The sequence below is a fragment of the Thamnophis sirtalis genome, unplaced genomic scaffold (assembly GCF_051295495.1).
Source record: "Thamnophis sirtalis isolate CommonGarterSnake01/CBP01778 unplaced genomic scaffold, rThaSir2_p1.2 scaffold_1, whole genome shotgun sequence".
Lineage (NCBI taxonomy): Eukaryota > Metazoa > Chordata > Lepidosauria > Squamata > Natricidae > Thamnophis > Thamnophis sirtalis.
The window spans coordinates 69,570,496-69,695,639 of record NW_028261381.1 but is presented as its reverse complement, the minus strand read 5'-3'; the positions used below and the strand labels follow the sequence as shown (position 1 = coordinate 69,695,639).

Sequence of the window (125,144 nt, the reverse complement as noted above, 5' to 3'; positions counted from 1 at the left end):
ACACTCTGATATGAACAAGAGGAAGGCAAGTTCTTCTATTTTTTAAAGTAATTTCATTTGTTCTTTCATTCAACATTCATATGACAGCTTCTATGTAATCTGATCAACTCCATTTATGACAAGGATAAAATCAATAATTGAATAATAACTGAATAGCAACAAATTGTTATTAAATAATAACAAAAGTTTAACATTACTATTGTTATGACCCACCCCTCTCCAAAGAGAAAGAAAAAAAAAGAAATATTTTAGGATATACAAACAGGGCAGAATATTTCCCCTAAAAAAGGAAGTAAAAACTCAGAGAGGCAAGAACTAAGACACACACACACCCTTTTGCCAATGGGCCATTAAGGCCCGAGCCAGTCTATTTTTCATAACAAAGGTAGGACTTGGCACCTGGGAGTATTCATCAGCCAGCAGCATTCAAACAAGCCTGACACACAGAAAAAAGCCCACAAAGCTAGCTAAGACTCCTCCTCTTTTAAACTAAATATATGAGAAACAGAAACCAAATACAAACTTTGTCTTTCAAATACCCCAAGCTGAAGAAATCAAAACCCCAAGCACATTGGAATAGGAAAAGGCTATAAAACAAACCTCCAAAAGGAAATACATTTACCAGAATGCAGTAAAAGATACATGAAGAAACAGGACATGCAGGAAGAAAGAAAACCACGATAGAATAGAATAGAATAGAATAGAATAGAATAGAATAGAATAGAATAGAATTCTTTATTGGCCAAGTGTGATTGGACATACAATGAATTTGTTTTTGGTACATAGCTTTCAGTGTACATAAAAAGACAAGATACATTTGTCAAGAATCATAAGGTACAGCAACAAAGTTACAGTCCTGCAGTCATCAATGGGAGGAGATGAGTGATAGGAACATGCGTGTGCTGGCCAGCTGATTTCAGCTTTGGTTTTCATCCATTTTCTGCCCCCCTCCCCCGAAAAACAGCCCAACATGCAAATTGGAGATCAGAAAACGGGCTGTTTCCGTGTGCGCTTTTGGCATCTGAGGCAAAAAAAGTTTTGCCATCACTGCTCTATACTTTGTGTGTATAGCAAAACCGCCATGCAGCCTTGTTTGACATAACCTTCATTAATCTGAATCTCAGTGAACAGTTATTTAAATAATTTATTGAATTTTAATTTCATTACTTATTAATTCAAGTTTGCAAGTTTAGTTGCATTTCATTTATGAATATAGTTTATATTTCATTTCAGTTTATGAATGGCTATGAAATGTCATCTCAAAAATCGGGAACTCAAAAGTGCAAGGAAAAACAGAAGAGTGTCTCTATGTAGGTGAGGGGCCCCATATTAGTCTTGTTCCAGCACTTCCTCTTGGAAGCCCTGCAAATTTCATTACCTTTAGTTCTAAGAAAAAAAACCTTTATTAAAAATATATATATATATATACACCTATTTCTTTTAATCTCCTTTTCATTTTATCTTCTTAGCTCATAAGCTGTGCAGCTCAGTTGAAAAGTTCTCATTGTTACTGTATGGAGGATCACAGACAGATCTGCCTCAAGAGCTGCAGCTTTATTATCCATCAAATTTGGAAACAAAGGTTGTAAAGAACATAAGAGTTGATGCTTATCCACTGCAGGAAAACGAAGCGCTACTTAAATTGGTGGAAATTGCATTTTTTTCAAACTAGACCTCTACAACAAATTGCAGAATTTCTATAACTTTTTTTCCTAAGCAAAGTGATATTTATTTATTGAATTATATATATAATTTATTCAGAACTTTAAAATTATCCATTGTATATTTTTTTACCTCCAACTCCTTTTCCATCTTCCTTGGCTGTGTCAGATGTTGTCAGATACCTCAAAGCTTTTATTAGATATACAGTTGCATACTTAAGAAGTGCTAGCACTGCGCTAGTTATAGCATAGTCAGTTTTCTTAGCAGTGCTACAGAAGTGACTAGCTAGTTTCATTTTGGATTTTTTTGTGATTTATCAATCTAGCCAATGCCTTTTGAATTCCCCAATGGTTTATCCCCACCCCTTCCAAATACTACGACTGACACTGCTTAAATTCTGAGATCAGGCTAGGTAAATCAGGTTGAAGCCAAACAGGTTTATTTTGGAGTAGGCAAATGTAGAGATTTTTATGATTTACATAGAAATCATTTACTTGCTTACCTACATACTTACTATACTTGTATGCCACCTATCCCTAAAGGCTCTAGGGCAGGGGCTGAACAATATTTTTTTTAAAAAAAACCTAATCCTCTCACTCAATGCTTATATAAGACATGAGCCCTATGGAACCTAGTAGCATCTGCTTCTAAAACACACCTGGGATTAGTTAACTTCCTCTTTCTTTTCCCTTCAATATCCTGCATAATCTTCCTTTTATTACAGAAAGCAGTGCTGGCTTCATGCTGAACCTTTTGCAGAATTCTGGCTTTTGCAACAAGCTAATGCAAATCAGAAATAAATCAATTCATTTATGGAATCTATGTGTGCTGCTATTGTTTCATGCTGGCTGGGTCTTGAATAGTTCCTGTTTTATTAAATTGATTGCCTAGCATTTCTGCATTTTGTTTCATTTACTAATGAGGGACAAATGCCTGCCATTGGTACACTTAGTTCTGAAATTGCTCTTGTGGATTGAAGGAACATCACTGAGGGACTCAGCATTTTCTCCATCATGGACTGAGCACTGCTGCACCAAAGAGCATGCACATAAACCTGACCAACTACTCCAATTTCCCCCACACCTTTCTCCAATACAAAATTAGAAAGGTATACCCAGCCTACTACATAATAGAATGGAATCTCAAGTTATTTAAGTGAGGTACTACTATTGGGAATCCTCCAAAGTTTGTATATCCCAAACTTACTGCCTTGGGGCAAAGTACTTAAGACTTGGCTCTTGTCATTGTCTCTAGACTGTGGAATTTTGCTACTCCCTAGATCAGGTTACCGTATATACTCGAGTATAGGCCGACCCGAATATAAGCCGAGGCACCTAATTTTACCACAAAAAAACTGGAAAAGTTATTGACTCGAGTATAAGCCTAGGGTAGGAAATGCAGCAGCTACCGATAAATTTCAAAAATAAAAATAGATACCAATAATGCCATTGCCCATTGAATAACATATACAGCCTGCCTGTGCCCATTAAATATACAGTAGCCATTGTAAAAATTTGCTCTGCATAACAAATTATTATCACACAATACCGGTGTATTCAATGAAATACTTCACTCACCTCATGATGCTGATGTCCCGCTGTGATGATGATGTCCCGCCTCCTATGACACACGGCACAGTGATTCCTATCATTGGATCACTGTACCAGAGGAGGTGGGACATCGCTATGTGACTGCTTGCCATAACAAGGAGGAGGTGGGACATCGTTGCAGAGCGGCAGGAGGGGGAGGAAGGGGAATCGTAAGATAGCCCTGCATTACATTAGAACGTGAGGAGGGGGGATGGTGCGGTGCACGCTGCGTGGCAAACTGACACAGAGGGAGGGGAAACTCAGGGGCACTGGGCCATTCACGAGCGTCACCCAGTGGCATGGCCCCGCCCCTTTTTCTCCTCCATTTTGGGCAAATTTTTCACTGACTCGAGTATAAGCCGAGGCGGCTTTTTTCAGCTCAAAAAGTGGGCTGAAAAACTAGGCTTATACTTGAGTATATACAGTAATAGATCTGATTTAGGGTTTCTTTTTCAACTCAATTCCTTTCACCGTTTGAGTTTGATCTGTTTTTGTAGAATGGGCAGTTTTAGAAGTCAGGTAATTAATCTACAGTAGTGCTATGCACAATAGATGGGAATATCAATTGAGTTCATCTAGATTTTTTGTCCTAATCAAGACTGCAATCCACTAGTGAAGAAAGTGAGAAGCCATACTAAATACAGCAATGGACAATAATGCAGTTCAAGCTAGGCTTTATCTTCATTGTAGCAGGCACATTTTTGAACAAGGTTGTAAGATTGTGTTTTACTATTCAGAGACTAAACTCCAGCTGCTAGGATGTATTACCCAGGTTTCTTTTCATGTTTTTTCTCAGCTGAAAATTCTAACCAGAGTCAAGGTACTGGAAAATTTACTATTTTATTATGTACTAGCTGATGACCTGGTGTTGCCCGGGCATTTATAGACATCAAAGCATTTGTCTGACAGAGCCATTGGGGGGGGGGGGGGTGTCTTTCCCCCCCTACTCCCATGCCCATCACTCCTGCCCTCTCCCATGCGCTCCTCTTTCCCGCCCTGTCAGCAATCCTGGGACTTTGCCCTGAAGCGTTTTTCTGACAAGGAGCCATTGAGAGGGACCTTTTGTCCCCCTGCTCCCATGTCTATCATCCCCGCTCTCTCTCTCTTCCCCCTCCCTTACTCTGCACAAAGGTTTCCAATAGCTGCCATACGTAACCATAGGGTGATTCTAATATTGTTACCAATCCTAGCAAGTCACTTCGGCACTGTGAGCAAAGACAGCAACTTCATTATAACTTTATTAATATGGATAAAAGAGTGTACAACATTATTAAAAAAGCAATTCATTTTCTCCTTTGAAAACCATAACCAGACACATATTAGACAGGCATTAAAACCTCTTGAAGGCAGAAGACAGAGTTTTGCCCCCTTGGAAAGGTGGGGAATTCCACACTGCAGAGCTTGTGCGCTTGAAATAACGTGGCTTGCTCTTATCAAAGATTTCTTCCAACTTGGGACTCTTCACCACTCCAAAGAGTGCTTTGGTGTCTGGTGGGTTAAAATATTGATGCAAGATTGCTTGGCTTAGTTGACTTCCTAAGGGAGGGAAGAACAGACATATTGACTGCCATTGGTAGCTTGTATTGTGAGGTTTCAGTTCTTAAAATGGACAGCAAGGATTCCCAAGGAAGAAAGGATACATTTTCCCCAATCTCAAAGGAAATGGTCTTTTCCCCTCATAATTCCAATTCACACAAAAGACAGTAGCAACAATTATGAACACAAAATGGAAAAAAAGCAAGACTGAAATTAGAATTGATGTTGATTTTGTTAGCAAAGCATTTCTTTCCTGAAATATTTTTAAATCATTATAGATTCTGGCTAGAAGTGGTGAAATCTGCCTGTCAAAATATACTTAAAAGATTTGGCCCATAAGAGAGATGAACATCCTATATACAACTGTAATTGTAAATTATTTGAAATGTATTTATGCTATTTCTGTAAAGTATTTTCTCTATATTAAAAATTAAAAAGTCACCATTGTCAAACCAGCAGGAAATAGAAATTCTGCTTTATATCACCTTTTTAAAGTATATTCACAAAATATACATAAAGACCAAACTGATAAACCACCATTTAAAAGACTATGTCAAGTCTTCAGATACATCATGAATACCATACTATCACATTACACAGCATTTCCACCTTTTTAGGAGCCCAGATCTTTAGAAGAAATACAATTCCATGTTGCATTAAGCTCTGGTTTGTTTTTAAGCAAGCATGTTTAGAAGATGCTTGAATATCTTATTAGACTACCGAAATAGTTACACTGGGTAAAAACTAGCCCAGCACCTCACTCACTCTTTCAAAGTACTATTGGCTCCTTACACAGCTTCTGAGTACAGATGTTCTGTTTAGCACTCAAGGCTAATGATGCAGGATAAAGATGTTTTCTGTAAACCTGTCTGCCAATTTTTAAAAGCATGTTAAGGTGAACTACCATACTCTATGCTACATTGCCATAAAATCCTGGGAAGGCTTTCACAACCTAGCATCCTCCTTGCATGTTACTATTTTGTCTCTCTGAATTCTTAGCAATTCTAGAAGCTGCACTTTCCATACATCTGCAGAACACTGGATTAAGGAGATCTAAGGGAGTGCTTAGCTATAATGTGACTCAAAGAAACACAAATGGGTTTCAACGTACCAGAAGCCCAAGTAGGGATGGTTTTGCGGGGCTGACTCTCATCATCTGTTGAATCATCACTGTTCAAATCCATTCCATAATTATTTAGATCAATCTTGGGTTGTTTGGGGCCTTGAGGTGTCATTGGATATGAATCACAGTTAGGTGAGTTCTAGAAAAAAGAATGTGAGCAGCAAAATCAAGTCACTGGAACTGGATCCTGGAATTACTAAAAGAGTTGCAGCACATACTAGAGCAGTGGTTTTCAACCTTCCCAATGCCGCGACCCTTTAATACAGTTCCTCTTGTTGTGGTGACCCCCAACTATAGAGGAGCAGTGTCTTGGTTCCTAAGACTATCAAAAATATGTGTTTTCCGATGGTCTTAGGCGACCCCTGTGAAAGGGTCGTTGAGAACCGCTGTACTAGAGAATATCTGGTAGTAGTTTCCCACTGTTTCACAGAAGAGTAACCCACATAACTTATTCATCCACATTTCCAAATAAACTCTGTCCAACAATGGCAGCAGTAGATCCTAATTGTCTGAGCTGTACCCTCCCTTCCTTTTAAGTAGTTTTGGACATTTGTGGTTAAGCATAACCCAAAAATCCAAAGTTCCTTTCTATTTCAAGAAAAAATAAATTAGAATAGCCTTATTTTTCCAACAATAAGCTCTAGGAAGCAGTGTTTTTTTTAAAAAAAATACAATGTATAAATCCACATTTGTCTTTCTAACTTGTTTATTTTCTTCCTTAGATTTTAACTTCTGATACTTTCAACTTTTTCCAAATCTGTGAAAGGATGTCTCAGATACATGCAGACACACACTAAACTGCCTCCCCCAACACAACATACACATAGGGGGAGGAGTGATGGGAGAAGCAGATTTGATATTAAAATGACATAGAGCAATAAAATAGACCAATGTTTTTATTTGTTATTTTTAGGAACAAGGCTATTTTATTCTGATTTATTCAGTGCCAGATTGTGTTAATTGTAGAATAATTATTTGGAGGCCACTCAGTTTGTTGTAAGATGGGAGTTATACTTTTAAATACAACAACAATAAAAAGTGACTGACTCTCCAGATGCTGCCAAGCTACAATTCCCAGCAGAAAAAGTGTATACAAAGAGATGTTTCTATTCAATAATAGAAAAGTTGGAATTCTATTTGGCATTACTAAAATAGTTCTATACTTTAAATCTTAAAAGACTGCTAGAGGTAACCTGCTTTCCAATATAATCTTTAAGACCATATACTGTATTTAGGGTTATTGTTACATTTTGCTAATTATTCAGGGTAATTCTGAGGTTACCTCAATAGTTATGGTTACATTCAGTTGCTTATTAGCAATCTTTGCCTGAGCCTCTGAAGTTGTTTTCAATAGTTCCTCTTCTTGCTTCCGTTGCTCCTGCTAAAAAGAAACCATACAATATTGAGAAAGGTCATTGCTGTTGCTCCACAAGATCCAGATGAGGTGGATGGAGGGCAAACATAACAGAAGACATTCAGAGATGTAGGAATCCCTTACCAACTTCCGCTCTTTTTCTTCCATTTCTTTCTTGAGCCTCTCTTTTTCTTTAGCTGCTTGCAAAACCTCTCTCTGCAAGCGTGCAGCCTTTTCTTTTTCTTGCTGTTCATGCTTCCTGTAAGAAAACACGCAACATTTACCACCTAAAGAGAAAAGCAATCAAACTTTTCATCATTAACTCAAACCACATGGCAATCCTAGCTATGCTGCCAGGTACCCTAATCATATATTTGTGCACCTCAGAAGCCTTCCCATGCCTACTTTTATGGGAATTCATGAAAGGATGCTCAGATGCTCTTTCTTACCGCTGTGCCTGGATCTTTTCCTGCTCTTGCTTCTTCTCCAGTTCTCTCTTAGCAGACAGTTCTTTTTCTCTTTCCAGCTCAGCCTTGTGTTGTTCCGCGATCTTTCTTGCTCTTTCCTGTTCTTCCTCTCTTTTCTTCTGCATCAGATAATACATTATGCCAACTGGATAAACAATATTTGCATCATGGAGGGCTGCAGTGCATAGGACTATGCCACACACACTTAGGAGAGTTTTGTTTCCAGCTTTGAGAAAAAATGGGGAAGACTATGCTTTGTTTTTCTACAGTTTTAGTGTATTCCTCATCTCAGATTATTAGAAAACAATTCTATTAACATGTTAGTAGGAAAGTGTTAAAGTAAGTAGTGAAGTATGAACTATAAAAGGATCTTATGATCTATACATGGAAGGGAGCCTCTAGAGTTGTAAAGCAGGGGCTTAGAAAAGAGCAAAGTCCAAAATATGAATATGGTGTGGAATTATATTCCGAAAAATTTGGAACCTACTGAAGTATAAAAACACGAATTTATTCTGCATGGGAACAGCAGTAACTCAGAAGTTCTTCTGTTGTATCCGAGTTAAAAGTTTCTACAGATGAATTTACTTCCCATCAATGCTGTGAGAAATCTGATAAACATGATTCTGTGTGGTCAAGGTTTAATTTATTATTTATGAGTTGATTTCATTGCTCTATGTATATGTTTTTTGTTTTTATTACTGTTCTTTCTAAGGTTTAGTTTTATTATTACTATTATTCTTTGCATTATCATTTATTATTGTATTGGATTATCTACTTTATCTCTTTTGTTACAGATTAAAAAGCAAGGTTGTTTTTTTTTTAAAAAAGGAAATAAAAGCTAAAAATTGGTGTTTTCTTTGCACAAGTCTGAAAAATCTAGTATAAATAGTAATGTGGTATAAAGACTAGTAGTAGTTCTGAGCTGAGAGGATAAGAACATAATTTTAACTATCTCATTTGACTTTAGTAGAATATTCAGTGCTAGCATTATCTTACAGCTAGATACTATGTAGAGATCCCATCTGCATTTACCTTCTCATTCTTCCCTTCATGTTGAGCCATCTTTTGTTCAAGTCGTTTTTTCTTTTCTTCCTCTAGCTGCTCTACTCGCTCCCGAACCTGCAACACCTTTCGTAGGCGCTCTTCACGTTTACTGAGGGCACACAGGAGACCAGTTAGAAGAAAGTCAAAAAGATGGAGAGAGATTACAAAAGGGGGAGCCAGGACTCAAATCCACACCGTTTCATTTCCTCTAATCGCCGTTTCTTTTCCTCCTCCATTTTCCTTTTTCTTTGTTGCTCAGCCTCTTCTTTCTTCCTCATGGTCTCTAACCGCTGTCTCTCTTTTTCCTAGATAGAAGAGAGGGAAGAAGCTCATCTTAGGGTCTTATGAAAAGCTGCATCCATTTTTATTGCAACTCCCTGAGGTGAAAGCTCGAAAGCAGAATTGTGGTTTTAGCAAAAAATAATAGCTAACCTCTCTACTCTAGCGAACACATTTAAAACTGCTATGGATTTAGAAACTAAATAAACCACCCTATTTGGAAGATGGAAAGTTTCTGAGGGAATCAAGATTTTTTTCCCTAGACCATGAAGTTCCAGCTGTTTATTTAGGTTGCTAAAACCTTTCTGAAATAGACTAGCAGAAATATTTTTTTTGCAGTATAAGACGCACCAATTTTGAAGAGGCGAATTTAAAAAGTTTTTGAACTCTGCAGACCTCCCTAAAATGGCCAGTTTTTTTGCAAAATGCCCCCCTTTTCTTCAAAAAAAAGGGGGGGTGGATAGCCTTTAGGAAGCTTGTAGAGTGCTCCGGGGGGGGGGGGGGGAATTAGCCATTTTTGTTAAAAAATGGCATGCACAGCCTTTAGGAGGTTTATACAGTGCTCCTGGGGACTTGGGGGGGGGGGGAATTGAGCAAAAAATGGCCTGTTTTTCACTCATTTCTGCCTTCCCCAGCCCCCAGGAGCACTCTGCAAGGCCCCTAAAGGCTCTGCACGGCCATTTTGGTAAAGGGAGCAGGGTTTTGGGAGGCAAAAAATGCTGTATTTAGTGTATAAGACACATCCAGATTTTCAGCCTCTTTCTTGAGGGAAAAAGGTGCGCCTTATACTCCGAAAAATACAGTAGATATTCTTAAATATTTCTGAGTCAACACAAAGACAACTGGATTAGTGAGATCGGGGGGGGAGGGGGGGAGGTAGGATGTTCCATAGTTCTACTCAACCTTACTTAAGAAACAGAATGTTTTCTGTGTATACAAAATAATGGTGCCAATTACTCAGAATTTTCAAAGGGTGGGGAGGCAATGTAAGAGCTTAAGTAGTTCTTTGCAAGCCCAACTTTGCTCCTGTAAGTCGTGTTCACTGCCTCTACAAATTCCTGAAATTTTCAAGCAATTGGCATTAAAAAGAATCAGGACTCGGGATTTAAAACAAAACTATTTTGATAATACTTTAAACATATGACATACTTAGATTTTATCACCCTTTACAGGTAGCCCTCAACTTATGCCTGCTGGACCAGTTCTCTTCCACTCAAGGTCTTTGGGACCTGAGATTTCCGCTGCTCTTCAGAGGATATCTCCTTCCCCCAAAGGCAGCCATTTTGCTTTTGGAAACAACTAGGCAGTTAGGCAAAGGGATTACTAAGTGAAACTACAACTCTGCTTCATCATTTTACTTCAGTTTTCCTTTGCTTTGCTGTCCTGCCAATGTTGCAAATGTGAGGATTGTTCATAAAGTTATTTTTTTTATCACCATTTTAATTGCAGTTGCTAAACAAGGCAGTCATTAAACACAGACTACTTGTACAAATATACTAAGTATGTCAGCATGAATGTTATATTTTATTTACACTTCACATTGCACACCTTAAAAGCAGCTGCATTATTAACAATATACATGAAGTGATCCAAAGGTAGCCTAAATAGCTTTTTTGTTGCACTTTCTTAGCTTGAAAAATTGATCTAATTGGAGACAGAATTAATTGAAATAATGTACAATATTCTGAAATATTGAAGGCTATCACAATAAACAGTACAATTCTAATAATGCATATGCACTATCTACTTTTTAGTAGAATTTAGTTGAAAAACACTAAATACATGCTGGGCTTCCCTTAAAAAGATCTCTATGCAAGTTAGGGCAGCTTTGGATAATACACACTGGGTTAATTACGCACAAATGCACCTACTGTAAAAGCATTCTTGCTACTTACAACAAACCCTCCCTGTGTAAAGAAAAGATTGAGAAATGATTAATAAATATATTTGGGTGTTATAATGTATTTTCAATATCTGTATATTGTCCGCAATAGGGCTGAAATACAACCTCATATAGAATCCTGCCCTACTACATATTTCGTTAATTCCAACTGAATTAGAATCAATAAGAGCAACCTGCTGGGATATTTAACCCAAGGAGCAACAAAGGATTGAACTATCTGCCAGAAGCTCATATGGGAATACTGAACTTAAAGGCTTTGATACATGAGGCAAAATTATTGAGCTTTCAGTTTAACAGAGTTAAATCTAGACATTGCTCAGAATTTCAAAACAATGCCTCTCCCAAACCACATGCTTGCCTTTCAATCTCTTTAGCCCTTTACCTATAGACTTTCTTGCTGTCATTAGTGCAATTTCACCTGTTCAGAGGTTGCTTACCCTGACCCTTCTTAAACCTTGTTTCTTTAATCAATTGTTCACATTCTTGCTTTTCAACCTTGCTCTCTTTTACTAGCTCAAGTAAACTGAATATAATCGTACAGTACTTCAAAGCTTTTAGCTATTTGAACCCAAAGAGCTTCAAGCAGGGGCTTTCAAACTGAACATTTGTGTAAACTCCTTGGTTAACAAGCAGAATAAAGGCAATGAAAGACTATATGTTCTTAGCTAAACTTAGTAACAAGACTAAAAACTTGAACATTTTGATGTTTATACTTTTGAGGAGGGGCAACTTCCACCATCAATCCAGAAGCCCTCTCCTCTTTTTTGTCATTAAATACAGAGTACTTTGAATTACCTTGGGAGTGAAGCGGAGAGGAGTGTTCTGCCTGAGAAATGATTTTATTGTGTTTTTTTGATTTACAGAGGCAGGAGTCATCAGCATTTGGTTCTTCTGCACTGTGTGCAAGAACGTTTTCAAAGGACGCACAACCTGAAAAACCCAGAATATTATCAATCCATGGAGGTCAATCCTTTGTCCTGGGTGTGTTTTCAGGGATATAATGCTTATCTTACCTTGCTGGCAGGACATTGAGGAGATAGAGTCTTTTTTCTTGGTGGAGAGAGCTCATCTTCTGTGTGCTGTCCATCATCTCTATCACGAATTGCTCTCTTATAGCTTGGCTTTCTCCTGCAAGATTATAAAGGGCTCATTGGACATTGTGACTCAGCCCTAACATTTCCTTGTCTCGGTTACAGGTGGGAAACATAGAATTTTATATCTTGTAGCTTTCAAACTCACAAATGACTCAGGGGCAACATGGCTGCTTGGTAACTATTTAATGAGGTCCAAGATCAGCTAGTTAGGATTTAAAACTGGATCTAAAACCCCTTAATCTAAAATCTGAGACACAGACAGGAGAAAGGATACAGAGTCTTTGTAAGATTATTATCACTTTAGCAGCTGATCAGTTTACTAAGCTTACCATATACTACAGCAAAATTAAATGCTAAGGTGTTAGGGAATTATTTTTCTTTTTTCCACAAACATTCTCTTGATATTCCAGAGAAAAGAAAAGTCCACTTTGGACTTTTGAAGAATAGCCTGCAGAGTTTATTAAATATTATCATCAGCATTAAGCAAAGATAGTGTATACTGAGAGATGTGGAGCACTGACATCTGAAAAAACTACATGAAGCCCACCTTGGCAGGGGGTACATAGAGGCACCACTGGATTATTTTGGCAGGAAGCTGGTAAAAGATTCCACTGAATCCCTGGAGGGATTGCTCTGTGGGAAACTTCTGCTGAGCATTTCTTAGTTAGTATTTGTGCAGATGGCTGGGAAGACTAGCAGCAGGAATTCCCTCAATAGCTTGGCCTGAAACCAATGACTCTTTTTTGTCCTGTGAGTTGGACCTGCTGAGCTTTCTTCTTTGTGGGTTTGCTACATCATACACTTCACTGGGGGTGCTGTGAGAAACAGAGGCAAGGAAAACAGAAAGAAACTGTGCAGCCTTTTTTCCTATACAATTTAAGATTACAATACTCTAAAAGCAGAGAAGTTTCAAAATCCTTGAAAGATTTGGGGAAGAGATTTGCATTTGTTCTGAGCAAACAGAAGAACTGGGAAGGAATATAGCCTTTGATATTAGATCACACAGTTCCCTGCAATTAGCTACAAAGAGTTAAACCTTATCGTGATCATCATAAAGTTGTTTTTAACTCCTAGCAACCAGTTCATGGCAATCTATCTCTAACCTCTCCTTTCAAATGTCCCAATGGTGCACTCATCACTACTGTAACTGAATCCATCCTTCTTGCTGCTGGTCATCCTCTTTCACCATCCTTAGTAGTACAACTTTTGTCTTTTTCAAAGTCTTTATGGCTACTCTACCGAGTGCTAGTCTTCAATGTATTTCTTGACTGCTTGTCTTTACTGTTGAAATGATTGATCCTGAAAGGAAAAAGCTATCTATTTCAGTATCTTCATTGTCAATTCTAAGGCTGGTTGCTTTACCTATTGTAATTACTTTTGCCTTGTTTTTTTTAAATTTAATCCCATTTTTTCCAGTTTACTTTTTTACTTTTAGTATTAAAATTTGCAGATCCTTTGCATTTTCAGCTATCCTTACTGACCCTGGCTACCTTCTATACTCAAAGAACAAAGTAGAGAGGTTTCCTTTCTTAGTTTCCTCCATCTCCCTCGATCAGTGTTTCATAGCTTTTGTCAAAAAGAGGTAAAGAAACATACCGGGCACTCAGAGGCTGCTTTTGTAACGCATCACTCATTTCAGAGCTCTCATCTGCATATAAAGAAAAATAGAGGATGAGCATTCAAGGATTGACCAAATTAAGCAGAGGCAAAATTATTTCATCAGCAAACAAGTAAGTAGACAATTATAGGGCAGAATATTCAGATTACAGGTTATTTTTATAGAAAATAGCAGTTCTTTAGTGGAAAGCAAATGATGACAAACCCATTACGTGCCATCAAAGGTGACATGCCACAATATTTTGAGTGAGACACTAGCATTCACCAACACTCACCAACTATTCTCAAAATGCCCATTCTTCTGTGATTTCTGGAGGCTGCACAAGAATGGGGTGTGCTCTCAAATGGCCTTGGGTGCCTCCATAATCAGGAAAAGGATGGGGGGGGGGTGTTGAGGGATACTTAAGAATGGTCTGAGATTGCAGAGGTCATGGAAGAGCATTTACCAAAGCCACTTCAAGAGCATAGATTTCATTCGTCCAGGAACAGGCCTGAATAGGTTGCAGAGCTGGCTAACAGAAAGGCAACAACACCAGAAGGCAAGGGATGCACATTAGCTTCTGGGGTGTGCTTAGTCTTGAGGCAATAGTACCAATCCCAAAGGCTCAAATGCCACAGGGAACAGCACAAGGTGGCCTTTTTGGGTGCCGGGGTGGCACTAGAACTGAAGTCAAGACCTGGGCCTCACTTTATCTAAGCAGCAAAAATCCAAATGATCATTAGATAGCAAAGTTTTAGAGATATGATTCAGGATTGTTGCAACCCCAATATGATAGGTATAAAGTCAAGAGAGTAGCAACTCAAGTTTGGACAGTCAGCTTCTTGGTAAAAAGAAAAAAAAGAATTAACACTCTTTAAGTAAAAGGTTGACACACTAATATAAATGATGCACAGGTTTTTAGACCAAGGACCCATAAGTCAGACTCCTAACTAGTCCATTAACAACGCAGGAGCAACATGGGAAAGGGTGAAGTTGAACATGTTTAATCTAGTGAGAAATACCTGGGGGTGAGGAGAGGGAGTTAGAAGAAAAAGAACTGAGTCATCTTCCAGAAACCTTGTGATCACATTTTTGCCCTTATTTTCCTTGCTTAAATCTGACTATTCTGCTATTAAAATACAATAAAGATATGTATTCAATATATATGGCTGCCCACCTATCAGGTAACTCTCAGCAGCCAATAGGAGTTAAAAATTTAAAATATTTCCTTAAAATAAAAAGGAAAACAAAATAATATAAAACATAGCAGACTAAAGCACACTATACTGAGGTCTAGACACATAAAACTCATCTAGTTATAACTGGGCCAGCACTTGGGGGTAAAGTAGATGTTCTAGACCAGCGGTTCTCAACCTGTGGGTCATGACCCTTTCACGGGGGGTCGCCTAGGACCATCGGAAAACAAATATTTTCGATGGTTTTAGGAACCGAGACACCAATTTCATGGTTGGGGATCACCACAACATGAGGAACTGTATTAAAGGGTCGTGGCATTGGGAAGGTTGAGAACCACAGCTCTAGACCTCCTTAAAGGCCAATAGAGCAAAACACATTTCAAGGTGAAGGCTGCTTGATAGGGAAAACACAAAAAGTATGCTTCCTGGGTCCCATAAGGTGATGATGTTTAATTGATCCAACCCTGAGCACAGGAACTCTAGTTTTAAAAGATGGCGAAGATAACTAGAAATAGACAAATATCCAGCTGACGCACCATGAAAGGCATTACAGGCAGCCATGTTCTGAGATGTACTGTTACAGAGGCACCCATGCTGCATAAACAGCTATATTCTGGAACAATTTTAGTTAAAGTCATCTTCAAGCGCAGCTTCATGAAGAAGATACTGCAGTACTCCAGAAAGGCTAAGGCATGAGTGACATTGCTAATTATAATTTGTATTAGCTCTTTATATTGCTTTGGCTTTACTTTTTTATTAGGTGCTTTACTTCACAAGCAAAAATGCCAGGTATAAATCAAATTTGATCACCAATGGAAGAGAGCCGATTCTCCTCCCCTCAAAAAGAAAACCCTTATTAAAACTATTACTGCCCTCAAATAACTGGATTAGTACTGAATAAATATGGTTAAAGCTTTGTATTCCTTTGAAGGTGTGCTTCAAAGTTGGCTATTTTTGCTATAGCCAATATACTGACCTTCGCTTTCTCCTTTATGCTGTTTTTCTTCGGATCGGGGAGTCTCTTGCATACCAGTCTTATTAGAATAAAGGGATTTGTTGAGATTTTCATCAACCTATGATAAAGGTAATCATATTGTTAATTGCTTTACAAGCAAATCACATAGAATTATTAGTTGACTGAGTTAAGATGCTTCCGAATGTAGTAATATAATTTCTTTTATTGAAATGTTTCATCCACTGAAATCAATAAGGCTTAAGTGACAGAGAATTCTTATTTTATAAGTGTAATTAAACTAAAGTCCAATGCCAGGTTGAGAAATATCAAGCACAGAAATGGGCCAGATTTTTTTTACTGCGGGTTAAGTTTGGCAGATTCAGAAATGTTTGCTTTCCAGATGATCTGACATTAGCAAGAATCATAAGGCTCCCAAGATATAATTTGTATATTCTTTCAGGATCTATCTCTAGTCTAGCTCAATGACCTTTGTGACAATAAAGATTAATAAAGAGCTTTTTAGTTACAGACAGTCACAAATATGACATTCATGTCACTTTAATACAAACTGCTAAAATAGTAAAGGATTAAAACAAAAACAAACTAAAAAAATAGTAAAAGAACTTAGGAATGTGAAGCTCCAAATATGAACAGTTGTTTTTATTGTACCAGTTTGTATAAGAGATTATGCAACTCTCCATTATTATGAATACTATAATACACACTCATAGGTTCCTACTTCCGAGACCCCAAATGTTCAAGGCTTGGCAGACTGCTTTATAGTGTCAGTCACATTACGCAAGGAAGAATTACATTTGGCCAAGGGTAAATTGCATACGAATTTTCCCATAGTACAAGCTCACAAATGTGGTATGATGTAGGAAAGTATAAATTTAATAAGCAATTATATGGTACCAACCATAAAAAAGGCAAACTTCTGCCATTTAACGATGAAGTCATTGTTTCCTTTGGAAACACTAAGAAAATTTATAGACCGACAGCTACCTGAAATTTAACATGTGCTCTGATATGAGACAGTGAATAGTCCCAGTAGTATTACAGATGTATCTTTATCCTGGGGACAGAAAATATTGTGTGTGTGTGTGTGTGTGAGAGAGAGAGAGAGAGAGAGAGTGTGAGTGAGTGAGTGAGTGAGAGAGAGAGAGAGAGATCTGATCAGTTAGAAATTATCCAGTTGACATTCCAAAATGCAATTCCAGTAGACAGAAGGACATAGTGAAGCATTCAAAAGAGATCCTTTGCAATGTTTGTTAATGACAGCAAATCCCTCCCATTCAAATATAAGCACACATACAGAGTTAGAGTCAGCTTTAGAAATAGCCATACATTCAATCAAAGTGGCTGATTAATACTTTATAAAGGGATATTCTATTTACATCAACATGCTTTTATAAACATCTATTTTAACTTACCTTCTGAGAATGAGACATAGAATCTAATGTTGCTCTATGAGAGGAAAAAAGAACATATATATATATATAATATCGATTAACTACAGATTTATTTTTCATAGCAAGATTTTAATAAAGACTGCGCAAAGCTCACAGATTCTAGAGTTCTGTTACTCTCTAGTCCGGTGATGGTGAACCAGTGGCACATGGAGCCTTTTCTGCGGGCATGCAAGCCGTTGCCCCAGCCAGCTCTATCGTGCATTTGTGCGCGCCTCCCACCGGCCAGTTGATTTTCGGGTCTCTGCCATGCATGCACAAGCCGCATGAGATGCACATACATGCGTGGAGGCATGCAACACCCCCCCGCCCCATTTTTTTATCCCAGGAGGTTGAAGGGAAGCCTGCTAGACCCGAAATGGGGCATGAGGATGCGCGGGAGGAGTTACATGCTCAGGACAGCGGGCCCCACAGAGTGGTGTCGTGTGCACATTGCATTATGGGTGTGGGCATGCGTGCACATACGCTTTCAGCAAGTGATGACAAAAAGGTTAGCCATCACTGCTCTAGTCTGTGCAAAAACTTTCCTCTATCCAGATTGTGTTTTTTCCCAGAGGTTGTCAGTTTAAGATTCCAAACCAGAAGTAGACCAAAGTGACCTAGGTAGGGTGTTCCAGACCTCACTGACATACATCACTATACATTAGGCTTCATGGAGAATAATTAAGTGCCACACAAGAATGCAGAAGAATCTATTTTGATAAGTAGATTGTATTGTAGAAGAGCTAAGAAAGTGAAAGAATTTGAAAGACTGCTGTGTGTGAAAAGCAAGTTCTAATTACCACAGGCAGTATTCAAATATCTTGTTCCTTTTTTCCAGTCACTCTACATAAGGAAAATAGAAATGACTTGCTTTTGGGCAAGAGATAGTTTCCACCAATTTTTTCTTTTGTTGATCTAGTATTTATTTTTATTTACTTTTGCTTATGCCAGAGTATTGGTTTGATGCCATGTAATAAATGAATCAAAATGATTAAAATAAAATTAACTGCTTATCAAAGACAATCCATATTAAAGTACAGTAGCTGTCTTCAATCAAAAATGTATTACTTTCACAAAACCTCTGACTGAAATAAGCTTACCTGGATTCAGTACTTTCTTTAACCAGAAACTTTTCTGTAATAGCTGAAAGTGTAAATAACATTTTATTCCCGACATAAGCTAGATCATTAAAATAAAACACAACTACAAATATATCTTTTTTCTATTGCACTTTTAGCAGCACCCAGGTCAAAAAGTAACTAACTGAATTAGTCTGGGTTTGAAGTACATGAAACCTGTTTAACAAATTTTAGGATATTCTATCTGAGATCATTTTTTTTTCAAACCAGAAATGTGAGTTAGGTTTATTGAGTGAACTTTACTTTCCCTTATGAATGTTCTTTCATTTGTTAAAATATTCTTTTATTGGCTTTTTAAAGTTTTAACTACTTTTGCCAGTTAGTTTCTGATATTTTTTAAGGATCAACTTTAAAGGTGGTCCTTGACTTTCAACCATTTAACAATGGCTCAAAGTTGGAGAAAATCACTTGCATCTACAACCATGGTAACAGCCTCACCATCACATGTTCACAATTCAGGCACTTGGCATCTGGGTCATATTTACACCTGTTGCAGCATTCTGCAGTCACAATTCGCAACCTTTTTGCTTGCTGTTTTCCAGCAAAAAAACCACCCATTTGACAAACTGGATTCACTTAACAACCTTATAATTCACTTTTCAACTGTTGTAAAAAATGTCCTAAAATCAGGTCAGACTTGATTTATGATAACAATGATTTATGATACAAATTCTAGTCCCAATTGTGGTTGTAAATTCAGGACTATCTGTATATTAAAAGAAAAGTGGTTTATAAGAATGAACTTTCTCCTGTTAAGATGCCTCTCCATTGAGAATACCAGCAACAGCTATATTACGCTAACTCAACTGTGCTTTATTTGTCCAATACATATAGCTACCCATTTCACAAACATATGATTGGTGGCATATATGATAAAACAATCAATAAATACTTAATACAATTATCATCATCACTAAAAATATTTCAAAATTCAATAACAAGAAATTTTCATTTTGCTCATTTACTAGGCCTTCATGAAGGTCAGTACGGCAGAGGGATATTAGGATGTGGGACTTTTCTTTGGCGCAACCCCAAACTGATTAAATCAGTTTCATCTAGGGATACTTTAAGGGAGTTTTGAAAACACCCTACACCTTAAATAAACTATGCTGTATTAAAACACTTTCAGTAGAACTATATCCAGTGGTGGGATTCAAATAATTTAACAACCGGTTCTCTACCCTAATGATTTCTTCCAACAACCAGTTCACCAAACTGCTCATAAAGTTAACAAACAATTCGTGGTGTGAATTGGCTGAATCCCACCACTGACTATATCAAGGATGTGCTTTTGAGTTAGCCTTGACTCCGGACAACTATCTGGACTAGTTCCTTCAGTTTCATTGGCTAGATTTCAGAAGTGATTTGCCATTGCATAGGGCTGAGAGTTTGACTGGTCCAAGTTATCCAGATAAGATGGAACTCGAACTCATTGTCTCATAGTTTCTACCCTGATGCCTTAACCACTACACCAAACTGGCTCATATCTAGTTTGAAACTGCATATAAACTTTTTTTTTTTACAAATTGAACTTCTTTAAAAGTTCAGTAAAACTTTTTTTTTAAAGTTCAGTATTTTTATAGTTTGATAGAGACATTTATTTTGAATTATATCCTCTGAGAGGACCACACTTGGAATGATGGCCAAGAAACTTATAAAATTGAAAAGAAAAAAAAAACCTTACTGTTTTTTTGTGTATGTATAGATTCCTGCTGGATAGATTGTTGTTTGGATACAGTCCTGCTACTGCGTCTCAAGACAATTTGTTTCCTTTTGGTGCTTAGCGAATATCTGTTGACCAGAGAGGCTCTAGAGCTTGTGGAGGATCTGCCCATCAGGCTTCGGCGCACTGAGCGACGACTTCCTTTAGGGACAGGTGTGTGTGGCGATTCATTTAAATTCAAAGTGCCTTTGAGTTCAGAGAGCAGCTCATCTTCTTGTTGCTGTGGACATAATTTTTCAGAGCTGGGCTCTTCTTTTTCAATAGTTTTGTAGAGAGACACAGTTGCTATCTTCAACTTACATGCTGTCCGTCCCACCTCTTTTTTTAGTTTTTCCTCAGGAGTGTTTTGGATTAGGATCACAGACTTTTCAGACAAGGGTTCTGCTCTCTTTATAGGTGATGGAGACAAAGTATGCCTTAAGGCACCTTTTGTTATTTGAGGTGGCGTTTTTTCCACCTGCACTTCTGCACTGCGCCTCTCGTTGGCACTAATTTCTACTAGAGGTATCCTCCCTTTGGCTAAAGCAATAACTGGATTAGCAGCAATGGAGAGAGACCTTAAAGACCTGGCAGCCTTTGATCTAGTCACACGAACACAAGGAGAGGTGTTCTCTACTTCAGCTTTCTGCATTTCTAATTCTTTTTTGTGCTGAGCATTTTGGGAAATCCTCTTTGAAGCTCTGATCCGGGCACTGTTTCTTTTAGATGATCTGGCAAAAGAAACATATTGTCAGTGCACAATGCCAAAACCAGCACTTAATATGGGTGAGGCAGAACAAGTCTCCACTTACTTTTTCACACAATAAAAACAATTGGGAGAAGGCACAGTTTGCTAAAATGAACTATAATGAAAAAAATATAGTGAACGCTATTTTACTGAGCAGTAATTTCTAAAGAAATTAATCACATCATAAATATAAAAGTCATTTAGAATTCTACATAATCTAGTACGCAGACTCTACCTAATCAATGAGCTCCAAGAAGTTGCCTTCCTTTAAGAAGGACTAATGGAAGTCAAAGCAAATTTTGATGTTGAGTAGTGTTTGCAAATTCCTAATTTCCTCCCTTTTAGGTCAGTAGCTGGGCTTAGAAGGCATGTCATTACCCTTTGTATGCCCTGTGATCAGACTGAATATATTAGCTATATTTCAGAATATATAGATGGTCCCAATCTGAGCAACTCTAAGCAATGAACAGGAAGCAAACAAAAAACAGATCATCCCAAGCATTAAAAACAACACTTTATAATATTGTTTAATATTATATATTAAACAATATATACAAATCATCTGGGTATGAAGAGTACACTAAAAGATTTAAGAAACTTTCTGAACAAGTGAGCATGAGCCAAACATGTTGTCTTCCATAATATAAAGGGACTACTACCAAGAATACCTGTTTTCTATTCCCGATTTCAAATCGTTATAAATTCTTCCTCCGTGTTCAGACTTGTCCAATAGACTCATAATTCATAAGGCACTCCTTGATATATCTGAATACCATGCCATATAGGGCTTTCTAAGTGACAACCACAATTTTGAATGGAGTACTGAAGCCTGGTAACTTCAAGGTGGGCATTAATTTTGAAATGTCCTTGATTAGTAATCTAGCATCAGTACTGTGTAACAGATGCAGTTTTTCAGTTGTCTTCAGAAGCATTCCCAATATTTTGAGGACGTTTTCAAATAATTTATTCATTCAAATATCTGTCAAAGCTGAACATTCCTTCAAAGATTCACCCAGTCCTACCCAATGTTACCTAATGTCAAACTATCATAGCTTCAGAGCTGAAGAAACTTCATGGATGAGAAGTGAAATGTCTTCAAAGAAAAACCAGAAAGTCCAGTTGCCTCTTGAAAAAGCACTTTTGGGACAACTATGACCTGAATGACTGAGAATCTCCATAGACATAGACTCTGAAGTCCTTAACTATATGTATGTATGTATGTATGTATGTATGTATGTATGTATGTATGTATGTATGTATGTTGTATTTGTGCTGATAAATGTGACACTAAATACATACATACATACATACATACATACATACATACAGACAGACAGACAGACAGTCAAAAATTGGCTGAATCAGAATTGGAGATGTGCCGGGAGAAAAAAAATTCTTAATATATCCCTATGAAAGTTGGGCAGCAACTTTGAATCATAATTCCAAGCATCATTTTGAAAGGCCTATTTATTCAAAGCACACTACTTTTCAAATCTGTTGCCTAAAGGAAACTGGCTATTGTACAATGGTAATGAAAACCACTTATCTGGGAGGTTGATTTTGATTTTTGTGAGTTAAGTGCAGCAAAAAATATTTTAAAAGCCCCTCTGTGACTGTTGATTTCCTTAGAATCAGTTCACATTTCCTCTAAATAATTATGTCTAACAGTAACCTATAGTAAGCTATTATTCTATATACAGCGATTCTTGCTCAACGGGGTTATTGTATTTCATGTGCTTTTACGGTATTAAAAAGAGATGAATGCAGCCTTTAATTATCAACTTATTTTGCATATTTTAATGTATGACCAGCTTCATTGACACTCAAGAAACAATTCCGTATAACTGAAACAAGACAACAGTAAAGAGACATAAGTTGTACTATTTATTTATTAGACTTGTATGCCGCTTAACTTGCCTAAGTAGGTATGTCATCTTCTCAGGGGTTTTTTCTTTTCAACACATATTTTTGTGCCAATGTAGGAGCGCATAGAGTTTCAAGCTCCTTACAAACCAAAGAAAACACAGACAATGCAAGAATCCAAGCTGAATTCATGGGCCATGCATCTCAAGTAGGCTCAACATTCCAAGGATCTAAACTAGCCTCTAGAGGTTTGCTAAGTCTTTCTTCAGAGGTTGTGGCAAATTGTTTCTCATTCCCAAGCATTCTATCTATTTGGCTTATTGTTCCTATGACACATGAGCTCATTTCATTGTGAGTCTATAATCCATATAATTCTAAGTTATCTTGATTTTCTCACCTTGTGATCAAGATAAAGGATTGATTGCTCTGCAAGATTTATAAAGAGGACAGGGATAATAAAACAAAATGCTGATCTTTCAAAGATCTTCTGGCTCATGGAAGCCAAAACCCACCGCAGAACTTTTAGTACATCAGACGAGCGTCTTTCAAATTGGTTACAACTGAATTCAATGAGTGGAGGGCAAAATGTCAGTCCAAGGTTATCTTAGGCAGATTCAAATCTTGAAAACTCATAGGTAAAAGGGAGACTTCAACTCAGTGGATCAAAGACCTCACCTAGAATACCATTATGCTGAATATTCTGAATTGTCCAACAACAATAAATTTCTATCTATGGGTACTTTTACAGGTACACCAAGATTCTGTTCCTGTTCCCACCATCCATCTGGACAGCACATCCTAGTATCTGACAGGAGAGGGATCTGAGAGTAAGGATTGAATCTAATAAATTATGAGATCATAATATGCTTATTTACAGATGAACATAGGTTCTGTGTTTATGCCTTGTAAGCCATAAGCTGTCCCATGAAAAATGGTTTTGTACTTTAATTTATATAGTTTGTAAACCATTCCCAAATGATAAATTTATTCAGTTCATTCCCAATCCTAACATTTTCTACAATTTTTTATTGTGCAATTTGTTTGCCACCCACCTTGTGTCCAAAGACTCCGGGGGGGGGGGGGGGGGCTTACAACATAAAAACATTTTTAATAATCCACTAAAATTATCAATAACACAACTGATAAAATCATTAAGATGTCAAAAGAGGGAGTTGGATAGATAGGTGGGTAGACGGGATTAGATTTTAATTAGTCAACCACTTCACGTGAAGTTCCCCCACTGGGTCCCCAAGCCATCTGGCCCAGCCACATCTTAAGCCTTGAAGGATTGGCTCAGGGGGTAAGATGTTCCAAAGGGCTGGAGCCACAGTAGAGAACGCTCTTCTCCTGGATCCCACCAGTTGAAATTCCTTATCTGACGGGATCCACAGGATGCCGCCTGTGGTGGCATGGGTGGAGCAAGTCAATCTCATCGGGCTGAGACTGTTCTTCAAGTAGACTGGATCCAAATATCAACTGGAATTGTATGTATAACCCAAATATTTGCATAGAGTCAAACATGAAACAGAAATCCTACCTTTTTGTAGCAAGTTGATCATTCTTAATAGAAGAAAAACGTTTCTTTCTACTATGATTTTTTTGAGATGGGGTTTTTGGCATCAATTCTGGTTCTCCATCAAAGCTACTCCTTTGACAAAAGAAATAACAATTTAATCATATTTGATAGGTGCCTTTATTAAAAATCCTGTCAATTTTTCCTAGGATATTTGCTGATTACTAATTTTCTGACCTCTAATTGTTCAGGTTCAGTTTTGTTTAGTAAAGGAGGATTGATCATTTTCTTAAAAAAACGACAACACCCAATTCATACTATCATGGTTGAACAATTGAGCCATTTGGAGATCTGTTTCCATGAAGGCTGTTGGTTGGTGTGGTTTAGTGTTAGCACCTTTTTTGAAAATTAGAAGAAGCAAAGGACCAAATATAACTAGGAGTTAGGACAAAGGACTAGGATTAAAACTACCTACTTTTATATATGTTTAAATTGAATATAGATAAAATTATTTCCTGTATTCAATGATTTTCTCCTATTGTTTATAAAGATTTACATTAAGAATTTGAGATTGAAGAATTTCTGAGAGCTATTATTGTTTGTATGGATAGGTAGGAACCCCCCCCCCCAACACACACACACTTTTTTTAGTACCATGTTAGTTCTTACCTCTTAAACATCTTGATAGCTTCTTCGAGAATCTCATCCATCCATACAAAATCTCTATCATGAACATTCTGGATAAATTCTGTGAGCTTTTTATTTGTCTTCTCCTCTAATGCCATAAGATCCGGCATTTTCAATATATTTTAGTTTGCAAACCACAATAAATAACAACTGCTGGATAAAGTCACAAAAAAGCAATATCACCATTTTAACATACTGTAAATTGCATTTTTCAATGTAAAGTTATAAAAAGTAACCTTTTCTCAAATTACAATCATGTTATTGTTTAAAACTTTAAAGGCTTGTTTTATTTTGGTTAATTATATTATATTCGTTCTTTTCCTTGTTCTTCACTATCTGCAATCCCATAGTCTTAGATAAGTGGCCATTTAAATGCTTAAAAATAAATAAACCCTAATAATTGTAAAATACTTACTCATCTTTGATATTATTTTTCCCAAAAAATATCAAGCTGCAGTAACCTTAAAACCAAAATCTGTCTGCAAATACATTCATCGATTTTAAATATACAGTGATACCTTGGTACTGTTAATTCCTTCTGGGATGCATGATGAGCATCAAAAACAATGAATACCAAACAATTCCCCCCCATAAGCAATAACATAGTGAATCACAAGGCAACTAACAACAAACATTGTAGCTTGACAATGACAAGTTCTAGTTTGTGCATTGAGTACCAAACAAACAATGAGTATCAGGATAACATTTTCATGTCAATATGTGTTGAGTACCAAATTTCAAGGCAGTGGAGTACCAAGATACCACTGTAATTTTATAATATTAATATTTAATATTAATTTACTATCTCTATCTATCTATCTGTCTGTCTGTATATATATATATTATACACACAGTATAATTTACTTGGGTTTTCAAAATGCTGTGGAATTGCAACTTCTTAAAACATTAAAACAAATTGACTGCTTCAGCAACAAATGAAATTATTATTTTCATTGGCCAAAAAACAAATATTTTACTTTCCAGAATACATTTTGACAGTGCTCTCTCTTACTGCACATGGTCTTTCTTTTCCCTCAAGTGTCCCTATCACCTTTCTAAATTGATTGTAACCCCCAAGGATACAACTAAATCTGCAGATCTTGAAAATCTCGGGTATAACTCATTGTTTAATCTTGCTGCCAAAATTGGTTTACAGCAGGACACAAATATAAAGTAAGAAAAGATAAAATTATGAGACATTAACAATTTACTAATGTGGCATCATTTGCTATATATTACAAATCAGGTGGTTTCCCGATCTATAAACCAAATAATGCAATTTACTACAAACGGCTCAAACAAGAACAGATTATCAACAAAAAGCCTAGCCAAACAAAAACCTTCAAAAACAGCACAAGCGAACTTTTTCAATACAATATTTAAAACACAGATTTGAGATTTCAGCAACTACCTAGTTCATCATGCAAGAGGTCCCAATGAAGCAAAATATGACTGAACTGGCTGAGCTGTATGGAACCCTAATCATTAGTAGTTGAAATTTTAAATATAATACTGTGGTGTTCTGCAAGGTATCAATCCTGACAAAAGAACCTGGCCAAAAACTTAAAAGTGAACCCATCAAAACATCCTTCAGGGCTAATCCCCTCATCAGAAGCAGGTACTTCCTTATATTCTTCTCCACGTCACAGACCATTTGGAAGGAAAGACATTTAGGGTGGAATAAGAGCACCGAGGCTGTATTTGCACAAAACCAACCAAGCTAGATCTAGAGGCGATATTTGCACGTGCAAACTTGGTTCAGTGTAATTTTGGTTATACAGCATGTCTACAATTCAGGTTGGGGTCGCAGTAGCCGTTTACGTGGCTTTTACGAATTTATGGTTCAGCGCATCATGCAAATGCAAAGCGGATTATTTCGTCAACCAAAATTAAACTCACCGTGCAAATCCAGACTTCAGATATCAGCCTCCTTTCAAAACCCGCCCTTCAAGTTTCCTAGCGATATTGGACTACGATTATTATTCCTAACCGAAACCCTGCTGTGAGGGCATAATGTCCCGGAACTGCCCTCCACATTGACCGTTACTCTACTCGCCGCTGAATCCACCGAGAACAAAATGAAACCTTGAACACTATAAAACCCACCAGTCCCCACCGACTGACGACCAGACAGACGCCTATCGTCCTTTTTTCATGCAAGCTCGCTCATTCACCGCTCCCACGGAGGGGCAGCCCGTTTCCTCCGGACCGGGCACAAATCCGTGCGAACCGCCAGCCTTCCTTTCTTCTAGCAACGGGCGCGGCAGGAACATCGGCAAAACAGTCCCAAATGTGGCGCACGCTACAAATTTCAAAGACCGTCACACTTGCAGAGGTCCAATCAGAAGCGGAGATTTTAAAGGCGGGGATTGCTATTGGCCGAGTAAGGGGAAAGAACAACGCCCCGGCGCACATCCGCGCGGTTCCGAGGGAGAGGCTTCGCGTCATCTGGAGGAAAAGGAACTGCGACGGCGCCTGCTGGATGCAGAGGGACAAAGCGCGGAATGCAAAGCCAATGGAATCTCATTAATTGCAGTACAAAATCGTTGCAGGAAAGCTGTGCAGTGGCTTCGAGCCAGCCTTGACTCCTGGAGATTGCCTGCATTACTTCCTACAGTTTTCTTGGCAAGATTTAATCCATTAGTCTTCAGTAGCAAAAAAATATATATCAAGATTCACGTAGCATCTTTTCCGACTAATAAATCGTATTAAAAGGCAAACCGCCTTTTACTAGGGGGGAAAATAGTATGTGTTACTCGGAAAAGGTACTGTCAGATTTCTGGTTATATACACAATGTGTGTGACATGGTTGTAGCTGATAATGCAGAATTCAAAAAGTTAAGAAATCTTTTAATAGATTTGATTTAAAGATGGTGTTTCTAATTAAGAAACAGGAAAGGCAAAAGCAGAAACAATGAAACTTTTGCACTATGGCTCAAAAAAAGAAGTACTATCCAATAGTCCCAGAGATGCTTTTTCAAGAGGTAACTGGACTTTCTTGTTTTTCTTTGAAGACTTCGCTTCTCATCCAAGAATCTTCTTCAGCTCTGACAGGATGGTGGGGAATGGAAGGATTTTATATTCTTTGCAGACAGTTGGTCATTTGCATTGTTTTAGAGAGTCATTGAGGCCCCTTGGAGGTTTATCTGTGTCCTCAGGATCATCTGAGCAGTGCAAATGGATATGGAGCCTTCTTGGAACTGTTGAAAGGACTGTTGTAGACTGAGATAGATGGGTTGAAGGCTGGTATGGGCTTACCGGAGCCTGCCCAGAGCATCGGGTACCGTTCCGGTACAGTGCTCTGTAGGGCCCACCCGCCTGCCTGTGCTCCTTACCTGTCTTTAAAGCTTTTGGCGCTTCCGCGTATACACATGTACAGTGCCTGTGCAATGCTCCGCCAAGCAGCTGGAGCATTGTGGAGGCTTGCAGACGTGTTGCTTGAAGGTAAGATGCATATGTGCATCGCGCACATTCTTGTGGAGGACGCCGGGCCCTGTTGCAACCGTACTGGTTGCAACAGGATCTGGAACCCACCACTGCGTTGTATCCTTCTCTCCCAGTTGAGAGAGGGCTGTTTGCTGTCTGCAAGGAATGTAAATACCGTATTTTTCGGACTATAAGACGCTCTGGTGTATAAGACACACCAAGATTTCAAAGAGGTAAGTAAGAAAAAAAACGTTTTTGTCTTCCCTGGCCCCCAGGAGCACTCTGCAGACTTCAGCAGGACTGGGGTACGCCCCCGTTTTTCACCAAAACTGGCATTTTTCCCTTTCCCCAGTCCTGGTGAAGCCTGCAGAGTGCTTCTGGGGGATGGGAGAAGGCAAAAACACCCCTGTTTTGGTGGGGAAAAAATTGCCCATTTTTTTGCCCATTTTTCACAAAAATGGGATGTGAGGGTGGGGCTTCAAGAGGCCAAAAATGGCTGTATTCAGTGTATAAGAAACACCAACATTTCCACGCTCTTTTATGGGGGTGGGGGAAGGTGCGTCTTATATTCTGAAAAATATGGTACTTCTATTCCCCACCATCCAGTCAGAGCTGAAGAAACTTCTTGGATGAGGAGCGAAATGTCTTCAAAGAAAAACAAAAAAGTCCAATTGCCTCTTGGAAAAGTACCTTTGGGACAACCATGACCTGGATAACTGAGAATCTCCTTAGGCATTTTGCTATCCATTATAAATCCATTTTGAAATAAGCCTCATGAACACAATGGAAACCACTTCCAAGGTTTTTACCTAGTAAAAACTGGACTTACTTTGCCTACAAGTTCTTTCTTCCTCAACCATGATTGCAGTCAGGCTCTTATGGCCACATCAGGGTTTCCAGCAGTTTTGTGTTTTACATGTGGAGTTTGATCCCGTTTCAGCCATGTCCTCGCTTTGATTCTTCACTCTTTGTCCTCCTTGACAGGAGAAAGGCTCAGAAGCGCTTTGGGTATAAGGGAAAATTACAGGTAGTCCTTGACTTACAACCATTTGTTTAGTGCCATTCAAAGTTACAACAGCACTGAAAAAAGTCACCTATGAGCATTTTTCATGCTTACAACAGTTGCAGCATCCCCATGGTCACTTGCACAAAATTTGGCATTTATTACGGTTGCAGTATCAGGCCATATGACCAATCTTTTGCACCCTTCTGACAAGCTAAGTTAGTGGGGGAGGCCAGATTCACTTAACAATAGTGTTACAAACAACTATGGCAAGAAAGGTCAAAAAACCCGGCGAAACATAACTCTCACTTAGCAACAGAAGTTTTGGGCTCAATTGTGGTTTCAAGTTGAGCACTACCTGTATTGCAAGTTGAATTCAACTTCTGTTGACTCTCTGGAGCTATTATTCCAGAGGGCTGCTTGGCAACAATAGGAAAGTTAATTTTCCCTGCTTTCAACTACATGTAAAAAAACACACCTCAGTCTAATTCATTTATAGTCCAGGAATATTATCTTTTTAAAGTTCAACCACGACTTACTGCTGCCACAACCCTTACAATAAGCACCGCCACTCCCAGCTCGTTTTTCAAGCCGTTGCTCCCCTAGTTCAGCCCAAGAAAAACCATTTAATGAGACAAAAAAGGAGCGGCAACTGACTCCCTTCTCAAAATAAATCTGCACTTTCCACATCTAATTGAGAAAGTGCGCAGAGAAAAAAGCGACAGAAACCCACTTTCCCAGAAGGGATAGGGGTGCGAACGAAAACAGGAATCCGGCAAAAGCAAGCGAAGTGCATCTTCTTTTGTTATGTGACGTGGGAGCTCAACGCTTCGAAAGGTATCAGCGAGCAGCTTCCTAAAGATATTGTAGAGAGTATAGTCGCCAGTTGGAACTCCTTCCTGCGCAGGTTTTATAACATCTGTTGGTTTTTTCTTCCTCCCCCGAAGCCAGTCGTTTTGATCTGACTTCGAAGCCCCTTTAAGTTAGGCGGTCTCCAACCTCGGCAACTTTAAGACTTGTGGACTTCAACTCCCAGAATTCCTTAGCCAACATGGCTGGCTGAGGAATTCTGGGAGTTGAAGTCCACAAGTCTTAAAAGTTGCCAAAGTTCGAGACCCCCTTGCTCCTAAGGCACCTGATACGAACCCGCGATTCTCTCCCCTCCCCTCTACGATTGCAGCCTGACTGGATTAATTCAATGACTCTTCTCCCTTTCCTTTCCGCCCTTGGGTTTAAACGTGCAGGAGAGCGGAGTTAGTCGCGGCGCTTTAATTTAGAGTGGGGAAAAAATAAATTCAAGGAAACTATCGGGAGATGAGACGCGGCCGGAGATGGTTTCCAGCAGCGCAGCGAGCGCACGCCCACATTTCTCGGGAGGCGTCTTGTGTGTTTGGCTCAGGTGTTGGCTGTTGTTCAAGTGGGGTATGTTGTTGCAAATGCGTGCTGTCTCTTGCGGAGGAATTGACTCTTGTTGTTATCTAAAACCTGCCTTTATTGTTATTAATGGAAAGGGGAAATATTTATTTATAGGTGGACGGAGCAAAACGAGTTTTTTAAAAAGTTTGTAGGACACATTAGTTACTTTTTACTCAGCTCTCCATTTGGTTCCTCTGTGGTTCTTTCTGTTAAGTTTTTCAGACCAGCTAGAAATTGTCAAGAAAATGAACATGTCCCCAAACAACTAGCTAGAATTTAACTAAGTCTTCTGGGGATGGTTATCTTTAAGTGGGATTGTGGATTTCTTAAAAATGGTGACACTTGTGCTCTCCTATAAAAAAAATTGTAGTGTTACTACTTACTTTGTAACTTACTAACTGTAGAAATCAAATCAAGATAAGTAAGCAAAAAAGTCAGAAAACAAAAAATCATGTTTGACTTCATTAAAAATCCTGAGAGTGTAGCTGTGTAACTGCACAATCTGAAAACAACATATTTCTTTAACGTTCTGTTGCATTCTGTTTTCTCTTTTCCCTTCATTTTATGCAGCATTATGGCCGAAGCAGGGCAACCCATTCACCTTCTAGATGTTTGCAATCAAAAATTCTCAGAATTCCTGTTCAATGCTGAACATAAGTGCTTGGTGTGGTTGAGAGAAATCGAGGAAGAAGCCATGAAGATATTTGATAGGTATAGAATCTTGAATCTTGCAAAATGGAAAGAGGGTTAAGTTTTTACGCCCAAGGGATGTAAATTGATTTGGGATCATATTTACACAGCAAAGTTTATTGCCTAGGGACTTTTTAAAATGACTTATGGAATCCTAGAGTTCCAGGAAAACAGTTGGGAATTCCGAGAGTGAATAAAGGCAAAATAATAATAAATTACTCAAACCCAGCTATGTTTCTTTCATTAGAGCAGGGATGTCAAACTCAATTTCAGTGAAGGCTGCATCAAGGTTGGGAGGGGGGGTAACCAGGGTGGGCGTGGCTATCTCAACATCACTTATGGCAGGGGTACCTGTGATGGCCCGAGTGCTCTGCCAGCAAAAATGGAGCTCGGGAGGGCTTTTGAGCTCCATTTTCATTGCAGAGAGCTGCAGGAGACTGTTGCAACCGAAAACAGAACTCAGGAGGGCCGCACCTCCGTTTTCGCTGGCAGAGGCACCATGGGGACAGTCTTCCACTGTTTCAAGGTCCATGGCAGCCCCGTGGGCCAGATCTAAGCACCAGTCAGGCTGGATGAGGCCTGCGGGCCTTGAGTTTGACACCCCTGTATTAGAAATTTATCTTTTGGTCAGTGATTTGGGTATTTTTTTGTAACCAGTAGGATCTGCAACCTGAAAATGTCTGAAAACATGTAGCATAGAGCAGCGTTTCTATTATAGGTAGCCCTTGATTTACAATTACAGTTGTGTCCAAAATTTCTGTTGCTATGTGAGAGAATTATTAAGTGAGTTCAGCCTCATTTTACGACCTTTCTTGCCACAGTTGTTAAGTGAATCACTGCAGTTGTTAAGTTAGTAATACGGTTATTAAATGAATCTGGCTTCCCCACTGACTTTATTTTTCAGAAAGTCGCAAAAAGTGATCATATGAGCCAGGGACACATATATGAGTCAATTGCCAAGTGTCTGAATTTTTGATAAATGACCATGGGGATTCAGCAATAGTTATAAGTGCGAAAAATGGGCATAAATCACTTTTCAGTTCCGTTGTAACTTCGAATGGTGACTAAACGAACTGCTGTAAATTGAAAGCTAGCTGTATTCTGCAACTGTATTCTAACTTCCCTCTTCTTGGGAAGGAAAGCAGGCCTTTCTTACACCAGTCACTGGGAGTCAGGCGACATATACATTTAATAATACTGTACTTCCTTTTTCCATCCTCTTCCCAAAAGTTATTAATTGGGAGGAATTTATTAATTAGCCTGTTAATAGATTTCTTTGATATCAATGTAAGGAATAAAAGTTGATCAGATAATAAGTCAAGAATATAGTATAATTCAAGGTCATGAAAGCAGGATACAGACTTTCTTGTATTGCTATTGTTAATTGCAATTCGTAAGATCAATAGCATTTTTAAAATGATTATTATTATTTTGGACCAGTAACAACTTTAGTACCGAACCTGAACTGATGCCCAAAACACCATCTCAGAAGAAGTATCGGAAAAAGAAGCGTTCTTCATTGTTTAAGGATGAAAATAAAGAACTAATTAGAAAAAGGTACAAAAATAGATAACAATATTTAAGCTTTGTATTTTGAAATTGTACCCAAAGGTCTCAGGCTGTCTGGATTTTTCCTGTGCTATAAATTGCTCATGATCTCCAGTCACTCTGTGTATCTGTCCATGTAACAATAACTATTTTTGATGTTTGGCAATATAGATTGATAAACTAATGCAGCTATCAGATTTCACCAAGATCATGTTCTTCTCTGTGCTAGTAATATCTTCCTATATACTACCATAATATAAATTCACTCCCCTTTTCATTTTTCAATTGTCTTTAATCCTCTTTTTCCATATTAGATTGCTTTTAAATGACATTATGTATACTGATAGACTTAGTTGAAATCAACATGGTTAGACAGCTGTTGATGGAGTGCCCTATACTCATTGGTGAATAAAGAAAACTCAATGGAACGTTTTTAAATTTTTCATTTTGCCTAAACAAATTAGCATGGTGGATAGAGTCACCAATGGAACGATCTTCAATATCATTAATGTTGATGTTCATGGTCCTCTAAAATAAATAACTGGGTCTATCAAAATAATGTTCTTTGATTTCTAAAGCAAACAACTTATTTCTTCCTTTGGTTCTTCAACCTTTGATATGATTCCATTAAATGTTTTGATAATATTTACAAATCTTGGCATAACCTTATTAATGTTAGGCCCAGTTATTTATGATTGCAGTACATTTGAACACAAAGTTCAAATGTCCTTTACATTCCTTTACAAAAGTCCTTTACATTCACTTATTTTCAAGGAAATTTCCTCTAAAATAAGCATGCAGTAATTTAATCCTAGCTCTTTTGTATTTTTAAGACACATTTATGTGCTCATGCATTGGTCTAACTGCTCCTAGTAGTTTCTATACCAATTTTAAGATATGTGGCTAGGAGATTCTGAGAGCTAAAGTCCATATATCTTAAAGTTGTCAAGATTGAGAAAAAAATGCTCTATATTTTATTAGACACCTGGTCAATCTAGTAAATACAAAGTGATGTAGGCAATATCGAGAATTATTTTAGTTTACCAGAATAATTTTATTGAAATTGATTTAATTTTTGAATTAATCATTTGTTTCTTTTCAAAGATTATCTAAAGGACATGGCAGTGTAAAGACTGAATCCTTTCAGAAGCTTTCTCCAAGAAGAGTACTGAATAACCTCAATGTGGGAGATGCAAAATCTTTGCCAGATATTATGATGAACTCTTCTAAGGGAAGTTCAAAAGTACAGTCTGACAAGTTAGCTATGGGTCCAGTAGGGGAACCACTTGTTACTGGCTGCTACAAAAATAGTGGAGTAGAAGAAAAAAGACATAAGGTCATCAATGAAATCCCTGAACTTTTTATTGTGCATTCAGATGACTATTTAGCTGATATTTCAAGAATCTCTGAGATTCCCATTATTTCAGACAGTCCTGCAATGGTAGTTCCATACATCTCAGATCCAATAAAGGCAGGAAAAAATGGGAATGAATCAAGGTTACCAAGTACATCCACTCTAAAAGAATCTTTATATGGAAAACACACATCTGGAGAAGAGATTCCACCCCAAACATTAGTTAATAATAATTTGGATCCAGAAGGAGAACTCTCACAAGACTTGAAAGAAAGTTCTGCTGCCTCCACTGGGTCTTTGTCAGGCCATCGTCATCGAAGTAGACCACACAAAACTCCAAGGCTCTCGCTGGTGGAGAAATATTCGCTCAGCAGTAAAAGAAAAAGCACAATTCGAAAATCTATCAGCAGGACAATAGCCAGGAAGCACGCAGCTCAGGACTCATCATCTGCTTCAAGTCGAGTAAGCTGTAAGTAAAGGCAATTAACCATGTCAATATGCCATTGTACATTGTAGGAGAGTTGATAGGTTCTACTAGTTTTTTCCATAAAAATATTATACCAGGCTTTCAAAAGGGGCATCTTGCAATGCTCAAGACACATTCAGAGTACCTGAAATGTAAAACATTGTTTACATTTCCCACTGAAGTTAACTTGCTGACCTAGAATGCAAGAGATGTGAGTTCGAGTTCTGTCTTAAGCATGAAAGCCAGGTGGGTGACTTTGGGCCAGTCACTCTCTCTCTCTCAACCCAACACATCTTATAGGATGGTTGTTATGGGGAAAATAAGAGGTGGAAGGAACATTATGCATGTTCACTGCCTTGAAGTACTTATAAAATTATAAAAGGTGGACTAAACATTAAATAAATGCAAATTTTCATCACTTTTTGTCATGCATGGTAAAACTGTAAATGAGCTCCTAACTAGATCACCTGAGATAGTCTGTTTATTTCACATTTGATATATTCTCTACAGTTCAGAGACCTCAGCATATTTAAGATTGTATCTATTGCAATTTGATAGAATATATTTTGATTTTTTGCAAACTTAGATTAATATCCAGGCTTGCCTCTTTTCTATTTCAAATTTGGTATGGATCTGCAGAGCATTATTTGCTTTTAACTCTATGCAGTTAAACTTAAATCTTGAATTTATTCAGTTAGTTTAAAGTGTTTCTAGCCTTTGTTGGTAACATCCTTTCCGAAAAACTGTATCTTGTCAGCAGAATTTGCATGTTTATATTAAACATTATTACAGGTATTCATAACATACCTTTCATGCAAATCCAAATGAATATAATTTTTGGAATGAATACCCAGCTCTCTTTCCACTGGGGCTTTACTGATCAAAGCTAGGCTAAGAGCCGAGGTGGCGCAGTGGTTAAATGCAGCACTGCAGGCTACTGCTAGATCAGCAGTTCAGCGGTTCAAATCTCACCGGCTCAGGGTTGACTCAGCCTTCCATCCTTCGAGGTGGGTAAAATGAGGACCCAGATTGTTGGGGGCAATATGCTGACTCTCTGTAAACCGCTTAGAGAGGGCTGAAAGCCCTATGAAGCGGTATATAAGTCTACTGCTATTGCTATTGACAACATAGGTCTATTTTGGTGGATGAATTTAAGCAAAGTGTATTACTATTATTTTTTATTATATTTAAATGTATTTGCCAGTCAATTTTCAGAGTCTCTGAGTGGTTTAAAAATTATTTAAAAGAAAAAAAGAGACAAAAACAACAAATGCTGGAAAGTGCTAGAATTCCTCCTGCATTGGGTATGCAGTTTCTCTTTTATTGAAAGCAATAATTATATGTATTCCGATAATTAGTACATACTTACTATATTTATTTAGTCTAACTTTTCCATTCTCCAGGCCATAGTTCGACTGAAGTACTTTTGAATGATGAAAACCACAAACATGGGTAAGCAAACTCCTGAAAACCTTTAAAGGATTCTGATAATTTAAACCTTGCTGAAATTCATCTCGAATCAATACACAAGTTTCTGAACTGTACACCTTCAAAATTTAGTTTAGAATTTTTTAAAAATAGTTTGACTTGAATACTTTTGGTTCTACTTACATATTTAAAATTTACACCATCTTAAATTATTCATAATCATGTAGCACTAGTCTTTCTAGATTGTGCTGAAGGATTGTAATCAGATTAGTAGATAAGATTATTTCTGGTAGCAATGCCTATTCCATTTTTCATTTCAGTTGAACATTTTCAAGGAAACTAGAAAAAATTGAGAAATCTTTAATAATTCTATTGAGTAATTACATTCCATTTTTGTATGATGTACACTATACTGCTCACCCATCCACATAATCAGAATCAGTTGTGAGCGAATACTTTTGGCAATATAAACAATGGAGCATTAGACTTTTTTATAATTAGATGTTAGATTGACTGGCAAAATGCTAGAAAATTAAATGATTTATCAATGCAGGAAATAGCATTTGGTGAAAAATTAACATGGCAGCAAAGAATCTGAACAATCCTTTAATTAAAAATTAATAGTCAACTGGTGCTCATTTTTGTTATAAGAAAAATAAAGAGATTTTTTAAATTTCACTTTTGTGTAGATACTAATGTTTTATCACTGAACAGTATAAATAGTCCATGATTATTTATGGATTGCATGTACTGGTTTTAGAAATTTGTTGATTGAGGATGTACTGGTTTTAGAAATGTATTGATTGAGAATTTGTATATATTTGTTATTTGGAGATGACGCCATATTGTTCTTATGTACAACCTAAAAGATTTGTAACAAATGTTATATATAGCATTTCATATGATTATATGATGCATTGAACATGGATCATATTGAACATTAAGATATGGAAGATGAGATAGATAATGGGGAAAATGGAATGAATGATTGCAAGTTATACCTAAAAAATAAAAATCAGAGCAAGTAAATGAATATGTGTATCTTGGTAAGTTTACTAAAGATGCAGAAATGAAAGGAAAAATAGAGTACAAAGATACTTGTAAAATATAACAAATAGTATGTGGATTGTTATGAGGATTGTTTGGGGGGGAAGCAAATTTAAGAGTGCTTCGGCCTACTGTCTTATGTGGAAATGAGAGCTGGGTGTGTTAGAAGAAATGTCACTATAAGTTGGCTGTAGAGGGAATGAGTTGTGTAAGAAATATGAGTGGTAAAATAGAAAGAAGTACTACTACCCTATTTCCCGGAAAATAAGACTCCCTGGGTGATAAGCCCAATTGGGCTTTAGAGCGCATGTGCTAAAATAAACCCTCCCCTGAAAATAAGCCCTCCCTGAAAATATTGCAACACAGCAGCAGCCATGAGGTGACCACACTCACCGTCTCCTGCACCTCAAAAAAAAAAGATCTCCCCAAAAATAAGGCCGTGGTTATTTCGGGGATCAAAAAAAAATAAGGCCCTGTCTTATTTTCGGGGAAACACAGTAGACCAAGAATGGATTGGTGAATGAATGTAGTTTTATTATACAGCAGATGTGAAAAAGAAGCGCTACACATTGATATGGACACTCAGAGAGAATTAAGGATGATTAAATTACAAAAATAATATATGAAGAAACAAATGAATAGTTGAAGAATAGGAAGACACATTCATGATAGAATGGAGTTGGTGAGGTCCTGAAAATATCAGAGCTGGTAATCTGAAAGAAAAACAAGACCTAGTAATGAAATCAGTAATGAACCAGTAATGGAAACAAATATGGCCTATAAATATAGGAAATTGTGGAGAGCACTGTGAATGACTTTGTTGGAAACTAAAAACTAAAATAAAGTTCAGTTGGATTTCCTTTTTTTCCATTTTCTCTCCTACCTTTTTTTTAGTGCATTTGACTTTTCCGTATATTTTGCATAACATTGCTTCTCTGAAAGGAAATAGTGTGGTGGGTATATACACAGATAATCTTGATTCAGCAACCACACTTGATACCAGGAAACAGTTGCGAAGTGAATTTGTGACTATGCTTATGATCTTATTTCAACTTACAGACCTGCAAAGTCATAAATACAAGGAGTAGTTGCAACAGTTGTAACTGTAAATCATCACTAAATGAGGCAGTTGTGTGTGTTTGTGTGTATGCTCGAGCATGCATGTGTTCACACAGACATTTTCACTGTTTTTTTGCATTGTTTTTATGTTGTCTTTAAATAATGTCTGTTGATCACAGTACATTTAAACAAACTAATGAAAACTGGAAAAAATAATGGTTAATATTTGCCCAAATTGTCTCTTTAGGCCTTTGACACAGAACACTGAATTAGGAGAGGTAAGGTCTTGAAGATGTACCTATTTGAGTTTACAAGATGGATTTGCCTTTTGCCTTTAATGCAGTTCTCTGAACTCATAATTCGTAAGATAGCTCTAAAGTTATACAGTTGAAATTACCAGTTAATTATTTAGTCGAGGTTATGAGTGGTTAGTGCTTCAAGTCATCTATTAGAATGCAAGAATTTTAATTCTGTGGAGATGTGAGAATGTCCAAACCTACTGCAATCAATGGATTTAGGTCCATCTAAATGCATAGGATCTGCTGGGACACTATTCAGCATAGCTTTCAACTTCAACACTATAGCTTAATACCCAATATGATTTTGAGAATGCCCTTTTATTTGACACTTATTTCCATTCATATGTGTCTTTTGTGAAATTATTTCGTTTAATGGGCTTTAGCATTGTATAATGGTGAACAATTAAGGGAAGTAACTTGAACCTACTATTTCAAAGTGTGGGGTATTCTTAATCTCTGTTGACCTAGGCAAGGTATTGCTACAAAGTTTTTTTTAAAGCAAGCTATTCCTTTTTATGGATCAGTTTATATATCTGGGCTAAATTGCAGATGATAGTTTTATGGCGTGTCATTTCAATCTCAGTCCATGCAGATACATTCATATTCCTCATAGTCTAGTTTTTCTAGACTGTGGAAAGTTTAGAAGAAGTTTTATTTGATCTTCACATGTAACATACATTCAGATTCCTCTTCCTGGTAAGCAATTTCATGGCTTTGACTGGGTCTCTTTTACTTGATACTAACTGGTAAATTTGCTTTTGTTGAAGATGGAAAATAGAAAATTAACAGAATGTTATGGCATTCCTCTTTTCCTTCCTTGGACAATGTGAGAAATGATTCTTATTGTACTCATATATAAGTAAAGACTCCTTTTACTTACATATAGTGGAGCTGAACATCTGATGAAATATGTTAATGTTGCTTTCTTAGTAACAATGGTTTGCCATTGCCTATTACTGAATTCTTTTTTCCATTTCTCACCCCACCCAAACACTGTCCATTTTTTTAAGAACAGTCAGCTAAGAGCTGCCACTTTCAATGACCTACTTATGTAAAATATTACTTATTTAACAAAAATGAAAACTCTTCTTGCATTTGTTCCCATTGATAGTCCGGCCGCTTTAATTTGTTCCATGGTTTTTCTAATCAAGTAGCATCTTGACACATATATTCTTCTTAAAATGAGAGCCCAGAAATGGGAAAATATGGTAAGAGCAATATTCTTCATATCTCTTTATCTAGGAAGTGCAAAAATAATATATATATTTTTTCCTTAGTCTCTGAATAGTCTACAAAAAGAGCCTTGTGCTCTGGATGCACCTAGTCTAGTTGTTAGCACCCCTATGCGCAATCCAACACAATTTGAGAGGCACCAAGACAAGACTTGCAGTAAAGGTAAATAATGTCATGGACAGATAGGAGTTTTCATTAAATGATGTTAAAACCCACAAGCAAATTATTCTGTTTTTCCCTATATAATTGTTATGTGTATGATCTTGTCTAGACTTTTATTTTTAAGTCATAACATAAACAGTTATTATATTTGCTAATATATTTAGCATCTTGTCACTATAATTAAAAGCATTTTATGAAGCAGTTTTGAATCTTGATATAATTTTTCTACTTACATAGTGCTACTAGGAATAAATTCTGTCTACAATATATGCTTTATTTCAACTGAGCTGTTTTTATTAGGCAAAAAGATGGATTTTGTGGCATGACCTCTCTTACTAATTGTGTTTTTCTTGCAGACATACTTGAGACTAACATTGCTGATTCCCACATAAGTAATTCTGAAGATTTAGCCAGGAACAACAGTTTCCATGAACAAATGCAGACTATCCGGTATTCCTTCCTTCCTTCCTCCCTCCCTCCCTCCCTCCCTCCATAAGTAATGGATTGAAATTTTTAACACTGGCTTTTTTATGACACAAGAATCTTGTGGACAGTTGGACCCATAGCTCATGAAAGTAGAACACTTTATTTTCAGTACTTTTTGGGTACATACTTACATACATCCCCTCTCCTGCCCTCTTTCTATTTGTCTATTTTCCCCAACTTTAAGACTTTTCTAAGATTTTCCACTTTGTCTTTTGAAGGAGAACCGCCAAACCTTTTGGATATGCTGAATAGTAAAAGTCTTAAGTTAACCCTCTAAGCAAGAATACATACACTGTGTAACTGAGAAAACTTAGTATATTCTTTTTTTTCTCAGGAAGCAAAGTTATAGACAAGCAGTGGAGGACCTACCTGCTCCTTCATGCACGGAAGATAAAAATCCTAGTCCTTTCAGTCCTATAACCACATCCATTTCTGCAAAGAAAGTGCTGCCAACGTCCGGTCCATCCAAGGTAGGTAAATGTCATATTAGTATACTCTTGTGTGTTATGCCCAAGCAATAAAAGCATATATATTTTTCTGACAGATAATACGACCTATCAAAAACTTCTTTCAAACCATGCAAAAGAATCAGCTCCTCAAATCTCCTGGGAACAAAGTCCCCAAACGTAGTACTCCCTGTAGAGCTGCCACCAAGGTAAGAGGTTTTTAAATTTAAATTTAGAAATAATAACAATCTCTATATCAGGAACTCCTGCGAAAATTGGTTAGAGAAACCAGATCTTTATGGCAGAGAAAATATTCTGCATGATGGAGTTTAAGTTCAACTCCTGTTTTAGTCATGTTGCAGTCCTTTGTGTTGTGTTGTGTTTTGTGTGTGTGTGTGTGTGTGTGTGTGAGAGAGAGAGAGAGAGATGAATGAGATGAATATCAGAAAACTAGCTACTAATGATATTAGTAATGATACTAATGTATTATTATAAGACAGTTCTATGCTTAACGAGTTACTGCTCCTTAGAGCACATTCTTCCATCACAGTGAACACATTGATTCTATAAAATAGAAAATGGCACTATAAGAATAGGGGGATGTCTGTTGTGGAGACTAGTAAGAGAAGCTGAATTGGTCAGCTCTGTTTCTCTTCTGCCCCCTTCTCTTTCCCTCCTCCCAGAGAAACCAAGTTGAAATAGACACAAAGTAAATCAGCAAAGGAAATCTCTTGTTTTGCTGACTCTTGACTTACTTGAAATGTATCTGAAATCTCTTCAAAGTAAGGATTGAGGTAATATACAGTACTTTCAATGCTGAGAGTCTTTGCCTGCTATGTGTAGAGGATAATGTAGGTATTTATCCTGAGCCTGCTGCCATATTACATTTTTCTACAGTCTTTTGCTTCACCAATATAGATAGGGCTGTTATTCAATCACATTGATAAATGAAATAGTCATTAGGCATTTACGTTGCTGGAACTTGATTTATATTTTCTTTCCATGTCCGTTCTACAAAGGGGGAGTTTGTCGTAAGTAACTATCTTCCTTATTTTCTAGATTGTCATCCTAGTGCTTCAAATTGTTTAAAAACATTTAACTGCCCAACACCACTGTTCACTCTTATTTGGGAGTTGGGTCATTCTGCACATGCTGGTGTTTCATATTTGCACTGCTACATTTCCTTGGTGTGTTTTAATCTGGATAGAAAAGATGAAAGAGAAAAATGTTGGCAATTGGGCAGCAAATGGTCACAGAAACTTCAGTTAATGTAAACCTTCCATAACATCTTAGGAAAAGGAGCGCCAACGTCTGGAGAGTCTTCGAAAAAAACAAGAAGCAGAGGAACAGAGAAAGCAGAAAGTGGAGGAAGAAAAGAGACGTCGGTTGGAAGAGATAAAACTGTTAAGTACCTGTTGATACCCTGATGCAAATAAGGGATTACACGGACAAATTTCTTTTAGCGATATTATTGTTGTGTAATGCAACTTTTGTAGAATGTGGAAACTACAGAAACAGATACATGTTTATAAAAATAATAGCAAAATTACTTATTTTGTATTGTGAGCAATACAAAGGACCTTCCTCAGAATAAATGCCATGCTTTCTATATATTAACCAGAAAGCGTGAAGAGCGACTGCGAAAGGTATTGCAAGTTCGAGAACGAGTAGAGCAGTTGGAGGAAAAAAGAAAAAAGAAAATGGAACAGAAATTTTCTCAGCTTGATGAAAGAAATGACAAGGTAAAAAAATGATCTGACCACAGACTATCTCCAAGACTATGTTCGCATATTAACAGTTGTCTTTTAGTATGGAATGTTCAAATATCAGTTTAAACCAGAAAACTAATAAAGAAGCAGCTGGTAAAATTTGAGGGATTGTTCCACTTATGCTGTGCTTGAATGCATCCACTGGATTGGATCCCAACGTTTGTTGGGATAATCATTTCCAATTTCAGTTTGCTATTACTGCTAAGATGTTTTTCTAATATTCATAATTTGTTTCCTATAATTTAAATCCATTATTTTACATTCTGCATTGATAGAAAACAAATCATGACTTGTGACTCCTTTGCTCCCAAGAAAACCACATGGGAGTATCCATAAAATGACCTAGAGTTGAAGGAGACTTTTAGCTTTTAATGCCCTTTTAGTCCTAAATCTATATTTATTATAGCAATAACACGTAGACTTATATATTGCCTCATAGTGCTTTACAGCACTCTATGGGTGGTTTACATATTCAGCATTTTGCCCCCAATAATCTGGGTCTTCATTTTATCAATCTCAGAAGGATGGAAAGTTGAGTCAACCTTGCACCTAATAGGTTCAACTTCCAGGCTATTTGCCTGCAATACTGTATTCCAACCACTGTGCCACCAGGACTTGTTATATGTAATGTATTTCACCAGTCTTTAGTACAAAATAAAGTAGATATAATTTTGACAAGTTCTTTGCATAGATGCGAGAGGAGAAATCAACAGAAGAAAAGGCAAAGAAAAAAATATCTATAAAGAAAATCGAAGCAGAAGCCCAAAAATCAAAACTGTCACAAATGGTAAGCACTATATTGACTTTCCAGTAAAATGGAATTATAGAAAAGGAGGCTCTATATGCTATAGCTAGAATAGGAAAACTACAAAGAGACTTCAATCATGATTTAAGAAATAATATTTTTTTATTTCTTTATGATCAAAAATATGAAAGCCTCATAAATTGTTTATTTGCTGCTGGCTTGCTGTTAAACAATATCCAAATGGGTTGAAGGATGAACAGACTGTATAAATTAGTGTAAACATTGTTAGTGTAGCTTTTTTAAAATTCAGTAGAATTGCTTTGTATCTTACATTCATGGGCCCAAGCATTTCCACGTCTTTGGAAATATGATAAATGTAGAATTTTCTAATTGAAAAACTACTTTCTTTGTGTCTTGAGGAATATTATAATATTCTATTCTTGATCTGACAATATATATTGGCAAGATTTGAAAAATAGTAGCTGCACCATCTCATTTCTAAAATTTGTTTTTAACATATTTCTGCAACAAAAACTGTTTTATATATATTTTATATAAATATGTGAGCGTAGGCTTCTCATCAATATAGTACTGTAAGTGTTCTTGTTTTTCCATATATATTTCCATGTGTGTTTGTGCATGTGCGTATGTGCATTGTGTATATGTATATATATATACATACACACACACACACACACACACACACACACACCACATGCACAAACACACACGGAAATATATATGGAAAAACAAGAACACTTACAGTACTATATATATATGCATGTATGAAAGACATTGATTTTCTATGCTTGTTTCAGGAAGAAGGGCCAGAACTTCAAGAACGCCCAGAAAAATGGAGAACAATTGGGGAGATTAAGAAAATGCTGGAAATCAATAGTACAAGGCAGGAAAAGGGGTGATAATTTTGTTTCCTTAATGCTGTAAGCTGCCAGGAGTTGTTTCAATACAAGTTGGGTAGCAAAATTAATAAATAAGTAAATAAATGAATAAATAAATTTCTGAAGGTTGAAACTTTGGGTAAGTCAAAATTGAAGTAATTACAGGAGAGACAAGATCAAAATTGAAAATGATGAACCAAATAATCAACTCCCAAATGGTGTTATTTTCTTTGAAGGTAACAGGAAAGCTATTCACATTTGGGGAAAGTTTGCATTCCTAGTCCATTTTTTGGGGCCAGGGTTTCACAGTAATCCCAGGGGAACTTGCTCCCAAGCAATCAGTGCATTACAAGTATTTGTGTATTAACTCAGCTTTGTTTTTAGGCACCAAAGGCATCAAGATAAAGAGAAGCTAGTGAAAGTTCAGGAACTCACTGTAGTTAAGGAAGAGGAAGAAAATGTAAAGGTATGACTTATTAAAGAGCTAATATTGGCAGGGGGAAAATAAGATCAAGCAAGCTTTTTCCAGCAAATAATATTTTCAGCGGCATTTCCAAAATGTATGTCTTCCGCTTCTCGCTGCCGCTTTGTTTCTGTCTGAAAGGATTGACGCGTTTGCAGGTCACTATTCTAAATTTTTAAGGGAGACAATAGATTGTTAATCATACATTTCCTAATGTGATTTATGGAAACTGAAATTATATATACCTAAAGCAAATTATACAACTGTAGTTGGTTTTGCCCTAGGACTAGGAAAAAGGTAGTGGTTATAACTCTAGTCTTTCTTGGCATACAAACAATAATTATGATGGAAGGGGGCAAATGTTGGATTTCACTTTGTGTTTCTTCAGTCAGGTAGCAATTAAAACAAAAAAATAAAAATAAAAAAAATCTGAGGACTTATTAATGGATCACTTTAATGGAGATCTAAGAAGAAAATGGTTCTAAAGAATAAATAGATTGGCATGTTAGGCTTTGTGTGAAACTGCTACTGTAAAATGATTACATTGGTTGGCCTGGTAATTAAGATTCTTCTCTGGTTAATAGGAACAAAAGAATCCTGCCTCACTGGCTCAGCTGCAACAAGACAAGACAGCTGTGCAGGTGGAAAATGTCCCTGCTGCATGTGGCTGGCTGAATATAACTGCTCAGGTGAGTAGGAACTATTTTGCCGCCTTCTCCTGCAAGATGAGAAATGATTGAGGCCTACAGTCAGTTATTTAGGTCTTCCCCCATTTGCAAATTGCTGTGGCAGAAATATGATTTTACATTCTCTTTATCTCTTCCTGATATGTTCCCACAATATAGCCTTTAACTTATCCTCAATCCATGAAAAAGATTGACCTGGGTACAATACTCATAAGTGACTTGGTGATGAAGTCACTTTATTCAAGCATTGCCTAAAGTAGGGCTGTCAAACTCCTGGCCTATGTGCTGGATGCGTCACACACTGGCCATGCCCACGCCCAATTTAACGAAGGGGAAAAAACTACCGATATGTCACACAATGCTCCCATGACGACATGAGTTTGACACCCCTGGCCTAAAAGAACCTTCAAGGCATATTGAATCTATTAGGCTTTGCCACTACTGTGACTACTTGAAAGGAAATTAGATGGCTGCAGCAACTTGAGACAGAATAACAAGAGTTTGAAGGGATTTTGGAGGTCTTCTAGTCCAACCCCCTGCTCAAGCAGGAGACCCTCTACCAGTGATGGCTAACCTTTTCTGGACTGAGTTCCCAAACTGTGCAATCAGAACCCCAAAATACGTCCATGTGTCCCCCATGCATGCACACATACCCCATGCATGTGCCCCACCCCTACGCATGCATGTGCGGTCTCCGCACATGCCCTGCCCACGTATGCATATCCACACCCTGCACATGCCTCATCCCCTGCACATGCATGCATGCCCCCCCCACAACCCCTCACCTCCCATGCAAACGTGGCAGAGATCTGAACCAGCTGGCCGGCAGGATGCACCCTTGCATCTGTGGTGGAGTTGAACTGGAGCAACGGTTCGCATGCCCACAGAGAGGGCACTGTGTGCCACCTCTGGCACACGTACCATAGGTTCGCCGTCACGGCCCTATACTATTTCAGACAAATGGATGTCCAGTCTCTTCTTGAAAACTTCCAGTGATGGAACCCCCATAACTTCTGAAGGCATAGGAGAAGGTATTTTAACTCTCTTCTTGCCAACCAAGTTTACCAAATTTTGCTGTAGGAGAGAGCAAGAGCCTAAGGGTGGAGTCAAGAGAGGAATCAGCCTGGAGTTGTTATGTTCCCAAGATTAAGGCATGAAGATTCAAGACCATACTTTAGGGTCCAGATATGCTGATTTAATGCTCATATCTATAAACAAGAATCTAGTCAACTAACCGTCAGCACTAAATTTGTGCTAGATAAGAGTTAATGAATTCAAGAGCAGTTGGACCTCGACCACTTGTGGGAATGGAATGACTCTAGGATGATTCCTCCCCTGACTCCACCTCCAGGTTCTATGTGTTGTTCTCCTATATCTGGTGCCTCTTTACCCTCTGGGATGCAAATTGGGAATCCAGGCTACATTCTAGGAACAAAATTGAATCGGAATCAGTTCCACCGGTTAAGTGTTCTCACTATTAAAAAGTTTCTCCTTAATTCCAGGTTGCTTCTCTCCTTTATTAGTTTCCATCCATTGTTTCTTGTCTTGCCTTCTGGTGCTTTAGAAAATAAGTTGAGTCCCCCTCTTCTTTGTGGCAGCTTCTCATATATTGGAATGATGCTATCATGTCCCTCCTAGTCCTTCTTTTCTCTAGACTAGCCAAACCCATTTCCTGCAACCGTTCTTCATGCATTTTTGTCTCCAGGCCTATAATCATCTTAGCTGCTTTTCTTTGCACTTTTTCCCAGTGCCTCAACAGCATTTTTTGTAATGCGGTAACCAAAACTGGATGCAGTATTCCAGGTGTGGTTTTACTAAGGATTTATAAAGTGGCATTAATATTTCACATGATTTTGATTCTATGCCTCTGTTTATTCAACCAAGGATTGCATTCGTTTTTTTGGCTGCCGCCGCACATTCCTAGCTCATATTTAAGTGACCATCTACTAGGACTCCAAGGTCCCTCCCACAGTTACTGTTTCCGAGTCAGGTTTCACCTAACCTGTACTTGTACCAGAGGTGGGTTCCTACCAGTTCGCACCAGTTCGGTAGAACTGCTTTGTCAAATCTACCAAACCGGTTAGAAGAGGTTCCACCAGTGGCCCCGGAAAGCAGGCCACGCCTACAGAAGAGGTTCCAAATTTTTTTGAAACCCATCACTGACACACACACTCACAGACAGACAGACTCACACAGAGAGAGAAAGAGAAAGAGAAAGAAAGGAAGAAAGAAAAAAAGAAAGAAAAAGAGTGAGAGAGATGAAAGAAAAAAAGAAAAAGGGACAGAGAGACAAAAGGAAGGAGAGAGAGAGAGAGAGAGCACATGACCGGCAAGCCACTCCCACCAGGTCACATGGCTGGCAAGCCACTCCCACAAAGGAGGCCACACCCACAGAGTAGGTTCCACAAATTTTTGAAACCCACCACTAACTTGTACCTTTCGTTTTTCCTGCCTAGGTGTAAAATCTTGCTTTACTCCATATTAAATGTCGTTGGGTAGGGCCCATTGTTAAGTCTGTCAAGATCTTTTTGGATCCTGACCTTGTCTTCTGGGATATTAGTTATTCCTCTCAGCTTTGTGTCATCTGCAAATTTGATGAATTGCTTTCTATTCCCTCATCTATGTCATTTATGGATATATTGAATAGTACTGGGCCTAAGATGGAACCATGTGTTACCCCACTGCTTACTTCTCTCCATGTAGATGTCTCATTGAATCTGGTTTTTCAGCTAGTTACAAATACATCTGGTGGTGATGCTGTATATACCAAATTTTTCTAGTTTGCCAATAAATAGATTGTGGTCTGCTGTGTTGAAAGCCTTGCTGAAGTCTATGTATGCTATCTTGATCATGATTGTAAAAGGAATACATATTGCTGCCTACCTAAGAATGCATGAGGAACATTTTTACTCAACAGTGGAGAAAGATCTGTAAACTTAATGTAAAAAGTATTGACATTGTCCAAGGCCTGGAATAATTTTTGCTTCTAAATGAGAGGGACACTTCTGTCCCTCTGCTTTCAGATAGACAAATATCATTGAAATTGTTTTCTTTCCTCTGTATGTTCTGGCATCACTCAGATGCCTTTGTGACAAAAGGTGTTGCTTCTAGAATTCCATACATTCTTTTTCCCTGAAATGTCAGTAGCTTTGCTGTTGAATGAATATTGAACATTTCCATCACAGTTAACTTTATTTTTCAAAATATGTAGTTGTCCCATGCTTAATTTGGCCATCTTTGATATACTTTCTTTAATTACTTCTTTGATTTAAATCTTATATTAAGCACTTCCTGGAGTACATGCCATCTGCAAAATGTTATTCCCCTGAATGTAGGGGAAGAATTTCAGTGTTATAAGCAATAGTGGGTTCTGCAATATTTGTATATGATCACAAGAGGGCATAGGACCATGGTGGATGAAGCTCACTAATTGCTCGGTTGAAAGGGAAGGTTATTGTGCTCACTATAGTTGCTCTGTGAGACATAATCTGTACTTTCTAATGTCTCATTTTAAGTAACCATATATGTTATATAATTATAATTCACAAGTAACTATGAAAATATGTTTCTGATATTGCTATTCTGAAATTTCAAATAATTTTTAAAAGGCATTTTGTTTGGAGACTAAAATTATGGGTTTAGGTTGCTATGTAATAGTCATAGCTGGATTTATTTTGATGCGTTGTTATACAAAGGACTTCAGCATTTGCAAGCTAAACATTAATTTTCCAGTTATGTGGAAAGTGTAATAGACGGTGAAGAGCTGAAAGGATTGAACCCAAACACGAGTAAATGAATTAAAAGGGAAAAAACCTTTGGCCTTAATGTTTCATATTCAAACATCTTCATAAACTATTGTTAATCTGTACAAGATAGAGCTAGAATATTTGAAGTATACCATTAAATGTCCAAAATCTTAGACAAACTAAATTTAAAATATTCCTTGATACAAAATCTTACACACTTTAGACACATATCTATTAAGATTTCAGCTAAATAAAATATTGGAGTATATTAAAAATGCATTAGCTTACTGTAGCATTTAGCTAATTAAATAACATGCACATTTGAGCAGAAATGCTTATAAAAATAATTGCTTGTCATAGCAATCTAAGCCACAGAGCAGGAAATTTGTATTGTTCTTTTTTGATAAAGTTCAGCAAAGTTCTCTTTAAAATAATTATTTACTTTATTCTCATGTTTGGCCAATTGTCATGAACAGATGTCCCAAGATAACACTATAATATTTTCAAAATTGTTAAATGTTTGTGCAGTATTTTTATTGATACTGTGTATGCATCAAGTTCCTTGAACCATTTGGAATGCTCTTTGTTGTTGCATCAAAACTGTTATAAGATTTGGGGGAGAATTTCTACTGTACTACTCAAATTGATTAGCAGTAGCTTTCAGAGCCTTTGTTTGTAAGATATACACTGGGTTCAATTGGAATGATTTTTTTACCACCCACATAAAATGGAAAAACAGCTTTTGTTTTGGAAGTAAAAGCTTCTTGTAAAGGTTATAAATGCCCAAATTCTGCCAGTGATCATATGATGTATGAACATAGCTTCAACCCTGAATGCTTGTGGAAGATTATTTAGCAGTTCAAATAATCAGTTACTTTTTGTTCTCCCTCAGTTTGTCTATTCAAATTAGCATCTTTCTATAGATCTGTCATTATCAAAACCGTATGAAAATATCTCTTTTAAGAATGGTTGCAATAGAAACCTAGAGCACTTTATTTCTTAAAAATCAGAATATGCTGGCCAATATTTTGCAGCTTATACTAGTTTTAAAAGCAAGATGGGTTTTCAGACAGGCCTGTACATTTAATTTGAGTACTAAAGAATCTACAAATCCTGGCTGACGTCGCTACGACAAGACATGCAATCTTGGAGCTCCAGAATTGCTGTCAATATCTCTGCTGCTGGACGGTCCTTTTGGACCTAAACCATCCCATAGAGACAGTGATAGAGAAGGGCATGTCCTGCTGATCTTAGGGACCTCACAAAGTCCCTGATTGATCCAGGAGAAGCTCTTTTTTCTGGCGAAAGAGAAACAGCTATTGAAGCTGCAGAAGATTGGGACAGCCCCTGAACGGAAGAAAAGCAGGAGAGAGAGTGTGTCGAAATGGTGAGATAAATTTTATTATTAGAGAAGAGAACACCCAAAAAGACTTAGGGTAAAATTAAAATTGAAGACAGAAGAGAGCAAGTGGTGAATTAATTTTGCATATTTTTATGGATGGAACTTTTACAAATGCCTCTTACTTTTTAAATTAGACTGGTTTCTTTTTCCCCTCTTTTTTCATATATGTGGATTATGATTTTCTTTTTTTTTACAATGCTCGGCTGGATCGTTTGCTTTTAAGCACTTTTTTTCTTAAGTCTGGAGTTTAAAGAGAGGGGTAGAGGCAGAGGAAAAAGAAGCAACACTGCCATCTAGAGGCTGGAGGCTTGGAAGCATTGTCCTTTTTATTTTCTTTGTATATTTGACTTATATCTAATACTTCAAGCTCTTGATTTTGTTTATTGAAAGGGATAGTGTGAAGAGTATGGATTGTTTATGCAGGTGCTCTTCTGGAGTACTATCAATAGCTGGGCTGGAGTAAAAAGAAAACCTTGACTTGAAAGATTATAGTGAACTTGTTTGAAACTTAACAAAAAGCTTTGGATGTTTTAGTGGCAGTGTTTATAACCTGGAAGAATGGCGCAACATGAAGAAGAAAAAGAATTAACATTGCAAATGATTATGTTTGAAATTCAAAAAGTACAAATAAGTACAAAAAACATTGAAAAGAGGATGGAGAACATAGAGCAAAAAACAGAAAAAATAGGGGGAAGAGTTGAGAATATTTATAAAACAAAGATGAAATTTGAGAATAGAGTTCAAAAAATTGAAGAAAAATATGAAAGTGATAAGAAAATTGTTGATATTAACAGCAAATTGAGAGTGGTTGGAAACAACAGGAGTGGAATGTTGAAAGGAGAGATTAACGAACTCGAACCCTATCTCAAACCTCAAAACATGGAAGAAGAAAAGGGAGAAAATTTGGCAGAAACAATGAGAGAAATTTTGGCAGAAGCACTAGTGATAACTAAAGGCAAATTTGATAAATTGTAAGTGAGGACTATGGAGAGGATGTTTAAAATCTTTGTTATAAAAGATAAATAATTCTATATAGAATAGAATATAAAGATGTAATACTATTGGATGATTTCAGGATGATGCAAATGCCATAATATAAATTTATCTTAAATTTAGAATATTTTACATAAAAAGGGTATAATAATAGCTATAGTCAAATGAATGTTTAATAACCATAACAATTGTATACATATATATTAGAATGATGATATGAGTCTTTATGTAAATTGCAAGTGAAGACTATTGTGAGAAAGCACAAAGGTTTTGTAACCAATCGACACACTGTAAGTAATTGGAGAAGGATTTTTATTTTGTGTGTGTTTATGTCTATATGTTTTATGTTTGTCTAAAAATAAAAACTTTTTTTTATAAAAAAAAGAATCTACAAATCCAGCAACATATGACAGTGGTTATAGCTTGGATATCTAAAAAGAGAGGTAGCAGATACTAGACTTTAAGAGGTGAGATAGTAATAATAACAACTAGATTCCATTCCTGTTCCCCAATGGATCCCATGTTTTTAGCATGGGCCAGTCAAAAATTTGATTAAAAATACCTATCAGGATTTTAGTAAGAAAACCTAGAGTTATTATTTCATTTAAGGAGGAAGAGACATTATTACAATGGGTTTATGAAATATGTTGAAGCAAGGTTAGTGCTGGTAGATAAACAGCCAAAATTATGTAGTCATTTGTTCTTTTTTAATGCAATTGTTTCCATTTGACATATTCTAATAGAAAATTTGCCTCTACACACTGTCATCCCTTTACTTTATTTTTAGAAACTTGCAGAGCTGAATCACTTGGGTTCTGTCATCTGCCTCTTTCTACTTTATTTTATTTTTCAGACAGTAATCATTCACTATTGATTTCACTGTATATTGTTGGTAAAGAGCTTCAAATTCTGTTATTCATTTGTCTGTAAACACATTTGGAGAAGAACAGCAACCTTTCCACAATCTTTATGTACATAAAGTCACAATATAACTTTTAGCTATTGCTTCCATGCAAAAGTTTCTGTATAAATTTTGGAAAGGCAAGCAGAGTAGTCACAAAGAGCCACTGTTGATAATTGCTGTGTTTGTAACATCAATTTATGCATTCAAACCTTGTCTGTATTTTAGAAATGTTATAGTGGGACTTCCAACCAAGTGGATGCCCAAGATCTGAAAGATACGAAATCTCTCAAAGTCAATCTAAATGACTATGGAATGGATCTGAATAGTGACGACTCCACTGATGATGAAAGTCAGCCTCGCAAACCCATCCCTTTATGGGCCAATGGTATATATGAGTCTTTCAGAATGACATTTTACAGCATCTCTTGTATCTTATTATTATGATAAGAGTAAAAGAAGAAAAAAATAGAGCCAGTCAAAATTAAGTAAATTATGATATGAAACAGTGATACTGATAATTGGAAATTCTGCATTTTCCCCATAGTACCATCCTTTTTAGGCTACTAACAAATTTATGTCTTTGTCTTTGAGTTGGAGTGACAAGCTTTGTTTGTTTGCTGCAGACCAATTGATTATTATTAGAACTGCTGGAGGAACTTCAGATTCTGGCCACTTTATAAAGGTAGTCCTTGACTTAGCCACAATTGAGCCCAAAATTTCTGTTTCTAAGTGAGACAGTTAAGTGAATTTTGCCCCATTCTGTGACTTGCTTGCCACAGTTGTTAAGTGAAACACTGCAGTTATTAAGTTAGTAACAAGATTGTTAAGTGAAGCTGGCTTCCCCACTGACTTGGTTTGTCAGAAGGACACAAAAGGGTCATGTGACTGCAAGATGATGCCACCATCATAAATATGAGTTAGTTGCCAAGTGTCCAAATTTTGATCACATGACCATGGGGTTGCTGCAATGGTCATGTGTGAAAACAGCCATAAATCATTTTTTCCAGTGCCGTTCAGAGGTGGGTTTTTGCCATTCGGCCTGGATCGGACAAACTAGTAGTGGCGGGGGCGGGAGGCTCCGCCCACTTGCCCAGACACTTTTTTCTGTAGTAAAAAAAATGGAAACCCACCACTGGTGCCGTTGTAATTTTGAATGGTCACTAAACAAAAGGTTGTCGGCCAAGGACTACTTATACATCTTAGAAGTACTTTGGTTGCAGATGTGTTGCTACCTGAAGAATTACTCATGTATGAAAATGGTTATTCCCTCAGGGGTTCAACTTAACGAAGCTGTTACATACCAGTACTACAATCCTCCAGATACCAACAGATTATTTGGTCTTATACTGAGCCCTAAGCTAGAGGATATCTTCTACAAAAGTAAACCAAGATATTTCAAGCGTACAAGTTCGGCTGTGTGGCAATCACCACCTCTTCCAGGATCCAAACCTGCACTCCGGACGTCCAACAGTATGAAAAAGTACTGAAACTATTTCTTGTCTAGCTGTATTTATGTTGCATCTGTAAATCATTTTAGCATTTTGTATGTTATATAGTAAAGGTTGAAATGTTATATCTATCTTTGGTATTTCAGGTAACTGATAATTTGCTTCATATTTTGTTCTAAAATATTCATCATATTCCTCATATTTTCTAGCATTTGTACTAATGGGGAAAAATTAACTAATCACAATCTGATATATTGCTGGTTGGTCTTGTCACTATGTTAGGCAATACTTAAAGATTCTTATCTTTGAGAACTGATTATTACACTAATTGTAAGTGTTTCTACCAAGCTATCTTGGATGGTTTATTTCTGTTGTCTAATTCTGTTCTGGCTTATGCATATTAAACCCCATGTTTTATAATTAGATCAATGCATACAGATTCCCTTCTCTAAAAGGATACACTTTTCTGTTATGTAACATACAAAATTGCATAGATTCACAAATAAATAATAAACACTTAGCTTGTTTTCTAGAAAGACAATGGGTTCCTGGATTTTACATTTCATGATTACAGTACTTGCTCTTGTCAAAAAGGTGTAGTATAGATATTTAGTTGAAATAACCTGTATCTAATATATGATCATTATTGTTTGCTGTATGTTTCAATGTGCAATGAGATTGAAGATTTTGCTACTTGCATCTTGATTTGTAGAGATGCAAGCCCTATTTTCTTCTCTTTGTGTCAGCAATGAAGAGTTTTGCATTCAATGTTTTAACTATGGGGTAGCTTCTGCCCCCTGAGATTTTAATAATTGTTATTTGGATTTCATTTTTGAGGAAATAAATTTTGGGGTTGTTTCATAATCAAGGAGAGGAAGGAGCAATCCATCCTGTTATTTCAAAATGAAAAACCATCCTATATCATGTAAGAGTCAACATACTTTAATTAGTACCTTCTCAGCACTTATACATAAAAAACACCCATGTGTGAGAGGTTCAATTCAAGTAGTAGAGGCAACTCTTAGTTTACAAAAAATATTGAACTAAGATATTACCTACTTACTGTTCTACAGGGAAACTGAACCTTGGAGTTGATAAAATGAATGGGAGCAGATTTTCAGATTGTAACTTTTTTTGTTTTTGTTGCAGACAGGGACAGTCTGTTTAATCAGACCATCTTCATTCATTCTGTGTCTTTTAAACAGCTTTGAAATTAATGGATTGGAGACATAAATAATATATATATGTCTGCATGATAAATATAAATGGGATATCTGCATGAATAAAGATGGAGAAGATGTGGAAGTCTTTAATTCCTTTCAGTTTGCATCACTCTCTTATCTATTTTTCCACTATTCATACTAATCTTTATAACTTGTATTGGAATAGATTTCTTTGGTTTTCCCTGTTCCAATTTGGATATGCTTAAAAACAAAGCAGAAGGAAGAAAAATCTGAATTTGCGTAATGATGGGAAGCTGTTTGGTAATTCTGGAAGGGAGGAAAGAGACCAAAAAAACCCACCCTTGTTCAAGACTGCCTACTAGGATCATGAGTCACCTCAAACATCAATTTAAAAAAAATCCATTTGAACTCAGCCTCTTTTGTATGCATAAATTTGAGACTTTATGGCCATAACATAATTTATACTTTAGTCTGTATTTAAGACTTCACATGTTGATTCAAAACTAATGAATTGTGTTTCTTTGTATCTCTACCAGTTGCATAATTGTGGTGGGGGAAGTGTTTGTTTTTGGTATCTGAGCAAAATGGACATGGCATCTGATATTGAATGATCCTTTGGTACGAAACACAGCAAGCAGTTGAACTCTGGAAAAATTAAGGGAATTTAGGTAATACCTATATTAGAAGCACTGCATTTGCTATCAATTTGTTCCTGAACAAAATTCCATGGCATTAGTTTTAAAATCTCATGTGGCTTGGATTCTGACTGATTGAGGAAAATACATATGTTTCCCCATTCTTTGAGATTATCTATGGTTGCTATGGCCTTGTCTCACACGGTAGAGTCAAACTCCCTATAGTCTGGCATCCTAATCTCTTTCCTACCTTACAAAATGAGGTCATAAAACCACATTTTTAAAAACTGGCTCAAGGATTTTAAGTGATGATTTTTATATCTCTTGGCCTTATGTTGTATAGATAGCCTTCACTTAATGACAGTAATTGAGACTGGAATTTCCACTGCTAAGAGGCGTGATCAGAAAGTATGATTGTCACCTGGTTGCATTGCTTGGCGATGACAATTCTAACGTCAATTAGTCAAGCGAATCCAACACCATAAAGCACAATATTATATGTTCACCATATGCAACATCCTACTGGCTTCTCCATTGACTTTGCTTGTTGGAAGCTAGCAGTGAAGGTTGCAAATGGTGACCAAGGGGCACTGCAACATCATAGTTATGAGTTGGGCACCAGGGTCCCAGATCATGACTGCAGGGACTCTCTGACTGTAATAATTACTGTATGTCAACCTGTTGTATGTACCACTTGTTCAGCACCACTGTGAATTTGGCTGCTAAACAAGTCATTAAATGAGGATCACTTGTACTGTAAACTGCTGATAGATTAATCGTCATTTCAGTCATCACAGTGAGGTTGTTGTAGCTGCCAGAGACTTACGGTCTCTGCTACAGTATCTTGTCATTCTCTCCATTAATAATTAAAGAGCCTTTGCTACTGTCTCTAGGACTTGAACCTTCATGTTCTAGCATGATAGTAATTATATTTGTCAGCTCAGTAACGTGACAACAACTAACACTTACTGATAAAAATAAAACTCTGATACATAATCGACATGTTAAGCAATGCATGTAAAGGAGGATCTGCCTCTGAAGATCTTAACCAAGGTCTTCAGCTGTATTATAAGTGTGATTTGAAATAACATATCCTTTTGCAAAAGGCAATATAAAGTGCACATTTTCTTCAGAATGTACTAAAAAAAAGAATAACTGACATGATGAAAGTAAAGGGAAAGCATACAGAATTATTTTCAAGTTTTATTCCAGAGCACTTTGGCATGCCTCTGAAGTTTCTCATGTATTATCTAATGAGGAAAACTACATTTCTGAGAGACAATATGGACAGCATTTCATAATTATCCTTATAATGCACTATTATAAGGAAGCAAAACTAAAAACCATTTTGTTTAGAGTACTTCTTGCCCACATGTATCTTGGCAAACTCACAATCATCCCAGTGTGTTGAATTACTGGGAGTTGCTTCAAAGAGCACAACATTCCTAGCCCTTTCTAAGCTCCATGAAATCTTTAGAAAAATGGCAGAAACCTATAGATTTGTTTTGCTTTGCTTCTGACTAGCTGAAACCAACTTAGATCCTTTTTCATTTTTTTCAGTAAGGAGGAAAAAAAGAGAAGATTAAAGGGCACACCTGTGGATGGGTGGACATGATCTAGTACAGTGCGAATAGGAACAATGTAACCCAATGGGCAGAGGAGGAAGTATTGTGAGTAAAAATAGTGCTGGGGAGGGTGGTGACAGCTGCAGAGACTAGCAGGAAGGAATTAAAAAGACTGCAAACACACTGGGCCTCAGGAAGGGTGTGTGTAAGCCACATTCTAGTTGAAGCTTCTAAGGTTCATTTTCAACATACTTGAAACTCATTTGATTAAGGAAAACAGCCTTACATGTTATTGTAGTGCGAGAGTAAAGGCGTAGGCAGACATTTTGCAAGGGAAATATAACTTGGGATAATAATAATAATAACAACAACAACAACACACAACAGAAAAAGCATCAAAGCCAAAGTGGCTTTTTATGTATCCATAAAAAGGGGCAAAATCACTGCATGTGAGGGAATTGAAATGCCCAATGGCCAATTAATTAAATGCAAAGAAAATGAAGCCTACAAATACTTAGGCATTCTGCAGTTGGATAACATCAAGCATGGAGAAGTAAAAACTATTGTCAGACGAGAGTACACCAACAGAGTTAGGAAAATTTTGAAACCTAAATTGAATGGTGGAAATACAATCAAGGCCATAAATACCTGGGCAATATCAGTTATAAGATACACAGCTGGTATAGTTAACTGGACACAAGCTGATTTGGACCTTTTGGACCGAAAAACCAGGAAACTAATGACAATGCACTACAGTTTACATCCACGTGGTGATACTGATAGACTATATCTGCCCCGAAAATCAGGTGGCAGAGGATTATTACAAGTGAAGCAAACAGTTGAAGAAGAAAAACATGCACTGGCTGATTATTTAAAAGAAAGTCAAGAACATCTATTAATCGAAGTAAAGAACAAAAAACTACTGAAGGCCCAACAGACGAAACAAGAATACAGAAAAGATGTGATAAAATCAAGAATGGAGAGTTGGCAGAACAAAGCACTGCATGGCCAATTTCTGGAAAAAATAAAAGATAAAGTGGACAGTGAACAAACTTGGTTATGGTTAACAACAGGTACATTAAAGAAAGAAACAGAGTCACTAATCCTGGCTGCGCAAGAACAAGCTATCCGCACAAATGCCATTAAGGCCAAAATCGAAAAATCCTCTGATGATGCCAAATGCAGACTTTGCAAAGAAGCTGATGAAACTGTTGATCACATACTCAGCTGCTGTAAAAAAATCACGCAGACTGATTATAAATTGCGGCACAATTCAATTCAATAAATTGTAGCACAAATGATCCATTGGAATTTGTGCAAAAATTATAATATTAAAACAGCAACAAACTGGTGGGAACATCAGCCTGAAAAAGTCACCGAAAATCAGATGGTCAAGATCTTGTGGGATTTCTGTATACAAACCGACAAAATACTGGCGCATAATACACCAGACATCACACTGGTTGAGAAAAATAAGGTCACAATCATAGACATTGCAATACCAGGTGATAGCAGGGTCGCCGAGAAGGAACATGAAAAAATCGCAAGATACCAGGACTTAAAAATCGAAATTCAACGACTATGGCACAAACCAGCAGTGATAATTCCAGTGGCAATTGGCACACTGGGTGCTATACCAAAAGCACTGGAATTACATTTAAAACAGTTAAAAATTGACAAAATCACCATCAGTCAAATGCAAAAAGTCGCACTGCTTGGATCTGCACGCATATTACGAAAATACGTTACGACGTCCTAGGCCCCTGGATGGGGCCCGACTAGTAACCAATGCCAAATCCGGCGAAACAACTGGCCGCTGTGATACAATTGTATAATAATAATGATAATAACCAGGCATATAAAATAAGCCTTTTGGTTTTATTAGCCTTTGTAGATTGGTTTTTCTAATGTACTGCCCACACGTTTTATTAATAATTGCCAAACATTTTCTTGTTTTCAAAAAGTACTACTACCAGTGGCATGGAGAGAAGTGTATATGATTAAGTAGTATAAGTATATATGTTTTGCTCTTACAAAATTTGTATTCACTTGGGAAAAGATTCATGTTTAAATATGACTGTAAAATTTTAAAGCAAGGAATGTCACTAATCTTTTTTAATGGCAAAATGCAACAAGCAATTATAGCACCAGAAAAAATACAATACTACTTATATAATACTGTACTTTAAAAATCTAATGCATCAGAGCTATTGAAATAAACCTAGCCTAACAAAAGGAAAAACTAATACAAATAGATCCATACAGTATTAAATTTAATATCATTATAGAATTAGTCTTTCAGTCCTTAAGCTGGTCAATACATCTAGAGCATAACAAAAACATTTCAATGTGGAAAGCATGTGTATTAATTATGAATGGGTAATTTATGGCTACAAAGATACAGAGACACCCCCATGTCCGTACATGCTGGCCATGAAAACTTACTCTGCTTGCCTAGACTGTAGATCAAAATTTTATCCTTAGTCCAGGCAGATAGTAGAAAAAGGAGTTGGTATAGTAGAAAAATAGGAATAAGAGAACTTCTCCTAGCATCAAGGACGTTTTATCAAACCAAGCATTGGTAAATGCATTGGTAAATACAGCGTGATTGTGAAAAATAAAATGATTGGTTTTTCTTTAAAAAAAGAAATCCAAACCACTAGTGATTTATGATTGGGCTTATTCAGAATTAATTTAAGACTAGAAGTGCCAAAACATGTGTGGGCAGGAAGGCTCATGTTTGCCTGTAAGCAGCAAAGGAATAACAGATTTGTGAGCCAATAGCACGGGATAGTATATTTGCACAAGTTCTGTTTTGCACTTGTGTTATTTCAAATATCTCAGTTTAAAATTCAAACACACAGTGATACAATACAGGTTAACCCAGAAGTTTAGGGGGAAATGGCATCTAATAATATGGAGAAAACTGCTGCTAAATAAATAAGTTTAACTGTTGCAGAAAATGACAGGCTTAGACTTCTCAGGATACAGGAAAACTTTATTTGACTGCCAGGTTCAGAAAACTAGCACATGGCTAACATTGCAAATTCTGAACAACCTTCATTATCGAAGCATTAGCACAACACGGAAATACTTAACTCATTTCTTATTGGTTATTTTGGGGAGGAAAGCCTTATAAGTAGATGGGGGTCTTACTTCTCCTTTTGTTACAGGTATGGACTACGTATCCTTAACGAACTTTATTTGAACCTTGTAATTTGGACTTTTGACATAGGGACGTTGGTTAGAACATCTTGTGGTTAGAGGCTGATGACATTTTCCTGTCCCTTTAAGCAAGCTTCTAACTGTCTCCTTTATGCCAAGTCTTCATTCTTATATATTAATTCATATTTTATTCTACTTTATCGCCCCCCTTCTAGACTCTATTAATACCCACAATTGAGTCTAGCCTGTTAGATTAACAATATAAGCATGCAGGATACATAATAGCAAAAAAGCAAGGATACAAGCAATACACATCTTAGGGCTTATCTTCTGGAATCACTTTCTCCACTTCTAAGAGTGCAATTTGGATATACGAGCTGGTATCTGAAACTTCATCTTCCTTGAGGGTATGTGGGTTTAGGCTTTCCATTAACATTAACTCCTTTTCAGCCCGTATTTCTTTTACAGACCTCATAACAAGTTGTTAAGCAAGGGTATTATGCAAGGGAAGAAGGCTAAACTTGCAATTCCACATAATAAAAGAAATAGCATTTGCTTGATCCAACCTGTTCCCGGTATCCAAGAGAACCACACATCTGTTCCTTGTACTTTTTGACCAATAGAGGAAGCTCGATCTCGTAGTTCTTGGACCACTCCCCTAACTGCTCCTGATCTATTCATATAGAAACAACAATCTTCTCCCAGGAATACACATAGCCCATCTTTTTCAGCAGTTAAAAGATCTATGACACACCTGTTCTGTAACACCACAGTTGCCAAGGAATCTATTGGGTCCTGGATTTCAACCAGCAATTTGGTTCAGCTTTTCTTGGAATTCTTCTGACAGTTGCCTGAACTGTGTAATGGAATGGGTCATTCCACCTACACCCATTCCAACTGCTGTCCCTATTCCCAAGATTGCTAATAGTGGAATTAGGAGTGGCACTCTTTTCTGCACATGTCCCATGAGGTGTACAGGGAGGGCCCGTTCCCCACTTACCACCCCCATTTTGGGGAGGAAGTGTACTAGGGTGCATGTGCCAGTCCAATTAGTGGGCAAGCACAGATAGGCATTTCTCCCACATAGAAAGAAAATTCCATTTTCTTCTACACTTACGCCGATATTCATGGAGAAGGCATTGGCTCGGAGGTTCCTTTCTTTAGTCCAGACTTGTAAAGTTCCTGCTAGGAACATATCAGTCAGGGGCTGTAATGGAACTTCTTGATTAGGGTCCATTAGCTTATTCCTGAGGACTGGTCCTTCAAAGAGATATTGGGAACTTTCCAAGGAGAAAGTAAACACAAAGTCCCGTAGTAGATTGTATTGAAAGCCAAATGGGAAGTCGGGGTGGTTGGAATGGTCTTTGGCAGCTTCCAGTGGTCAGATTCCCCTCCCATCGGTTAAAAACAAGTGGAGGTGGGAGCAAGAAAGTGACTTTCTATTGGAAGAGCTTGTGAGCAGAGGGAGACATGCTGTGAGCCAATTTTACGTCTACAAGGGTTTTCCTGGGGGCAAGGTACATTTCAGATGGGCATTGTTCCTCTGATAGTGACCCTACAGGAATGCCAGGTTTCTGATATCATTTGATGCACAAGGAGGGTGACCCTATAATTTCTACACCAACTGTTATGGGGCCAACAATGGGGAGATGGCTCATCCCCAGTCTTTTAAGCGTGTCATACAGATCGCCATGTAGCTGGGCTTCTGCCGTTTTAGTTCCCCATCTACCTCCCTTGTCAAAGAATATCGTAGCTCTGGTCTTTTCCCAAAGATGTGACTCAACTGGCACTGCATGATAAGATGAAGGTCCGGCAGACAAACACAACCAGCATTTCTGACCCAGGGCAGGGTCAGACTGATTAAGCTTTGTCCTAATTCCAACACTCTTAACATGTAATCCCGTTGCCTTAACTGTTGCAGGGGTCCATTTTCCCTAGGCTTTGCCCTTTTTCTTACATGGTTTGTCAAATAGTTGGTTGGAAGTGTTGGAATTGGCTTGCGGTTTTGTTCCCAAGCATAAATAATGTGCCGCTGATGGGAACGGACTTGTTCCCTACCCTGTGACGGGTTTTTATCTTGTTCTCTGGGATTTTTGACATCCTCGGATCCTTCTTCAAGAGCTAAGGGCGTTTCTTGGGTATTTTCGCAACATGGGGAGTTAATAGTCAGGAAGTTATCGCTTAGCATGCCTTTTGCCAACAACAGCCAAAGCCACAAACAACTCATAATTATCCTTTACACAAGATTTCCTTTTACACAGTTCCCTTTTGCCTATAGATTCACCACATCAGGGAGAAGGTGAGGATTATATATAGTTTGAAGGGTTACAGCATCGGCTTCTGGCTCTCCACAAGACCAAGTCTTATTTGCTAGAAACACACAACAAATTATAATAAGGATAATCAAACTTACAAAAGTAAAGGATATAGTGGCTACCGATATAAAAGCTTGCACTGCCAAATCCTGACAGGTGCTCAAATTCTCTAATTCATCTTGCAACTGATAATGCTGTTGTTTTCCTTCCTTCAATTCTTCAGCCATATGTCGAGAAACCAGCTTCCGGTTGTGGTTTCAGTAGGGCTTCTTCTGCTCCATAAGAGCTACCCATTGCCGGTAGGGAACCTTATAGGAGGCGTTTCTTTAAGCATACTATTAAGGGATGGGATTCATCTGAGTCAGCTTCCCTGTATTCTTCAGTGGCTGGTTTAATGCGGGTCCAATGAATCCAAGACTTGGATTCTAAAACTTTTACTGCAAATGGAGAAAACATAACTACAGTATACAGGCCCTTCCATCTAGGTTTCAAGTTCTCCCCTTTCCAGTGTTTCACCCGCACTCTGTCCCCCACCTGAATATTATGACTGGAATTTGTTGAAAATGGTGAGGTAAGGGAGACACAATATTGTTGGATTTCTTGTACTTGCTTATTTAACTCTCCCACCATTTGATTCACCCATGAGGCCCCCAGCTGTCCCAGGCCCCTGCTTGGTTTTTCAAATTAGAACTTATTACTGGTGGCCGTCCAAACATCATTTCAAAAAGGGGACAGTTTGAGTCCTTTATGTGGAGTACATCTTACAGACCAAAGCTAAAGGTAAGGTATCTACCCATTTAAGGTGGGTTTCGAGACACACCTTGGTTATCTTTTCCTTAATAGTGCAGTGCGAGCGTTCTGCGCGGCCAGCGCTCTGGGGGTGTAGAGAACAGTGGTGACTCCATTGGGTCCCTAAAGATTTTGCTAGCTTTTGGTTTACTTGATGCACAAACTCTGGCCCATTATCTGATGATATGAATGAGGGAATTCCATATTGGGGCACAAAGTAGGATTCTAGCTACTTCACGGGCTTGCTTCGTCTTTGTGGGGAAGCACTCAGGCCACCCAGTGTAACTGCACACCATGACCAACATAGCTTTATAAAGTCCACTCTTGGGCATATCTGTGAAGTCAACAACTAACGAATCCATGGGGTAATACCCTTTAGACTGGCTCCCAGGGGGAAGTCTAGGTCTTTGCCTTAGATTAACTTGGGCACACATGTTACATCTTTCGCTGGCATGAGCACATAGAGAATGAAGGCAATCGATGTACGCTATACGTTGAAGCGCCTCGGCTAATGCAGTTTTCCCCATGTGTGTTGTTGAATGGGACTCCACCACTTGCCAGGCAATATTAGCGGGTACAAAGATTCTTCCATCTGGAAGTACATACCATTCTCCCTTCTTTAGTCCGTTCAAGTCTACAGTCGCTTGGAGTTTCTCCGCCCTGGAGTATCTAGGGCTAAGTTCTTTTGGCATTTCTAGCGCTACATAAACGGATATGTTAGAGTAGCCTTGATCGTCCCTGGTTGCTGCTAGTCTTGCTTCTTTGTCAGCCACCCTATTCCCTCTGACTATTTCATCTTGTCCCTTCTGATGGCCTCTACAATGCATAACAGAGACTTTCTTTGGCATTTTGACAGCAGCTATGAGCCTTTCAATCAGGAACAGCTGCATGAACATGCAAGGTGAGAAAAGCGTATTTAGAGTCAGTCCATATATTTACTCTTTCATCCTTTGTCCTCTCTAATGCATGGATTAAAGACCATAATTCTGCTACTTGGGCACTAGTGCCTTTTGGGAGATGTCCGCTCTCAAAGACTTGGTCAAGAGAGATTACCACATAGCCAGCATAACATTCTCCTGTAGTAATGAAGCTTGATCCATCAGTGAACAAGTTATAGTCTGCAGATTTCAACGGCACGTCCGTTAGGTCTGGTCTGCAAGAGAACTGACTCTCAATGGTTCACATACAATTATGCTCAATTTTGGGTCCCGGTATTGACAAAAGGGTGGCAGGGTTTAGGGCATTTGTTTGCTTCAAGGTCACTTGTGGATTTTGAGTCAGGAGTGCCTGATATTTGTAAATTCTAGCGTTTGTTAACCATAAATGTCCCTTCATTTCTAAAATTCCTTGAATTGCGTGGCTAGTATAGACAGTGGTAGGCTGTCTGAAAGTTAATTTATTAGCTTCCTCCATTAGGAGAGCCGTGGCGGCTAGAATTTTTAGGCAATGTGGCCAGCCTTTTGCAACACAGTCCAGTTGCTTATATAGATAAGCCACAGGTTGCTGCCAATTTCCTTTTTCCTGTGTCAGGACTCCAAGAGCAGTGTTGCCTTTTGAATCCACAGAGAGATTAAAAGGCTTTTCTAAGTTGGGGAGCCCCATTATCAGAGCTTGAGATAATTCTGTTTTTAGGGTTTCAAATGTCCATTTTTGTTCCAGCCCCCAAATGAAAGGTTCCTTTTCACCCCGCTTCATGGAGATATACAAAGGTTTGGCCAAAAGAGTAAGATTTGGAATCCAGATTCTGCAATATCCTGCTGCACCTAAGAATCCTCACAACTCTTTCCTGGTTGTTGGTTCTGCAATTCGGCACACAGCCTTCTTTCGCTTGTGGCCTATTGCTCTTTGTCCCTGACTTATGGAGCATCCCATGTATTTGACTTGGGGTTTTACTAACTGTGCCTTTTTTCTTGAGGCACGATATCCCTTGTCCATTAACAGATGGAATAATTGGTTGGTATTTTTCCAACAAGTCTCTTTTATCTGTCCTGTCACTAAGATATCGTCTACGTATTGGAGTAGCACATCTCGGTCTTCACAAGGCTGGAAATTTTCTAGGTCTTAGGCCAAGATTTCACCAAAAAGGGTAGGTGAATTTTTAAATCCTTGGGGAAGTCTAGTCCATGCGTACTGCCTCTTACGACCTGTTACGGAATCCTCCCATTCAAACGCAAATATTTTTGGCTGTCCCTGTGTATTGAGATGGTGAAGAAGGAATCTTTTAAATCGATCACTGAAAACCAAGTAGCTGAGGCCGGAATCAGACTCAAAAGAATATAGGAATTGGGGACAATGGCGTGAACGGTTAACCATGGCGATGTTCACAATCCTTAAATCCTGTACGGGCCTAAGAGAGCCATCACATTTTGGTATGGGTAAAATTCGGGTATTCCAGGGAGACTGTATTGTTCTCAGAATGCCAGCTCCCAAATATTTGACAATGTGGTCCTGAATTGCCTCACGACCCAACAGTGGAACTGGGCATTCAGGCATGTATAGAAACTGATGTTCTATGTCTCTTCCATTCAGGGAACATTTTAAAGGCTTCAACACAGGGCAGCTGTTTATCCTACCATCAACCCCTTGGATGTTTAGTACATTATTGGAAATGGGAGCCAAGGGTTTTGTAATTACTGATCTAGATGCTCCTGTGTCTACCAAAAAGGTTACATTATTACCCCCTATCTTCATTCGGACCAAGGGTTCAGCGGGGGCTGGACTAAACCCTGGTCCCCTTCAGTCTTCAGACCTTTCATCTATCACGGCCAAGCTTATAGCTTCTGCCTTGCTTTGGAGCAGTCTTCAGCCTCTGCCTGGGAATCCACGGGTTTCATCTCTCTTCCACTTCTCCCTCCCGGGGGATCGTAAATTTTGACCTTATGGTTCAATCGACCAAGTTCCATTCTTTTATTCTGTCCTCTTCCCTGCCCCCTTATCCCAGCTTCTAGCCTTTTGGGACACTCTAACATCCAGTGACCTTCTTCCTTACGCCAATTACATCGATCTCTGCTCTGGATTTGGGATTTATTTGACAATGCACCTGCCAGCAATGCGGCTTTGTGTTGCATTCTATTATCTTTCTTTTTCTCGTCTACTTTTTCTCTGTTCACAAAGACTTTGCGAGTGATTTCCATTAATTGGCCTATATTCATCCCTAAGGCTCCTTCTTGCCTCTGGAGCTTTCATTTAATGTCCAGGGCACTCTGGGATATGAAAGCCATCGCTAGCATAAGGGCATTTCCGGGATCCAGAGGGTTGATTGGGGTGTAGGTTTTATATGCATCGACTAGCCTTTGGAAAAAGGCTTCGGGACTTTCGTCTGATTTTTGGATCACGAGAGAGGGTTTGGACATATTTATGGAGGTTTTCCGGCAAAGAGCCGAGGTGGCGCAGTGGTTAGGGTGCAGTACTGCAGGCCACTTCAGCTGACTGCTATCTGCAGTTTGGCGGTTCAAATCTCACCGGCTCAAGGTTGACTCAGCCTTCCATCCTTCCGAGGTGGGTGAAATGAGGACCCGGATTGTTGTTGGGGGCGATATGCTGACTCTGTAAACCATTTAGAGAGGGCTGAAAGCCCTATGAAGCGGTATATAAGTCTAACTGCTATTGCTATTGCTTTATTGTTCTAAGCCTTGAAGAATTAGTGCCTGATAGTCCCGGAGGGAGGCCATATCTATATAGGGGTCCCACTGCGGATCTTGCCGTGGAAACCATAAATTTAGCGCAGCTTGAAGGCTTCCTCCATCTGCGGGTTTCAAGATTTTTCCAATGGCACTACTCAACCTTTCTCTTTCTTCTCCATTAAGGAGAATAGTCATTAATTGCTCCAAATCCTGCTATGTTGTATTATGGGTTCTGATAATGACCCTAAACAAGTCAATGTCTTCCTGAGGCTTAGCGGACAACGGTCCGTAATGTTGTTTCCAATTCAACAGGTCTGTGGTGGTAAACGGGATGTATTGAAACAAAGGCTGGATCCCTACTTCTCCCTGTCCATCTATAACCCTTTGATCCATTTGGTGCCAGTGGAGATAGGAGCTGGCTTCTGCTTCAGGTGACAACAGGGGAATTTCGTCGGGTTATAGGAGAAGGGGGTCCGCTAGACGGACTTTCCAATTTTTGCTTTTCTCCCTGGTCACTTTGTCCTACTGCCCCTTGGTTAATTCCACTGCCGGCATTTGAAGGTTGCCTTGGGTGATAGAGAGGGGCATATGGAGGGGGGCCTTCTTCATATGGCGCAGTTTGGAGGAGAGGCTTTTTCTCAAGGTGATTCATTTTGACTTTGCTTTTGCTATTTTTTTTTATTCGGGCCACACAAACCTTTACGGCTTCCTTTTTATATTTATGGAGCCAGGATTTTGTTGCACTGCTATCTGTCACTGGTCAATAAACTGGGTGACCAGTTTTAGCATCAGTTATGATCTGATGTACTTTTGAAATGATGTCTGGATTAAAAGTGCCTTCAGGTTTCCATCCTACATTAAAGGTTGGCCATTCGTTCTCACAGATTCTTTTTAGCTCCCCAGGGTTGGATTTGGGATCTCCATAATCTCCACTAAAAGCTCTCTTGAAGTTTTTCAACATGCACTAGAAAGGCGTTCGAGGAACGCTTCCCCCACTCCCATGTTCTATTTCTGACACACTTTCTGCTGACCTGCGATCCCGGAGCTTACGGTCACCAACAGGAACTGCAGCAGATTAACCTCCCACACAAACCTAGAGCCTCATTAGGATACACTGGTTCCATTTGGAAGGGACGTTATCCCGGGCTCGGGGAGGTGATCGGTGGAATATAAATAAATAAATAATCTAAAGATAAATACTGCAGCACCATTTGAACCAGTTTCTTCTCCTTTTGCAGTAATTTTTAAATAACAATTTGAAATTAAACAGTTTGATTTTGAATGTCATTGTACTCTTGATATTGCTTAACCTCTCACAAAGCTCTCACAGATCCTAGGGTTATTAAGGACTCAGCCAAGCATCCACAGTAGGCCAAATCTGAGGTTATGGTAATTTATCCACAAAGAGTAATTGAGTTTAAGGATCTGTCCCTCCCTAATTAATATTAACTAGCATTTCAGCAGGCAAATCCTCATGCAGGTCTAATTATTCAGACAAACGCTAGTTTTAAACTCACGATTGAAATGCATCAAGGGACACAAATTATTGTTCTTAAAAAAAATGGATTTAATTATTTTTTTTACATCTTTATAGATATGGTACACATGTGTATACCATAAAGTAATAGGCTTACAGTTCTTTGATCTGCAATAGCATGACCACAGAGGGACCATAATAATGTTGATTGGCAAATCATTAGACATATTCTAAGTATAATGTGAAATATTTTATGTTATTATGAATTTCTATGTTTTGCTGTTTCCTAGCCTAGGAAGATTGAAAAACTGTTCATAAGTATTTAAGGGTTTTTATTTGCTTAGTTTGATTGCTGTTAATTTTTCATTTATGGAGTACATCCCCTTTGTTTTACTATAATCAATTTTCATTTTTCTGCCTTACAATAAGCATCTAGGTTTTACTGATTGAAGACCAACTTATATTCAGGAAAGAGGATGACTGCATTATATGGGTAAAGCAAATACAGTAGGTACTCTTTGTTAGTGATAGGGGATGAAATTGATTTTTTCTTAGAGCTTGAATTAAAATTAAGGCTTAAATTTAATAAGGAGGGCAGAATACAACCTTCTTTAAATTATCTTATTATTGAAATTGGGTCTGAGAGTCTTCTGCTTGTCATACGCCTTGTACATATGTAACTTGTACAATTTCTCCTGGAACTTTTTAACAAAGCAGTCCCTAAATACATTTATTAGTTTCCTCCACAGTCTCTGATTAGAGATTGAATCAAAAGTCACCTCCAATTCTATCTCAAGATTTATTTTTCTGATAATTTAGAAAAATAAATTGACTTTTAGTTGATCATCTTATTCTAAAGTCTGCTAATCATCAACCCAAACTTCTTGTTCTTCTAGCCAATCAATGATTTTTTCATGAAGGTGTTTAATTTAGTTAGTTTATTTATTTATCACATTTCTAGACCACTATCTCCTGCAAAGAGGGACTCTGGGAAGTGTACAGTACAGTATAAAATGTATAAAACAATAGTGAAAACGAAAACATTAAAGTTAAAATTAAAAATTTTAAGATTATAAAATTACAAAAATTTCAAAATGCAAGAAAATGTTCAAGAAGTCAATTTAATCCAGTTAAAAATTGGTTGATGGCCAAGACAGAGCTTTTATCATTTATTAATAACATTTAAGAAACTGTTTAGATGTTAATTAACTGACTTCAATGTATTACCCTTCTTAAATACTGAGACTGTAGAAGAATAGTACCATCTTTGGACATATGGATAAAAAGGTGGTGATCAACAGGGAGCCATCACTTTGCATTAGCATTTACTGAACAAAAAACAAATCTCTATAACCAGCTTATGAGATGGGTCATATGTTTGAAAGTTTTCAGAACTGAAATTGGTGACCAGGGATTTTATGGTTGCATTTTGGGGCCAGATGATGGCAATATCCAAATAAAAATGTTATGGTCACTTCCCAATTTTTTAGTTCACCAGTAGCCTTACAATTTAAACAGTTTGGATTCTAAGCATGAATTCCTAAATAAATATAAAAAAATGTATTATCTCCATTCAAAGAATCTTTAATAGGCAAGTACTACTGTATATCCTTAGTCATAATACTAAACTAAAATTCCATAACTCTTGATTTGATAGAGAATATATAAATGACAAAACTGAAATAGCTCCACTTCATAAGATTTATGCCTTAAGGCATAAATGCATTGGCTTAGTATGTCATAAAATAAGGATTTTGAAAATTACAGTCTTGATACATTTTTATTTTATTATTTATTTGTACTATACTTTTATTATCCACACATCTTCCTCCTATTTTCTATGTAACAATACTCTGAAGTGAATTGGGCTGAGAAAGAGTGACTGGCCCAAAGTCACCCAGCTGGCTTTCATGCCTAAGATAGGACTTGAACTCAGAGTCTCCTGTTTTCTACCCCACTAGACTAGACCATTCTGGCTCCTTTACATCTTTTTCATCTGTGGTAAGTTGTCCTCTATGGTGACCTGACATATATAGTACTGTAATTCATATATAGGGACTTATGAAGTACCATAAATAACAAGGCTAAACGACAGCATGTATGAGCTTTCATTACATAAATGCTATGATCTCAGTACTTGGGTCAGACACCACCAGGATGCAAGTACGCAATTGTAGCTCTTTGTGCAATGTCACAACATGAACTGGCATCAAAGTAGTTTGCTGAAACAGCTTCCTATTTCCTGCCACGATTGTGGCAGGAATTAATTTTCTTAGCCTTGGCCTACGTCAAGGGATTTGTACAATAACTCATATATAGTTACGAAAATCCGTGTGTGTCATGCAAGATGAATAATTGACCAAATAAATATCTCAGTGCCATTGGCTTTCTCTAGCAATAGTGTGGGTTTCTCCAGTTTGATTCCCGCTGTGCGTAACTTCGTTTTATTGTTCAGTTCTATAATTGGCTATAACAAGATGCTGCATATTATTGTGGTTTAACTTACCTGAACACCTGTTTTAAGTACAGATTATGCTATCTTAAACCCTTAGTCATCTCATCTTATGATGAATTTTGTGTTGTTGTTTTTCTACATTGTTGAAAAAGTCCCTCCATATCTTAACACATAGTTTCAGCATAGTTTCACTCCCTGTTGCAATTACACTTAAAAGCAACAGCCTGGTATTTGGTCAATAGAATTTCTATGTCTACACCCTGAGTAACATATTGCCATGCTCAAAACAAGTTGTTAAATATATATAGATAGCCAGAACATCTGTAGTTATCCTAAAAGATTACACCCTAATTTGCCAAGGTAATTTAAATAATTATATCCTAAAGTGTTACTCAGAATGTATTTCTTATCTATCTTACCCACAACACTACATTTCAAATTTTGGATTATCCCTATCAGCCCATTGGCTCTTCTTTTACATTATGGGGAGAGGAGTAGAGGTGGGTTGCTCCCGGTTCAGGAGAACCAGTAGCGGTAAATGGTCGTGGGTCGCTGAACCGGTAGTGACAGCTGGCTAGCCATGCCCCCAAACTAGCTCACTCAGACGCTCGCCCTGCCTCGCCTTCGCCACATGCATCCACACAACTGCCTCCTCCTGCCTACACACAGGTAAGCAGCATTCATGTTAGCCTAATGCCCCCCCCCCCCCATCCTGAAGCCACTGCTGTTGCATTCCAGCAAGCTTTGCATGCTGGAGAGGACGGCGGTGGGAGGAGAGGGTGTTGGCAGGAGAGGGCAGCGGGCCAGTTTCAGCCCAGATGAGTTGAGGAACTGCGGGAAGCCTTCCGCGTGTTGCACCCCCTCCCTGCCGGCTGCAGCCTGGGCCCTGCTTGGTCAGCTGACTGGGAAAGCAGTGAGCGGGTGGGCAGGCCCGGCCCAGCATCCAACACTCTGTTCGGCAATGATGGCAGTAGTGAGCAGTAAGGGAAGAGAGCCCTGTCTGCCAATTACTTCTCAGGCCCATCGAGAGGCCAGGCAAGGGTCATTGACTCAGAAATGTGGGAGGAAGAAACAAGGTGTTAAGCACTGAGGCATAAATATATTTGACCCTGAATTTCTTGTTCTGCTGTGAAGATGAATCGACTGTCGGTGGCTTCATTCTGTTCCACATACAATTTGAGGCTGCCAGAACTAGTTGAATCCTGAGTAATGGATTAGACATCACTCAAGAACCACGACATACTGCCGAGCCTTAGTATGAAGTCTGATAGGGACTTTGGTGTTTACTCATATACATTGTCAAGATTCTTCACATAAAATATAATTAAGATGTTTTCCCACCACCTCATTGCTGACATGCTAATAACAATTGAGGCATATAGAGAATCATTTCTTGGCTGATATAAAGCATGATGGTGCAAGGGTGAACAGGGTTATAATATAAAGGTGGAAGCTGAATATTACAGAGTAAATATCTTAAACATTCAGGGAGTTTAAGATACGATCTGGCATTCTGCTTGATTATATTCCCATTGAAAACACTAAGATCAAACCCAATTAGACTAGTCTGTATTCAGCACATAGGATCCTATATATCCATGATGGCAAACCTATGGCACGTATGCCCAAAGTGACACATGGAGCCATGCCACCTGGCACACATGTTGCCTGTTTCTCTTCCGGGATTTTGGCACGCATCTGTGTGCGACAATCAGCTGGCCTTCGTGTATATGGCAGTGCCAGAAACTGGAAGAGCTGCTCTTCCATTCTCCTGCATAAGCGTGCGCGTCGCCCAGCTAATTGTCACATGTGCATGCACACCAAAAATCCAGAAGACTAGCTGGCTGGTGCGCTTGTGTGTGATGGAAACTGGAAGTTCATTTTCAGGTGTGTGCATCTGCCCTGGGCAACTCCTCTTCCGGGTTGCGGCCCAGATGAGTGTGCACTCCCTTTTTGGCACTCAGTACCGAAAAGGTTCGCCATCACTGCTATATATTACTGACATGTGTTGTACGCACACAGAGTGTCTCATTAAGGCATTTCACTGATCTCCCATACCTTTCTATTCTTTCCAGATTTTTCTTGTTTCTTAACCTACTTTTATTGTCTGGTTCCTACAACTCTGACCCTCCACACTCTTCATTCAGTTTAATCCACTGTGGTCCTGTAAATATCAGCAAATTTATCTAACATTCCCAATCAATTTGGATGTTCAAAACCTAATTACAAATGGCTTTACAGCCCAGAATATGTATCTGAAAGCTTCCAACTTCAAAAGAATTAGTGTACTTCTCTTGAGTACAAACTTGGGATATTTCTCTATAAGGTCCATGTAAAAATTCTGAAATCATGGCTGAGATTATTCCAAACAGACCTTCAAATGTTGGTAGACCAATTACCTAAATATTTGGAAATACCAGTATACAGATTTATATTTCAGACTGTAGAGTACTGTGTTCTGAAGTACATTTACAGGAGGCTTTCGAATTCAAGTGACATTTTGTTATTATTTTAAGGTTTTCTTCTTCCATAATGGTTTCATTCTTTTCGGAAAATAAATACATACATTATATTTTTTGAGGTTTGAATATACTGAAATAAGTGTCTCAGCAGTGTAGAAGTTTGGATGGAATTCATCATCTCCAAGGAGTAATAATTATATTTTCAGTGTCTAAATCTCTTCTATTATCTATGTTGGTATTCTAAATTCATACCTTATGCATCTTTTCAACTGACCGAAAAAACTCAGCTGACATGGAACTAATTTCACAACTTCATTGAAACGTTCTGCATTTAAAAATGCTCAAATTGTAGGATATTGAGGATGATGCACAATGCTTTAAAAAGAGAGAGAGAGAGAGAGAGACTGAAACATTCCAGAATAAAAATATGTTTCTATCTCTTATAAGGAAATATGGGAATGCATATTTTAGAAGAAAAAAACTTGGTAGAGCTTTTTCCAGAATTCAGACTTCATTTATTTTGGCTTGCTGTTTACCACACATACAATGAGGCCAGTGTTTGTAATTTTCTACTGCAGTGTGAAAAATCCTTTTTAAAAAAAGCTTTCAACTTATTTTTTCATAAGTCCCTGCAATTTATTTGGAATAACACCAGCCTCCTTTTAAAAATAAACATTTTAAATAATAATTACTTGATGCAAAATGAATAAACTTTAATAGAATTTCTTTGAATTTCTGGAAGGGATCACAAATCTCCAGAAACAGAATGAAAAAATATTGCTAAATAAAAAGAACTTTAAAATGGGTGGTTGTTGCAGTTCTGCATACATACATCTCAAAGCTGAGCAGCAAACCAGGGACTGACAAAATATATAGTTATATATTGTTTACATAGTGGAAACAGTGAGTTGATGCTCTGACTTTTAGGCCAACAAGATTCCTACCCAGTAGGGCTCAACAGATTCGCTGTACAATGCTAAATATCAACTGATATGACTCCCATCTAAAGTGAGAAAAAAAGCTTATTCTGTTTTATCAGTCCTTCTATTTTTATAGCCTTTGGGTAGGAGTTTTATTTCTCATGTAGCTTGTAGTTTGATCTACTTTAGCAGAACAGTTTATTTATATATTTAGAAAAACATTTCCATTAATTGTAGTAATAGTAAAGGTTCCCCTCACACATATGTGCTAGTAGTTCCCGACTCTAAGGGGCAATGCTCATCTCCGTTTCAAAGCTGAAGAGCCAGCGCTACCCGAAGATGTCTCCGTGGTCATTTGGCGCACTTGCATTTTTACATACTTTCCAACTGCTAGGTTGGCAGAAGCTGGGACAAGTAAGGGGAGCCCACTCCTTTATGCCTGCTAGGAACTCGAACCGCCAAACTGCTGATCGACAAGCTCAGCATCTTTGCCACTGAGAGTAAATACTTCCTTTGGTCAAGTTTAGCTCCTGATTGTCCATGTAGCTTTTTTTGATAGCAGTTATTCCAATGCTTTTCTGGAATATTTTTCCAACGGTAGCCCTGGGATTTCTCTTCACTAAGAGCTAGTAAATCTGACTTAGCTTTAGCTTTCTGGAATCAATTTGTAGTTAGCCAGATTCCGTCGAATGCTGAATAGCAGTCTGTTAGGCAACCTTTCCCCTGAAAATCCAAACAACGCGCTATCTTTTAAAACCAGATGAACATCGGATTCTTGTTTTCGCGTTTATAAAAACGGAGATCTGATCAGTATGGAAAAATACATGAGCTATGCATCTTGCACAACTGGCTTTCCTCCGAGACACCGCATTGCGCGCGCCTGCCTCAGCACGGTCAGAATTGCCTCAGTTTGGAAAGGATCGGGTTCCTCTCCAGGGGTCCCCCCCCCCTTTAACTGTGTTCTTTTAACATATAAGCACGGCGGCTACTCAGCAGTTTCGGACGCCTTCCGGTCTAAACAAAGCCTTCCGAGCCAAACGAGCAGCCAGGCTTAAGAAACGGCTGAGTCACGCTTACTCCAGATTCGCGTGCATCCCAAAAACGGAGGGAGAGTTCTGAGAAAAAGACTCCCCCAACCTTCTCAGCTTGCGGAGGGCGGAGCTTCTTTATGTCCAATTGTGACGTGAGTTCGGCACGTCGCTCGCTCTCTATATATAGATGCTACGTCAGGCGGCCGAGCTTAGAACGTTTGCAAGAGCCGGCGGCGCAAGGTGGTTCCTGCTTCAACAGTGATTGGACGGAACCGACCCACCCACCGACCCACGACCCACCGTGCTTGGGCCTTATCGACTTCTTTACTTATTCAACACAGTAGCCCCGCCGCCGCCTCCGCCGCGCTGCCATGGCTTCCTCCCCTTCTCAGGTGCGCCAGAACTACCATCAGGATTGCGAAGCAGCCATCAATCGCCAGATCAACCTGGAGCTGTACGCTTCTTACGTGTACCTCAGCATGGTCAGTAACCGAGTCTCTTGGAGGGGCGGGAGAAGGGAGGGAGAGCGCTGGAACCCCCCCCCCCCCAATACTGGAAGACGTCGCTCCTTACGGGCTGGAGGAAATAATCCTCCGCGCCGCAGCTTCTGTGTTTAAACCGCTTTCCCCCTCGAGTGTCCTTGAGCGAGCGGGATATAGTCCCCCTGCAGGTTTTATTCTCCCTCGTAAGGAAATACTTTCACGCTTCTTTCGTGGGGTGGGGTGGTGAGCGTTGTGTACGATCCGCTTCCAAGACAGGCTCTCTCGCCTCTCGGACTTGCCCTATCGCTGGTTTCGGGACTGCTTTTCCACGGGCACGCGTGGGTTGCTCCTCGTGTCTGGCTTTCCGTGGAAGAATGCGGGCCGCTCCGAAACAACAACTTCGATCAACCGGCATGGCTCCTGCTTTATATGAAGATTCAGAAGAGGTTTCTAATGAAGGAGAATATTCGTAGCTCGGGGTTGAATTGTGGGATCCTTGGTGCTCCTCGTGCTTGCTTCTTTTCTTGCAGGCGTTTCATTACCCATCATTCGGTGCTAGTCAGAAAAAGTTTTCCTTAGGCCTAGGCTACCTTGCTTTTTTTCTTTCTTTCAAAATTTGTAATGCTAGGCCGAGCATCGCAGTTCCTTGCCTAGAAATGGAAGCCAAGGCGCGCCCCTTTTTTGTGTGCGTTGTTGTAACAGCCGTGTTGTTTGACTTAAAGCAGAGGTCCCCAAACTTGGCAACTTTAAGACTTGTGGACTTCAACTCCCAGTTGCCAAGTTTGGGGACCTCTGACTTAAAGGATTATAGGCTTGAGTAAAAGAGCCTAAGGGAGAGGGGCAGAGGAATCCCTCTTGGCCCTGATTTTTTATGCCTCTGGGTTGCTGGAGACGTGACGCAACTTGTTTATGAGCTGCTGTGGTACCTGGGATAAAAAAAATGTGAGTGCGCTTTAATCGACTTTATCTTTTCTACGAATTCGATAAATGTGGACTTCTGCACTGTGCTGGGAAACTAGTGTTTGATTCTAGTAAAAGGCATTTGATAACATTGTTTGGTATGGATGTTGAAATCCAAGGCATGCAAGAGGGCAACAAGTTGGGAAAGACTTTTGTTGATAAGCATGCATGTTAACTCTGGCAACGGCTGCTGCCTTTTAAAATTGAAAGGGTTTCTATAGCCTTCATTGAAGTTTGCTATATGACTGAAATTATAATTCAGTCATAGAGGAATTGGATCAGAATTATTTTTTAACAAAATTCTGGATGGCAATTTATCTAATTTAAAAATCTTGTATGATTTTTTGACAAGCTATAATTGCCAGTATTTATCCAAATAATTGTTTTCTGTCCTTAATTAGGAGTCTGGATTGGTTAAGCAGTCTAATTTTGCAAAGAGTATGTTCTTTGTTGCAAAGAACTCTACCTTGATTTGGAGATAAGTTTTCAGGTCCTGTTGTTGCTGTAGGATTTATAGAAAATTTGATTTGATCTTAAATGCCAGTTCCACAGAAGTATGAGCACTTCATATTGTATAACCCCTTGGGCAGTCTAATTGTCTAGTAATAAGCAACATCTGCAGGGAGACAAGGGAATTAGATTGCATCAGAAGTAATGCAAGCTCTCCCTTTTTTCTCACCTGTGTGTGACATTGCATGCCCTGAAGCGGTGGAATTAATGTCATATGTCCCATGGATTCTGCTAGCAGTTGGTTGGAAAAACTGGTGAATTAAGCATGAACGGATGACTGTCCTAATGCAAGGATTTGATTTTGGTTTTCAGTCTTATTATTTTGACCGTGATGATGTGGCCCTGAAGAACTTTGCCAAGTACTTCTTGCACCAGTCTCACGAGGAGCGTGAACATGCAGAAAAACTCATGAAGCTGCAGAACAAGAGAGGTGGCCGCATCTTCTTACATGATATCAAGGTAGGTTTTACCAGGGGAAATGAGATGGTAGGAATATGATAAGTGAAATATTGCTGCTTTCTGCTTAGGGTTCTATAGAGAAATTGAGAATGATGTATCATGAATCTAGGTTTGACTACAAGAAACGGCACATAATTAACAAATGACTTAAATTAGTTCTGGAGGATGTATAAGCAAAGTGTTTTATTTTGTGATCAAAACAGATGTAAAAAAAATGGCAAGAACTATTGCTTTACCTAGAATGCTTTTGATTGATATGCTGGTGTGTACAGAGTTCTTTCTAAATAGTAAACTTGAAAACCGCTGGGGAAAGCATGGATACATGTGTTGTCTCTGTGTACTGATAACAAGGCCAAAATGTACAAGAATGTGTTTAAATGCTTTTGTTTTAGCTGATTCTATACTGCTTGCACAAGACAACCTATGTAATAAAACTACAAAATGTTTGAAATTAGATTGCCTGTCTTAAAAGGAAAAACCCTCCCCACCTTATGTTTGAGGGTGATGGGTAAAGCTGAAAGAGCTATTTTATTAAAATAAACCTAAGTTAGAATATCTTCAAACAATAGGAAGATAATCTTGTGATTGAATTGTAGTCCAGCTGGCAGGCCAACAAAGATTGCTTGAAATTGTAATGGAGCAACAGTTGGACTCAAACATCAAACTTGCATCATCGACTCTTTCAGGCATTACTAAGCCAGTTAATTTATTTTACTCCTCAAGTTGTTAGGTTCTGAGTTGGAGGAGGGGTAGAAAGATTGCAGCAGTTGGTCGCAAGTTCATGGACGCTTGCTTTTTAGTTATTTCAATCAATGACCCTGTTTCATTCCAGGTTCAGATTGGAAAAATTGTACTATTAAAACATTTGATCTTGCAACTTGGAAAACAAGTGCTAAAGATAAAAAATGCTGGCTTAGGTAGCCCATCTTTCACTATATCAACCAATTGTTCTGAAATATCATTCTGAGTCCAATGGTTCAGCTTAAAAAAAGTTTTTTTTTAGAAACCAGATCGTGATGACTGGGAAAATGGACTGACAGCCATGGAGTGTGCTTTGCACTTGGAAAAGAATGTAAATCAATCACTTCTGGATCTACACAAGTTAGCAACTGACAAAAATGACCCTCACGTAAGTCATGCTTGCTCTATGTAATTTCTTTGGCTGGTGTTGACTTTCTTCTAACTATAGGTAGTCCTTGACTACTTAAGAGCCCAAAATTTCCATTGCTAAGCAAGATAATTAAGTGAGCTTTACCTCATTTTATGACCTTTCTTGCCATAGTTAAGTGAATCACTGCGGTTGTTCATTTAGTAACACAGTTTAAGTGAATTTGGCTTCCCCATTGTCCTTGCTTGTAAGAAAGTTGCAAAAGGTGATCACATGACCCTGGGGACACTGTAATTGTCATACATGCCAGTTGCCAAATGTTCATGTGACCAAGGGGATGCTGCAGTGGTTGTAAGTATGAAAAATGATCATGTCACTTTTTTCAGTGCTGTAGTAAGTTTGAACATCACTAAACAAATGGATGTAAGTCAAGAACTACTTACATTTCTTTAAATACAAAGCAAGATGCAAATTATTGATTCAAATTTCACTAAAGAATTAGAATATGGAATTAATGAATCTTCACTGTGTGCTTAGGTCATATAAATAATAGATTAATTTTTTGCTTTCATAGTTTGAAGGATCAAATTCTACTATTTTGCTGCCTGTGCATTCAGATATGTTTTCTAGGCAAATTTGGTTTTCTATGGCTTGCAGAGGTGGGACTTTTAAATAGAATTGGTTGAGATTAGCAATTCATGTTTTTTTAATTTGTGTTTCTCTTATTTGCAAAAAAAATGTACTCCTCTAGGAAGAGAGAATAGGTTTGTAATATTGCTTTTGTCTTCTAGTTATGTGACTTCATTGAAACTCACTACTTGGATGAACAAGTTAAATCCATCAAAGAGCTGGGTGACCACGTGACCAACTTACGCAAGATGGGAGCACCAAAATCTGGAATGGCAGAATATCTTTTTGACAAGCACACTCTGGGAGAAAGTGACAATGAGAACTAAAAACCACCCATGAATGTTGCAAAGAGACTCTTATTCTCAACACTTGTGCATGCTTCTTTGGTTTATCTCCAATATTTCCATAATTGTAAAAAAATTACTTTTCTTCTTATGTGTTATATTTCACGCCCAATAAAATGACTAGGTCTACTTATTTCCAGTTGTGCTGTAGTATGTTTTGAGTTGAAAAACAAACAAAATACAATGCAAGAAGAGTTTCCCTATAAATGAAGTAATGGTTCTGGTCTCAATCCAAAGGTGAAAATGTGCTTCAGAGTGGTTGTGGATATGGTTTGTTTAAGGAGGCATTAACAACGTACCAAATAGCAAAACACCTCTTTGGAATGTGGATCCAAAGGGTAGCTCATTTCTATTAATTTGCACACTCTGCCCATGTTTGGGTTCCCGGTTACAATGTTGCCCAACTTCAGAGCATCTGATTAATATTAAGCTTGTTCAGTCAACATTTTCAGTTGTATGGGCTGCAACTTATAAAAGTCCCTACTTTTATACCAGGAAATATGCAGCACAGCTTGGGCTATTATATTTATTTAGGAATAAACATTGAAATTGATGGCATTTCAATAAATGTGGATATAAAAGTGTTAATGTCATGTCCAGACATCTCTGTGTTTGACCTGTAGGATCTGTATAATCCTGAGTAAGAAGTTGCTTCCATATAAAGAGCACAAACCCACCTTCAATAGAAATTAAGCTATACCATGTGGCATACATTCTCAAACTTAGTCTACATTTCAGGACAATGAATTTTTCAGGGCTTTGCATCACTGGAAAACTAACTAAACTAGCTGTTGAAGCAAGTTTAAGTTAAAATAAATATGTTTTCTTTAAAAACAAATTATGGAGTGTTCGCTGGATTTTATATGCAGAAAAGTTTAAAACCTGTTGCCTGAATGCCCAGCAAAATTTAATAACTTATTGAATGTATTATGTATTAAATGGGGCACGATTTGGGATATTAAAGGGGAATTAGGTTTCTAAGTGGTGCTGCATGTCAATGCCTTTTATGGTGGCCCCACATTGGAAGTCATCTAATATTGACCATGTACAGTCTACATGTCACACTCATTCTTAACTGGATTACTGTGGGCTGTACTCTGTTGCTCAGCCATAATAAGGAATAGGAAGCTCAAATGGGAAAAATGCTGTAGAGACATAGGGCATCATTTCTGAAGTTTCAGGGAACTGTTCTTGAGAAATCTGCAAGGGTGGGGCAGTGATGCAAGGTGAGTCAGGCAACATTAGGCACAGGGTTTTCCTATGCCTGAAGATTTTGTTTTTGTTTTGTAACCAAACCGGCTTTGCAAACGAAAGTCTCATACTCTTGCATCACACAATAAACCATACCATACTATCAAGTTTTCTGTTAAAGAGGCCTTTGGGTCCTGTATAGAGAGCTAAACATTACTTACCTCTCTTACTCATTGACATTGCTTATCTCTCTAGATCAAAAGCTAAAGCAACAATGGAAAACTACAACCTTGGCCAACCCACATTCTGACAAAGTGTCATTTGTTCCTAAAACAATTTGGCTTGATTTTATAATAGCACTAGAGACTAAATATCTGCCATATTTTGTTCTTTTTCCCCCTGCAATTTAAAAAAAAAAAGATTCACTTGAGATTGTCCTGTTTTACTCTGTCATATGTCAACTATGTTTACAGAATATTTTCAGACATAAGACTTTTAAGACATTGCAAGACAGGATAAGATCTCTTCACTATAGACTGTTACCACAGTAGTCTAAATATTAGAATATCTAATTAATGCAATTCTTACTACTCATAGCCTCCATCTGAGGTTTCTCCTACTCCCCCCAGAAATGAAATTCAATGTTCTTCACGTTCTATTGACAGCATTTCTTTTTTGATATAATCAGTGATGTCCCTACCTCAAGACCATCTAAAGGCTTTTTATTCTCTGTGAATGCATTCTTTGGAATCTGGTCTATCGCATGATGAAATACCATGCAATTGGCATGTTTTTGATTGTGCTATTTATCTTGCTTGGTATCTATCTTAAAGGAGAAACAATGTTAAGATGTTGGATTAAAAAACTGAAGACCAGGCTCAGCCTTCACCATATTTTAGTAGCTAATTTTAGGTCATTTATCTATCCTGCAGGATTGTATTATGAAGATGAAATAAAGGGACAGCTCCATTCTGTAAGCTCCCCCGAGACTTTGGAGAAAGGTGAGATAGAAATCTAAAGAGCAAAGAAATTGTTTACAGAACAGACTTGCTCTATAGAAAAGAGATTCTCCTTTGGACTTCATTAAACAAGGACAATGAAAGTCCTCAAGTCTGAGATGCATTTGTTTTATTTCATAACCTGCTAGGCCAGCTTTCCATTATGATTTCTGGAATATTCGACCATAGTTCTTAGCGTCCCTAGACATCATAGGCAGGGGAAATGAAGTATATTACATCTGAAAAGCACCAATTTAAAGGAGAGACCAAAAGGAAGGATAAGCAAAGATTTGAATGTTGGGGAAATTTCCACTGAGTCTCTAGAGAATTATGAAGCCTTTTTCAAGGTTTTTAACATGACAAACACAGCCACTGGTGTAAAGGTTAAGGCAGCCCAATAGAAACCAGGAGGCATGAGTTCTAGTCCTTGGGCACAAAACAGGCAGGCAAGAAAAATATGAAAATGTTGCCAGGAATACTATAGGGCAATGATGGCTAACCTTTTTTGGATTGTGTGCCAAAAGCAGGGGGAGCGCAGGGGGAATCATGCACGGGTATGCCCACACCCATAATGCTATGTGCGTGACTCCAGCATGCATGTGCATGAGCCCCTCCCCTGCATGCATGTGCGCACGACCAGTGCTACCCCCTGCTTTTGCCACACCTTTTTCACCCTCCCCAGGCTCCAGAGGCTCTATATAGGAACCTGGGGAGAGTGAAAACATCAGGAACTTCCCAGAAGCCTTCGGAGGGCGAAAAACCGGCCCTATGGGCAAACCAGAAGTTTGGGAACGGACTTCTGGTTTGCTCTTAGGGCCGTTTTTCGCCCTCCGGAGCCTTCAGGAGGCTTCCCTGAAGGTTCCAGAGTGTGAAAAACAGCCTTAAAAGAAGGCCAGAGTCAGCTGACCAGCACATGCATGTGCACTGGAGCTGACAGGGCAACGCCTCACGTGCCCTAACAAATGGCTCCATGTGCCACCTGTGGCATGTGTGCCATAGGTTTGCCATCAAAGCTATAGGGTCCTGTCTCGGCATTGCCAGGAATCCAGACTGACTTGGTAAGAGGGAGGGAGAAAGGGAGGGAGATGGCGAGAGAGAGAGGATGAGAACTCTCTTCAGTCTGCCAATCCCAGATCGTGATTTTTCATATTTCCTTGGCTGCAGTTATTCTGGCACCTATCCCACTCTCCTAGCAAAAGTCTGATTGTATTTATTAATGGCACAATCGGTTTGATACTACTGTCTGCTTTATATCTGTGCAGTTTATGTTAGAAGGAACTGAAACCTTTTCTTCAGTTGGTTTCAGATGTTATTTTCACCTGCTTTTTACCAATAGATTATAAACAAACATTTAAAAATGACTTTTTCTTCCTAACCCTTTGCTCACAAAAAGAATACAATGTAGTATCAAAAATAGTTAGTATCTAAAATGAACAAGCTGTGGCAGACAACCACATTGTTTTGCATTCTACCACTGATTTAGACAGCCCAACGTAAACCCTTCAAACTTTACCAGAGAAGAAGCTTCCAATTTTCTACTTCTCCATTTATTTTCAAGTTATCTTATACAAGTAAAACAACATTTCTCAAACTGTTGAAACATTGGCCCATTTTTAACGTATTGAAACTAGCAGTACATCTCCTACATAGTTTCCAACTGACCTTCAATAGGTATCTTATTTGCTAAAGTGACCAAATAATATTGTCCTCTGACATGTCAACTTCTTTTTTATTCAGTCAGTCAAGGTAGAATTGTGTACTGTAAGGCAACAGAAAGGCCTTCAAGATTTGCATCCTCTCTTGGCATCTGGAGCACAGGCCATGCCATCAAGTCCTTAATACCAAGGCCATATTAACTTCTATAAAAATATTAGGGTTTGGGTTGGAAAGTTTGGTGCTGTAAACTGACTGGATGAGTTGAGTTATATTGGTATTGCCCAATTTGACTGGAGTGTACCATTATGCCATTATCCAATCTTCATCTGTAATTATTGTCTGATAATATCCACATGAAGTATGATTTTGTGTAACAGAATCCCTCTAGGATCTAATAAATATAGTTTGGCTAAGTGAACTGGCAATATTCACAAGGAGAAAAAAATCCCCTTTGTAAGTAATTGGAGGATGGGGAAAATAAGTTATTGTGTCGTTGCGCAATGATCATACAACTGGGTATATGATTTATCCCAGTTAAATTGTCTCTCCCTGAAGTGGGATGTGCATTCACAACACTGGCAGCAAGGTCCCATTTTTTGGTACTTTCAGATAAAATAGCAAACAAAAGATTAAACATGGAATCAAAGTAACTCTGCAGAAATTAGAGTTATTTCCTTAGTTGTGTGGTGTTGAAATTCCATGAGTTGCCTTTAACTTGCTTGTTAGTGACAGCACATATGCATTTATGAAATGAGCTGCCCAGCCTAAATGTTGATTTCCACTTGTTTTGTAGCGTGGGCTTTTGCTACCCTTAAAAAGTTGAATAATATTATTAAATATAATGAAGCAATCCTTCCCATCACATCTACATGAAAAGACTTTGAGCCCACTTAACTGAATTGTCCCTTCTCTCCCTTCCCTTCATCGCTTGTATTCTCACTTATTTCCATGATCACTTCCATTAATCCCACGAAGTCTCTTTCTGCTAGGGAGATGCCAGAGTCATTAGGTGAAGAGCTGGTGGTCTTTCTCTGCTCCTCGGTGTAATAAATACTTCCTGGGTCATTTGCAGCTTCAGAAACAGCTGAACTATCTTGCTTTGTAACTCCAGGAGAAGCTTCTGAATTAGGGACAACAGCAGCATTTCCTTTGCTCCGGTGAGATGGCTCAAGCCCTGGGGGAGTCAAAGAGGTGAAGGGAAAGAAAGTAGCAGGGCCATTGCTATTAGGAGTCTTGATGTTATGAGTATAAAGGAAGCTGGAATGGTCTGGAGATATGTTATCTGGAAGTTGCTGGTGGCTTTTCAGGTTATTCAAGCTTTTAAAACTGGTTTGTAACTCAGGGCTTGTGCACTCCACAAAGGGGAACTTGGTACTTACAGAGTCTTCTGAGGACAGAGGTCCTTCTGGACTTCCGAGGGGAGTTGTTTCTTTTGACCAACTTACGTTTTTGGTATCTTCTTTAACTGACATGACTAATGAATCTGAAACATGGTTTTTTTCAGCTGACCATGGAAAAGACTCCTTTGATTTTGAGCCAACCAAGTTCTCACTCCTATCCAAATCACTGGCTTTGCAAGGAGACTGGCTAGTAGTATGGTCCTTCAGAAAAGTGGGACAGGCAGCAATATTGGAGAGAGCAGGTGGTTTTTTTCGGTTTTGACGCTGGGATGGCAAGATCATTGGGACTGAGCTAATGGGTGTCTGAGGAGCACTGTAGAATCCAGGTCTTTCATAGAAAGGGCTTGACGTGAAGGCATCAAATTCTCTCAGTTTACTGGCAGCAGTGTCCCATTGATCTTGAGAACCAATGCCTAATGGGGAGTTGTCTCCCCTTAGCTGGTTAATACTTTGGAGGTTCCCAGGCTTAACCACATCCATATAAGCATAACAAGAAGGAGAGACATTTTCATTCCTCCGACGTATCAGGCTCATTCTTGGTGACCTGGTAAAAGTGGGGGATTGCACATTCAGAAAGCGGCTTATGTGCCCCAGCAATGGTGTTGAGTGGCTTGCTTCCTCATTCTCTTTGATCTTTTCCAGGGGTTGGAATTCCATTTCTTCTTTCTGCATGCTGTAGAAAGGAAACAGTACAATACAATGATGTATTGAAAAAGAGAATTGAAATCAAAACTCTGCAGGGGAAACTTTGGGCACTGGGGAGAATGCAGCTGGGACTCTGCACGTGATATGACAGGCATATCAACACTTTTCATTCAAGGTAGGGTAAGTGACAAGTGCAAATATAAACCCCAAGAATCATTCCAATACTTCAGATTTCTCTATATAGTTCTGTTTACTGAATCATTGACTCCAATGATCAACTACAATGAAGGTATGAAAATTTTGTTGATAATAAAATTTATACAGCGAAGGGAATGTTATATGAACATTCTGTTCCCAACCTTCTTAAAGTCCTTCAAAGGCTATGATGACTCTCAGCAACACCATCTCCAGGTTCAGTGGTCCCTCTGCCCTTCAGCATTGGACACTAAGCTCTAAGAGTCCACCACTTTCTCAAGGCAGTTGCTTTTACTTATCCCTTCTTATTATTGCTTTGTTGCTTATCACGTTGGGAACCAATGAAGAAAACCAACTGAATGCAATTCCTCTTTCTCCTCTTCTTCCTCCTCCTCATGCTTCTCCTCTCTGTCATCAATGCTCCCTTTATATCTTCCTCTTAAAGAGGAGAATGATAGAGGAGAAGATAGGAGGAAAAGTGGGGAGGAAGGAGATGAAGCAGGCCCAAGAAACTCACAAACGTGCCTTCCACGCCAACTCCTAAGGCCAATGCTGTCTCTGCTTGTTATGATTAAAATGCCAACATTAATCATTCTTGATTGCCTAAGACATTTTGGCAGAACAACAAAGTACTCCCAAACTAATGAGTGTGTATATATGTATTTATGTATCTCCCTACTTTTTTAACTATGTAAGTGAAGGGCTTTCCAGTTGTAAAATTCATGCAATGTATATAAACTAACCCCATCAAATGCATACCACAACACTGTACATTTTATAAATTCCGTTCAAAATGCACAGCATCTATAGTTGGCCATGTTATTTTAGCACTTAGGTAGAAAAGCTCACAACTTCCCAACTGCCTCTCTAACTCCAAGCTGGAACATCATTTCTGTTATTCCTATAATGGAAGCATTTGCTTCCCTTTCATGTTATACCAAATTATGTATGTGAGGTGACTGCCTGATTCTGGCTACTTATATATGGGTAATTCTGGTTTGGATAGTTTAACTATGAGCAATATTGTAGATGCTTAAAAAATAACTCCATGAACTATTAAATAACACACCAAGAAAAGCTGAATGTGGTGATATGTCCTGATATTTCATCCCTGAAAATAGTAATGTAATCTTTTTCGAGATAATCTTATATTGTGATAAATATTTTATTTGTTTGCTTATTTAGATTTCTCATTTCATAACCACCAATTTCCCTCATATCAATAACCTGATATCTTTGGTTAACAATATTTGTTTTATGAAGAACTCAGGGAGAAAACTGCACAGGGCTAAAGGAAGCAGTTTGCTCTGATAAGTTGACAAAATCAGCTTCACAAAATTGTGTTGGGAGAAATGAAATTGTTTTAAGGAGTATTGTATCAAAAAGCTTCAAGTCTTAAACTAGCCAAATGAAACAATTTGGGTTGCTAATCTGGTATAAAACACAGGTGTGTGTCAATCTGATATATATTTGCTGAGAGTGAAACCTATAGATAAAATGGTGACATCCACCAACCAAAGAGAAACAAGAAATTAGTGACAAAGAACGATGTTCTGAAGCTCCTTGGGTGAGAAAGCAAAACATTTTCAAAGAAAAAACGAAGTCAGTTGCCTTTTGAGGTGGGGGGGAGCACATTTGGGATAGTCAAATGACAAATGAGCATGTTTAATGTGCATGGAATTATTTCTGACTGTTGACGTTAAGGAGGGAGAAGAAGCAGTAATATCCAAGCTTGGCATGGCTGGCTGAAACCCTGAACAGGTCCAATCCATACTGCAGAGCTGTGTATAAGTCCTCTTACAACACTAGAGAGTCATGATGTTCCACAGGGAAGAATCTACTGCAGATGTACGTATATTCTATGACAAAAAAGGGATCTCTGTGGTTATTTTCTGTAGCTTCACTTGCCTGATGTCAAAAGTTGATCCAAGGAACGATGTCCTCTTATATTCTGCTGTTGCTGCAGTATAAGGTGGCTGTGGGTCTGGTTCGTTCCAATATGGATCCTTCTGCAATGCTGGTAAGTCCTGGTGCATTTCATCCACAGCCATAAGGGAGACCTGCCAAGATATGGCACACTATCTCAGCTGCAGTAGTTGAAGGTGTTTGTTCTTTATTTCTCCATTTCTGAGAAAGCACCCATTTCTAATAATTTGGAGACAGCTGCAATCTAAGAAACAATTATGGACTGCTGCCATTTAGTAACTGGATAGCTTATGATAATGGGTTCTGCATGAAGATAAGAATGAATTATGGCTTTGATAAGGCCTCAAGCCCCAAACTAGCAGCAAAACTAGGAGGCCTGTTAAACCCCGAAGGTTCACTTCAGGACTAGATGTTTCATAGACTGTGCAGCTCTTTCTAAGCAGTTTGGCTGTTGGTTCTTTTGCATTTAGAAAAAAATATGACTTCATGATTGATAAGAATGAGTAACAGGCAAGAAAGCATGAATGAAGATTGGACAACCATTTGTCTAAAATGGTATGAAACAGATTCCTGCTTGAGCAGGGAGTTGGAACAGAAAACCTTCGAGGTTACCACAACTTTGCCATTCTATTATTCTGTTAATGCTTGGTAAGAACTTTCTATGGGAGAGTTTACATTTCAAGTTTTCAGAAATTATCCACCCACAGAAAGCAAGTAAAAGAATATATGTTGAAAATTACTATATGTAAAAGATGAAAATACAGGTTTTTAGAAGCTGATCTTAGGCCAAGTTTTTATGATGGTGTAACACCATATCTGACAAGTATTATGCTCAAAGAAGAGGAACTTAACATAAAACTTTTCACAGACATATTTCCTTTGAATATTAGGCATATATTGCATTGATGGGAAAGAAGATATATTAAGTTATAATTTGTGTTATTATTTCTTCATCTAAAGTTACATATCATGAATTACAGAATATTTTTGAGACATCTCAGAGAGGATATATCCCAAGCTCTTCAATTCACCTGCAGATTCCTATCAATAAGCCAATTAGTTTCAAAGTCATCATCATCCTCCCCAAATGGATTGATGAGCTGTTCTGCTACCTGTGAAATGGGAATAAGGACAAGATTTTAAAAAGACTCAGTGGTGGTCCAGCAAAATATATTGCACTCTTATATTTAAAGTGACATTACCTGTTAGTGGAAAAAGGAGTAAGTTTAGTAGAGTAGGATAATCTAAGACTCTTAGAAAAGGAAGCAACAATATATTTGTATTTATTAAAGAGCTTGCAGATTTCCTATTTTCGTCAATTTTTTATCAGTCTCATTTCTGAATTTAGAAACTGCCTGGAAAAAATACTGCTGGAGTTAAGGATTGCTGTGGTAAAAGAGGAGTAGATGAGGCCGGTGGTGGGATTCAGCCAGTTTGCACCACTTCGGGAGAACCGGTTGTTAACTTTCTGAGCAGTTTGGTAACTGGTTGTTGGAAGAAATCATTAGGGCAGAGAACTGGTTGTTAAATTATTTGAATCCCACCACTGAATGAGGGGGCTACATCACTTTCCTTTCACCATTTACTTCATAACATATAAAAAAGCACACTTGTACCAGTGGTGGGTTCCTACCGGTTCGGCCCAGTGGAACCAGCAGCGACCCAGGCCTGCCACACCCCCAAACCTGTTCCCTGGGTGGCGTCATACGTGCCACTATATTGTTTTTCACTTCTGTGCATGCGTAGAACAATTTTTATTGCACTGCACATGTGTGTGCAGTGCACATCAAGCCTATGTGTGTGCGCAAAGCACACGTGCGCACAAAGCACACCCATGAACAAACCGGCAGTAGTGCCTGCCGGAACCCACCCCCTGACCTGTACCTCTATTACATGTTATTGGATTCTCATTAGAATTTTGAGCTGGTCCTATCTAATGCAGAACAGAGTTTTGGCACTTGAAATTCAAGAACAAACTCCAGAATATTATCCCAACAAACAGAAATTCTCCGGAGGACAATTCCATATTAAACTGACCTTTAGCCAGCCAGCATAGAAGAAAAACTGCAAGAATGTGAAAATGGGCACATAGAGATCCATTTCATGGCCAGGATACCCCTTGGCTGGATCCAGGAACTGCCGACCAATTAAACACGCAAGGAAGAAGCTGTAAACAGCTACTGTTACAACCTTGGAGAAAGAAACATTGTTAGGATCTCTTTAATAACCCTGATTTACTAGGATAGGTTTCTATTGAGGAGCAATATAGAACTAGAAGTCATTCCAAAATACCCTTCTATTAGGAGCAGAAATACTATTATCTATATCAGGGGTGGGCAATTAAGGTCCCTGTGTGGCTCTGGAATTCTGGTTGTAAAGAGGCCATAGTTGCCCACTGATTTACACTCCAGTCACTAGTTCAACAATTCAATATCCTCTACAAGCACAGCTTCTCACATCTCATGTTGTGTGTGCTTTTGGAAAAGTCCTGTCACTTCTAACCCAAAGACGTCTAAATGCCTGCTGCAGGCCACATAACATAGGCCTCACTTTTGCTTATTTAAACCATGTTCATTTAAACTCAGTTCATGAAATTTTTCCCAATATAACCTTTGCCTACTTTCTGCAGTATCTTAGCATATATTTCATTCCATTTACAACCTTAAATTTATATCTTCCTGTATTTTCCTAGTCTACTCCCTTTCTTGACGGGGAAATAAAGATCTTTCATGGTACAGCTAGGGCTACTAAAATAATAAAATGAAATTGAATTGTTGTCTGGAGGGGGAAATATTTCTTGGAAAGCTATAAAGATTTTGAAGAGCTACATCCCTTTTTTGTGGGGAGGTTTTCTACTTAATTCAGATTTTAAAATACAGTACAGTCAGTACGCTGTTCTATAGTTTCACATCCCAGATGGCACATTCCTAGGGCTACCACTGCTAATATTCCATATAAATTCTACATCATCAACAACCTGTTTTGGCTTTCAAAGCCACTTTGGTCTAGTGATGAAAGCATTTGGCTAAGGAACATTAGTTCAAATCCCACCTTAGGCAAGAGTTCATCTTAGCCATGAAAGCCAGTTGGTGACTTTGGTCCAGCCAGTCTCTCTCTAAGATGAACCCACCTCACAAGGTTGTTTTTGTGGAGAAAATAGGAGGAGGAAGGTACATTGTATATGTTTGATGCCTTGGGTTATTTGTAAAAATAAAATAGGGCAGGATATAAATAAATAAAATAAAATCTGGAATCCAGATTTTGTTCCTGCCATTGCTTACATTTCGCTAACACAAAGATACATTTGAACTTCTAGAAGATAATATATGGGTGGAACTGTGGAGTCCTTGGTGCTCTCTGAGCTTGGTTGTTTGCTTGCAGACATTTTATTATTTATTCTGCTGCAGTCCAGAAGAACTCCACAATTTGAACCTTGGCTCAAAGCTACATATGCATGACTATGTGCTAATTTTTTTTAATAATTTTTTTTTTGTTAGCAACTTAAACTCGAATGCCATCTTGCAATAAGAGATTTGTAGACTACTAGAAACAAAACCATTATTTGGGGTGTGTGCTAGTAAAAGGTGGCAACACTTATTATTGTTCTATATTGTACTAATAGACTTGCTTACTAAGGCTGCCTTGTTGCCTAATTACCTGTTTCTTTAAGCAGATAGCTTAAAGCAGCAGTTTCTGCTGTTTTACTTTTTACTCTGTCTGAAAAAGTTAACAGGACTCCATCGGCACAACCCAGCCAATGAGAAAAAGGCATAAAGAAAGGGATAGAAATGAAATGGGCAGAAGAAGCAAGGGCTGCATTATATTCAAAGGAACATGAATGTAAAGATGTCATGCAAGACACAAGCTGTCTTTCATCCATTCTACTCAATTCTGTTTCTAGCAACAAAGGCTCTCCAAAAGTGGTGTGGCTAGTTTCCATAAATGCTGTGACTTGCTCTGACCAAGCAAATTTCCATGGGCATCAGGTCTTGGTTTCATCTACTTTGGATTTGATTTGTAGGGGACCTAGCTGTGCTGAGTATGAATTTCCCATTATACTTATTGGTCCACAAGGAATGGATTCTACTTCCACCCCATAGAGCAGTGGTAGTCAACCTGGTCCCTACCGCCCACTAGTGGGCATTCCAGCTTTCATGGTGGGTGGTAGGGGTTTGCTGTAACTCTGCTTTATAAATTTTATAAAGTAAAGTTACTTCCCTACTTTATAAATCACCATTACTGTGGAACCAGTGGGCGGTTAGAAAATTTTACTACTAACAGAGATACAAAAGTGGACAGTAGGTATAAAAAGGTTGACTACCCCTGCCATAGAGTCTAAATACATTATCTGAACAGTAGGCTGGGGGTTGGGTGGAGCTAAACAACTCATCTGCCTGGTGCTCGAAGAAGATAAAAATATGCTCTGCATGCAGGCTGCTATCATTAGAGGCCAAAGAATGTTTGCCAATAGCTGAGAAACTGCTCTTAAGACCCCAGAAAAAATAGGACCTCTTGGAAACTCATGCAAAGCTTCCTGTTTTTCCTAAGGAAAACATAGATACAGGGAAAAAAGTGTGCTTGGTTTGTGACAGCTGGTGCATAGCACACATGTAACCATGTTGACTTAAATACATAGTGGTCATTCCCCATTTGTTCTTAACTGTGGCACAAACATGTTTTAGCAATACATGTTTATTTAGTTTGTTTTTCTGCTCAACCTTTCTGATATTGGCTTTATCTCATCCCCAACCCATAACTGAAGCTGGCTTAAAGATATTGTCAATGTTAAAGTAGTTCTCCTTATTCCACCACCATTCAAGCATATTTCAAAATGTGAGGCTTTATATCCTTTCCCTTGCAAGATAATCAGCTGAGTGGCAGTGATCAGAAACAGAGGCAAAAAAAAAAAATCAATGGGAACAACAAGCCATTGGATCTATAATGGGAACAGAACATTTCATATGAAACTTATATGCTGCTTGACTTTCAATAATTCTGAGTGGCTCACAACAAAAGAAATTATAACACTCAATTAAAAATTGGCAAACACAATGAAGGAAGGAGTCTCATTCTCCCTTGTCAAATGCTTGGGTTAAGAGATAAATATTAAAGGCCCTTCTAAACAACAGTAGAATGGAGACCATTTGGATCTTGGGCAGGAGGGAACCATGTCCCAGAAGACAGTGCTCCTATAAAGAAGGCATATATCTAAGGTCTGAATAGATGACATTGTTTAATTAAAAATATCTGGAACACACCAACCCTATAGGAAAGTTAGATAACAGTTCAACTAAGCTATAAGAAAGGCTTAATATGAAGCACATATGAGATCTATTTTCTTATAAATGGGATGTAATTTTGGCTGCAGTCAGACAAAAATACAGTGGAAATACAATTCTCACCTGTGTATAGACCAAGGGAATACTAATCCAATCATATCCATAGAGACGCCCACACTGGCTGCGCAATGTGTTCATTTCCTGTTGGAAGGAAGGAAAAGTACCATTAGAGGAAATAAAATGTCACCATAGGATTTTCAGTTCACGATTTCAATGTGTATTTTGTTATCCATGTCACTGTCAGCAATCTCTGAAAAGTGTGTTACTAAAGTGTTTTTATTTAGACCAGTGTGTTTAGCTGCTAGGAGAGTATAACACTGAGCACAGCACAAAAAGTCTTGTACAAGTAGTAGAATTGTAAGAACTTGATAATTTCTCTATATTAATCTTCCATTTTCCTTTGCACCTCTGATTCTAGGTTTCCTATCATGCTATCCATTCTGGATTGTGTACAACAGAGTTTCTCAACCTCAGGTGCTTTAAGGTATGTGGTCTTAACTCCCAGAATTTCATAGCCAGCATCAATTATACTGCCTGAGGAATTCTGGGAGTTGAAGTTCACACATCTAAAAGTTGTTGAGGCCTTGTTTGAAGTTGAAAAACACTAATTTATGGCAACCTTTCCCACCATGGTGCTGTCGAGCTATTAGCTCCTCCACAGTCTATAGTTTAGCAGGTCCAATAGTTGAAATGATGAATGTTGCAATATGAGAGAGAGCTAGAGGGAGAGATTTAATGGAAATTCAGAACTTTTCCTTAAACCCAATTTATCTTTTCCCAGGAGTGAATTGCAGTTTTGAAGGGCAGCAATGCAAACCCAGAAAAATAGGTCTTTAAGGAACCACTGGCAATTGCTCTGTCAGTGCCCACAAATAAACCAAATTACCTTTTCCCTTTAAAAATCTAAATTGGTGTACAGTCCTATCTGACAATAGTAGGTCTCTAGCATGGAGAAAGCTGAACTATAACAGCTGTTTTGCTGGAGCTTCTCCTCTGCTGAGAGACTAAAAATGTCAGGTAATGAATTCAAAGCATGACACATGCAATGTATATCTGACTCACATTCAAGATGCCTTGAAGGAGTACACTGTCATGGATTCGCCCCTCATTACGTGCCTTCACTGCCAAATTTGAGAACCAGACACATGGGATCCAAAACTTGTTATGGGCTGAATTTAAACTTTCAAACTTCTTGTGTTCTTCTGGAGTCATCAGGCCTACATTGATAGAAAGAGATGGTAGAAATTTACTGTAGGAAATACAGGGAGGACAGGCTAACTCCAACTAACTATATCCTTTCACGTGAGAATCAAGCAATCAACTATGCTTAAGAAACAGGTAGGAAGAAGTTTGAAACTCATGAGAAAAGTACAGTAAGAGCTAAAGAAGGAACACAGAGGAAATTCTAATCTATCTATTTATACCCCAATGCATCTAAGTTGGTAATAGATTTTGAGGTACTGAAAGTTAGTACAACTAAAGTCACACTTGCAATGTCCCTTCTACACTCACGCAATAATCTAGCACTCCCATCATCTCTCAAAGTGGTCTGAGTCAATCTCTGAATAAAAGCTTAGTGAATTCATCTGCCATCATATCTGCCAATGGGCAGTATTTCAGGTCCATGTCCCCTTTCTTGTGTGTTGCTCATATGAACCTTTGTGCGTTGTCCTGGATTGTGTTCAGCATGAATACATTCCTCATTGCGTTCAGACAATACTCTTGGCTTTGGTATATCTACTCCATAGCCCATTAATAATTTATGTAGCCACACAGTTTCTTATCACACTAGTGTTGCTGATGTGTATTCCACTTTTATGGATGACAAAGCATCATCTGACCACATTCAGCTTGGCTAACTGATTGGACCATTTCCGTTGAGGAGCAATTGTCCAGCTGTAAACTCACAGTCTGTTGTGCATCTTGTTCTATTTGCATCTGTGTAGTCTATTACTTGGCTCAGCTGGTAAGTTGGGTATGCTGTGTCCTTGGGTACCTGCTATTAAAGTTAAAAAGAACTGCTTCACTAGAACCTTGCTCAGATCAAGTTCAAATTTGCAGAAAGATACAGCAAAAATTAATACTACAATCGAGACAGAGGCAGAACTTTATTCTTGACAATGACTGCAGGGTACAGAATTCTCTACTTTCTACTAATTCTGCCATTTATTCCCAGTTTGAGCCTTAATTTTTTTGTCTTGTACTTGAATTTGGCTTTTAATTGAGTTTATAATTGCTCACCCAGACAACTTGTTTGAGATGAGCAGCAATAGATATTGAATAAATAAATGTGTATGAAACATAGAACACCAACTATTCAATGCTTAGTCAAACTCTGATCTTCAGTTTTAAAAAAGGATTTTGACTTCTTTCTACATCATTCTCAGGGTGTGTTAGGTATCTTTCAAACTTCTAATAGTATATTTATATGTTGATTTTATTGTTGTAGGGTAATGAGACTCAGTAATTTGTTTTCTCTTCACTCATCTCTCCATCAGCTACAATTAATTGTATTTCCTGATTGTAGAAAGTCTCATGAGAGGAGCTTTCTGATGATAACTTCCTTTGGGATACAACTGAAGCCATCCATCTTCTAGATAGATGATAATCAGGTGATATTCATACACATCCCTTATGTATCATTTAGGCACAAAATCCTCACTCTATGATCATTTCATTGAATTTTTCCTTTCCTTCAACAAAATAATTAAATGTTTTTTCCCAATCTAAAATTAAAATAAATGTTCACCAGATTAGGTTTGTAGGCTAATTGCACAGATTGCACTATTAGTTTGATTATACTACAAGACGAGCTGCTTATTTTGGCTTACCAAGAGACATGAGTCCAGCTACTATGACTTGTAAATTAATGATTTATGGCTTAGTGCTACATATAAACCAGATCACTATAGTGTGTCCAACAATCTCTGGTTAAAACAAATAGCTAAGTTCTGTCAGCCCTGCAAGATAGTCCAGACAGAAAGCACTCCCCGATGTATCAATTATATTTATTGTAAGATTACATTAAACAAGTCTTGTAAGTTTGTAAATGTGTACATCTCTCTCTTCTAACCTTTACAGCTCAAGAAACTAGAAACAGTCCTTTCCAAGATATTTGCCATGGCCATATTCCTGTCTCATAGGCTGAGCTACCTCTTATTCTACCATTCCTGTGGCTGTGGCTCTTCCTGGTCTCTTAAGCCTTCATTCCCACATAATTACAAATTCAGACATTGTTCAAAGTCTTGTCATTTGCTGAATAAACTAATAAATGGTTGCATTTATACTTTTTTCAATCAGAATTCACAACTAAATATTGTGGCTTAGCACAAACTACGGCTATACACACAGAGAATTAGGATCTATAACCATAGTACTTGGAGGTAAAGTAGGATTCTTACTTCTGCCATTATACTCCCACTGAGTGGAAGAAAAAAGCCATTTACAGTATTTCCAATTGCCTAATTTACCCCTAGGAAACTGGACTTCATTGACTGAATCTCAAAAAAAATTGTTGAACAGTCTTGCCATTTATGCAAAGTTTACACACACACACACACACACACACACACACACACACACACACACATACACACACACGCTAAAATTGAATTTTATTATGGAGTTTCTGTTCCCTTACTAACAAATTATACTTTCAGATTTCAACTCTAAAAAGAGAGTCAGTTGCTCTTTTATATGTCACACCCTTGTGCACTGTTGGAAAATTATTGTTTTTTTTAAATAAACATTTCTAAGCCAAAGAGGGGGTGATCACAGCAAGGGAAAATAAAAGGCAGAAGTAGAGTGAAGAATGGCCACTAGATAGTGCCCCATTACTACAAATTGTATTGGAGAAAGACACACACACACAGAGGAAATTTCTCTTTTGCTTGTTAATCTGGTGCTCATATATCCATCTTTATTGGGGCTGTGCCGATCTTTCAACAAATGTTTCATTTCGTTGGAATTCATGAGACCAGGAAGTCCAATTAAATTCCCATTCTGACAATGAAGAAGACATGTAGATTTGTTTCCTCGCTTCTAAAGTGTTTATGAAGCTAAAGAGCCAGCTGAAGCAGGTTACACCTCTTGAGGCAGAACAATTCACTTTGTGAGCTGTAGCTCATCTGAAGGACTTATCATACATAGGTTTCATGCCTAGGGGGACTACAAAACCATCCTGTGGTGGATCTGCTTATTATTAAAATTATATAGCAGCATTATTTATTAGGAGATACTTCTGAGTGTTGGGTGCAACTCTTAAGTTTAGCTGGGAAGTCAGTCTATAGTTAAGTATACGTTTGCAGGGGACCCAACAACTAAGGCTATTTGATATTTTAAAGACAACTTAGAATTTATGTAGTAAGAAAAGTTATTGGCCTGCAGGGAGCAATTTAAAAAATGATAAAAATGGAGACAAAGATAGTAGTCCCATCAAATAAAGATTTGAGGATCTTTCTGCAGAGTAAGCAGGAGAGACTCAAGCCAGCAGGGCCTGCCTAACAGAAACTGAAAGGTCAACTGAAGAATACCCCTCCCGAAACCATTAGGTCTTCGCAGACTAAGGCCAGTTCTAGAGAGTTCTGAGAGCCTGCTACTTTCCCAAGGAGGCAGGCAATAAGCTTTCAGCTGAGAAATGAAAGCAAGAAGGGCCATGGAAAGGCACCAGCTTTATGGAACCATGTTGAAAATGGAGCAATCTACAGTATTAATTGGAATGGAAGTTGCATTGGAGAGCCCTCTTGGACACGTGAAGGACAATTCACAGAACAATCCTTGAACTGAATTCATAGGGTATGATTTCCCATATCTGCCACCTGAATGAATAATCACTTCTGGTGGTGTGGGGGAGCGGGGAGGAGAACAATTTACAATATATGAATTGAATATGACTGAAAGATACTCCCCCCCCCCCCGGACAATGCAGAGATGAATTTGAGTAGTTTTAGGCTATACCTCAACACCCATTTACACAAAAATTGTATAGTTGGAAGGTGGCATTTAGGCCATCAGGTCCAAATAACTATTCTTATTTAGCGTTAGCTATAGAGAATTTAATTTGATTTATTTCCCAGAACAGAAATATTGGACTGCAGTGGTAGCATTTCTTGGATTGATTTATTAATATCATTTTCATAAAGCTCATCAGTGTAAACTTTTACAGTCATTCTCAAAACAATAAAAATACACAGTACACCAGAATTAGGAAAAATGTAAACATTAGAACAACAGACAAATCCAACAGAAACAAAACATTGCAAGTGAAATTAAAAATCCAATTTTGTACCCACCCAAGCTGATTGTTGGAAGGCATAGGATAGTTTGCTGGTATTAATTCTACTTGGCCCTATTAGCCAAGTAGAAACTGCCAGTAAGGGTGTGGTTTGGTTATCTCAGAAAACTGCTACTGGTTTTCCTCCCCATAGTGATTGATTGCAGAAATTCCTGACATAAAATTTTCGCTTGGTTGGAAAAAGCCTTTAGATACCCCAGAGTTGCCTCCATGAGATCCATCAGCCTTTGAGCTGATAGGGCTAATCATTTGGTCAATGCATAGCTTTGCAGCTTAAACAACCTCTCAAAACAGCCTCCAACTTTCACACTTGCCTGTAGATCTAGGGATGACGCAGTACATCCACCTGATTACATGTTACTGGATTACAAGATTCCTTGTTTGAAGGTTGTCTGAAGGTTGAATAATTGCAGTTGGATTAATTTTTAGTTTCAAAGACATTTCACCGCCCAACCAGGCAGCTTCTTCACAAGGCAGAGAGTTAGGCAGTCGTTGGAATGTACCAACTCCTGCCACACCAACCTCAGGGGATTCTTCCCCAAAATGTGTTGCAAATTTTTGATTAAGATTCTCAATCATCCAGGCAGAGATGTCTGAAGGTTTTCTAAAATTGTCTAAAGGTTGAAACATTGCAGCTGAACTAATTTTTAGATTCAGAGATGTTGGAATCCCCTCAGGTTGGTGTGGCAGGAGTTAGTACATTCCAACGACTCTCTGTCTAACTGTTTGTGCTGCCTGAGGACCCTGCCTGGATGGGCTGTGAAACATCTCTGAAACTAAACATTAGTCCAGTTGCAATGATTCAACCTTCAGACAACTTCAACAATTGTTAGATATGTCTGCCTGGAGGATTGAGAATCTTCATTGAGAAATATTCTTTGTTAAATCTAGGATCTGATTTCAGAACTGAATGGATCTTACTCTAAGTACTCTGATTGTCTTAATGATCTGGGAAAACTGCTGAAGCTACTTGGAATAATCCTTTTTAAAAGAATGCCTTTACACAATTGGTGATCATTCAAGTCTGCATAGCCCTTCTCATTTGATTGAGTATATCACCCAGTACTGGAATAAGATTAATGGATATCCATAGGATTATCTATGTGGGTATGTGGCTAGCTAGAATCTTGATCTTGACAAAGGAATGTTAAGCACTTGGATTTTTAAATGATAGTATTCAAGGTGGGCTGACTTTTATAAACCTCATAATGACTCAGTAATATTCTCTCAGATAATCAAACCCAGTTTCTTATGATCTGAGATTCGTTGTAAACAACAGTTGCAACTGTTCCAAGTGATTGAATACTCCATAGATTGAATATGGTATTGAGATGCAGTGTTAGGGAGGGGATATCAGGAAAAGGTCATTTTAGATTGTCAGTCCTTTAACTCAGTAAGTGGCCTTATTTGGCAAGCATTTCTAAGCTATTTTGTAGAATAAAATAAAGAAAAAAACTACATATGATGCTGTGAATTCTTTGGAGAAAAGGCAAGTAGAATGGAACTGTAATGAATAAACATTTATTTATTCTTCATATCTGCATCTTGGTAAGCCATTTTCCCCTAATCTTGTATCTCCAGATGTATTGGAATATAACTTCCATCATCTCCTCCCAGAAGGTCTGGCATGAGTTACAGTCTATTATACAGAATCTGAAGGAATTACTAATGGAAATAGTTCAGTCAACTTCAGAATTCTCAGAAGCATCATTAGGAGGTGCATCAACTTCCATGGCATTTTATCCTAGCCAGTTAGTGTCTGTTGATTTGTTTTGGCAATGCATACCTGCTGTCACTATATGTTCCATGCTGGGAAACCGCTTGAAGACTGCAGTGCTGACTGAGCGCAAGATCAGCACACTCAGTAGATTAATGTAGCGCATGAGTGTGCGCCGCAGAAGACGCCCATACTCGTCCTTCCCATCCACACCACTTGAAACCAGATTCATAATGCGGTCAGGCCATGGGATACTCTCGTACTGTCCCCACCAGCGAGATACCACTAAAGTTACATAAAAGCCTAGAAAGGAACAAGGACAGTGAGGCACAGCTCAAAATCAGCCAGTTTTCTGTGGACAGAATCCAATTTTTTTGCATTTGATTGTCCAGAAAATACATGCTCTTCTAACAAAACCGAGGCTTTGGTGAAAGCCCCAAATTTATTTTCAGAATATATAATAATAAAAATCAAAATTATTTTCCTAAAGATTTTGTCTTGGGAGAAATAACTGCCTGAATGGCAGAATGGTATTAGTAATGCTTCAATTAAACTCTTGTTGAGAACTGTCATTCATTTTTCAACCTTTTGATCACCTGGAGATAAAAAATACTGGTCATAAATGAAGAGGCATTGCAAAGTATCTTGCAGTAACATTTTGCAATAGGGAAAGGTTTGTAAATCATCACACTTGCTCTAAATTTAAAAAAAAAAGTATAATTCATCTTTCCCCCACCTTCTGCAGTTCTTATCTTTTTTAAAAGAGCAATAAAACCTTACACTTTTTTGGGGAAGCAAAAAAAAGGAAAAAAGAAACAATAACCAACTTCCATAATGTTACCAATATAAAAATGCAGACAAATGACTTTATCTTTTAATCTCTATTTTGCCTCTGTTGAAAATGAAGTGAGTTGGAACCCACTGGAGGTAATGGTGTATAAATTATCTTAGAGACAGCCAGTTCAACTGGACTTTGGTTTAAGTGGGTTTCAGCAAACTTTAATTTATACTTGATTTTTAAAAGGTCGCATAGAAAATCAGAAACACCATTTGGATATTCTGCCTCAAGCACTAAAGTTAGAGCTAGTTCTTGTTGGAGATAAATCAATTAACTAATATATATAAGGAGACTCCACATTTATAGCATTTGTCTCACATTTTTGCAATCTTACCTAAGACAAAAGACACATTTTTGCAATCTTACCTAAGACAAAAGACAGGAATCAATTCAGCATAGCTATTGCAGTAAAGGGCTAATTTTTCAAACATCAGCCTTTGACTGTCATTCAGAATTAACCTGTAATCAAGCACATCACTGTAATATGTCTCAAAACTGCAAAAACATTTCTTATTGGTGAAAACAAACAAAATATTAATTGCTCTATGACTCATTACTCAGGTCCATTCCTGTATATACTGGGGATTAAGTATTGTTATTGCGGTTTTGCAAAATTACAATCTTTTTTATTTGTTCCACACAGATAACATGTGCTAATGCAGCACTTTTGCTATAGGAAAGTACCACTTTTTTAACCAATCAAAGACTATTCTTTAAACCAGGGATGTGTAATTTTTACTGCAGGTAGCAATTTCTTTGTGGTTTATTATAGGAATGTTAGCAATTACGGTCCACTATTGATTAGATTTTTTTGTATCAGATCAAATACCCTGTTTTATTAATCATCAACTAGCTACTTTGATTCTGTTAAAAAAAAGTGGTTACACATGTGAGAATGTATGTATGGTAACAATGAATTGCAACTGCCACAATAGGCTATAGAAAGCAGCCTTCCTTAATCTGGGCAGTCTTGGTTCCCAGAATGCCCCCAATGACCACATATGATGGGAATTCTGCGGGCTGAGATTGACATATCTAAAGGGTGCCCAGCTCATGAAGGCCATTATAGAGAAATATTGTGTATTTTTAAACAAGTGCCTGCTGCTTTTAGGCTCAGATGGTCAGAGAAAGGGGTGATGGTATTTATTTATTTTTACATACTGCTGGGGGGCCCAGGGAGAAAGAATTTTCAATCTAGAAACATGGATTTGCCATTATTATTTGGCAATTGTATTGTTTCAAATCCTTAAACAGCATATCTTAAACATTTTTATGGGGGGAAAAGACTAAAGAAGCAGTGGGAAAGCAGAAATAAGGAACTACATCATATGAATTGCCCTCCAAAGGAAAATCTTTTTCATGAAATGTGCTCCTAGAAGCAAGTACTGTTGTTTAAGATTAGTCCACACAGTTTATCTTCTAAGAAGTGCATGGAGAAAAGAAAGGAGAGTAGAAAACAATTTTTGAAAGGCGTTGGCTCATTATACGTCTTCAGAAGATGCAGAAGTAACAACCAGACTAAGAGGGACAAAGCTACTGATCTTCCCTTTACACAACTCCCCGCCTCCGTTTAGGTTTAGAGAACTGGAAATGCTCACCTGTAGATGAGGCTGATGCCAAAGTAAAGTGATACGAAGATTAATAACTCACAATAGAGAAGCTTGTAAATGCTGCCTTTCCATTGTAGCAGAAGCTGTGAAAAGGTGCCCAGGCGGGCCTCAGCTACACGGTATGTGTAGGTCACTGTCATCACAGGGCCTGCTAGAAACAAAAGCAGCATGGCAAAAATTAAACAAGAAGAAAGATCCATAAAAAGACTACCACCATCCCAAAAAATTCACGGTAAATTCAAGAATGAAACAAGCAGAGTCCATCATACATAAATATATCTTCAAGTACACTCTCTCAAATAATGGTCAATGCAAACTTCGGGCTAAGTCAAGTTCAATACTTCCTGATATACCATGCATTGTAGAAATCTTATATCCAGTGAGGGCAGCCATAATCCTAGTCTAACTGCATAAACTTCCAATTTATTTCCCCAAATCATCTACAAGTGATCAGACAAGAGTTCTAATCAGAGTAAACCAGCAAACCTCTGGACAAAATGAGGGAAGAAAGAAAAGTGAGGGAGGAGAGAAAGACTAGCTCTATATCTCCTTATATTATAAAGTACTTTCCAGAACATGAAAAAAAATCTGATGATAAAGGCACATAAACAGTATTTTAAAGTAATTGCAAACCAATTAGCCCATGCACCAGCCCATGGTGTTCTTAGGTAATTTCAGAGATCAAAAACGGTGTTCAGAATTTCACAGAGAGAAAGACAGACAAACATGAAAAATGCCAGAGCATTTATTTGCAGACAAGGAAAGAATTTAAGAATAATTCTGAGGTAGTTGTAATTCTATAAAAAAGAGGTAACACTATAGAGAAACTTCTCCAAATTGGGGCATAATTGAAGCACAGATTTTTTTTTTTTTTTAAAAAAAGACAACACAGAAAAAGTCATTTATTAGGCAGTACCACAACTCTGGTTGGAACTGCTGCCCAGGAAAAAGTTTACAGATTTAAAAGGAAGATTAAAGCATGTTGATCCTTCAAAGGGCCTTTTCTACATTGCCCCAAGCAATCAGCAATACTGCTCTGAAGTTTTGTTTTTGGCTAGCAATAATTGGATTGGATGATTCTGTCCACCCTGTGCGGTAGAGTGAAAAAAATAAAGTATGAGATGGGAGATAATTTCTACACTGTGTCCTTGTCTCAAAGAGACACACACGGGACAAATGATTAAGACAGAATGCAATGGAATGCAATATTTGACATCATTTTTTCCCTTGATTATGAAAGTCATAGTTTTCCTTTGAGACAGTTCTCCTGGCTCAGTTGCATCATGCCTGGAGTTGCTCAACATGATGGATTACATGCTTTTCATAAAGTTCTAATGTTTATACTATTTTTCATCCTAAAGTTTGCTGGGGAGATATGTTGACCACCACCCAGAAATATTGAATGATATATTATATATAATTGGGGGAAAACTGGAGCAAGTAAATGAATTTGTATGCCTTGGTAAAATATTTACTGAAGATGAGAGTATCTATCTATCTATCTATCTATCTATCTATCTATCTATCTATCTATCTATCTATCTATCTATCTATCTATCTATCTATCCATCCATCCATCCATCCATCCATCCATCCATCCATCCACCCACCTTCCCTCATATATAACATTTATATATTGCTTGAAATTGAAATGGCTCTTGCATAGAACATTTTAAGAAATGCAAATGTTGGTATAAAGCTAGGAGGTAGTATGTATTCTGCTGTTGTAAAGAATAGGTGTTTGTCAAAAGAAGTGAAAAGAGTTGGGTATGAAAATGCTTTTGAAACTGTCCAAACTGTCCATTGTTATATGGAAGCAAAAATTGGATATATCAGGAGAAATATTTAAGTTAATTGAATGCAGTAGGAATGGGTTATGTGTATATGATAAAACAAAAAGGAACAGTGTCAAGAATGAATGGGCGCTGAATAGAAAAGTGAGTTGTTTGTGCCTATAATGAGAATGTACAAGGATCAAATTTCAAAACAAATATAGAATGAAAGGGTGAAGAAGAAAGAAAAAAAGAAGCCCAAATTTAAAGAAGAGGCAATGTATGAATCAGTATATAAGCATGGTTTAGGAAGAATGTTCGTGGAAATAAAATGATAAGGATAAGGATAATGAAAGTTTTTTTTAAATTTTTTTTTAAATATTTTCACATACTGGTAAGTAAAAGATAAATAGAAAATGACATAGAATGAAATTAATAAAGAAGAAGAGAGAAAAGAAGAAGTAGAAAAGACATTGCAGGTAGAAAAAAGGAAAAATATATAGGGCATAAAGAAGCAGCTTCCAATTTTCTTTACAACAGTTACAAAATACTTCATTATTTCTCCTCCTTCTTTAAAGTTACAACATGCTCTTCTTTATCCCATATTCAACTGTTTTTAATCAGCAAATCCATAAATCACCAATTCATTTTTTTTCAATTTCAGCAAAAATTCATGAGGTTTCCAAGTAGTATCATCCATGATTTGATGCAAACCAAATTTGTATTTTCTTCTGTTTCTTATCTCATACTTTAATCTCTTCAGTTTAGTATTTCTTACTACTTTTTCTTTTATTTTTGTTTACACTTTGTTTATCATTGCTTACCCAGAAAGAGAATAATGTTTAGGGCATCTGTATTACAAATAGAAATGCATTGTTAGAATCTGTCAGATACACAGATTACTTAGTTGCTAAATGTTGGAGGGTTGTCTCCTTATCATATAACAGGTAACTTGGCATCATACAAATTGTGTCCCATTGGACACTTTGTACGCACACACTTTGTCTTGGAAGCATTATTTGATGGGAAACTCTTGAGTACAGTACTTTACATTTTTACTGCCTTTCTGTATTTTAAGATAAATATATCAGTGTTATTTCAGTCAGAATTACTGGATGCATTGAATCTTACTAGAAGAATCTTAAAATAGGGGTATAAATAATAGAGTAATGATAAAAAAATGCTTGTCATGCAGACTTGAGAATCATTTACAAATATTACTGATTTGTGTAGTTATTTTATTATTTCTTTTGTTTTCCCACTGCATGCAGGTAAATTTGCTGCCATAAAACTCACATGCAGAATTCTTATTTTTACCAAACATGGAAAACCTCAAATCATGTCTGTGAGAATAACGCCCATGAATTTTTGCCAGATGATAGTTCTAGGAACAGAGTAAGGAGCACTGATTCAAAGCTATACTGCCTCCTGTATGTAATGCAGCGGAGCTACAGTACATCCTTCATCTTATTGGAACTCAGGCTGCTAAGAAGGAAGGATAGTCTCCTAGCAAATAGGATATCCTTTAACTGCATCTTGCAGAACTGAGAGGAAGAGACAAAAGATACTTCGGGACAAAGTTGCCCTATTCCATTCATAGAATTTTATAAGCAGAGCGGCAAACCTTATTTTCTGTTGATAACCCTGCTGTTTCTCCCACTACTTCCTTTTCCTTTGGAACAAAAATATCTGTAATGGAAGAAAGGCTTCATTCCCACTTTTTGACAGTAAAAATCTATACGGGCAGCATCTTTGATCACCAATGTATACCTTTTTTGTGGACCAATGCTAAAGCCCAAAATCTCCTCCTCCCAACACATAGACATTGAGGGAATGATCATGATATTATCTAAAGGTAAAAAATTAGGCTGCTCAGCTGATTGGTAGACAGATCAATGTTAGATCATATTGTTGTAGTGATTTCTTTTGCAAGATTCTCGCCTGGCAAATTCTCATAAATATTAGGAGTGACCAATTCTATGACCAACAATCTTATAAATTATCTTATCAAGGCAGATAATCTTCAAAAAAGAAGGGTTCAATTAAAAAATTATACAACACAAATCGATCTTCTTTTAAAACTTTCATTTTTTCTTATAAGGGCAGTCTACGTTCACATTCCTAAATACAGCCAATGTGGTTAAAACAGATTTTTCAACTGATTTCATGTGTGGATTCTCCACATGGAATGGTGACTGAGATCACCCAGTTTTGGCAGTCTGGAGCAAAGAACCATGATCTCAAACAGAAGCTGCTAGATTCAAAATGTTTTATAGATCTTATCGAATCAAGCCAATTGTAACTTAAACATGATTATTTAAGTACAGAAGGAAGCAGCTCCAAACAGTTCAAAAGAATTCTTAATTTAATTAATTCAATATAAATGTTTAATAAGAATATTTATATTCTGGAGAACATTAATAAAACAAAATTAAACAACACAATTCTAGATTCTCAGTAAGATGACCAGGTTCCCCAAAATAATCCACTTTATAGAAGGTTGCAGGATGAATATGAGCACGACAGGAGTAGTTTTACTAGTGTGAGCAGGACAGGTTTGCCTTGCTGAAGCTCCCATCTCTTTTATGAATCCTGAAAAATGCAGGATGTGTTCTGCCCCTTTCCTTCTCTCTTCATTTCAAATTATTCATTTTTCAAGTCATGCATCTCATAATAATGAGTTGATTAAAACAGAGTTTGTACTTCTCTCCTCTGCCACAAATACATTTGCCCAAGTAAAAAACACAGAAGCATCAAACAGGTTCTCCACATAGAACAACAACAGAGGAACTACTTACAACAATAGCTTCTGTCCCTGTCCTTCAAAGCTGAGAAGATGGGGCTGGTGTGGATTCCAGCAAAGTTCTTTTGCAACACACTTAACACTCCACCTCTTCCCACCCTTGGGCCGTGTGGCTAATTGAACCTGACAGTGACCTGGTGCACTAAGAAGCCTGAAACCCACTTGGGAGCCACAGCTGGTCACCTGGTGCCTTAATCCCACTCCCATTACAAAAGGCACTCTGTGGTCTTTTGCTGTGCTCTTTTCTAATCTTCTGAGTAAGCCTTATGTGTTTAGAGAGGCAGCAGCCTTGGAGAGGGGAAACAGGGGGTGGCCCTTCAGCTGGGGCTGCTCCTGTTGGCTGGCTCCTGTCTTAGCCGTGGCCTCCACAAGAAGAAAGGCATTTATCACACTAATTCTTTCCTGTTTAGATCTTTCTGAAATGTCATTTTTAAGAAACCCAGGGGATTAAGTGGGGCTGGAATTTTCTACAATGTTTATAGGGCATTTGTCATATTGGATGGAGCCCAACTCAAACAGACACAGACTATGTCTTGCTGTGAGCTAGGACATTCTGGTCTCCAAAATCTTGAACCCAGGCGCACACTTATCTTGACGTGCTATCACATCACTTGATAAGTTAAATGTTTTATATGCAAGGAGTATTCTATCCAATCATAGAACTGTAGCATTGGAGAGGACCTGAGAAGTCAACTAGTCAAAATCTGTTGTTCAAAGCAGGTTCTACTGTGTTGACTTCACTCTGCAGTTGTTCATACAGATGTTCACTACCTCCTGCAGAGAAGAGTATACCTTGGCAGCTTGTTCAACTATCAAACACCTTACAATACATTTTGAAAGCTTATTTTTATATCTTACAATTTCCAGCCATTTCTACCCAATAGAGGGTAAATCTTCATCTTGTGTTTGAGAAGATATGATAGTTCTGTTTGAGGAATTGGTTCTGTGAAATCTACTTTGCAAATGGAAGGATCACATCACACACACATCTGTCTTTGTGATTATAGTATCAAACTAACAGAATATATGACATGTAGTCCAATCTTCTTAATGCTCTTTCTCCTTAAAAACTGCATTCTTTATATTGGCTAAAGAATCATTATGACTTCTAGGTGCTGCTCCATACAATGAGTTTCAAAGATGCATATTATTAGTTTAACTGTGTACATAGGACTGGCATAAAGAAACCTGTGACTTTCTATCTATTTTAAAATTAAGTCATTATAAAATTTACTGGACTAGGTTTTCAGATCAGATTAAATTGAGAAATTCATTAGAAATTGCAAAGCTTCTAAAGGATTTCTGAGTAGGAAAAGAGATTTTCCTCCTCAATATCAAGTGCACACAAATGAAGGAGCTATGTTTTGGACTGTTCATATTTGCTAAAAGAAGCTTGAGTGAAAACAAACAAGCACAGAAACAACTGGAGCTTTTAACTCCTAGCTAGTTGCTTTTCCAGCATCATCTCCTTTTTATGAAGTTTGTGCCTAGTGTTTTTCAAACCCATGGATCCAACCAAATTTGCTGGTGGCTCCTTGTTTCTCAATCAGTGGAATGGCTTGCCTCCAGAAGTTGTGGGTGCTTTATCACTGAAGACCAACCATTTGTCTGGAATGGTAGAGCATCTCCTGCTTGTGGAGTGGGTTGAAGATCTCTAAGGTCCCTTCCAATTCTGTTATTCTGTACTCTGGGCACATAGAAATCATCTCCTAGCATCTCCATGTACTACAGGAGGGACTGCTAATTATATTAGTACATCTCCATGTACTACAGGAGGGACTGCTAATTATATTAGTATTCATCTCTGAACTAAATTTTAATCTAAGTACTGTATATTAGGCATAAAGATTATGACATTTTGTGTATAAGCTGAATTTGGTCTAAAAAGAGACAAGGGCACTGAATTCAAGGAGCTATCTGGCCATAATCTGGAGCAAATGAAAACCAAAACTGTCATAGTTGTATGAATTGTTGGAAAACTGTCACATTAATATGAATTGTTAGTAGTATCTGCAAAAAACAGAGCTCATCTTTTGTCTTTCTGCTTAGCTTCAATCTAATTTTAACATAACTATCCTTTCATAATGAGTTATCTTTGTGCTCATTAGAACCAGACACAAATTATCTGGGGATTTTTAATCAACTTTGTGAATAAATGTGTGATCAGAACACATACTATAAATTTATGGGGCAATTTGGGCTTTTCCATTGTAGTCTACAATATACAGTATTGCAGATTTCACTGAAGAATCAACACCTATTAATGCTAGCAGTCACATTTCTGGAAGCAACCCAAGGATATACTGAAAAGCAGCCAGAGAAAAAGAAATTGTGATTGCTCCTTATTCTGATTTGAAAGAGTGAGTGAGGTACATTCTGGGTATACAACCTGTGGCGGGTTGTGGAGTTGCTTCTGTCAACAATGTGAAGACAAACTACACTCAGCAGTTCTCTGTTCTATGGACCTGTGTAAAAAGAAAGGCTGCACCTGCACCGATCCTATTTAATAATGTTGATAAACTTTTCCTTAGATTAAGAAAGTTGATTTTCATTCTGACTTTTGTGATTTTGGAAGTATGTTTCAAGCAATTGGAAAGAAAAAGAAATATTAGAATAGGCATTTTTTGTTTCAAAGAGGATTCATGGAAATTTAGCAATTAAAAATACATGCAAATGTAATGAGCATTCCCACATCAAGTAGAGCAATTTGGTAGTGATGGAGGACATTTGAAGCCAACTATTGAATCAGGAAGAAATAGTTTGAAGAATCTATTTGTCCATTTTGGTAACCTTAATCTTAATTGATTTTTTTTCTGTTCAAACTGGATTGTTTTTCAATTTTTTCTTATATGTTTGTATCCTTCTCATTTACTATTAGCATGCCACTTTGTGTAGACAACTGTCTGAGAAGCAGAATACACAATGCTGAGTAAATCAATAATACAATATCATTATTTAGAACAGTGGTAGTCAACCTGATCCCTATCGCCCACTAGTGGGCGTTCCAGCTTTCAGGGTGGGCAGTAGGGGTTTGCTGTAACTCTGCTTTATAAATTTTATAAAGTAAAGTTACTTCCCTACTTTATAAATCACCATAACTGTGGAACCAGTGGGCGGTTAGAAAATTTTACTACTAACGGAGATACAAAAGTGGGTGGTAGGTATAAAAAGGTTGACAACCCCTGATTTAGAAATATATGTATAGAAAATGATTTACATATTAACTGGTTGACAATTTGAAAAGCGTTTTAAAAAACAGTAAATGTGGCTGAGTCTGTGGCTAAAATGTAACCTATATGAGAGCCATTATACACAGGAATAATATTTTTTATTTTTTACTATATTTTGAATCACTCATAGTTCCAGTAGCCATACATTCTTAATTATAAAGGACGGTCCTTTCTTTCAGAACCTATCCTTTAGATTTATTTAATTTCCTTATTTATTTTCTTAGTTTTGCTCTTGAATTTTTCTTTCTGAAGCAAAGTTATAAACTTAATTATTATGTTTATCTATGTGAAACTCTTTCAGATTTGTCCCTTTTTCACCAAGAAAATATGATCATTGTACTCATAATAGAACAGGAAATGGGATGCAGAGTGCCATAAAGTATAGCAAAATATTTATTTGCTGTAATTTATATTTACAAAGTACTATTTACAAAGTACAGTGAATAAAAAACTATTCACCAAATTGCTACTGAAATTAGTAATTAACGTACAACCAGTGACCAACTATTTTCAAAAAAGCAACAGATTTCCTGTGGGAGTGAACATATCAAGGGAACCTAAAGGAATCCGACCTTGCTGGAAAATGGTCAGCTGATAAAACCTTCAAGGTTTCCAGAGTCCTTAAAGTGACAGACCTATTATTCTTGCTATATTAGTATGAATTTTCCTTTGTACCTTCCTGTTCCTTCCTGTTGCCTTTGTTCAAACAATTTTCCAGAGGTGTATTTTCAAAATACACCTCAGACAAACATGGCCTCCAGGAATGAGGGTATATCCCATACTAATATAAGGGTTGCAAGCATGATGGTGTGAGATTGTCATGCAAGTGTTGAGATAGATTCCTAATAAATAGAATAGATTCACAGAGACATGCTGACTCTCACAATACATCTGAAATGGTTTGGATTTTTAAAAATCCTCTGTAACTGAAACACATATATTTGTCTACCTCTTGGCTCAAAATCTGCTTCCTTTCATCATTTTTTAAAAACCTAGTAGCTAGGGACTGAACTATCTAAATCAGTGTTTTTCAAATTTGGTATCTTTAAAATGTGTGGAGTTCACTCCCAGAATTCCTCACATCTGATAGTGAAGGCTGGGGAATCCTCTGCTCAAAGATGACTGAAAACAGCTCTCAGATTTTGGTTGCCTGTTCTTGCTCCACTAACTAAGCAAAAGATTATTGCTGAGAATACAAAATCACCAAACTTTCCCGTCTATTCCATGTTTTGGATGTGAAAAGGGGAAGCTTTACCACAAGGGGGCTCCAAAGACTGTTCATAGACAGCTTCAAAAAAGAATAGGATTATTGGGGGAGAGTAAAAGGTACTTGCATACTGGTTTAACCCAACCTAGATTAGCAGAAGCTGAGACTAGCCTGTAATTTGCAGTGTCTTCAGAAAACGTGCTATTGTGATTACCACCAACTCAGGTGGCTTTAAGACGTTTTCAGATAAACTATGTAGATTAGTACCCTGTTTCCACTAAAATAAGCCCTCCCCAGATAACAAGACCTCCCCAAAAATATTACAACACAGCAGCAGCCATGAGGTGATCACACTTGCCTCCTCTTGCACCTCAAAAATTAATAAGACCTCCCCGAAAATAAGCCAAAGTGCTTATTTCGGGAAAACACGGTAGAGGAACAAGGGTAGGAAAGTGCTGTTGCACTCCATTTGCTGGAAGAAGCAGGCAAGCCTTTCAGCTAATTCAGCAGAATCCTTCTTAGATGCCTCCTGCGCCCAGAGACCAGCATAGGTTTCAGCCTAATTAATGAGTGCCAAGATGAAAGAGGAGATATTCTATTATAGCTGCAGGTTTTTGGTCTTTGGCAGATGCAGAGATGTAGAGAAGATAGCTATGCTCCTTGCATTTTCTTCCTGCTTGGTGAACTTTTACCTCTGAAACGATTTACTCTTCACAGGAGGCCTTTCCAAATAAGAAATAAGTAACTAGGATACCATTATCAGTCAAGAATACCTGATAATCTTCTTTCTTTCACTTGTGGACTATACCCATTTTTTGAATATTTAAAACTGTCTGCTATGTTTGGCCCCATTGGTGAAATTTTGCTTGGAAAAGGCAATTGGGTAGTGCTGAGAAAGCATGCCAAATAGTAGACTCAATGTACAATTTTAAATAAAAAGAGTTGGACTCATGTCAAACTCAATCCCCACTGTTGTTTTCTTGGCAATAACAGAGAAGTGGCTTGCCTTGTTTTCTTCCAGGATAATTTTTCAATTTCCAATAGTAGTCTAATTCTCAGCCAATCTTTGGACAAGGTTGGCTCAAGAAAGACTTTTGATTTATTTTAAATACCTCACAAACAGCTTTATATACTTTAGTGACTGAGTGACAGTGTGGTATTGTGGTCAATATTTTGGACAAAGACTAGGGACAAAGTCAAGTTCAAGCCCACTCTCAGCAATGGAAATACATTGGGTCACTTTGGGCCAGTAACTGTCTCAGCCCCACCAGTCTCATTGGGTTATTGTTGAGGGAGATCCCTAGTCTAAATTATTTTGAAGTTCTGGATAAAAGGCAGGATATGATTCTCAACCAAGTCTTAACAAATACAAACCACTTTTCTCATTGGAAAAAAAGCTATTAGAAAATAACTTTTTGCATCGTTATGGGATAATTATTTTCTCATACATGTTAGATTTCCACTTGTGTCTATATCAGCATGGGATTCCCCACTGACATCTGAAGTGGTATTAGAAAGACTTGGTCTGAGACTTGGGAATTATCATTCAACTCACATGTAGAACAAAGCAGGGTTTTGCAGTATTATTAAGTTTCATGGATTTCTTGAGATAAAGTCCTATTTCTGCCTTGCATAAGGATGCAGCCAGGACTAGAAGGCAAGAACTGGGCTGATGAGATTTCACCTAATCAGTTCTTGTTCAAACATGAAACTAATCTCATCTCACTAGTCACTTCCATGCAACTTTTCCCTACTCTTCCTTTCCTTCTTCGGTTGTCTAAACCAGTGCAATGAAGTGCATTAGAACAGGGGTATCAAACTGGATTTCTTCGAGAGCCAGATCAGCATTGTAGTTCTCCATGGGTCATCCGGGGGAGGAGATAGAACAAATAACTCCTGCAGCAAAAAGGTGCAGAGGGGCTGCCCGTGGCCCCCCATGCCCCGTTTTTGGCCTGGATGGCCTCCTGCAACACTTTGCCAGGGTGCAGGGGAGCCACGTGCAGTCCCTCTGCACCTCATTTTGGCCAGCAGGTTGCTGAAGGAGTTGTCCATTTTATCTCCCATGCTCTGTTTTAGCCAGAAAAATGCGGGAGGCCATCCAGGACATGAGCCGAGGTGGCACAGTGGTTAAATGCATGACTGCAGGCTACTTCAGCTGACTGCAGTTCTGCAGTTCGGCTGTTCAAATCTCACTGCCTCAGGGTTGACTCAGCCTTCCATCCTTCCAAGGTGGGTAAAATGAGGACCCGGATTGTTGGGGGCAATATGCTGACTCTGTAAACCGCTTAGAGAGGGCTGAAAGCCCTATGAAACGGTATATAAGTCTAACTGCTATTGCTATTGCTATTGCTAAAATGGGTTGCAGGGGCCTCATCAGGGGTGGGCTGCTGCTGGCGTTACTGCTGGTTTGCTGCTCTCTCTCTCTCTCTCTCACCAGACGCGCACTACACTCACTATGCATGGGCAGAACATTGAACAAGGACTAAAAAACATGCTGGCAACGGAATGGGTGACTGGGGAGCCAGTTCGGGGGCATGGCCAGCCTGCCATCCCTACCGGTTCAGCGACCCAGTCACAATTTCCATTACTGGTTCGCCTAAACCAGTGCAAACCAGTAGCAACCCACCTCTGGGCCTCACGTGCCCCTTGTGTCCCATTTTGTCTGGCAGAGTGCTGCAGGAGGCCATCAAGGCTGAAAACGGAGCACGAGGGGCTGCACATTCCTCCCTGCACCATTTTGTCTACCAGAGGCACTGTGGGCCGTTCTTTTGCTATTTCCAGGCTGGCCCTATGGATCAGATTTAATCACCCTGCAGGCAGGCCAGCCATGGCCCATGGGCCTTGAGTTTGACATCCCTGCATTTGAAGATTTGAACAAGGTTGATGTTTAAATGGTTCCCATTAATTTTGGGGACCTTGGTCAGCCATACTTTGCCAGCTTACTTCAAAGAGATGTTATGAAGATAAAATGGGAGAAAAATAACTATGATTTGCATTCTTGCCTCTTCCTTTGCATATGCAAGACACAGAGATTTGGGAGGGCTATGTTTAGAAACCTTTGCTGAGCATGTCTCCAAGAACTATCTGATTATGCTTATCTCAAAAATGCCCTCTGACTCTAATATTAAAAATAGGCCAAATTAAGATTGTGCAAACTCTTGGATGTTTCTTATCTACTTTCATTTATATTCAGTATTTTAATAATATAAGTACCTAGAAAAAGTAGAGCTAGATTTCTCTGCACAGCTAACTCCATAGGAGCGCACTGTAATTGGATTCCTGGAAGTGATCACTTTTATATGGCTAGCAGGGAGCACTGCAAACAATACAAAGTCAGGAACATCAGTGTGCAGATCCATCCCTCATTATCTATCAGTTAACTTTTAATCACACTGTGATGCCTATGATTGAGTGGGTTATGTTTTTTCCATGCACTTTACGGATGAAGTGAGAATTCTGAATTCAATTTGAGAATTCAAATCTAAGCATCTCTCTTTTTCCTATTGCAGCATCTTAGTTTGTCAAGAGAGTATGGTAATTAATGCTGACTGGGACATAATGCTGTGATTCTTCTTGCATACCCTCTCTTTGAAATAAGATCTTAATTTCAAGGATCTCGGGAGGATTCTTCATGAAACCTTTCCAGCCAGTTGGGTAAACATTCAGAACTGGATCAGGAGAAGTGGAGGTAGTAAGAGCTTCTATTTCCAAGGCCTTTATTTTTATTTTATTCTCCCTCCCTCCCTCCCTCCCTCCCTCCATTTCTCTTAACAACTATGCCCTTGTTATTCATATCTCTACCAAAGAGTCATGGATCCTTGACCTCTGAATTTCAGATTCTATGTTCATGCGTTCTGAGTTTCCCATAACTTCACTTTAGGAGGTCAATGGGCAAGAGCTTGAAAAGTCCAAATTCTTGCTGACCTTAGCCCAACTGCTGTTGTCAAGTTCTGGCTCAAATCTGCCGATAGATTTTGATGCTGCTGCAATTAAAAGAAGGAAGTTGGGTGTCTTGCCTTTTCCCTAACAAAATATGGGGAACTGTACATCTCAGGCCATGTTAGAAAAATTGATGTGCATTTTATAAACAAAGGTTTCAGATTTGTGATGTGTAGAATGTGTAAATCTGAGAAGTAAAAACAAACATTTAAGAAAGGGTGCAGGCTTTGGATTATATCAGTTGTTATTTTGCCTGGTCTCTATGAACAAAACCAGAGCAGAAGTCTATATTATGAGGCAGTTCCTGGACCTCTTCTCTGTTTCTGCTTTGGTGAAGGTAGGAAGGGGGCATTTTGAGGGAAGAACTCATGAAAAGACTGGGGAAGGGTGTTGTCCATTTCCATCTCTACTGTTTTTTCCTACATATGTGAGCCTCCTAACTGTTTTCCCCATCTCCCTTCTCTGAATCCAGGTATTTATGCAGCTTAAAACTCAAAGGATGACCAATTGTAGCACTCTCTCTGCATGGGAATGATGAAATACAGTACATCAGAGGTGGGTTGCTCCCAGTTTGGACCGGTTCGGGTGAACAGGTAATGGTAATTTGGCATGGGTCGCTGAACCAGTAGTGATGACTAACTGGCCACACCCCTGAACCAGCCTGCTTGGACGCTTGCCCTGCCTCGCCTTTGCCATGTAGATCCACAGAACTGCCTCCTCTTGCCTACACACAGGTAAGTATTCATGCTAGCCTACCCCTCCCCCACAGCCAGCATCTCCCAAAGTTGCCAGCAGTGCAACCGCCCCTCTCCCCGCTGCTTGGAGCTCCAAGTGGTGGGTGGCGACAAACTCCAAGCTCTCAGCACTTTTTCCACTGATGGGAAAAAATGCTGAGGAGGATACTTGCCAGGGACATGCAGTCAGGGGAGGCAGGGGAGGCAGAGCCTCACCACTGTCATCATAAAAAGAAAAAAAAATGTAAAAGGAAAAAAGCTGACCTAGTTGCTGCCAGAATCACCATGGATGACTCTGCTTAGTGCTTAACTGTTTAAAAAAGCCTCTTAAAAAGTGCCCTCTACAGGAGGCGGCAGGAGAACGAGATGCCTCATCTAGTCTGACTTTATGATTACTCGAGCAGAGCTAAGCAAGGGTTAAAAGCTGAAAAATTCCTGACGTAGATGAGGTACGTCTCCTGCCTCCTGTAGAGGGCATTTTTAGAGGCTTTTTAGAGGCTCTGGCAGCAACTAGCTCAGCCTGGCCTCAGCTCATGCCTTTTTCCTTTTACATTTTTTTTCTTTTCATGATGGCAGGCAAGAGCAGAGTTGAAATCCTCTCTGAAACAGCTGGAGAAGGTACGTGTGGGTCGGAGGGAGGGGGAGGAATTCAAAAAGTTTGATTGCATGTAGAGCCACGTTGCCTTTTCAAACACACACACACACACACACCTGGATAAAAGTATATAAGCTCAGCTTCACTGATTACAAGTTTGAAAAGGCAATGTGGCTCTACCTGCAATCAAAGGCTCGGATCGGAAGGCAGCAGGGGAATGGGGAGGGGTATGGCAGAGGAGCTGCTTTCAAGCCATTGGAAAATATATCCAATCCAACTTCTGTGTTAGTGTTTGAGAGTGAGTGAGTGAGAGAGGGATCCAACTTCTCGGTGTGCATGTGTCTGTTTGAGAGAGGGGGGAGGGAGGGAGGGAGAGAGGGAGGAAGGAGGAGGAGGGAGAAGAGAAAGAATGAAGTAAAACTTTTTCGCAAAGGAGAAAAACAAATGCTGTTGCTTTAAATTGGAACTGAGCATGCCTGGCTGTGGAATTCTGGGAGTTGATGTCCACAAGTCTAAAAAAATTTGAAACCCCTGTGTCGGTGCCTCACCAGCCATAAACCTCACCGCACGTCACTGATCCTCGCTCACATTTCACCAACTCCCTGGAGCTACAAGCAACCCCCGGCTGCATCTGGGTTAGGATGGAGAGCTTTGAGCCGCCCTCTCTCAGTCTCCTTGCACCAGGAGCATCCTTCTCTGGGCAGGGGTGAAGAAGAAGAAGAGCCACCACCCTCCTCCTGTGGCTCCTTCCCAGTGCTCCCCTTGACCTCCTCACACTTGTTTATCTGGTGGCACCCTGGCAGTAGCAGCCAAGCAAGGGAAGGGGCACATGATAGAGTAGCCCCCGCTGCCAAGGGTGAAAGGGAGCCCCCCTCCAGGCATTGTCTCTGCTTAACCCTCTGTCATGGTTTCTTTAGCCCTTGTGACCAGGCAATGCAGGGGACGAGCGGGAGGAAAAGCAGCAGGAGGCAGGTGGGTGAAGAGAGAAAGAGAAAGAGAGGGAAGAAAAATTTGCCCACCCGCAAACTGTCTTCACCTAGGCAGGTGGCTTGGGTGCTGCCATGACATGCATTTTGCTGCTCCTGCCCCAACAAGCGAAGGAGGTGCCAGCCACAACCCCACCCCACATTCAAACCAGCCTTCCTCCTCTCTCCCCACACAGGCTCTCTGGAGGTGGAGGAAAGGTCTCCCAAGACCGGCTTCTTTCTTGCACTCCTGTGGCATCAGTCCATAGGGCATGGACCATTCGGCACTGAGGTAAAAGTAGCCGCAGCGGCAGGGAAAGCAAGGCTTCTTTGCCAGCCTGGCAAAACATAAATTTTCACTGGTTTGGTGGGCTTGGCTAGGTAGGGGGCATGTGACTGAGTGGGCCTATGCGTGAGTGGCAGCAAGTTGGCCACGCCCACCCAGTCACACCTAGCCACGCCCACTGAACCGGTAGTAACAAATTTTGAAACCCACCCCTGCAGTACATGTTCTTGCCCCCTGTCTCTCTCTTGTAACAACCACCCCTGCCCTCCATTTGGGTTTCAGTTTTTAAGGCCAATGAGTCAGCTGTGTGAGATGGTGGGGAGAGTTAGGAAGTGCAAGGGTCCTCTTGAGTTGCCTGGCTTAATTTCTGCTGTAAGATAATGGTTTTGAATGACGTCTGATTTACTCTGTGCTCCATTAACTAGCTGTTTGCATTCTGGTAGAGAACATCATCTCTTTATCACAATTGAAGAAACATTCAGAGCTGATTTGGTCACCTCTTGCAATTTGGAGGAGCCATCTTCTTCTTTGTTATGGCAGCAAAATATCTTGTAATAATCCGGACAAACAGCAAAGACTTTGGCTTGATGTTACCGCAGTTGTCCATTAAGGAGCTTAGGACTGGTACTCTGTCCTTGAACCTTGTCCTTTATCTTTTGCCACATAATGAATGCAGTTAACTCACTCTATACCATTGTCTCCAACGCTGATGGAATACTCCAGTCTTATATCCCGTGGAGCTACTCATGTTTCATTTAAGTGGTCTAGGTCATTTCCATTTCCATTTGATAGTTTGGGTAGGACACTTTCAATGGGCATCCATTCTTCTGAATTTCTCCATCTCTTTCAACTTGTCTTCTCATTGTCACTAATTATCAGCTTGTATCTGCTTTCCAGATCTTATTTATTAGCAGTTGAGTTCTCATGCACATAAAACTAAATTGGCTAGCCATGTTTTGGCTTGGTTTATTGGGCTAACCCAGTGTAAGTTCGCCAGAGTCACTTGATAGTGAGATGGGTGGCATATAAATGTAATTAATAGTAATAATAATAATAAATATCTGAGATCCTTGAAAAGAATTCAATAGATGAGATGAAAATGCCAAATTCAGTCTAAACATCTGGCTGAATGGGTGACCAATAATAATTATAGTGATGAAATAGCTTACATCATGTGAGGATAACTTTAGCACCATCAAACAACATTTGCCTATTTCAGATCCTTGGAAAGGACTTAATAGGTGGATAAAAAAAATACCAAATCCAGTCTAAACACCTGGCTGGATGTGCGACCAACTATGATAAAAATATAGGAATGTAGGAAACCCTGAAAACGGGACTATTTGATAGCTAAAGTGGTCCTGCAAACACAGACAGGGGCATTTCCCACTCTTTTACTTTGTTTTACTCCCTGCACATTAAGAGGCAGGAACAGAAGGAGGAGCAGAAGCAGGACAAGGATCAGAGGCAAGTCAGTGTTGGCAAAATCCTATCATGCTGAGACCATAAAACTTACACTGAAACAATAGTAAAACTAACAAAAAATAACAATGGCCATGACATTATCATATGCTAACAAGCCTTGGCCAGGCAGTATCATAATCTTTTATTGAGAAATCCAACACGATGAGTACAACTTCTTTTCAGTAGATGCCTGAGCAAATTCTCAATGAACTGTTTTAATTTTCACAATCACTTTTATAGATGCTTTCATAGAAATAATGTTTCCTGGCACTTATTTTAGTAGCTGGACTGTCTATACGTGTCCTTACACTCCTGCTTCTGGCCTAGTTTGCTAATTTTTAATTTGCTAGACTCCAAAGATCTAGGAAGTTGTACACTGATAATTAAGATTGGGAGTTAATTATTATACAGGCTAATAAATGACAGGAGTCTCATTTATCTGGTGATTCATTCCCCATCTTTTTGACTAGTCCTTGAGGGAAGCAAAGACCGGAGTCATGTGCTCTGATCACTCAGAGGAGCTATGTGGCTAAAGTGCATGGGTTTATTGCATGTGGAAACATCAATGTGCATTAATATTTACACCAAGATCCCGAGTCCCATAGAACCTGAATGCATCTTTTGATGAGTCACCTTATTCAGTCCCATGAACTGACAGACCTGATTTTTATCCGGAGAATAAACTGTTGCTTTAAGCAAGACTTCCCCAGTTCTGTATCCTCCAGGTATATTGGAAGCTAATTCCAAGAATGTTCAGCCAGGAGGGCCCCTACCTGGCCAGGAAGGAATTCTGAGAGCTACAACCTAACATATCTGGTGAATACCAAGTTGGGAAATGTCCTTAAATCATAATCAATCTGGAAATTGTTGGGGAGTATTCAAAGAAGAGGATTAAGCCAAACAATAGATAGCAGAGCAAAAGAGGGTTTTGCAAAGTAATAATTGTAATACCATACACATCTAAAAGTGGAGAAGTAAAAGGTTGTGAAAGGTTATGGGAGATAAATACTCTTATCATTTCCAAATAACTTTGTGTCAGATAAACATTTCCTAGCTCAGGTCCTGAGTATGTGACCCCACTGTACAACTCATCTCTCCAGCATTAACTCAACAAAATACTAGCAGTCAAGCTCTTTCCCTCTAAAACACTCCCACACACCTTCCCATTAATCAATACTTTTCAAATTTAAGGCATCTCCTCCACTGCAATCAGGCTGCAATCAGGCAATAAGCTTATCCTATCCTATTTGTTTTTGGTCATTCAGCTCCTATGAAAATGTGGATTTGGGGAGGTCATTTTTCTCCCAATCATTTCCCCCCCCCAAAAGTATGTTGGCATATCTTGTGGGCTGTCAGTTCTTCAAGGCAAATAAAAAGCATAGTAAATAGCTGTGTTGATTTTTGCTGGGCTTCCAAATAGTTCTTCAATTACTTTGGAGAGATGCAGGAATTATGGTAAATTATAAATGGTAGATGTAATCTGACCTAATTTAAATATGGCCTAAAATGAATCATGAACCAAAGACAAAAATGTTTATAGAAGGTATAAGGTATAAGGGGAAATAGAGAATATAGAATTCTCCAGGAATAAGAGGAAATTTGAGGAATAAACAAATTTGAGTGAATTTCCACCTCTATATTCATGGAAACTTTTTTTTTATGAAGTAGCACTGTTATTCAGTTTTAGAAGTGGTAGAAGAATTTGATGGCTTTTGCTGTTATAGTAATTGCTATTTAATGTGATCACAGAAAAGCAGCAGTTGTCATGTGAGTCAGAGTTTGGAAGTTTGGGATCGTTGTCTTCTGCACATTGGGAAAGTTTTGACTGACCGTCCAATCCACGTAGTCAATCTGTTCCCACCCTTAACCTAGTGCCCATGGGCTTTCAAGCTCCAGAAAGTCTCAAATACACGCAGTCTAACTTCTCTCATTTGGAGATTACCATTCCTGTCCCTGGATGTTGCTCTGCTCACTTCCTCTAGACTCCAGTTTCTCCTTCTGAGCCAAGCTGGAGAAGCAATACAGTCTGAGGGCTTGTTGCATTCCAGATGGTGATGTATTTGAGAGAAGGAACCACAATGCCTGGAACCAATTTAAATTCCACTCGTATGTTATTGCAGTTGATGGGCTCCTCCAGCTGTACAGTTTTAACTGCTATGGAGTAGATTTTTATAAAGCAGCTTCCTCAGTAAAAAGAGCCCTTTGCTTTTTCTTCCTAGTGTTTGCTAAGGATTTCTTTCTGGATAATTTAATAAATATTTTTTTAAAAAAACAAGTGAAGTTTATAAAAGAAGATTGCTAGCCTGGCTCAGCTTTTTACCCTTCAGTTATGTTAGATAACAATGTCTGGGGATTATGGAGTTGGTAGGCTAACAGATCTGGAGAGGAATATAAGCAATTTAGGCCACCAAAAACAGGTCTTTAAGATCACAAATACTGTTTTGTTATTTTTTTGCTACCCATCTGAAATACTTTTATCAGCATATTTTCTGTCAACTATTTTTCTATATCACAGAATTGGATTTCCTGCTGCTCTTTCTAGCTCTGCACTGTTGTATTTCATTGTAGTGTTTACTTGTTATTGCAGTAGTTTGTTGAGTGAGGGCAAAATAAATCTCTCTGGAACATTTCTACCAGATCTTAAAAATTTCCTGGGTCTATAAAGCAAATATAAAACAATTTTATATCATAAATCAACAATATCTCTGACTTACGTGTTTTTTTGTCATTTATTCTTCTATTGGACGGCCAGGCATAGTCCATTCTGCTCCTGTTATTCCTCCAAAAGAGAAAAAAAATTCTACTGTATTCTGTTCCGTTCCGTTCTGTTCCATTCCACTCTTTTACACGTTCACAAACAATACAGTAAGAAGAGTTCTACTTTTTTTTTTAGTGTTGTGAATGGGTCTTCCCCTTTGCATTTCTATTGGAACTATTCTGTGACTGCTGTTATCATAATTCTCCATTTTAACAGGATGCTATTGAGGGCTGTTCAAAACTGTCAATTCTATATACACAATTGCAGTAGCAACAAATATGCCCATATTGGAAGTATATAGCTATTTTTTCAGCTTTTAAATATTTCCACCCAAAAAATAGCCAATGAATCATATAATCCTAGAGTTGAAGGGTACCATTTAGGCCATCTTTGCTCAATACAGAAGTTAGATCAAAGCAAAGAACAATTGGCCATCCTGCCATAAATACATTGAAGGGGATCCTATCTTTTCTCTGTGTACTTGCACTGTCAAACTCCTATTATTCTTAGATATTCCTCCCCTAACATTCGGCTGGAATCTGACTGTCCTTATCTTAAAATCATTATTTCATGTTCTGCCTTTTGCAAACAGTGCTTGATATTGTTTTGTGTGAAATCTCTTCATCTCAGCTATTGGAATTTCTCTTCATAAGATTTTGGATTTTTGTCTCCAATACTTTCCATTTTTCTTTCTAAATTTTCTCCAATTCATCTGAATACTTTTTAAAGTATTGTAACCAGAACTGTACCCAATCTTTAAAAAGCAGGGCTAGTCAACACAGAATAAAGTGAAATTATTACTTCCAGTGATTTAGAACTTCTTTAGATGCATTGTTCTTTGCTGTCAGAACACATAGCTGACTCATAATTTACTTTGCAATTACTATTTCCAGATTTTTCTTACTAGTAATATTGCCAAATTAGTTGTTTTCCATCCTCTAGCTGTGCATTTCATTTCTTTCTAAGTGAATTTTTTTGTAGTTTGCCCCAGTTTCATTCTTTTCAGTCTATTCCTACAATCTATCAATTGTTTTGAATCTTATCTTCTTGAATCTTAGCTAATCCTCTTAATATTATCTCTATTAATCATCTGGAATATAAACTTTCTCATCCTCCTTTTAATTAATATGTTTTGATAATGATAATAAACCTTGAAATTGTGATGCATTCCTGATCCATCCTCCCGTCCGGCAGCATATTTAACTGATAGGTCTGGTTAACACATATTTATTTATATTCCTCATAGTACTGAATCACCAGTTACTGTAACTATTCTGTCTCCTTGCCAGATGCTGCTTGGTCCTTCATTTCCTGTTCGGCAACATCTTTTTTAGCTAAGAGGCTTTTTCTTTTGGAAGCCTATTACATCTGTTTCTGAATTCCAGTAGTGCAGTATTTTTTATGTTGTTTCTGGATGACATTCTTATCTACTCATTAAACAATGACTCATTTGTTTTATGAAATGAAACTGCTTCATTGTCAGTTCTTGTTGAATGTGTCTTTATTGTATCTATGCTGTCTGATGAGTTGAAGCTACTTCCTGCTCCAGTTCTTGTGATTTTTCTTCCCAGCCTGCTTCAAGCTTGGGCTTTCTATACATATATGATAACTTATTTTCAAGAGAGCATCCAAAACATGTCATGTGCATAGCAAGTCATGTTCATTCATCTCCACTGCTGTCTCTCAAAGCGCCATCCACCAATACAGAAGTGACACCTTTTTCTTTTCTCAGGCTGTCAAGTTAACTACAGTAAGTACCAGCTGCTCATCAGAGATTAACTTTTTTATGGACTTCTTAAACTTCATGTTCATATTCTTATTATGTCTGTCTCTGGTTTGCTCAGATATTGCTTCCAGAAAATGCAATATCACAAAACATTTGGTGCTTTGGGGAAGAAGCCTCTGGCTTCTGTGTACAGAAAACTCCTATCCAGGGTAGGAACAGCAATGAAACAAACATGTGTTGGAAACTTGATGGAACCATTATGAGTAGAGTCATGGTTAAGGCAAATGAAACCTGGTCCCTTTGGCTGAGATAAAATCTCTCTCTCTGTCTTATGGGGAGAACAGAGAAAGGCTTGTTTCTCTTATTCCTCTCTTACCTCCTCTTTAACACTGAGAGCCAGCCCACATTCAATCTTCCTACTGCCTTCTTCCCTTTCCCCTTCCATGTTTGAATTCAACAAAGGCATACCCAATAGCTCATCTCTCCATTCTCCACTTTTCCCTGTGCCTCCTTTCCCCTTGCCTCTCAATAGCTGCCACCCTTGGATTCAAGTCTAATGCACCTAATTCTGCCCCTCCCTCTTTCTACTGCTTTACTCCAACCATCCCAGTGGCTTGGCTTTATTCCACCCTAGAACATGTCTGTCATAACATTTTGAAATCATGCCTAGATTAAACATATATTTCATTACAGACATCGGTCACCCACTGTCTTTCCTATGCA

General features: G+C 38.3%; 4 protein-coding genes across 14 annotated transcripts; 2 read left to right on the top strand and 2 right to left on the bottom strand.

Annotated features, from left to right (window-relative positions):
• Positions 1–4,471: 4,471 nt before the first annotated feature.
• On the bottom strand, positions 4,472–30,287 carry LOC106546252 (inner centromere protein). Of its 9 annotated transcripts, none has more exons than XM_087715399.1 (18): positions 30,215–30,287; positions 29,158–29,330; positions 24,885–25,055; positions 24,240–24,350; positions 20,074–20,822; positions 18,351–18,393; positions 17,233–17,266; positions 15,821–15,917; positions 13,648–13,699; positions 11,971–12,085; positions 11,753–11,887; positions 8,971–9,080; positions 8,764–8,884; positions 7,714–7,850; positions 7,409–7,523; positions 7,193–7,291; positions 5,899–6,049; positions 4,472–4,787 (listed from the first exon to the last, which is right to left on the bottom strand). In XM_087715399.1, exons 3-18 carry the CDS (start codon positions 25,010–25,012, stop codon positions 4,582–4,584), a joined length of 2,403 nt encoding a protein of 800 aa, XP_087571525.1. In that variant the 5' UTR covers positions 25,013–25,055; positions 29,158–29,330; positions 30,215–30,287; the 3' UTR covers positions 4,472–4,581. The 9 variants fall into 9 exon arrangements, with proteins under 9 accessions (XP_087571525.1, XP_087571586.1, XP_087571581.1 ...); XM_087715460.1 differs by having other exon boundaries at positions 7,193–7,288; XM_087715455.1 differs by having other exon boundaries at positions 7,714–7,847.
• A 169-nt stretch (positions 30,288–30,456) lies between these two features.
• On the top strand, positions 30,457–55,321 carry LOC106546254 (inner centromere protein). 3 transcript variants are annotated; one of them, XM_087715387.1, is made up of 19 exons: positions 30,457–30,753; positions 31,318–31,458; positions 32,878–32,994; positions 34,090–34,808; positions 36,209–36,257; positions 38,587–38,617; positions 39,916–40,033; positions 40,390–40,483; positions 40,854–40,989; positions 41,064–41,174; positions 41,985–41,996; positions 42,259–42,368; positions 42,587–42,707; positions 43,426–43,521; positions 44,298–44,383; positions 44,763–44,844; positions 45,426–45,530; positions 52,798–52,957; positions 53,845–55,321. In XM_087715387.1, the coding sequence occupies exons 2-19, from the start codon at positions 31,322–31,324 to the stop codon at positions 54,057–54,059; spliced, it is 2,499 nt and encodes an 832-aa protein (XP_087571513.1). In that variant the 5' UTR covers positions 30,457–30,753; positions 31,318–31,321; the 3' UTR covers positions 54,060–55,321. The 3 variants fall into 3 exon arrangements, with proteins under 3 accessions (XP_087571513.1, XP_087571497.1, XP_087571506.1); XM_087715371.1 differs by having other exon boundaries at positions 44,298–44,395; XM_087715380.1 differs by lacking the exon at positions 41,985–41,996 and having other exon boundaries at positions 44,298–44,395.
• Positions 55,322–75,842: 20,521 nt separating this feature from the next.
• FTH1 (ferritin heavy chain 1) lies at positions 75,843–80,267 on the top strand. The gene is made up of 4 exons (XM_014052924.2): positions 75,843–76,123; positions 77,906–78,052; positions 79,056–79,181; positions 79,952–80,267. Exons 1-4 carry the CDS (start codon positions 76,013–76,015, stop codon positions 80,114–80,116), a joined length of 549 nt encoding a protein of 182 aa, XP_013908399.1. The 5' UTR covers positions 75,843–76,012; the 3' UTR covers positions 80,117–80,267.
• Positions 80,268–83,854: 3,587 nt separating this feature from the next.
• LOC106538427 (bestrophin-1) lies at positions 83,855–100,785 on the bottom strand. Its single transcript, XM_014052907.2, has 7 exons — positions 100,564–100,785; positions 94,547–94,701; positions 93,548–93,625; positions 90,183–90,335; positions 89,177–89,257; positions 88,128–88,279; positions 83,855–86,052 (listed from the first exon to the last, which is right to left on the bottom strand). Exons 1-7 carry the CDS (start codon positions 100,724–100,726, stop codon positions 84,870–84,872), a joined length of 1,965 nt encoding a protein of 654 aa, XP_013908382.2. The 5' UTR covers positions 100,727–100,785; the 3' UTR covers positions 83,855–84,869.
• Positions 100,786–125,144: the final 24,359 nt, after the last annotated feature.

Excerpts from the sequence above, each read along its gene's own strand:
- LOC106546252 (XM_087715399.1), bottom strand. The coding sequence starts at position 25,012 with ATGCCGGATCTTATGGCATTAGAGGAGAAGACAAATAAAAAGCTCACA. Across the intron at positions 20,823-24,239 it reads GATCAACTTGCTACAAAAAG|ATCATCTAAAAGAAACAGTG; the intron begins GTAGGATTTCTG and ends TTCTTTTGCCAG. Across the intron at positions 9,081-11,752 it reads CTCTCCGCTTCACTCCCAAG|GAAAAAGAGAGACAGCGGTT; the intron begins GTAATTCAAAGT and ends TCTTCTATCTAG.
- LOC106538427 (XM_014052907.2), bottom strand. The coding sequence starts at position 100,726 with ATGAATCTGGTTTCAAGTGGTGTGGATGGGAAGGACGAGTATGGGCGT. Across the intron at positions 94,702-100,563 it reads GGAACATATAGTGACAGCAG|GCCTGATGACTCCAGAAGAA; the intron begins GTATGCATTGCC and ends CTATCAATGTAG. Across the intron at positions 86,053-88,127 it reads GGATCAACTTTTGACATCAG|CATGCAGAAAGAAGAAATGG; the intron begins GCAAGTGAAGCT and ends TCCTTTCTACAG.
- FTH1 (XM_014052924.2), top strand. The coding sequence starts at position 76,013 with ATGGCTTCCTCCCCTTCTCAGGTGCGCCAGAACTACCATCAGGATTGC. Across the intron at positions 78,053-79,055 it reads TCTTCTTACATGATATCAAG|AAACCAGATCGTGATGACTG; the intron begins GTAGGTTTTACC and ends GTTTTTTTTTAG. Across the intron at positions 79,182-79,951 it reads CTGACAAAAATGACCCTCAC|TTATGTGACTTCATTGAAAC; the intron begins GTAAGTCATGCT and ends TTTGTCTTCTAG.
- LOC106546254 (XM_087715371.1), top strand. The coding sequence starts at position 31,322 with ATGGCCGAAGCAGGGCAACCCATTCACCTTCTAGATGTTTGCAATCAA. Across the intron at positions 40,034-40,389 it reads AGACAAGACTTGCAGTAAAG|ACATACTTGAGACTAACATT; the intron begins GTAAATAATGTC and ends TTTTTCTTGCAG. Across the intron at positions 45,531-52,797 it reads GGCTGAATATAACTGCTCAG|AAATGTTATAGTGGGACTTC; the intron begins GTGAGTAGGAAC and ends TCTGTATTTTAG.